At 40.4% G+C, this 144,179-nt stretch overlaps 2 protein-coding genes and 1 long non-coding RNA gene across 5 annotated transcripts; all 3 read left to right on the forward strand.

Moving 5' to 3' along the window:
• Nucleotides 1-242: 242 nt before the first annotated feature.
• Nucleotides 243-66,134, forward strand: smoc1 (SPARC related modular calcium binding 1). 3 transcript variants are annotated; one of them, XM_075448872.1, is made up of 14 exons: nt 243-595; nt 22,489-22,654; nt 22,996-23,079; nt 25,592-25,704; nt 25,885-25,984; nt 31,582-31,629; nt 35,473-35,562; nt 35,979-36,059; nt 45,869-46,061; nt 49,139-49,221; nt 52,221-52,326; nt 53,164-53,408; nt 54,079-54,132; nt 63,306-66,134. In XM_075448872.1, exons 1-14 carry the CDS (start codon nt 494-496, stop codon nt 63,320-63,322), a joined length of 1,482 nt encoding a protein of 493 aa, XP_075304987.1. In that variant the 5' UTR covers nt 243-493; the 3' UTR covers nt 63,323-66,134. The 3 variants fall into 3 exon arrangements, with proteins under 3 accessions (XP_075304987.1, XP_075304986.1, XP_075304988.1); XM_075448871.1 differs by having other exon boundaries at nt 54,079-54,112; XM_075448873.1 differs by having other exon boundaries at nt 35,506-35,562; nt 54,079-54,112.
• A 6,651-nt stretch (nt 66,135-72,785) lies between these two features.
• Nucleotides 72,786-78,583, forward strand: slc2a1c (solute carrier family 2 member 1c). The gene is made up of 10 exons (XM_075447733.1): nt 72,786-72,800; nt 73,390-73,488; nt 74,366-74,526; nt 74,598-74,838; nt 76,157-76,319; nt 76,583-76,767; nt 77,090-77,191; nt 77,362-77,463; nt 77,711-77,914; nt 78,404-78,583. Exons 1-10 carry the CDS (start codon nt 72,786-72,788, stop codon nt 78,581-78,583), a joined length of 1,452 nt encoding a protein of 483 aa, XP_075303848.1.
• Nucleotides 78,584-113,076: 34,493 nt separating this feature from the next.
• On the forward strand, nt 113,077-115,613 carry LOC142366007 (uncharacterized). The gene is made up of 3 exons (XR_012766694.1): nt 113,077-113,150; nt 113,227-113,286; nt 113,677-115,613. It is a non-coding gene; the product is annotated as an uncharacterized LOC142366007 (long non-coding RNA).
• Nucleotides 115,614-144,179: the final 28,566 nt, after the last annotated feature.

The following is a 144,179-nucleotide window of genomic DNA, read 5'->3' on the forward strand; positions in this document are numbered from 1 at the left end:
CTCGGCCATTGTCGCTCTCAAAGACTGACGATAATACGCTGAGCGTCTGCGCAGCTGTTGCCTCTCCAGCTCCTTTCTCTTGACTGACCGGCGCGGCTTTCTCCTCCGTGTTGGGCGAGTTGGGGGGGTGGGCGTGGCTTACTCGCCGTCCCTCGCTGCTATTGGGCCCGAGGAGTGCCAATCAGCGGTGCTCGCTCCCTCCTTTGCTTTTAAAAGATGTCGCAATGGATACAGGAGCGACTCAACCTGTGGAAGCCGTGATGAGTAGCCGGCCTTCCCGCAGTGGATAAAATTCAACCGCAATGGTCACCGACGAGTCCTGATCTCCGATCCCACACGTGGCACTATGTGAATAGTGATTGGACAAGCAGATAAAGGAGAAATCTTTAAAAAGAGAGGAAAAGAAAAGTGTGTGCGTGCGCGTGTGTGTGTGTGTGCGTTTTTATTTTTTTTGTGGAAGATTTGGACCTGTTGATCACAGACGGACTCAATTATGTTGTTGCCAAGCGTTCTTGTTTTCCCCTTTTCTTGCTTTTTGGCGCCGCTGTTTCTCTGTTACCTGCCTCACGTCTCGGCACAGAAGCCTGGCTCACGGGTGAGTGTATACCTGTGTGTCTGCTGTGTGTCTGCTGTGTGTCTGCTGGCTCACAGTCCGCACTGTTTCACATGAAGGATTCACTTGGTTTAATTACAAAGGTGATGTGCCAAACGCTGTAGCGCGTCATTCGTTCAGGCTAGATTTCACTTCAGAGAGCTATAATCGTTCTTTACAGTTTTGTTTTAAAATGACACAATTCGTGATTCGTTAACAAAAGATCGTGGAAAAGTACCCTGAAATCTTCCTGTGTGATACCAAGAGTGGATTAGCAAAAAAAAAAAAAAAAAAAAAAAAGACCCAGGTATTATTGGAAAACAAGTGGCACATTATTGCATTTTATGAGGGTGTTTTTTTTTTGTGCAGACTAGGTGTAAAAAGAAGGGTACGAGTCGACCTTTGATGCTTTTATTAAGTAGCCTAGAGTTCTTCAAAGCAGGAATGAAATTCAAGGACTTTCCATACGCAGTCATAACATGTTAAATGGGTTAGACAAATTAAATGTGTTAACTCGTACTGATGGCCTTGTCAAGTAAAGAAATAAGCTTGAAGAAGCAGAGGCACTAAGATGAATTTGCGTTCTTGGTTTTAACTTTTTTAAAGTTGTGCTTAGGTTTTCCTGAAACTGTGCAGCTGATAGACCTATTGTGTTTTTATTTAGTCAAACAAAACGCCTCCATATTGAACCTCTCTTCCAGAGGAGAAGAGAGAATTTTGGCAGCTGATTGCTTTAATTCTGATGCTTTTTCCAAAAAAGTGTTCATCCCGTCTCACTGAGTGATTAGAAACAGCCACACCAGTCCTGATCGTCTCCAACCGGGTGGATTTGTGGAGCTAGACTCCACCAAAATTCAGATTGTATCTATCATTTTTTTGTTGTTGTTCTTTGGACACATTTACTGGTGCAATCAGAGTGTAAGACAGTGAGAGTAAAGAAGGTTAGTGTGTTCAGTCTGACCACTGAGCAAAAAGATTTCCCTGCCCTCCGTCACCCCGGTGCCCCCCAGCTCCCGTTCCCTCTACTTTTCTCAGACAGATCTTTGTCACTGTTATGTCTCACTGTCCTGTCTATTCTTTCCGCGCTCTCACACACTGTTGCTCTGTTCCTTTACAAAAACTCACGGCTCCATCCAGGCAGAGAGGGAACCAAGTGATGCGAAGCGGAGGGGAACAGTATTGTTATAGTTCGCAGATGCACTGTAATATTTGTGGTCGAAGGGGAGGAGGGATGACTCACAGCAGGGGGTGAATATGTAATACTCTCTCACATACTGGAACTATTTCACAACATCTTTGAAAACTCCCTCTGTAAACAATACACTGAGGTCTATGAGAGGAGCCATAATGAACTTGTGCTTTGTCTAATCGGTTCTGTGTTGCTAACTTTGTGATGGTTTATCTTCAGGTCAGGTAGTGAGAAGATCCAACTGGATTTTTGTGTCAGTGCAAATGAACATAGTGTTTGTTATTTTGTTACATTATTGCTTCTTCCCAGGTTTCCAAGTTATTGTCAGCCACACGTGCTTGGATGTTTTAGGAAATGAGATTTATAGGATCCTTTCGTGCTTTATAGGATCGATTACGTGCCTTTCTGTGGTGAACATCTTTCTTCCTGTTGTAACATTAGCCAAAGAAGGTTACACTCCTCTGCAGGCTGGGAGATTCTTTCATCCTCAGCTTTGGGAAAAAACCTTTCAAACCCACACTGGATAAGTTCCAAAATACAGGGTGGTCAACCTGAAAGCAAAGCTTCTTAGTTCTAAAAACTAAACTCTTTACAGATAAACATTTCTGACTTAAAGCGGGATGAAACTGCTGAATAATCATCGCATCTCCATCAACTTTATCCTCATCAAATGAAACTCCGTCTGCATCCACTTTGTCCTCCTCCTTGCAAGGTCACACTTGGCCGCTGAACACCCCCACTCACCACAATGTGGATACTTTTAACATTGCTCACAGCTGCCATTAGGCCAGAATTCACACCCCCACTTTCCACTTTGCTATCAGTGGGGAACTGAGCCAATTTCACTGCGTAGCACTTCTTCCTTCTCATTTCCCTGCAGGCTCCATGATGTAATCGGTGCCAGTCCAACATTTCTCAGAACAAGACAACACAAGTTAACGGGAGACGAACGATTCTTTGTAAAAAATTTTCCTCATGTCATTGTTGCAGTCTGTGCCGTTGAGATAAGTCCATCTTTCCCACTCCCTCCTTATTCTTGTGATTTTAACCTTGCAGTCCCCTTTATTGTTTTAGTAATTTGTTCAGAAGCTAGAGGGAGGACAGGGTCCCTTTGATGATAAGGATGCGTGGCGATGGTTATGGATGGTAATCGCACTCTTCACTTCGACAGCAGTGCAACACATATATATTCAGTATATTATCATTGTATTTTCAGTCATGTTAAAGAGTAGCCAAAAAAAAAAAATCACAATCTCACTGAGCTTCTTATGAGCTGTGATGCAAAATGACACAGTCTGAGAGGATTAAAGTTGCCTAACCCCTTAATGAGTGCAAAAAGATATTAGGCAGCTTTTTTTTTCAACCTTAGGAGCCGAAATGATCAGACTAATGAGGCAGGTGGTGGATAGAACTGTATCCTCAAACTTTTTTTGTTTTGACAAGAAATCTGTTTCCCAGGGGGATGCCTTCAGAAATAAGGGCTAACAAATGAGGATGCTAATGCATCCGTAATCCTCTTCATCACATCAACCTGTTAATGCCAGGTACGGGATGCATCGAGCAGTCGACCTTTGTTGAGAGTATCAGTGAGGACTCCATAAACTCACTGAAAAACAAATATAAACAGCCAGGCCTTTAGCGGCAAAGCAGCCAAGACCGCATACCTTCTACTTGGGAGAGTAGAGCCCTGGTTCAAAAGCAGGAAAGTATTTTTTTTTTATTTTATTGGTGTGAGGTAGATCACAGCCGCAGTGCAGGTGTGAGCAGTCTGCATGTGTGTGTGTGTGTGTGTGTGCAGGTGTCTGCATTGCCTGTGAGTCTTAATTATGCTTACAGTGCACAAAGGAATGAAGGCTTGTTTTTAATTGAGAGAGGTAAATTAAATGTGGCAGAAGAGAAGTCTGACTTTAAGGTAAAAACAGGCAATGCTTGTATATCATACTGCTCACAGTGGGGGTGTCTTATGAGATTTGGTCTGACTTTGCAGCATAGTTGATGAGATATGGCATTGAAAGAAACTTGCTTTGCCCTTGACAGCAGCTGCAGATTTAAGAATATATTTCTAGCCTTAAAGTATTTATTTTCCTTTACAGCTTAAGAAAGAATTCTGACGGTTGTTGAAAAATACATTGTGAAATTTAAGAGATCAAAGGAAAAAGTAGATCAACAGGCAAATTAAGAGAAAATGGCTATATGCTTTGATATTGAACTATTTCATACTTACAGGATGGAGATGGCGTTAGAGGAATCATAAATAGCATCCTTATGTTTGATTCTCCCATCCTGGTGAAAGCTGACATCTTTCTTTGTCTTTGCAACCAGTAACACAAATCATGTCAAAAACTCTTTTTTTTGGATTCATAAGATATTATTCAGTTAAATTCAGTTCAGTTCTGGGGCAGTCGGTGGCGAAGTGGGTTAAGCAGCCGCCCCATGTACAGAGGCTTAGTCCTCGATGCAGCGGGCCCCGGTTTGACTCCCGCACCGAGTGGCCCTTTGCTGCGTGTCTGCCCCCTCCTTCCTGTCTCTCTCACACTGTCCTATCATTAAAGGCATAAAAAGCCCAAAAAAATATTAAAAAAAAAAAAAAAATTCAGTTCTGATGTTAGACAACCTGAAGATTCCAAATGAAGAAAAAAGTGAACAAACTGGATTTCCAAAAAAAAAAGGAGAAAATTTTCCTGCAGTGGTTTTTGCTCAGTTTGCATGTTCTCCCCGTGTATGCGTGGGTTCTCTCCGGGTACTCCGGCTTCCTCCCACTGCCCAAAAACATGCATGTTAGGTTAATTGGTGTCTCTAAAAATTGTCCTTAGGAGTGAGTGTGTGTGTGTGTGGTTGTTTGTCTGGTTTGTCTCTGTGATGGACTGGCGGCCTGTCCAGGGTGTACCCCGCCTCTCGCCCATTGAACACTGGGATAGGCTCCAGCCCCCCGTGACCCGACCGATGGATTCAGCGGGTATAGAAAATGGATGGGTGGAAGGTTTTTGCTCATTTCAAAGAAGACTTGAAGGGGGACTTTGCAAATTGCGTTTGACCTGGCAACGATTAAAATGATGTGAGTGACCCACCAGCTGTTTCTGGTCTGAGTCTGCAAATGATAAACTAACTAACAAAAAGAGAGGAAAAAATCCTTGGTCCAGGCACTTCAGTTGATTTAAAAAGTCCAAAACAATCTTTATTCAGTGGGCTAGTACATTAAAAATCACCAACGCGTATCAGCTCTAAGGCCTTCATCAGGGTGTGTGTTACAGAGGCAAACAGGTATCTAATTATATGATTGCCCTCAGGTGTAGTACCTGTAGGCCTACTCCAAGCCACAAGGGGCAGTGGTAAGCACCACAGTATGGCAACATGGCAGATATAAGTATAAGAAGCATAGATGTCTCTCTAAACTAGATAGATGTCTCTTTTAACTACATAAGCCTACATACACAGTTCCTGGAATAGACAATTTACTTATAAAAGAAAGGGGAAGGATTTAGGCATAGACTACAATTTGCTCTCTCCATAAAAAACACTACACAGAGTGATTAGATATATCCCATAGATCAATACCAAATCATTACTATTGGCTACGGTGTATGTAGGCTTATGTAGTTAAAAGAGACATCTATGCTTCTTATACTTATATCTGCCATGTTGCCATACTGTGGTGCTTACCACTGCCCCTTGTGGCTTGGAGTAGGCCTACAGGTACTACACCTGAGGGCAATCATATAATTAGATACCTGTTTGCCTCTGTAACACACACCCTGATGAAGGCCTTAGAGCCGATACGCGTTGGTGATTTTTAATGTACTAGCCAACTGAATAAAGATTGTTTTGGACTTTTTAAATCAACTGAAGTGCCTGGACCAAGGATTTTTTCCTCTCTTTTTGTTGAACATTGCACCCTCCAAGAGCACCAGTTGATTTTGAGGGATTCTAGCAGCGCTCTACCTACTCTTATTCTGATAAACTAACTAACTTGACTTACTTTTGTCTTTCCAGATATCACATGCTAGATACTCCCAAAAGTTGGATGAAAGACGAAAGTAAATTATAAGGGGAACTCTCTTTGTTTTCCTTTTGTAGATGTCTACCGCAGTTCAATTCAGTTTATTTATATAGCGCCAAATTACAACAAATGTGATCTGTAGGCACTTAAATAATATAGTCCAATTCAAGCTAATTGGAGTTCAATTCATTGTAATCATAATTAATTTAAAAATAATTCAATTCATTCATATAGAGCCAATTCAAAAACTATTACCTAGCTAAGGAAACCAACAGATTGCACCAAAACTTATCTTCAGTCCAATGTCCCGTCCTGAGCGTGCCTGAGAAGGAACCATAGGTTTCTTCCTTTTAACAGGAAGAAACCTCTGGCAGAACCAGACTCAGGAAGGGTGGGCCATCTACCAGCTGGGTTTTGAGAAGACAGAAAAGAGGGGAAAAAACACTGTAACACCATTATTATTATTATTTATTTAACCCCATTCAAAGGATACCTGTTGGAACAGGGAAACAAGTTAATGACCACAATGATGTCACATGTACATAATATCATTTAAGAAATTAAACGGGAAAAAAAAATAGTAAAGTGAGGAAAGGTGTGACAGATGAGGCCCCCCAGCAGTCTAGGCCTATAGCAGCTTAACTATGGGATGTTTCAGGATCACCTGAACGATCCCTAACAATAAGCTTTATCAAAAAGGAAGGTTTTAAGCCTGGTCTTTAAAGTGGAAAGGGTGTCTGTTTCCCGGACATTCCACAAGAGAGGGGCCTGATAACTGAAGGCTCTGCCTCCCATTCTACTTTTAGAAACTGGGAACCACAAGCAAACCTGCAGTTTGGGAGTGAAGTGCTCTATTAGGAAAATATCTTGTAATTGTTGTTATTTATTTATTTTTGCTTCCCAGAGGTTTGTTTCTGGTTAGGGCAACTGCTTCAAAATAATTGTAACCATGAGCAAGGTAGCCACTGCTGCCACCCTTTGGTGGATGAAAATGGAAATGTGTCATTTTATTTAGGCAGCTTTTTTTTAGTAGGATTGCTTTAGATTTGCTTAGCTATTAAATGGAAATCTCTCCCTTAATGGACAGCACCCTTTTAAAAAACTTTTTATGACTTCATCATAAAGGACATTGTAATTTAAAAAAAATAAGGAGCAAAGGAAGTTATAGGAAGTAAGAGATGGTTTGAAGAGATAGTTGTGTGATATTTGAGAGGGAAAACTGTTGGAGCTTGCATCTGTGTGTGAGAGATTTTGTAGAAAAAATTATTTTCATAGAATCATGTTGGTTTTTTTTTTTCGTGGTCACAGATAGGAAACAAACGGAGAGATTTGTCCTGTAACAAGTCAAGACTATTTGAAGTGAGGATCCTGAACATACACAATTTTGCGTGTAGTAATGGAAGTGATGGAAAGAGATTGATTCAATTTAGAATCTACCTTTGCAGATGATCCACAACTTATAGCCTGTCTAATGCTGTATGTTTAGAAATTATATTGTAATCGTCAAATTGTTTTTCTAATCCTCTGGAGACCATGAATACTGACAGCAAATCTAATGGCGATTCAGCCATGACATTTTGATGTTTGCGGTATGAATTTGGCATCACAGTGGGGTCTAATTATGCAAGATTTTTTTCAAAAGCGATTATGAATAAAATGTTCCTTTAGATTTTTTTTTTTTTGAGTAGAAGTTGAAAATCTTACCTTGAGTTTTGCTGCAGGGATCATGGATGATGAATTAACCTAAGCAATCCATGACATGCTTTCAGTGTTCCTTGTTTCAGTGTTTCTGATGTACAAACTTCAGGCAAAGGTCACAATGAACTAATCGCAGTAGCTGCAAGAGTTCATAGCAGTCCAGCTAGTTTTCTGTCTTGCATATCGGCATTGCTGTCCTGTTGCTCTGTCACTAAAGGTAAAAACTAATATGAGTGAATTCTATACTGTTACAGCCCAATATCATCAGAAAAACAGGTTGTAGGTATGTTTTCTCAATACCAAAATATAGCAGTGTCTCACACCATGCCTTTTTTCATCCCTAACCATGCATTTGTTAAATCCTAACTTTCTTAAATCCTAACTAACTAAAGTCCATATCCAACTACAGCTAATAGTTGGATATGGATTTAAAAGTCCATGGACAATATTTAGTTGAATGGGGCTCAAACTTGGTTCTCTGGCATGACGGATGATGCACCATGACGCGGTGTATCATCCCTTTCCTTCCCCTCCTACCCACTCCTGTGTTTCTGAACATATTGCAGTTGTGCAACATCACTTCTTTTAATTTTTTTTTTAATATAATTCATATCATAGATGTGTCACACATTTCAAAGAAAACCTTAGTCTTGTAATGTTATTTGAGCCTTGAAAGCAGCCAAATTCATGTATTATTCATATCAAAGCGAAAGTGGTCATCATTATGAATTAGTCATTTACCCCCCTCCCCCTTCACCTTCCTGGATGTGCTAAAAACAATTTTTTCCATTATGTCCTGCCTCCTCTGAGCTCTACCCTGTTCCCCCTCCAGAGTATTTCCAGCAATGATTACAAGTTTAGCATCCCCTGCCGTCTTGTATTCCAGGGTGGCAGCAGAGTCCGCCAGAAGCCGATTCTCTGGCCATTTACATGCTCATGTTTGAAAATATGCTGGTAGATGGATTACTAGCTTGGTACTAATCTATGGTCTTTGTCAGCTTTGAAACATTCGAAAAAATTTTGGTTTCGTTCGTGTCCTTACCTTCTCTTTCTTGTAGTTTACATATCTTTACAATGAGTTGTGCAGCTTGACACAGCTGCTACAGTAGACGCGTGTCGTCTTCACAAGAGAAGAAAATTGAATGTAAAAACCCATTTTTCCATGTACTGTTAATGTGAGTTTTTCATAAAATCTGATTAGTTGAAGTAAATCTGACATGCTAAGAAAGAAACAGCAAATCAAGAGCCCCCCCGTATGTTTACTGAACCATGTCAAAGGTGGACAAACCTGAACTGAAGGAAAATGGTTCACAAGCCAAACTCTCACAGAAACCAGTGCTCCACTTACAGTTCAGTGGACTCTAACAGATGGCTTTAAGGGTGACTCCACCAGTGTCCACTCAAATTGCTAGCATATGCTGATTCCCTGTGATGACTCCATGATTAGCAAATGTATTTAATGCTCAATTTCAGAGCTTTCTAATCAGTGTAATGAAAAGCAGCCGTGTCATTGAGTCAGTCGTGAGAGCTCCCCTCACGGATGATCACAGACCAAGACATGTCTCACTGAACCTTTCTTTTCTTCTGCAGGTCCTTCAGATAGTTGTGGTTTGTTTGGTGCACTTCCAAAAAAATACATGTTACACGTTATTGTCTAGTTCACAAAGGGAACATGCTTTATGTAAATTTTGAGTTCGGGGCCTGCACAGGATGTGGCTTGGGAGGAAGACTGCCTGTTGAATGAGTTATTGCTCTCTTTAATCCTTCAGATTATCAAAACGGCAGACACATTTCCGCTTCCATATCAGAGTCGTTCAGCAGATTAGCCTCTGGTCTGCGTCGTATTTAACTTTCCTTTGATTTGAGTGAGTGTGTGGTCCTAAGTAAGCAATGGGGACGTAGGATCTATTGTAATGTGTGATGGACACACACACACACACACTTCCACCTCCGCACTTCCTGGGAACAGCAGGCAGAGCTGACTGTTCTGTAGCCAGGATGTAGCATTAGTGACAAACAGGGAATGTTTTTAATCAGATTTAGAGCAGTATCCGAAAAGGAAGAACATGTCTCTCTCCCCCTTACTCAAACTTTGATTTAGACTTCTTCACACCACTTCAAAAGAGAAGTACGGAAGTCACCCTGCTTGTTAATTGCGTATTTATCTCCTGATTATCAGAAAGAGGAAATCTGATTTCAATATGGTGTGATAGTGTGACAATGTAAGTCGTACACTTTTTAATCAGATATGTTCAATTAACTGGACTCCATATGAAGAATGATCCATTAAGGCATCTGTAATCTGTATTTCATAAGGAACACATATGTGCCTGTAATGTTAAAGCAGCCACTTGTGACAACGTGATAAACCCACAAAAAGTTATCACCCAGCGCTGTAGTTTCCCCACATCTTTATGCAGTGTGTTAACACTTAGCTTGTGGGCTTTCTTGGTCTGTTTCAGATTCACTCAGCTCCCTCCACTTTTTTTTTGGATTTAGCTCAAAGATAGAGATGGGATTAAAAAGTTTTTTTTCTTAATGTACACAATAGTGTACTTTGTCCATAATTGCTTTGCACTCTTCCCGTGAGTCAACTTTAAGACATTAATCTGCCAAAATGTCACCCCTTGAAACTTGATAGTAATAATACAGTTTGATATTCTAAGCCCATCTCTTGCTCATGATGTGAGTTGCACACACACTTCCCACCTCCTGCTCCCTTCACGCTTCCTTCACAGCACTAAATTTAGCTGAACTGTGTGTTCTGGGTTTTTACTTTAAAATATGAACTTTGAAACAGAAATTGCATTTTTTTTTATAGGACAAAACTAAATTAGAAATTCAAAAGCAAAGGGAGAGTGAGTAAGAAACTTTTTATACTTTTTAAAAAAATGTTTCACACCACAGTGATGTAAAGTTTGTAAATTTGAATAGCGTGAGGGATGGCGCTGGCTTTAAAGATTTCCTGAAAACTAAATGCTAATTATTGGAAAAGAGTGATTACATCAGCCTGTTAAAAGCTCCTAACAAAACACAATTAACACTGACTTTGGTGGACGACTTTCATTGGCTTGTTACCTCAGTGGTTGGCTTACTCCTTATCCTCCTTTTAGTCTATTTGACTAATCCACTTGCTTGCTAGTGAGGGCATGCCATAAACGGCTGGCGCAGGGAGGCCTGAGGTGGACATATACAAGTGCCTCTTTATGTATGTGTTGTTGCTATGCAATGAGAATAATGAGCCCATCACACGTTACCGTGGAGCTGGCAACTCAGCTCCCACCCACCTCTCACTTCACACACACTGATAGACCTGCATGTAATTCATCTGTGCATGCAAAAGCCTCTTCCTTAGAAGCAGTGATGTCATTTGCGTAAGGGTGACTATTCCTGTTAACAGTTTTTCCATTAACATCTGATATAATCAGCTTGTGATATCATGTTGCCATTGCAGGGGACTTTTTCAACAAAAGACTAAAGAGAGATTACTGCGAGTTTGACTCAGCAGAAAAATCTGTGAAAAAAAGCTACATTTGTGCCTCTGTGGTCTATAATCATGCATTTAGAAGATGAAAAAATACCCCCTTTTTCTGGTATGCATATTAACAAGTCTGCAAATGTGCACGTTAACTCTTTAAGAGAGTTTCAAATGGATACACAACAACCACGGCACCCCCCCGAGACAAACAAAACTTTCTGGAAACATGATCGGCATTATGAGTTTAATCTGTGCTTTGTAACATTGAATTTGATTTCAGAGATGCTAACTCACACATAAATGATTTAACAATACAAGCACTTTTAACACACGTTTGAGTCTCATAAGTCCTTTTTTTCCCTGTAGTTCACTGGATTTAAAACATTTTAACACTAGCCAGAAGTATCCTATTAACCTCAGTGGATGGGGCGGTATTTATATTTTTTCATAGTGACAACAATACAGTCAGCGATTTCCAAAAGTAACATCAACCTCAAGTACCACTTACTGGAATGCCTGGCTGCAGGTTGGTAACATTATCTCTCTTGGCAGCTCGTAAATAGTACTGAGTCGACGTTTTACACAATCTTTCATGAAACGGACAGAAATGCACTAACAAACCATTGCTCATTACAGTGGTTTATTCCAAAGTCCTACAGCTACCACAGCTATGCTCATAAACTTTATCAAATACTAAATGAAAGAAGAGCAGCAGTGAGTTTGCAAGTCTTAGTGCTTTGTACTGAGTATCGGTATTGTACTGAGTACTGAGTAGAGTGATATCCTTAAGAAATGGCAAAATAAGGAAAAAAAAGAATCACCAAAGGCCTGACACGTGACCTGAAGGATGCATCCATCCTTTCTACAAAAAAGGGATGGTTTTATTTGCATCTACAAAGAAGAAAAAAATAGAATGTCCTTCAAGAAGCCTGGAGAACCATTCCTGATGACTACTTTAAGGAATGACAAGAAATCTTGTCTAACAGCGTTCAGGCCGTGTTGAAGGATAAAACGTAGTCATACCAAATATTGACTTTCAAACTCGTTGTACAAACTCAGTTTTGTCCTTATATGCTGTATTTCTATTTATGTTTGCATGTTTCATTTAAGTATGACAACTATTTCCCATTTTCCTAGCAGTATAGAAATAGTGAGTGGCTCAAAAGTTTTCACAGTAGAAATGTTCACATTTAGTGACATTGCTAAAGGTCATGTCATGCTTTGATACTTACTGGAAGTGAGTGCATGTGTGACAAACGTTTTATAATGCTCTTTGTGGTCCCAGATGGACATGTGTGATGTCTGGTGAAATGTCATTTGGGCCTTCAAAAAAGAAAGAAAATAGTTGAATGGATTTCACTACAAGTGAGTGTTCCATTCTTTTTAGCCTGCTGTTCATGTTTGCTTGAGGCTCCATTAGGTGCTATCGGCCAACATCCCCAAAATATCTGAGTACACTGTTGACAGGTGAGTTGCATTGTGGGTAACACACTTCATACAGCCTGACGTTTGTCCACAGTCTTGTTGTTCTTCTGTACCTAACTAAAGCAACAGCTGATAGGTGTGATAAGGCTGAAAATGGGATCAACGGTTTATATTGTGTTGTATGATTGTTTTGACCCTTGAAACTAATTAGTTCTACTCTACACGGATAAAGCCATTTGGAAAGTTTACTCAACATTTACTGTAGAAGACGTAATCTGCAGATTTGTTTATTTACTGCGTCTGTTAGCGTAGCTTGCTTTTTCTCCCTGTCAGCCATTTCAGAATGCATATAAAAACAAAAAGATTATTTTCTAATCGTATTCTTTCACCTTGTTCCATTGGGGCAAGTCAGACTAGAAGAGATTCTCTGCCAGCGATGGTAAAAGAAAAAAAAGGCCTTTTTCTAAAGCTTTAATGGTTGCACAATGGGGGTTGCGTTTCACTTATTTTATGAGTGGTGGAGAGAGAGCTCAGGGATCTGTGGTCTTATGGGTTAGATGTGTGTGAGCTTATGTATTTGTGTGTGTTGGGGAAATTTGGCTCGTTAAATGTGAGAATCTCAATGCTCATGGTTTCCAGGTCAAGATATCCTTACAACACTCACTCAGTTTGATTTCAGGAGATGGTGTACATCACATCCAGACAATGTTTGGATTTGTTTGTAGAAATTTGAAAAAAAGAGGAAAAAGAAATAGTTTTTTTTCTTCTTTTTCTCCTCTTCAAAAATAAAAAGGGTTAGGGTTAGTGGTTGTTACGATTTGATTTTTCTGTTGTATGCTGCTTTGGCCTAGTTTAGGTAATCAATGTTATTTTATGTTCTCAAGCTCAGCCGTTGTTGGTCTAACGAGAGAGGAGCTGTTTTCCCTCTGCAGATAATGCCCATGTCCTGTCATCCTGACTTATACTGTAGCAGCTTATTGCTGTCAAACAGAGCTGAGTTGGACAATGAAAAGTGTAAGAGCCTAGTCCGAGGATGTGTTGTTTCCAGCTTTGGTGGTAAAAGACAAACCTCACTCATCAAGTTGTCTCTGCTGGTTAACCTGGGACATGTGTCAAACACTGCTTGTGTGAGTGAACTTTATTTGAACAATATTTCAACGCAAGCCATGTTCTCTTTTACTGCAGTCAGGGGCAACAACTGATGTAAAGCAGTTGTTTTGTCAAAACTGTTGTGAAACTATATCTTCGAAGCAGCTGTGATACATGGCAGAATCTGAGTCAACAGATTACATTAGAGAGTTCAGTATACTTTAGATTATTTGATAATCTTGCCACATGGTCTGACTAATCCCTCCTAATTAGATGGATGTTTTTGCGGTTATTTTGGTCTAAAGCTGTGCTTTTGCAAGTATGGTTATGTGCAAGCTATTTAGGTTCTGCAATTGAATGACTCTGGTGTGACTAATGTCCCACTCATTTTATTCTCAACTGGACAAAACCCCTTTTGCATCATTGATGTGATTTAAGGTAGAAGCTCCCAAACTGTTTTGCCATCAATCATTTATGAGATGGCGCTTGCCTCCTCGATGTGTCCCACAGCCATATTCTGAGATGCTCTGGTGTTTATGTTGCATCAAAATGACATTGAAGATCAGTAAAACCTTTTTTTTGCCCGTTAGCCATTGTTTGCTTTACTGACCTATTTGATTAAATTTAGGGATTAAAAGCTATCTAGTTAGGGTTAACAAAACATCATTACAAACACTCTTGTAACGTTTACCACGTACTGATCTTCTTTTTCTGGCTTATTAGATGACAAGTCCCGCACAAGACACAATGAATGGTGGAGACAGGAAAAAAACGTCCATCGAAATATTTTACTGTAAAAAATCTTACTGGACGTCATGAAAAATTTGTGTCCATCAAGTTTTTTTTTTTGGGCTGTGAGACTGGGTGGAGATATAGCAAATCACGATGGTCCTGCCAGTTCACCACAGGAGAGCACATTGGCATGAAGAAAACTCACATAAATGTGAAATTGAAATGCCATTTATATGTGGGTGTTTCCTCTCTCAAAAGGAGAGGAAAGTCCTCATTAGGAGGTTGGTCGGTGGCATTGCATCAGTCCTCAGCCTCTTTTAGCTGAGAGCTGTGGTTGGTTCAGCTTCTGTTTTTTACTAAGAAACCCAAAACATACTTGGTTAAGAGTAGGAAAAGATCATGGTTTAGTTTCAAATGTTTTCAGTTGGACTTAAGTTTGAGATGACTGAACTAAAAGAGTGAAAAAGAACCTGCTGTAATACCATCATGTAGCTTTCTAACATTTACTAGCCCCATTTTTAGATGAAGGACATGCCTGTAAAAATGAAATGTGAAAGGATTCATGCTAGAGTTTGTGTAAAAAGCTACAGCACAACATCAGATTAGTTCATTTCAGTTGAGTGGACTTCTATGTATACAATGACAAATCCCAGTGTAATCCCATAGACAAGAAACAGAGGGTTCTTTCCAAAGATGAAAAAAACTGGTCTACCATAATCAGTTAACATTTCTAATTTGACAAAAATATTTTTTTTGTTTATCCCTTTGATAAATGATAGAAAATGACATGCCAATAAACCCGATTGCAGAATCAGTTTGTCAGCTTGTAGATTTAATAGCTTTCTGTATGATGTAATCGGCCTCATCATCACGGAGGAATTTTGACCCACTCTTCTTGTCAGCATTGGTTCAGTAATTGATTTTTGGACTATTTGTTTATGCACAGGCTGCACGGTGGTGTGGTGGTTAGCACTGTTGCCTCACAGCAAGAAGGTTCTAGGTTCAACTCCAAGCTGGGGCCTTTCTAGTGGAGTTTGCATGTTCTCCCTGTGCATGCGTGGGTTTTCTCCAGGTACTCCGGCTTCCTCCCACTGTCCAAAAACATGAATGTTAGGTAAATTGGTGTCTCTAAAATTGTCCTTAGAAGTGAGTGTGTGTGTGGTTGTATGTCTGATTTGTCTCTGTGTGGCCCTGTGATGGACAGGCGGCCTGTCCAGGGTGTACCCCACCTCTTGCCCAATGACTGCTGGGATAAGCTCCAGCCCCCACTGCGACCCAACTGACGGATTCAGCAGGTATAGAAAATGGATGTTTATGTGCAAGTGCTTAAAAATAATCAGAACAATGGTCTCTTAATTCCACAACACTTGAGCCAAGTTGAGGTCTGGTCTTAGACTGGGCCATTGCAACACCTTCCTTTTCAGACATTCTGTTGTAGATTTGCTTCCGTTTCAGCTTTGGTTCAGTGACCAATGCAGCTTTTGCAAACATAAGCTGTGCTGCCATGTTCTTTTTAGAGAGAAGAGGCTTTCTCCTGCAACCCCTCCAAACAAGTCTGACAGTCTGAGATGTAGCTCTTGTTTTTTTTTTTAGCAGTTTCTCTGAGCATTGGACAGTCTGACCTTGGGGTGAACTTGGCAACTGTCTTGAATGCTTTCCACTTGTGAATGTTTTTCTTTTACAGAGTAAGAAAAAGAAAAAATTGGAATTGGCTTTATAATCTGTCACAGATTGATGGGCAGCAACATTTGATTCCAAGATCATTGCCGATGTCTTTCCTTGTTGGCATTGTGTTAAACACCTGAATGCGCCAGACCAGCAAAAACCCCAAACTTCTGCTTTTATAGAGCTGCTCACACTTGCTGAGTATTAGTTCAATCAAGTGCATTTGATTACCAGCTGCTAGTGACCCTTCTAAGAAGCAGCAAGGGTAGACTTATTTTTTCACAACCCGTTTCTGCATTTTGGGTTCATTTTTGTTAAATAAAGACTGACAGTGTAATATGTCATGTGTTAGGTTAAGTGTTGTTCCTAATCTATGATAATTTCAATTTCCAATGCTAGATTTTTGTATGTCAAGGAAAATAGGATACACAGCGGGTTTTGTGATATACTGTACACTTTGTTTTCCTTTTAAGTGTAATTGAATAATTGTTTGTACAAAAGAATCATTGCCGCTTGATAAATGGGCATGCTGTTACATGCAGTTCGCACCTCTGAGCTCATAACGCCATGGCACTTGATGGTTCGATTCAAGCTTTTCCAAAAAACATGTGGCAAGAAGCGGAGTAAAGGATGAAATTTTTTTAGAGCCAGCAACTCCACCTGAGGACTTGCAACCCAGGATATGACAACTGAAACACAATTGCTGTAAGGACACAGGGTCGTGACTGAGGAGGCAGAGACAGTTAAGTAAAGAAAATATATTTATTGAAAATAATATTTATGAATAAAGTAAAGCTGCGAAGAAACGAGAGAAAAGGGTTAAACACAAGACGAATTTAGTAAAGTATTTTTATTAACAGAAAGCTAAAAGGCCGGCTATAACAATATTAAAAGCCAAATGACTAACAGAGAATTAAAATCAGTGGGCTGGGGCCTGTGGCATACTACTGGATGTGTGTCTCGTTCTTAAGCTGGCGTGCAACACTACAACTGAAAAGCCACCACAAACACGCTAAAAGTGCCCCAGTGTACTTGCATGCCAAAACGGAAGTGAGGTCCTCACCACAGTGCCTAGCCTCCAACCTGATGACACCCAGGCCACACTGAAACACAAAAAAAGGAATGAGAGAAGGTTAACAAACCTAACACTTAATCGATAATCAAACTAAAAGACAAAGAACTACACAAGCAAAAGAAAAGTAGAACGAACCAAACAAAACTGCATAACAGAACTGTACAAACGAACTAACAAAACAGCACAGCAGCAAGTAAACCACCTGGATTAGGTAACCACACCAGCTCAGCAAGAGGCTGATTGGAGCCATTTTGAGGCTTTATATACAGCATGGGGAGGAGCTAAGGGAGGTGCTTACGGTTGACTACCTGGGTTGTGTTCAAGACCTATAGGTCCACTACGCATGCATGCTCTTAACACATTGAATACCGGCGGTTTTTACAGAATTATGTCGTAGAATCCCAGCGTTCTAAACCATTTTTTTGACGTTTTTTGTACAGTCACAGCATATTATGTGATAGGGCCACTGAAACATGTTATGGCTCGTTTGAAAGCTGAGACTTTAAACTCTTTGTGGGTCAAAACTGCGTGTCTCTAGGTGCCGCCATTAGCGAGCTATCCTTAGCTAAACCAAGTCGGGTATCCACCAAAATCAACAACAAACTGAGATATCGGGGCTTTTGTGAAACGTGCGCTCTTTCAGCCTGTCGCACTTTAGATACTTACATATCCGGGTCAGAGGATTTGCGTCGTGTCGCATGTTGCAAAGCTAACCTGTTCATAAGACCGCCTCCTTAGACTTGTCGCGTGTCTTCTTCTCCTTCTTGTTGTTTGTTTATGTTACTTTACCGCCACCCTCTGGAAACCGACACGTGCGATTGGACAAAATGCGGAAATGCACAACAATCAATGCAGCGCTATCAAAATTGTTCTTGAGTTGACGCAAAGCCATTGGCGTAATGATCAAAATGTCCAGATGATGACACCAGTTTTTGACTGCCATCTATGTTAGTTCTGTTCATCACATAATTACAAAAATCACACAGAATGTGCATTAGAATGTATAGATTCAGAATCCATAAAAAAAACGTAAAAACGTATTTTTACCATGTGGGAGCCAACGCATGGGCAGTAAAAACGTAGTTTTACGTGACTTGGGAGTCAATGTGTTAAAAAAAAAAAATAAAATAGAAACACTTCTAACCAGAAACTGAGAAAGTTTTCCTGGTCTGGTGGAGTCTTCGGTTTCACCTTTAGGGGAGACTGTAGTCTGTGGGTGGGATAGTATGACTCAGAAATGTGGGAGACTTAGTAAAAGGGTTTATTTCAACGTACCAGACAATGGCATCTAAAAATGTGATTTAATGCTTTATTATGACAGTGGAGGCAAAGAGGCTGCATCCATTAAGTTAGTGAGTCATGGATGTGGAGGACGGGTCAGCAGTCTGTGGCCGAGGCCAGACTGTGTGGTTCTTCAACTGCAGAAGTGGCAGGAAAAAATTTTAACAAAATTATATATATATGTGCATGCTCTTTTCTAACTAGTGTAGTATTGTTGTCTCTCACTGAAACCAAAAAAAGACATGCAAGTTAGAAAATGAAACGATGGGCTTTGTTTTCCACCTTGACTGCAGTTACTCACAAAGAAACGCGTCCCGTTTTTTTTCTTTTTTAGTCTAAGCTGTTTGACAAGAGTTTTTCTTCCACATTTTAGTGCCAAGGTTTGAATCGCATTAACTGTCGGGCTTGTTCTGGACACACTGTTATGGCAAGGCGAGCAGGATCTGTGTCCCGCTGAATTATTACTCTTCCTTTGTTTGACTTTCCTTTCACCCACTTATACAAAGTTTTTTTTTGTGTGTGTCAATTTAAGGGGAGTATGAGCATATAACAGGAGTATGAAATAGCCAAAAGAGTTTCTACTTGTTCAGAGTTGTACATCTTGGAAAAATACATTGGCCCTCATTTTCGTATTTTCATTCTAAATTTCACTTACTTTTTTCGTACGAAGGTCTCGTACGAACACGCCATGTCAGATTCAACAAACGCTCTTAACTTAAATGACCGGCGTAAATGATGAATGCCACCCGTGCGTATTTAAGTGCACGTCCACGAGGATAGTAGATTTGCATATACCACGCCCAAAATTATACCATATTAGGATGTGCTTCCTCTCTCCTGTGCCAGGAAGTGTTGAGTCATGATAATGGCATCAAGGCACAAAAAAAAAGAACAACTTTAGGGGCTCTGAGATTGAAGTTCGGCTTTCCAAAAGGATCCAAAAAGGAAAATCTGTCATTTTTAGCAGTGTCAGCAGTGGAATTACGGGACCTGCTAAAGCGAAGAAATGGGAAACAATTAGGAGTGCTGTTAATTCCGTGTCACCTGTAGTTCGTAATGTCACCGAAATAAAAAAGAAATGGTTTGATATGAAAATGGCTTTAAAAAAAAACGTCTCGTCATGGCCAGGCGCTCTATGACTGCAACTAAAGCTGTGCAATCAGTTGTTGCCTCATCATGATGGCACTTTGATGGGGTGGTCCATGAGGGGGGTCTTCTGGCACCACACCTTCTGGTCTGCCTGGGCTGGTTCAGTTAGTAGGAGACCCTCGTTCATGGCAATATTGTGCAAATCTGGTATGCCTTCTCTGGGCTTTAGAGCGGTTTGCCCCCGCTGTGTCGAGACACACCCACCTGGCCTTCAGCTCAGTGCGCTCCACAATGGCACGAGTGCTTTGATGCGTATATATGTATAGTCTAGTGCTCCGATTATGTTTGGCATTCCAGCCATGGCATGAAAGTCCCTCTTAATTTGTACTTGTTGGACAGCAGTGTATGGGAATTTGATGTACCATGGGTGATAAACTGATGAGAGCTTTGATGACCAAGGGGAGCGCACGACTCACAGAGGACTGGGACATCCCCGATCTGTCTCCAATCTCGCTCTGAAAGGTTCCAGTGGCCAAAAATCCAAGGGTTGTGAGGACATGGACGTGTGGTGGAATTGGGTTTGATTGCTGTGTTTCTATCTGGAGTTGTGGCTCTAGCAAGCTGCATATTTGCAGCAGTACAGTCCTTGGCAATCTAAATCGCGATGTCCTCCATTTGTCTGTCTACAAGGTTTCGGAGCACACATGCGTTAAGGCATCCAAAAGTATCAAGTCAGCAGCTGGTTACGCTTCCCGTTGACCTTGTTATATACAGAGTCAAATTAACCTTCAATCAGTGCATAATTTAAATCAAACAGAATATATCAGCATCATTATGGGGTATAAAATGTATATATTTATTTATGTTTTCTTCAAAGTAATTAAATATACAATCCATTAGTCAAGCAAACTTGATTCGAATAACAGAGGACTATTTTACGAAACTCCTACGACAGCTCTGGATCACTCGTAAATTCTGTTCGTACCTGAAAGAAAACGTAAAATACGAAAAGATTGGTGAATGCGCAAATTCTCTTAAATCACTCATACGCATGACTTAAGAACAAATCTGTGCGTAGGAACAGTTGTTGCATGAGGCCCATTGTTTTATGAGAGAATTACATCTATGACCCCTCATTTTCATGACATTTTCTTTAACTTTTGAAATGCCCAACCAGCCTGTTACCTCACTTTCTGATTTGATCTGGCTGATAGTGTCACTGTTGTATCTTCTTTTCTACTTCAGGAAGAGTCTGATCTCTCTGTCATCCTTCTCGTCCTTATCATCATTTAATGATAAGAACATTTACACATCCAGATAATGGGGTTGGGGTTCGAATCACTATATACACTCAACTAGACCCAAATGGGCCTAGGTGCTCAAAACATAGTCCCAAGAGAAAAAAAGTTAGAAGCAGCAGAATATCTTCGTTTTCTCATGCTGTCCAAAGCGTTGTGGCATTGGACATACTTCAGCCAATAACTCAATTCTGATAGACTGCATGTATACAGGGACAGTTAAATGGCCCACCTGAAACAGTAACCATAGCTCAGCTTAACCATGCAAGTGAGTGTGCAAAAGACAGGCAGTTCAATGGGAGCAATGGGAACAATGGGAGCAACTACACATGCAAATGCAAATTTCTATTGTGGATCATTTTACAAATGGCCCCAGATGGTCTGATAGGGGTTGGCAAGTAAAGTGCTTCCCGTGCTTCTGCTTATATTTAATTTTTCACCACCTTCTTTCGTTCGTATCTTGCTTTTACAAGATATCCTGTGTTAGATTTGACCAGCTGGCACACAGGTCCTGAAAATGCATTTGAAAAAGGTTTTTACACATAGTGTCTTCCAGCTTGAGAATGACTAAAGGCTGAGTTATACTTCTTTTAACTGCCCTTGCGCTTGCGTCTTGCGCTTGTGTTAATGGCTCGAGACGTTTATGCTTCATTTAGCTTTGCCAGCGCTCGCGTGTGCTGCGTGGCAATTCACCGCCAGGACAGTAGGTGGAGTAGCGGGTTTTTTCAATGACAAGCCTACTACGATGAAAGGAAATTCACCGCCAGGACCTCTTCGGCAAGTCTCTCTTCGAGTGGATTCATCATAGACATAATATATATAATATATTATGTCTATGGGATTCATGCTTCTTCTTCTTCGCTTTCTACCTTGGCGTTTGAAAACAGCGGTCTTTTATTAGGGGATGAAACCGGAAGATGAACAAGTCGCCGGATGTGATGTAGATAGTGGCTTGTGCTCGCGTCCAGAGTGGCTACTCTATAGCTCTGCTCGCGTCTTGCGTCTTGCGTCTTGCGTGAAGTTTCGAAAATTGAGGTGATACACGCAAGCACGCAAGGGCTTGCGTTGCGTCTTGCGTTACCGACTATAAACCAGGCTTTAGATTCATAAAAATGCTTCTCTTTTATGAATACGGTATTTTAACTGTTTAATCCTTACTTGTAAGATGAGACAGATCAAGCTCATGATGTGCGTTTTCTAAATTTATTTCGAACTGTTGAAATCTTTTGAACAAAAGCTAGCTCAGATGCGCTGCTGATCCACTTTTTATAGCAGGATATCGTCCTGATGCTCGATGTACACCTACCCTTTCGCCTTAGCAACCCACAGCTATATCTATCTGGCAAAGTTTGAGCTTCCCTGGAATCCTTTTGAGCTTAGATATATTTGAGACTGCTGGGAAGCCAAAAACCATTACAGTTGGCAGAAAGAAGGCTGTCTTCCCACCAATAGGTCATGTGTAAAGATCTTGACGAAAGGGAAAGGAAAGATTCCCATTGTTCAGTGTGGTTAAGCTCCTTTGAAACTTAATCAAAGTACTTCAGCCAAAGATCACTGAGATAAATCAGCCTCTATGCTGAGCTTCAGCACAGAGCAGCTCACATCTTTGTTAGATTGGCCTAAACAAAGAGAGGCAGCAGCTCACAAGTGTTTGAGGAATGCAGAAATAATGTGAGCACAATGGACAAATGCTGTTTGGCATAATCTCAGATTGAGCTGAGTGCAGACTTTGTTCAAGCACAAGGGGACTAGAATGAAAGAAGGATTTAAAAAAATGTCCATTATCTTAAAAACTATTTCTTTTGATGTATAACCTGAGGGGAGTTTCATGTGAAATGCAGCCGTATCATGTTAACATGTTACTGTATGTGTCATTGCAGTGGCTGATTGGAGACAGAGACAGCCACTGTGGGGTCATCTGCTCACGGACGCAGGGCAAGCCGGTGTGTGGTTCGGACGGGCGGAGCTATGAGACGGGCTGTGAACTGCAGAGGGCACGCTGCAAAGATAAGACACTTACACTGGCACACCGAGGCCGGTGTCGAGGTCAGAGGGTTTTTTTCATAGCTCATAGATCAGCTTTTTTCATAGCAGCAGTTTTCAAGGGTTTATCATCACAGACAGTAACAACATTTTGACAGATAAATTGATAGAGATATATAAGTAAATGTCTTGTGAAATGCATCTTTGCTGCAGCCATAATTATAAAAAAAACATATATATATTATATAATTAATAATTACATTATCTGGCAGAATTTATATGACGGTATATGCATTGCTAGGTTTTTATGTAGGAGTGTAAATTGCTGAGTTTAATCTGTAGTGTTAGTTTTTCTATGAATTAAAGCTAATAAACAAAACGTTGTGACTTTTTTTGTGTTTCAGGTAAAAACTGGGTGAAAAAAGATCAGCTGCCAGTGGCTCCAGCACCTACTTCAACGTCTGAGGGGAGAGACCTGGAGCTGAAAGGTGAGGACTGGGAAGCCTCAGTTACTGAGCACAGCTGAATTCAGCTTTATGAACAGGAAGGGGTAATGGGGATGGTATGCTGTTCTCCAATGGTTATCTCAACGCAGGATTATAAACTGCAAAAGCAACCTGCTCAGAAGCTTATCTTCCCTTTGACATGTTACAACTGTAAGCTTAGAAAGCAATAAAATACATTTATTTGAGGATCAAAGTGCTTATTTGAGATATTGCAGCTTGGAGCCACAACAATGAAAGGGAAAAGTGGAGAACTGAATGAGAAGATGTCTTTCATTTTTTGCCTCTCTGTAGCCGTGTAAGTTTTAACAGACCAGGATCACACACTTCCTCCATCTCTGGATGCCAGCCCAGCAACAACAGAGATTAATAGGTCTGGAGTCAAGGTTGGAACATGGCATTTTACCCCATTTTTCAGCCCCCTTGTTCATTAGAAAAAAAAAGAAGCAATCCAACCAAATCCATTTTTGGAGCGAATTTCTTTTCCTGCTTATTCAAAGTGGTTTTGTTTCACCATAACAGTGGTGTGCCAAGGCTGGGAAAGCTTGGCAGAGCTCAAACAGCTTATGTAGATGCAGCAGGGCTTTTTTGTTGTGATAAAAGTGATACTGTATTTAAGCAGGCGGTCCATATAATAATCCTTGCTTGCAATAACAGAACCTGGCAAAGATCTCAGATCTCACTTTTCAGTGTGAGGTACAGTGCTGCAAAAGTCTTGAGCCGTCACTTATTTCATATTGCCAGGAAAATGTAAAATAGGTGCTGTAGTTTAGTAAAACATGGAAATACAATATGAAGGCAACACAGCTAACACAGCCTGAACCCTTTTAGACAATCTGTCTTGTAGTTTCTTTAGGTGGTCTTCAGAAATGGTTCTCAAGGCTTCTTGAAGGACATCTCAAAGCAATTCTTTAGATGTTGGCTGCCTTTTGTTCCGTTCTCTGTCAAGATGATCCCACATTGCTTCAATAATGTTGAGGTCCAGGCTCTGGGGAGGATTAATCCCTCCATAAGACCTTTTGCCACTGATTTTCAATCTACTTCTTGTGTCATTTGGCATAGCTCAGCCTTTTCTCCCCATTTCCCTTCCTTAAGAATGGCTTCTTGATAGCCACCCTTCCATGAAGACCATTTCTGATTAGGCTTCAGTCAAGTCAAGCTTCAGTGATGGATCAACTGAAGTTTCAGATGTATCTCTCAGTTTCTGTCTGTTTTTTGCTGGATTTTTTTCATTGCTATTTGTTGAGGACATCGCTTTCAGATACTGTTCCTCTGCTGTAAATAGTTTTAGGTCTGCCACTTCTTCTTTTTTCCTCCACTTGTCCAGTTTTTCTCCGATTTTTAAGGACACACTGCACACCATGCTGAGATACGCCAGGTTTTTTGCTTATCGCTCTCTGGAAATCACCTTGTTAGTGCAAAAATGCAGTTTAATGTCTGTAAAACTGTGTTCGTTTAACATTTTCTAGTAGGTGCAACCAATCAAATGGGAGCAAACAAATGCTACTAGTAAGAAAGTGCCTAAAAGGCACATTCCCACTGTAGGAACCTGTCGCAGACGGTTGTGTCGCCTCGGTCGATATCAAGGTCCCAACTCATGTGCGAATGCAAAATGAAACAGTTCCCCTAGGGAAGGGCAGTTCATAGAATGGAATTCGATGTGGACCGTTCTTAGAACTGCCCTTCCGCAAGGGAACTGTTTCATCTAAGACCAAAGATTAATGTAACTGTGCCTGTCCTTCTCTGTGACACAACCACCCTATTGTGGTTCTGTCATTCTTTTACTGCAGTGGAGACACTGTGTCTGTCTCCTCTCAGGTCCAGGGGCAGCTTTTTTAAACTTTTATTTATCCTGGGAGAATATTTGCCAAAAGCGGAGGACTGCGGCCACTCTGGTCAGCTCCCTGGTATGAGTATGTACTCAGGAACAGTTCAACACGAAGCTTGACTCCACAGAAGCTGTGAGTGCAATGAAAGCAGCGCTCTTTGATGGGGTTTAGACCCTTTAAAACCACTTGCATCATTGTCCGTTGAGAGCCAGTGTGACTCATGAGCACTACGGCAGCTTATTTTCCATAGACATTTCAAAACATCACTGCAGAATATGGAACACCCTAATAACACCCTAGTAAAAATATAGTGCCTAAAGTCAGTGTATGTTTATCTTGAACTATTTGCAAGGAAAAAAGCTTCTTCTTTTTTTTTTTTTTTTTTTTTTTGAGATTTGTGAGCAACTATCTCTTCCATTCGCAACTCTTAAAAAGAATGGACAAAAAGTTAATAAATTGTTTTATATTCCCATACAAATGTCAAAACATACCCTGGAGCATGGCACTTTTATATCAGACTCTCAAAGTGCCAACCGTAGTAAACTTCACTGGGCAGTTGTTATCGACAAAGAACACGTCTTCACCACAGGAAAATTAAAAAAAAAAAATATTAGTGTAGCTACAGGTGCCTTGTTTGAGACCAGACTGCTGCTGTCAATATGTTACAGATGCAGGTCAGTCGAAGTGTCGTGTTGAGCGGAACCAGGCTCTGGAACAGGCTAGAAGACCTCAAGAGTCCATGTTTATCCCAGAATGCAATGAGGACGGAACGTTCGCCCAGGTGCGTATCAGATTATCTGTGGCTGCTGCCTTCCTCCTAAATCTTTCACACCTCATCTTTCTCTTTCCATCTGAACCATCTTCACATCATCCAAGAGTTTACTTTTTGTTCACTGACTAGTATGTGTTGCTTTTATTTAATTTTTGGTCTCTTGTACCTTTTTCTGTCTGTGTTGTGCAGGTCCAGTGCCATACTCTGACAGGTTACTGCTGGTGTGCCACCAGTGACGGCAAGCCAGTGAGTGGCTCCTCTGTGCACAACAGGACACCAGTGTGTTCAGGTACTTGGAGTGGTGGTGGAAGTGTAGGGTGAGATGTACCAAGGTTTTTTTTTTTTTTTTTTTCAAGTTAGACAGAAGTTTATTTTTGCACAGTAGAACTCAGATCTGTTTGGCTGTTTCTTGGCAATTTCTTGTTGCAGTTGAGAGGCAGGTAAACAGGGATTTTTTTTGGATCTTGCAGCCAAGAATGCTTAAAAGCCAAGCCACTAGAGTTTGGTCAATTAATGTTCAGCCACTTGAGGTGGACTGGAACTCAGAAAACAAATGGAAATGTTTTTTACTCGTAGGCTTTTGATCTTTATCATAGTAAAGTTTGAAAATAGATAATTTTTGAGCTCAACATGTTTAGGGTCAAACTTGGATTGACTAAATTATCCATGAACTGATATGAAAGCTTATCAGGGAGAATGGCTGTGCTGATAAAGAGAGAACACAGGTCTTTGATGTCAAAAAACTGTCGGTAAACAGTGTGCCATACTATGGCACATTTGTATTACTTGTCATGTGGTGTATAGCAGGTGTAAGGTTGGAGGGAAAGCTAACGGATACATGCAAGGGCCTCCCCACCCTGCTGCCCTCCCCCCTATAATAAGTGCTCTCAGCAGGCCTGAGGAAAAGGAGCAGCGTGGTGCACACTCATCCTGGATGGGAACACTTTCTGATAATCACCATCATTTTTGCCAGATTTGGATTGCACAGCCACTAGAGCATATGGTGCAAATTTTTTGTGGAGTGTGGTGAAAGTGGTCGCATGCCCCTCAGAAGTTGCTCAAGCACGAGGCTCCAACCTCTCTATGTGTCTTTGTTTGCTCTCCAACTTCCTTTGTCTATCTCTGTCTGTATCTTCCTAAACCCTCTGTGCCTTCTCTTTTCGCTATGTGCCTGGATCATGCCACCAATCACCTGTTCGGTTTCCCTCTCTACGTTTTTTTTTTTCAATCCATTAAAGAGAGACAGCATAGTTTACAAATGTAGCAATATCCTTTTCTACTGATGGATGGAAGCACACTACAAAGGCATGTAGCAAGTTCTAAGTTTTAGTTCAAGCAAATCATTGTTTTAAGCTTAGCTAAACTTATGTATTTCTCCTTCTGCATCCACTATACAAGGAGATCAAGTGAAATTCAAATAATAGGGTCTAATAACTCTGAACCTCTTACCTACTCATTTAAATCCAAAATAAACATATATTCATTTCTGTGTATCTGTAAATTTTTCAAGCAAATATGTCATATTTGGCCACGTGTTATCCCTAAATCTCTTACTGCAGGCATTGATTGAATCCCTAAACACTCCTTTCAGTTCATCAACATTACAGACTGGATTGAATTGGATTATAATAGGGCTGCATTGCACTTGAGTTGAACTAGTTTACGTTCTCTTTAAAGTGCCTTGAGATGACTTTTGTTGTGATTGGGACTAGAGAAATAAATTAATTAAAAATAAAAGGTATTTTTCAATAAAAACACTCGATTCATGACTTTGTTTGGATCTAAATCTACAACTTCCGTCTCATTTGCCATGAACAGCCTTTTTGCCTGGCTACAACTGCTCACCCTTGGCTGAGCTCAAACACTCTTGACTTTGTGTCACATAATGATGCGTAAATGCTCCTGATTGCAAGCTTTGAAAAATCCCACCCTTCCCGATGACGGCTTTTGTTCCTTTGGTTTGTTGACATGAAACCCTGTAGGTTTGAATCCACGTTTTTCAGACTGTCAACAGTACACTGAAGTTCTAAGGTTTTAAAAAAAACATCTAATTTCCTTTTAGGTCTTATAAAGGAAATACAACCTCAGATGAACCACAGCACACTGTGTCATTATTTAGTCAACAAAAACAAAACCAAAAGGCAGAAGAACTTATTGTGAAAAACAAAGTACTCTTCTTGATTGAATATCTTGTAGAAAATTTTTAGCAGCAAAAGCTTGAAGTAATCGTTCTCTATGTGACATTATCAGTCTCACATTGTTGTGGAGAAATTCTGGCCCACTCTCCTTGCTTCACTTCATTGAGGTTTGTAGCATCTGTTTATGCACAGCTCTCTTAAGGTCCCACCAAAGCATTTCAATCAGTTTGAGGTCTGGACTTTGACTGGACCATTGCAACACCTTGATTATTTTCTTTTTCAGACATTCTGTTTTAGATTTGCTGCTGTGTTTGGGATCATTGGGCCTCATGCAAGAACCGTTCGTACGCAAAGATTTGTTCTTAAATCGTCCGTACGAGTGATTTACGAGAATTTGCGCATTCACCAATCTTTTCGTATTTTACGTTTTCTTTCAGGTATGATCAGAATTTACGAGTGATCCAGAGCTGTCGTAGGAGTTTCGTAAAATAGTCCGCTGTTATTCGAATCAAGTTTGCTTGACTAATGGATTGTATATTTAATTACTTTGAAGAAAACATAAATAAATATACATTATACCCCATAATTATGCTGACATTATTCTGTTTGACTTAAATTGTGCACTAATTGAAGGTTAATTTGAATCTGTATATAACAAGGTCAATGTGAAGCGTAACCAGCGGCTGTCTTGCTACTTAGCGCGTCAGGCTCTTGAAGAGACCGTGTGGAGACAGACGAATGGCTGACATCGCGATTTAGATCCCCAAGGACTGTGCTGCTACAAATATGCAGCTTGCTAGAGCCACAACTCCAGAGAGAAACACGCCGATCAAACCCAATTCCACCACACGCCCAGGTCCTCACAACCCTTGGATTTTTGGCCACTGGAACCTTTCAGAACGAGATTGGAGACAGATCGGGTGTGTCCCAGTCCTCTGTGAGTCGTGCGCTCCCCTTGGTCATCAAAGCTCTCATCAGGTTATCACCCACGGTACATCAAATTCCCATACACTGCTGTCCAACAAGTACAAATTAAGAGGGACTTTCATGCCATGGCTGGACCGCCAATCATAATTGGAGCACGAGACACATACACGCATCAAAGCACCCGTGCTGTCGTGGAGCGCACTGAGCTGAAGGCTAGGTGGGTGTGTCTCGATACCTCGTTCATGGCGCAATATTGCCATGAACGAGGGTCTCCACCTGAACCAGCCCAGGCAGACCAGAAGGTGTGGTGCCAGAAGACCCCCCTCATGGACCACCCCATCAAAGTGCCATCATGATGAGGCAACAACTGATTGCACGGCTTTAGTTGCAGTCATCGAGCGGCTGGCCATGGCGAGACGTTTTTTTTTTTTAAGCCATTTTCATATCAGACCATTTATTTTTTTATTTCGGTGACATTACGAACTACAGGTGACACGGAATTAACAGCACTCCTAATTGCTTCCCATTTCTTCGCTTTAGCAGGTCCCGTAATTCCACTGCTGACACTGCTAAAATGACAGATTTTCCTTTTTGGATCTCTGAAAGCAGAACTTCAGTCTCAGAGCCCCTAAAGTTGTTCTTTTTGCGCCTTGATGCTGTTTTCATGACTCAACACTCAACACTTCCTGGCACAGGAGCGAGGAAGCACAGCTCCTAATATGGTATCATTTAGGGCGTGGAATATGCAAATCTACTATCCTCGTGCACGTGGACTTATACGCATGAGTGTGATTCATCATTTACGCAGGTCGTTTACACACTTTTTCCCAAGTTAAGAGCGCTTGTTGAATCTGACGTGGCGTGTTCGTACGAGACCTTACGAAAAAAGTGAGAGAAATTTAGAATAAAAATACGAAAATGTTCTTGCATGAGGCCCATTGTTCTATTACATACTCACAGACTCATTTACAGACAAGCTTTAGCTGTCAGGCAGATGGCCTCACATTTGACTTTAGAAATGTTTTGGTATACAGAGGAGCTCATTGTGGACTCGATGACTGCAAGTTGTCCAGGCCCTGTGGCTGCGAAACAAGCCCAAATCATCAGCACCTCCACCACTGTCCTTGATAGTTCATATGTGTTTGTGCTTGATATGCTGTGTCGGATTTTCACCAAACATCTTTACTTTGGTCTTCACTGTCCAAAGGACATTGTTCCAGAAGTCTTGGGGTTTGTTCAGATGCAACTTAACAAACCTATGCTGTGCTGCCAAGTTATTTTTTAGAGAGAATAGGCTTTCTCCTGCAACCCTTCCAAAACAATCCAAACCTCTTCAGTCTTTCTCTAATTGTACTGTCATGAACTTTGACATTCAAGATGTTAACTGAGGCCTGTGGATTCTGAGATGTAGCTCATAAGTTTTACTGAGCATTCCATGGTCTGACCTTGGAGTGAACTTGCTGGGATGTCCACTGCAATGATGCACAAATAGTGAAATTACCCTATAACCCTTCCTAGATTGATGGGCAGCAACAACTGCTTCTGTAAGATCATTGCCGATGTCTTTCCTCCTTGGCGTTGTGTGAACCCATACCATGAATGCAGCAAACGACCAAAACTTCTGCTTTTACAGAGCTGCTCAGACTTGCTGATGATCAATTAATCAAGTGCATTTCATTAGCAGTACCTGGCGGCTACCCTCTTAAATCCTATGGAAGCACTAAGGATGGACTTTCTGTGATGTGTTGCTGCTCATCTTAGGTTAATTTACCTAATTTTAGGGTCTAGTTAGAAACAGATGTTTCTTATTGATACTAATATGTAAAACCTTAGAGTTGAAAGACGTTGTACTTTGAGTTACATGACTTGACATTTATGGATTTTCAGCTTTTCTTCATGACAGTAAAGTGATTGCCATCTTTTAAAACCAGTATTAACAATAACACAATATATCCACCACATTATACAATAAATAAATTATCTTTGCAGTGGCAGTACTTCTAAAAAGATTTGCTTTTAAAAAGATGTGCTGCTACAACACTCACTGCACTCCACCAGAAGTCGGTGACGCTTCTCAGTTGTCCAACTAGAGATAAACTCGATGAGATCCTGAAACATAGTTTACCACGCAACATATCCCTACCTGTCTCCTTTCTGTCCTGCATAAGATCCAATATCTTCATTGTTTCTTGCAAAGGTATGTATGAAACAAGAACTAAAATCTTGGCACAGTAAAACTGATACGGTACACAGCTGCTACAGTTGAACATGCCCAACTCAATTTCCCTCTTAAATAACCTCTGCTGACATGTTAGACGCTCCTGTATATATATGATGACCCAAATCAATCATTTCGCATACATTTTCAGGAAACTTCCGTGAATATATGGGATCTCATGCTGGGACAAATGGATTGTCAGGTAGTAAATTTCCTTCTAGTCGCCCTCACTCAAAAATTCTCCCCCCTTTTTTTTCTCTGTTGTAATTGGTTGCACAATTTAATGTAATTTTATTTTATTTTTTTCAATGAAATCACGCATGACATCTACTACCTGCATGCACCAAAGAAATGACATTTGGAACTTTGTTTTGCTGATGATCATTTTCCGCAGGTGGAGCAGATTCAATTAGGGTTGTGTTAGGTTAATACAGTGAGCCCAGTGTTTAAGTGTGGATATGCTAGAATAAACACATTGATCTCTGTGTGCAACTCTGCCGCAAGACTTCTATGAGCCGGAAAATCTGTGAGAGTGTTGTACTCTGCATCCTGTGTTCACCTGGAATCACTGCTCAGATAGTGTTTCTCTTTTTCTATTTCCAGGGTCAGTAACTGATAAACCACCCGGGCCACCGAACTCTGGTAGAAAAGGTGAGTTGAGATCTGCTGTATGTTGCGTGTGCATGTGGGTGAGTGCCTCTGTTTGTATGAGAGGGGTAAAGAGAGCACAAGAGTTCAGAATGCCTTTTGGCATAATTTTAGTTCCATTTGACATGTGCAAAGTCCATATTTGCACAATTCAAAAGTACCAGTCTAGGAGCTGTTTTTGTTTGAGCTTGTTTTTTTGGCATGTTTGCTTGACAGCTGAGCTTTTTGTAAATGAAGAGATAAAGATACTGCAGCAATCCATGGATCCTTGAATGTCTGTTAAATTCGAGTATGGGATCACTGACAGAATTGACTGCAGAAAGAACAAAATACCGTACAAAATCTTGACCATTTTAGTTCCAGTTATGCCTTTCTTTCATCTGTACCTTCTGAAATTGTAATATACGGCACAATCGTAAAAAATTATTGAGATTTTCCATCTGACAAACAGGGACTCTGCTTCTAAAATTTCACAGATAATATGTCTCAATGGAGTTTTTAATGTAGAAAACATGGGTGGCCTCTCAAAGCTTTTCCGGTTTAGAGGATTTTATTTGCTCTAAAGGCAACTGGATTCAGCCAACCTTATGTCATAGGACAGTTGAACAAAGAATGAATGCAGTGAAGGCAGTTCTGTCAAGTGTAACAGTTTTAGTTCTAAGAAAGAAGGAGATTCTCAGTTCTAGGGGCGGGCCGACCGGGCAGGCGCCCGGGGCGGGTTGCACCGGGTTTCGCCCGGGCGTAAATCAGTGTCGGACCGCCACTGGAGATGCTGGTATATTAATCTTAAGTTTATCCTCTTGTAAAGTTTTTGATAGTTTTTAATTAAACTCAGTGCAAAGTAGGACATCTTAGACAATAGAGATCCCACATCCAAAGCTGATGCTTTGGAACTTTAATTGCTTTTCATCCTTATAATTTATGGCGCACAGTGCAGACCTGGATCAAACAGTAAATAAGAACAGCAGGTTATTAATGGCACTGACAGAGGAGAATTTCAAAACATGAAATTAGAAGAAAAAATATATGTATATATATCTTGATTTGACTACAAAAAATTGTGCTAATTTCTATGTTCATACTTCTCTGTGACCAACAGTAACTATTGCATTTTTTTTTTTTTTTTTTTTTACAGTTTGATCAAATCAGGTCATTTTAACCCTAAAATGTTTTCAATAATCTGACATGTGATCTGATTCAAGGATTCAACTGTACTGTCTGTTGAATGACCTCCAATCAGTTTTTCTGTTGTTTGCTTTTGATCGAATTATTTCTCAAGGAATGTTCCAGATGCTACAAAACTGCACATGGGTGAGTATTCTAGGCAGCTCAATTCACAGCATTAGATAACATCCATCACCACTTGGACATTGACTCTTTCAGCTTGTCTGAATATTTCTTATCTCGCATATTAATGTAACATTTGACAGAAAATTTGACTATTTTTGAATAACAGCAAAAGTCAACTTTGCAACAAGGTATGAATTCTAGTTTTATCATTCACTACAGATATTTTTTCTCTGACGCAGGAAAAAAAGAACAAATCACTTGATGTCATGGTATTACAGCTGTAGAAAGATGTAAAGTCCCACTCTGGCAGTTCCTGGTCCCCTAATAAATCATCTGTGTTAGTTTTTTCCATGAAAAAAAAACTCATGGCCTTAACACTGCATGAGGCATGACTCTCCAAGTTTTTCCTCATTTGTGGAGTGGGGATATATACGAATATGCTAATGAGCAACAGCCACGTCTCTGCCTCTCAGCAGTTCCTCAAAGTCTCCTCTGACTGCAAAACTCACTCTGCTATGTCCACATAATAATGACCAAACAACAATAAAATGATGATCGGGTTTGCTAACTCTCACTCAACTGTCTGAAAATTGGAGTATTTTCACATAAGATGCAGGAACCACTTGGAAGAGAGAAAAGTCTGCCCAGGGCTCAAGAGAAGTCTGACATGGTGTGCAACCGCCTTCCTGGGCAAACCCTGCTTCCCTGTAGGCTTTTTGAACCGTGTGCCGCAGATTGTGTTTTCTCCGGCGGTTTTGGCAGGGTTGCTGGCATGAACTGCAAACAAGAGTGTGACAGTGAAAAAACAAATTAGAAAAAGTAAACATACTGACCGGCCCTCTCATAGCTGTGGTGTCTTCCGCATCGTTGGTTAAGTTATTAAAAAACAAGCTTAGTGGCAAACTCAGCTGTTTTATGGGTCAAATTCAAGAGTCTGCAGCCAAGCCATCTCTCTTAGGAAAGACACCGACTGGTCTGCCTCGTTTTGTCCCAGTCAGCCAGAACCGGTGGGAGTAGTAGGTAACCTGAGTTGCTGGAGGACTATCCTCCCTGGCATCTTGTGACAAAGCACATAAAAAGAAAGGGACGCATTGGATTGTCCCGCTTGTTTCTCTCTGATAAATGATTGGCACTACATCCCACTTTCCAATGAGTTTATTTGCTAAATCAAGCTGTTTATGTTCAAGTTTGTGAAATGGCTTTAGGAAAAATGAAGACTGAAGACACTCAGGTGTTTATGATGGAACCTTGTGATATCTCCAAATAAACTATATGCACTTCTGTTGTGGGTTACCATCTGTGGATAAGGCAGATTCCAGACAGCTTCCAGAATCTGATATCACATCTGCCAGTCAACCAGATGTAAACACACCAACTTTCTTCTCCACCTTGCTTATGGAGACCGCCATCCAGCAAGTAGCCAGCATTGGTTGGTCCTAGTTCCTCCAAATAGTCTACGCAGAACATTCAGGCTGTGTCAGCTCACCTTTCTGAGGCTAAGGATGTTGCTGTGTCGATTCAAAGCAGAAATTCTTAGCCCTAGTGCTGATGGCTGATGGCTTTGAACATATTGACAAGGTGAAAAAATGGATTTTTAGTGGAGAGATTTTGAGATGCCAGTGACAATTCTGATCAAAGGATTAAAAGCATTAAATTATGTATAGCATGAATAATGCATAAAACAATCAAAATATGGTTTTACCATCTTTAATGAGACCTATGTGTTATATGGTGACATGTTGGTGTAGATTCTCAGATGTTCAGGTTGTGGTCATCCATGGAGCTTGGAAAAAAAAAGGCAACTGCACTTTGTTTTGTGGTTCCTATAAGACATTTCATCTCTCATCCCTAACGGCTCCTTCAGTCACTCTGAGGATGATGCTTCAGGAAAAGCCATTGGGTCATTCAACCCTTAAGCTTTTTTAAATTTATTTATTTATTTTTCGGAGAAGAAATATTCTCACATTTCTATGATGAAAGATGTGATTCTGGGCAGAGCAGAGTGAGGCACCAGAGGAAAGGCTTGAAGGAAAACCAGATAATAATAATTCTTCCAAAGTCAACGGTGTTAATGAGAGTCTGGAAAAATCCGGACAAGTTTAGGGATAGACCTCCACCGAGGCGCAAGTCAGCTGATGGTGAGGCTTAATTGAGGGTAAGGCATTTCCGAAGTTACTCAAAATTATACTCTGAAGATCTTATTGATCTTATTTTAAAAAACATGAATGAATTATAGTAGCTGTAGGTTTGTGTTGTAATTAACACAAGTTACACAAGTTACACAAGTTACACCTGCATGACAATTGGGTGTGATGGTGGGGTTGGTGGGGGTGGATTACAGTGTGATTATGAGGTGGATTCCATCATGCGCAGCCTGATCATGTTGGTATGAGAGTGACTTACTGAACCACACGTGGGTGGCTGTCTTGTGTTTTTCTGCTATTCCATCTGTCTATCTGTCTCTTTTTCTGTCTGTCTCACTTGGCCGGGCCATGTGCAAATCCCAACCATTCAACAGTTCTGGAGAGTAGATTGTATTAACCTCAATAATGGTAGTCTCTTTCCGTTTCTTTCTCACCCTCAACCCAGACGATGGCTCCAAGCCCACACCCACCATGGAGACCCACATCCCCTCTGTGGGTGATGGTAAGTGTTCTCCAACAGCTCTTCCACCAGTAGCACAGTGCGTTAAGATGGCCGCTTACATAGCTAATGTGCATACCACATATTCCTAATGACCCTCATGGGTTAAAAGGCAGCTCATAGCATTGCTCCTTAGTGTACTAAAGCAATGCTCAGCTTATTCCAACACTTCACTGAAGCTCCAGTCTGTCATGAATTTAATATCCTTAAGTAAGATCCCATTTCATAAAAATGCACTATTGGATCTAATGGAAAAATCCAGATGTCAAAAATACCACATGCTATATTTGATTTTTTTTTTTTTTGGAAGTACTTGGGTCTTAGATGCTATTTTAATTTTGTGGTTAGAGGTTGAACATTTTCTTATGACCACCCTAATGTGTCAGAGATGTTGATCTACACTCATTCGGTCACTGCAGAGATAACTGCTCCGACGTTATGGATAAAACACCTGGTTTACAAGGAAAACAAGCAGAACAGCTCCAGTTCCAGAAAACAAGGTGAGAAAAAGAAATGCACCCTTACTTTGATAACACCACATATAAAGGCTTTAAAGACATGCACACTCGCTTCACACGGAACATTGTTTACATTCGACAATAGTTCACATTTAGTATGGTAAGGCATAAATTATGTATGACAGAATCAAATAAGGCCTCATGTTCTTGACCATAGTACTAATAAACCCCTCCTTTCTTCTCAGTTGGGGTAAAGTATCTAGCCTGACTACGTCATACTCACGATTCTAGTCAGAATGTGAGTCTGATACCGCTCAATAGAGATTTGGGTATGGGGCGTTTCAACCGAACCAGGAGAAAAAATGCCTCTTCGCTCAATTGGATAGACCTACAACCAATCAGAGCAACGTAGTATGTGACGTAGATTAAGCAACACACACTTGTTGTAGGAAGGATGGCAAAAACATCTTTTCTATCGATAAAAGCCTTTATCGCGTTCCTCTGTTCGTCTTTCTAAATGAATGCAATGTGGAGATCCTGTAGAACGGACTCGATGGCAGAATCTACACACCCTAGCTCTCCAGCGGCAGCCATGTTCAGCTCTTTAGTGACGTACTCGATAATGTCCCTGTTGATCATCTGTCCATCATCGTATAAAGCCCGCCCTGGCAATCTGATTTGTCCGACCAATTCTTGGTCGGGCATAATGATTTCCCAACTGAGCAGAGCCAGACTGAACTTCCCGACCAAATCTTTTATGGGCGGGGCTAAGTTCGGCTGGCACCCAGGCTATAAAGTATCGGCCACATATTGATAATAACAGAATATGAAAACAGCAGTAATGTGCAAAAGTCTTGAGCCATCCATCCATCATCTTTTAAAGTGGCCTTGAGAAATAGTTCTGCAGGCTCTCTGAAGCTCTTTCGAGGTTCGTCTTTGTACGTCGGCTGCTTTTTTTAAAAATTCATTCAGTCCAGTCCTAGTACCCGATCATTTATTGAGGAGTTTCTTTTGAATTTTTTATCAAGCCCTTTAAAACTGACCAAAGAATCTGAGGATTCACACAGGTGCAGAGAATCGTTTCCAAGGGTTTAAAAGTGCTTGGCTTTTGATACAGCTACTGGAAACTGTAATTGCATTGCATTCAATAATTTAATAATATAGCAGCACAGCTATATCCATGTCAACAACCAGCGGTGTAGACACAACCAGTACAGTAAAGGCAGCCAGTGGAGTAGCAAAAGTCGTTGCTTTTCTGCCATCTCATGCGATTTTTGGTTTTTATTTTTATTTTATTTTTATTTTTACTTGTCTGTATGCTGCAACTGCGAAGTCATTTCCCGGCCGGGATGAATAAAGTACTTCTATTCTATTCTATTTTGCTCTTTTTGTTTTTTTTTAGCGCTGTATAGTTTCAAATCAAGGCGATAAAGGACACTTGTACCACCTCAAATTATTGGTACTTTGATTTTCGAAGGGTATTCATCGACTATCCAGGGTCTTCTCAATTCTGTGTGTTTGAAGGTTCAAAATGAGCAGTAGGCTGACACTGAACAATCCTTTGTTTTTTTTTCTTTCTCAGTTTTTCTAACAATTCAGAGGTCTGCCTACCTCAAAGCGTACTTTTTTTTATCCTATCTTTCAGTAAAGAATTCATTACAGGTTGGACAGGCTATATAGGATGCAAAGCATACTCAAAAATAGGCAAAGCTTTTTGAAAGATGAAAGTTTGTTGTTCTTCCCTATCTGCTGTCACCATTCTGTAGTATGACATCACAAAGCATAATTTCCGTTCTTTATTACTCAATAACAACTGATTTCATATAATGAGGAAGTAATATGATCATTTCCAATTTATCTACAATGTTTTAGTATATGCAATTTTCACAGTCATGGTGTACTGCGAAATGTTGAAATAATCACATTGAAAAGTACTTGAGGAGTGCTTGATTTTTTTCCGATTAGAGGGGTGTAATGACCCAGGAATCATTCCAGCATAAAAAAAAGCACCTACTCAAGTGATGAGTGTTGTCAACAAATAACAGACAACTTAGCAAATAGCTAATTTTAAATAGTATCTTTAGATATTTCGTTATTAGAAGCTTGATGTAAAGTTTTGATGTCACAAAATGTCCTCCTAAATCTTTAGTTGCATCTATAAAGAATACCAAAGACAGTTTGAAAGATGTAAAATAACAGTTTTGCACACTATTAGTGGAAAACTTGGCATATTTCACCCTAAAAAAAAATCCGTGGAAACTGGGCAAGTAGAGGATGAACGAAGAGGCAGACCTAAAAAAAATATCTACAGCAGATCAGGATCTAACACTGATGTCTCTAAAGATCCTCCCCAAAAAATCCAACAAAGACCTGATGGGACCTGAGAAATGCATCTGGACCTTCAGTTGATCCATCCACTGTTCACCGAAGACTCATCTGAAATGGTCTTCATGGAAAGTGGCTGTCAGGAAGGTATACCAAACGAGACGAGAAGTGGACTGAAAATCAGAGGCAACAGGTCTTATGCAGTGATGAATCCTCCCCAGAGCCTGGACCTCAACATTACCGAAGCAGTGTGGGATCATCTTGACAGAGAACGGAACAAAAGGCAGCCAAAATCCAAAGAAGAGCTTTGGAATGTCCTTGAAGAAGCCCGGAGAACTATTTTTGAAGACTACTTAAAGAAATGACAATAAAGCTTTTCTAAGAGGGTTCTGGCTGTGTTGAAGAATAAAGGTGCTCAGAACAAATATTCACTTTCAAGCTCCTTAGAAATGTACAAAACTCTGTTTTTGTCCTATACAGCTGCGCAATTTCTCATTTTCTTGCAACATATAAAGAAAGCAGGGGTGGCTTAAGACTTTTGTGGAGAAATTATATCAGGAGAGTTGTCTGAACCCCAGATAAAGTGTACGTCAACTTGACTCTTTTATAACTACTTTCAAAGCCACTAGTACGAAATGTAAAACATTTCCCTGTTTGAAGAGAGGCCCACTCTGCCAGTATTATGTTTCTTGTTTTCTTTCCTTTGGTGTAATTTGTTTAGCTTTCTCTGTCTCCTTTTCAATTACTCCACGACATGTTCACTACCCTCTGGGCAGCTGGACAGCTTTCACGCTTCTGTACGGAGTCAGGGAGTGAATGAGGCAGGGGGTTGTGAGTCTTGTGTGTATTAGGATTGGATGGAAATGTTGTTTGGCTGATATATGGGACCAATGTTTACTTTTTATCAGAACCTCCAGAACTATTTATTTTTTTTCTGTTGATTGTTATTTAGCATTTTTCCATCTTCAAGTCCACCACAATTTACTATAAACAAGTTAATAGCTTTTAAGCTCCAAAAATCTAATCGAGTAAACTAATCTATGGAACCTTGTCACATAAACAAACAACAACTTAATTAGCCACATGCTAAGTATCAGCACCTGTCAACCTGCACATATATGAATGCATGCTGCTGCTTCCTGTCTATATTTTAGAGTTGGAAAGCAATAAAATGTGTGATTAGGTGGAAATATGCATGGTTTTTGGCCAACAGGGTCAGCAAAAAAAACAAACAAGTGGCGAGACAAGAGTGTCATATTGTTGAGGCGATATGGTGAACTTGTTTGAGAGTAGTTGCTTATTTAGTCCAGCAGATGCAGTCATGTGAAAAACAAAGTATACCTTCTTTAAATCTAAGGTTTAACATATACAATCCCAGACAAACAACAGCACATGACATGTTATATTGTGTCATGATATATTTAATATAACTAAGCCAAAACGGAAAAAACAAACAAAAGTCCCCCTTTCCTGCTTCTGTGTGAATTAAAAGGATAAGTACAGCCTGATGCTGCTAATCAAATGCACTTAATTCAGTGATCATCAATAAGTGTAAGCACCTCCATAAATGCAGACGTTTTGGCAGTTTGCTGGTCTGGAGCGTTCAGGTGTGATTTAACACACCAAGGAGGAAAGACATCAGCAATGATCTTAGAAAAGCAATTGTTGCTGCCCATCAATCTGGGAAGGGTTTTAAGGCCATTTCAAAAATATTTGGAGACCATCTCATTTCAGACTCTACGGGCCTCTGTTAGCGTGTTAAACATTCATGACAGTACTATTAGGGCCCTTTCACACCAGAGTTGTTTGGTCCACTTTAAACGGACCAGAGTTCATTTCCTCAGATAGTTGGCTTTGTTTGGGCAGGTGTGAAAGCTCATCTAAACTCTGGTGCGGACCAAACAAGCGACCTGAAAACGTGGGACTCGGTTAGTTAGCAAATAAACCCTAGTGTGGTTCGCTTACAGTGGGAAATGCAAACCGACAGTCCAGCGAACCAAAGAGATGCAGTGACACGTACAGAGCAACATGCTGGATAGCTCGCTGTCTCGCCTGCTCCTCATAGTTGACAGCTTCTTGTGAAAAAGCAATTAGGTTTGAACACCAAAGTAAAAACAGAAACCTCAAGACCGGATGAATTTGACGTTGCACAAGCTGGCTGAAGGGGATGCTTTTCCGTTTTTTGGTCCTGGCCAATTGATCTCCTTCCTCTTCCGTTTTTTCCTTCCGGGTCAGTGCTTGTTTGGGGCAATACTGCCTCAAACGAGCAGCTGTTGTAACTGAGTGATGTCCGGGAGGATTGGTCCGCAGTACGAAAGTGAACCAAACCAAATGAAGGTGTGACATTTTTCGGCATTCCCTGCCCAATCGAACCCTGGACTATCTTGGTGTGAAAGCGCTCTTAGAAAAAAACTGAGCAAGTATGGCTTGTGCGGAAGAGCTGCCCAGGAGAAAGCCTCTTCTCTCTAAAAAGAACATAGCAATGCAGCTTAGTGTTGTAAAGTTACATCTGGATATACCACAAGACTTCTGGAACAATGTCCTTTGAACAGACAAAACCAAAATAGAGATTTTAGCATAATGCACAGTGCTAATCTCAGACCAAACCAAACACAGCACAAACACCTCATGCTGACTGTCAATCACAGTGGTGGAGGGCTGATGATTTGGGCTTGTCTTGCATGACCTGGACACCAAAGTCAAGTAGTCTAATATGAGGCCATCTGTCCAACAGATAAAGTTGATACCAAAATTCCTCCACAATGATGTGAGAGACTGATAATGTCATGCAGAAAACAATCTCCTCAAGTTGTTTCTGCTGAAAATGGTTCTACATGCCCTGCAGTCATAGAGTGTACTTTGTTTTTCTCACGCTGCATTTCTTTGCATTTTGGCTTAGTTTTTGTTAAAAAAATTACACAGTTTAATTCATGTATTCTTTATGTAAGAATACATGAATTTACTTCATTTTGGACCAGCTCGTGTATTTTCACATCCAGATACATAAAACCTTAGCAGTGAAAGGTGGTGTACTTAATGTTATTCTTGACTGTATATGAAATTCAATATTCACTGTCATTGCTACTGGCAATTCTTGAGAGAATTTCTTTTGTAAATGCTTCACTATTCCCACCAACTAGTTGCTAACTGTGACTGGCAGCTGTTTGTGTGACAGCAGGTTGTGAATCAGGGCAGTTATTTTTCAACTAAAAAAAGCAAAAGAGTGTCCTATTTGCAGAGATGCATGATAATATTTGCAACTGTATTTTGATTATTGTAGAATAGTGAACCAAAAAAAGAAAGAAAACTGGAATGATTTTCATTACCATTGAGCAAGGCATTTACATCAATCTGTAAAACAGATGGTCACCATGATATCACTTTTTGGTTTCTTTTGACACCAGAAGTTACACGAGCTCTGACAAAACTGGAAAACTGGAAAATATTGGATCTCACTGGCTAGCCGCTTGCCAGTCACAAGGTTTCCCCACACTAATATATACTCTACTTTATTGTCAGTTTCACTCTAAATGAAACTATAATTTACTAAATGGGCATAAAACTATCAATCAAGACCGTGAAATAAAGTAAGAAGTTGTTCTTTTTTTCCTCTGACGTCCATACAAACCTCTTCTTGTTTGGGTGGCTCATTTGCTTCCTTTCCAACCTCAATTAGTTTGAAAACATTCAAACTTTTACTTGACCCAGCTGTTCTCTGCAGTCACTTTTACCTGTTTTAATTTATATCTCATAAATTAACTCTCCCAGAAAATAATCAGTAGTTGTTGCCTTAGATTTGTACGAAGGCATTACTTAAACAAACCTCGAAATGGAGGACTGCTTGTAACAAAGTTAACTTTTTAGTGAGTCAAAGACTTGGAATACCTCTTCCATCATTGGCGTGTGTGACCCCTGTTATTGGGCCTGGAGCTTGCTTCATCCTGCCAGTGTTTGAGGCCTGAGTCCGGAGGAGTCTGAGACATGATGTTATCAGTCATCTGAAGTGATTATCTGATTATACAGTTCACTTTCTGTCTTCCCTCTTTGTAAAACTGCTTGCAAGGTGAGGACATTATTTTGAAGTTCAACAGAATCAGAACCGCTCTGTCTTTTTCTCACAAGCTGGAAAACCTGGGTTCGCAACACAGTCCTCCTGTCTGCACATAAGCGACATTATTCACTTACTGGCTCTTTCTCTGGATACCCCATAATTATGATTGAGAGTGATGTGGAGACTGTGTAAGAGAAACATGTTTGCTAAGGAAAAGCAAAGCAAAATCCATTTTTTCAAACGGGTGCTTTGTTGCCAGACTTAGACGTGCCCTTGTCCAAATGTAGCATGAAGGGGTAAGCGCGATGTCAAGCAGCTCATTTATAAGAGTGTGTGGAGAACCAGAAACTCACCAAGCGCAGATCCTCCCTTGCAGAGAGGCAAGTAAAAGAAAACAGAATGTTGAAGGAATATTAATGGGATCATGTCATCTAAGAGTGTGATTCTCCGTAAACATTGGCTGTCTGAAAAATGTTTTTTCTCCTTTTAATCCTATTTTCATGCCCAGTGTGGCGCAGCATTGAGGTGTGTTTTACGTTTCAGCACATTAAGTGAAGACAGTGACAGAATACAATAAACGATATGCTGAGAAGTAACAACTGTGTTGAGAAACTGGTTGAAATTTCCTATGACTTAAGATTTCAATCATCTCTCTGGTTTTGTTGCCGTGCTATGTGCCTTTAAACAAACACATGCACCTACAAAACCTCACCAGAGTTCCCCCTCTTCCCAACATTTCAGCTATTTTAACTGCAGAGAAGGCTCGCTAGAAACAATATTGCAGCGATTACTCCACAGCTGAAAGCCATTGGAGTGAAGTGAAGAGGAGAGAGTTCAGGGAGATGGGGGTGGTGTGGGTTAAAAGAGGGTGGAATTAGGATGGAGGGAAGCAGGGAACAGAAGAAGAAGAAGAAGAAAGTGAAGGGGAGAAAGGAGAAGAACCAAAGTAGAATGCAAAGAATGGGGCAACCTGCTCTCATCAAATGTACTTCGGTCGGTCATCTTTTGCTCATTATCAAGCTGCCGTGAGGAAAATCACCACAACAATGAGTAAATGGTTGCAGCTCTTCCGAGCTTCCACTTGTGTAGGTTTCTTTTCTTCTTCTTCTTTTTTCAACAATATTTGTTTTCTGAGAGTTTGTTTTTCCTCCTATTTCAGTTCCTGCAAAGGGAAGAGAAATAAAACTGAAAAGGAAACAAAAACAAAAAATAAATAGAGTAGAATTGCAGATATTTAAGGCAGGCAGAGAGGACACAGATTGAATTTCACATCCAGCCTTTTTCCATTTATATGTACAAAAACTATTTTCTTCAGGGAATCTTAGTGCTTGGCGCCAGCAGATCTTCTGCATAATAAACAGTGCTAAATAATTTGGATATGAAAGAACCTTGGCATGAACATCGTAAAGAACTGTTGAGTATAGTCTTCCCTGGAGGAAAAAGGTTATTTGAAGCAGTGGTGTATGGTTCTGTGTTGGCAGCCATGCCATGCAGAATGTGACCTTGGTAGACCTGTCACCACCATCATCTCTATCTTTATTAACTTTGCCATGAAGGATGATGTTTTTGTTTTGTCTTGTTGGCGTCAGTACTGTTTCTCTATTAAAAAAAACAAAAACAGTACCTGTCCCGTTGCATTATGCTTAGTATGGCATTTGTTATAGAGTGACGAGGTCATATCACTACCAAAACTGATGTAGTCTTTTTTGCGCTTCATTTCTGTTGCAACAAATTTGGTAGACATGCACTCGAAACCCCCAATGACCGCTGGGATAGGCCCCCCCGCGACCCGACAGTTGGATTAAGAGGGTATAAAAAATGGATGGATGGATGGATGGATGGATGGATGGATGGATGCACTCGAAAACCAAAGTTATTTACGCTAATCGACAGTTTTTATAAGGTCAAAGGTAAAAATGCCAATCTTTGCCAGTTTTACAATCTCACTCCGGTCTTGAGACAGTGGCGGAGCCAGAAACTTTTTAGGGGCTAAGACCATTTCTCTCATTGGGGTGGCACTGGAACTGATGAACTGCAAATAATGCTCATACCCCACTCACTGCAACACTTCTCTGAAAACATAGGTAGGTGTAGCTGTGTTCAGAAAAGTTGCATATGTGAAAAAGAAATGCCAAAGGAATTTCCAAGGGAAAGCTTGTAGATTAAAATGATTCCCTAAAAGGCAATGAAAACAGAACTATTCTTTGCATAATGAAAACAGAGTAATGATTACATTGCACTCCGTCACTAAGATACTCATAAATCCTACATAGTGGACCTTTAAACATGCCATTTAGGATTTGCAGCCATGGAGTAATAAGAGTAATTCACCCTTGGTTTTGTAGGGTGGTCAGAGGGGTGGAAAAGTTTAACTCTGTGGTGGCCAACTTTTGACTCTGTCCTTGTAGAATAGGGATGGTTTCTGTATTTCAGAACACTCCCAAGTGACACAGGGTGTCCATGTTTGTTCAGTTTGGTCTGATTAAAAAGATATTCCAGGGTTTAAAAGATTAACCAATTAGTTGTCAACTTTAAAAGTCATCATTATGGGTAAAAAAAAAAAAGTCTTCTGCATAGTTTAGGCATCGGAATATGCATCTTACTCTCTGGACAGTTTATGGCGTTTATGTCGTAAAATGTCTGCCAAGCTATTGAATTTTGAGTCTTTCTTTCGTTTTTGGCTGCGTTTACAAAAACATTTTTTTTAAACGAAACAATAAGCCATAAGAGGCCTCAAATCTCAACAGATGGGAAGGAAACTGTAATAATGGGTAACAATTCTGTTGGTTTGATCCAGCCTTAAGTAAAGGATTCAACCACTTCTCCCTCCACAGTTTCATGTTGGAGAGAATGTTCTACAATGTGAAAACACCACCACATGTCACCACCTTGAGTCAAGAGGCTCCCAATAGTCAGTTTGGCTCTGTTGTTATTCGTTTTTTCTTCATAACACTCTTGAATGTAAATGAAAAATTGTTCAAGAGTGGTATAAGCACACTTCATCACCGTGGTGACAAGCTCAGCATGTGACTCTGTTGTATTTGGCTTAAGAGAGAGAAATGGGCTAAATGGATGTGAACGTAAATACAGTGTACAAGGCGTTGCAGGACTGAAGCCTGTTGTTGAACAGAAACCTATGAACGATTGTGGTGAAGATTTCCTAATACAAGCTGAGGAGGGGCTGGCAATGGTGTATTGGTTGTTGCGCTTTATACTGAAGTCAAACTGCTCAAAGAAGAGCCAAAGGTAAGCTGACTATAAACAGTGATCTACACTTGGAAGCATTCTGTAAACACATTTTGAGAACTTTAATTAAATAATGATGAACTACTAATCAGCCACTCAATCATCCCGTTTCACTTTTTCCATACACTGTCACATTGAATGTTATTACAGCTTATTTAAATGTGTTTTTCTCTGTGTCAGGTTGGCCAACTCTGTCTCTCTGCATTGAGTGTGTTTCTCCTGATTTTAGAGAAAGTTCCCTCTTGTGACCAGGAGAAACAGAATGCCCTAGAGGAGGCTCGGTCTAGTCCTCGCGAGGACATTTTCATCCCAGACTGTGGGCCTGGAGGTCTTTACAAAGCAGTCCAGTGCCACCAGTCCACAGGCTACTGCTGGTGTGTTCTGGTGGACACAGGACGGCCCATTCCTGGAACCTCCACAAGGTAATATCCTTTATCCTTTATCTGGTGGACACAGCAGAGAAAGAATCTTCTAAACCTCAGATGGACAACAACCCGTGATATATTACACTGTGTCACTATTTAGTTAATTGAGTTCATTGAGTATTATGGTCATTTGTTGATACACTGCTGCTGTACCCGCCTCAGCTTTTCAATCAGGTCGAGGTCTGGGCTTTGACTTGATCACTGGAACACCTTGATTCTTTTCTTTTTCAGATATTCTGTTGTAGATTTGCTGCTGTGTTTGGGATTACTGTCCTGCTGCATGACCCAGTTTCATTCAAGCTTTAGCTGTCAGACAGATAGCCTCACATTTGATTCTAAAATACTTTGGTATACAGAGGAGTGCATGGTTAACTCAATGACTGCAGGGTGTCCAGGTCATGTGGCTGCAGAACAAGCCTAAATCATCAGCCCTCCACCACAGTGCTTGACGGTTGGAATTAAAAGTTTGCTCTGTTTGTTTTTCACCAAACGTGCTGCTGTGCATTATGACCATATATCTCCACTTTGATCTTGTCTGTCTGAAGGACATTGTTCCAGAAGTCGTGTGGTTTGTTCAGATGTAACTTTACAAACCTAAGCTGTGCTGCCGTGTTCTTTTTAGAGAGGAGGGTTGTTCACGCTACACTTCTAAACAAACCAAACTTATTCTTTTTTACCAAAAGTCTTTTTTAATTGTAACGTCACAAACTTTAACATTTAACATCCTATCTGAGATGTAGCTCCTAGGTTTTTCTTTTTCAGTTTCTGAGGATTGCACAGTCTGGCTTGGGGATGAACTTGCTGGGACGTCCAGTCCTGGGAAGATTGGCACCCTCAAATGTTCTCCACTTGTGAATAAACGTTCACACTCTATAATGATGGACAATAAGTTAAGCTTTATGGTTATAAAATCTCCCAGATTGATGGGCAGCAACAATTGCTTCTCTGAGATCATTGCTGATGTTTTTCTCCTTTGGCATTGTGTTAACACACACCTGGATGCTCCAGACCAGCAAAGTACCAAAAAGTCTGCATTTATAGAAGTGCTCACACTTACTGATGATCATTTAATAAAGTTAATTTTATTATCAGCACCTGCCTGCTACTTATTCTAAGCAAGCGTAAAGTGTAGACTTTGTTTTTTTCACACTGCTTCTGCATTTTGGCTTCGTTGTTGTTGAATAAACAGTGACACAGTGGAATATGCCATGTGCTGTTGTTCATCTTATCTTATATTATATTTATATTTACCTAAATTCATATTTATATTTACCTAAATTATATTTACCTAAATTCAGGATCGTAACTGTAACAACATTGGTTTGCAACAATATTCAAAACCATCTGCTTAGTATTTCCTTCAAAGTACTCTGCGGTAGTTCATTTTAATGTGTAACGGAATTCATATTTAGCTGAGTGTACTGCCATGCTTTCAGATCAGTGAAGTTTTACAAAAGAAAATGTTGGACAAAGTAAAATTTTAAGCAAATGATGACACTAAAATGCAGCTCTTAGAATCTTAGAGACTTCTATTTGTACCAAATATAAGGGTGATCTTACCAAGAGATGTCTCCCTTAAAACCAGAAATGCAAACCTCATGGTTACAAAACTGAAAATTGATGGATCCCCAAATTTATTAATTTTCTTCCTTTGGGAAACATATATATTTGTACCAAATTCCATGGAAAATTAAACAGAAAAACAGCAATCCATCCAGTCACACCTCTACTTTCAGACCAGTCTACTCTTACCAGTTCACTTGGCAGACTGATTAGTTTCACTGCACTGATGAGAACATTGGTTAGCTAGGTATAAACACTCTGTCTCTGGCATGATTTTTGTTTTCAGTTCAGCTGCTTCTGTTTACTTTGCTTTTGGGAAATGGTGGAGACATATTTTTTTATTTTTTTGTTGTTGTTTTTTAAGCCTCATGTCAGAAGAATCTAGGTCCATGTTAGGTCATGATGTTCCCCACCACTGATGTTTTCATTGTGTAAGATGTTTTTGTTAAATTTGTGTTGAGAACACAAATATTACACTAGAGACACAGAAGTAGAGAAAGAGATGTCTGAATAAATGTAAGCATCCACTGATAAATAGACGGGATGTCATTCATTCTCCACAAGTTGGTTTATGTGTTACTAGTTTATGAGTTACAGATTTTTTCCAAACAAAGACAACTGTATTCAGTTAGAATACACAGCAGGTCCCGTTTGAAATAAATGAGATACCAGTGCTTGTTCTTCAAGTAACTGCGGATAAAAGTAAAGTATGACATCTTAAAATTGATCCAGTACTTTTTAGCCAAATTCTCATCTGTATTTCCAAGATATTGAATGAAAATATTAAGGTGATTATTTCATCACATAGAAATGTGTTCTACTTTGTCTCGTCCCAGTTTCTTTCCTCTGGGCAGCATTGTGCAGAGTCATGCATCAGACATCCTATCTTGGATCTGGGGCTTTGCAGACTGTGAAAGAAGAAACGACGACTTGCTGTTGCTTTTAAAAGAAAAGGGGAAAAAAAAACAAATGAGACACACATGGTCTGTTTTCCATTGCATTCAAGAACCACGGGTACAAAAGCCAGGAGAAAACGAGTCATGCCAGTTAATGCCAGTTAATGCCAGACAGTTTGTTGTGGATTTGTGCTTGTCAAGTTTCTCTTTCAGTTTAGCAATCATAAGAAGAAAGGTTAATTACCTTCAATAATTCCTTACACACAGAAGAATAAGGGCAAGAATAAAGGCAAAAGGTTGTACTTTCAAGACGTCAGACTTCCCCATGTACACATGGCATGCTGTGAAATGGATCAAAGGCAGTTCGGGATTCCATAACGGAGGCAGTCAAAATGATTTCTCCTGCAGCAAGTTCATGCAGGACAATTGCTTCAGAAGGATTAAGGTGTTTTTGTTTCGCTGAGTTTTAGTTCCACACCATGTTTGAAATCTTTTATTGTCTGTGACTGAGCAAATCTGTCAGCATGGACGATGTTCACCCTTGATTTCTCAGACACGTTCCTCCTTTCTCCGGCTTCTGTCTCATGCTGCCATGTCCTCATCCCCTTTTCACAGGTACAAGACACCGGAGTGTGACGGAACTGCACGATCTCGCATCACAGACACAGAAGACCCATTCCATGGCAGAGACCTGACAGGTTTCATTTACTTTTCACTGCTCTTAAATTCACTTTGGGGTTGGAATTACAGAAACTGTATTACATTTATTTTACGGTTTTGTTAAACATAAACAAAACATTTTTCTTATAATTTGTAGATTTTAAGTTTAATTTCTTAAAGTTTCAGAGCTTATCTGTCTGAAGGTACAGTGACACTAAATGCACTTGAACAGGTAATTTATCAATGGTGCAACAAGAGAGGAACTGGTGAGCAACCACATAGAAAAAACTTTAATAAGCCACCCCAAATTCTACAGCTGAAAACTTTTTTAATGTGGAGCAGTAGTGAACGTTTTGGTTTGCTTTAACATAACTTTGTACTTAGATCTGATATGAAGATGATGCAATGAGAGCAAGAAGTCAGCTTTATCAATGATATTAAACTATGTTTAACAGTAGATGTCTATATTATTTCCTGTGAATTTCTTGTGTTTAAAGGCAACATGAGTCCAGCCTATAATGGTGAACTTGACTTAACTGATGAAACCTTTTGAAAAAAAAAAGAGGTAGTTTATCTTATTTAACTGAATATCTATTGCAGTTAAATAAGATTTCCTTGCAACAAAGATCTCCTCCAAACCAAAGGTTGTAACCTACTTGTCTGTCGTTGTTACTGTTCACTTACTTTTGTTTCCCTGCCGTTTCCCCATCATTTAAGAAGGCATTGTAACTCTTATTTAATTCCCCATCTGGTGAGTTTACAGAGTCAAACATACTCCTGACTGTGAAGCAGATGTGTGGCATGTTTTATGGAAGGTGTGAGTGCTGTGAGTGTTGAGGGAGGCGGTGCTTTGGCTGTGGGGCGCTGAAGTTATTTTTATGTACTGTAGAAGGATGTTCTGAACCGCCACAACAAAGTTCATTATTTCATGGCCATCACATCAAGGCGGGGGAGTAAAGAATGCTTAAGAGGGTAGTCTATTAACATCGTGCAGCTTCAGGTACAATCTTAATGTACACAGAGTGTCACAATACCACCTCTGTGAGGAGTGGCATGTAAGAGCTCTCCCCCTGAGAAAGAGGATTGGGATTCCATTAACTTTATTCGGTTGATTGTATGTTGATCTGAATCCAAACTTTAAAACCCTGAGCTGAGAACAGGGAAGTGTGTTAGCTGTTGTCTGTTGTTAAATACATAGTGTCAAATTCAACTGTAAGATTTGAGATGTTTCTTTTTTTTCTTTGCATTCTTAAAGCTACACTTTACAAAATGAGAAACAGGGACTATGAAAGAATTTGAAAACATCAAATGACTGTACTGTGGTTTCTGTAAACTTCCAGACTCTCTAAGGAAAATGTGATCATCTGCTCACATCGGATCTTATATGCAGTATTTAGTTTGTGTGAAAAGGAAAAACAAAACAAAAAATCTATGGTGCCGCTAGCAAACATTTCTTTGTTTTTGTTTTAAGAGTTTCACAAGAGGAAAACTTGATTAAAAGTCTCACTTTAGTCACAATGGCACTATTAGTATTTTCTTTATCCCATTTGCACCATAAGGGGATCATTAGAATTAGAATTTTTCTTTTATGTGGAGTTGTGTAGTGTATTTATGGATCGTCAATCTTTTGCATGCAGTAGACAGCAGCCAGAGCGCTCTGTTTGGAGAGTGAGATGGATCTCTGACACGCGAACGTAGCTAAAAGTTACTCATGGCAGTCGTAAGAGGAGAACCTTTTTGGCCACCAAAAAACTTCATTGTGGTTTGAGCAAATGCTATATTGTGGTTTTTCTACACCACATCCCTTTTGCGTCAGGCAGTCACACAGACTGGGCGTAATACTGTCCATGTTACCATCATGTGGCAACAGTTGGTGGACTGCTGCACAAATGATCAGACGTACAGAAAATTTAGTGAAAAAGTACACAACTTTCGAACGTAAAGTGATGTATAAAAATATATAACTCTCACTCAAACTGCTATGAAATGTTTGATATTTGAGTTAACCTTTGGTTGGCTTACCCATTAGTTTCTGATTCTTAAAACTGAGAGTTATCTGGCAGCAGCCTCCTGAAGGTAAGACATAGACAAGTCAGAAAAAAAAGATAAATCAGTTCAATTAGCAATGTTTATTGCAACTTTATTGGGTTTTGAAGTCTTCAGAAAAGGAATAAGCCCAGAGCCTGACTGATGCTGCCAGAGGTCCTGCACCACACCATATCCTTGACACCTTGGCACATACAACGCAAAAGTTTGCGCTAACACTCCAATTTAACACTTGGATTAAGGCACAGCAAGGTGGTGCCTCTTCAAGCTTGTCACGTTGTAGGAAATACTTGGATTATTGGATTCACCTGGTCAGTCTGCACCTTCCACAGAACACCATGGAACAGCACAAAGAGAAAGAAAAGAATGGCATAGAGGACTGGGAGGCCACAAACGCTCAGAGGAGGAGGAAGAAGGGATCGACTGGGAAAGGTTGAGAGAAAGGAAAAAAAAGACAGAATGAGAAGATTAGTTTACTATGCAGCTGCGTTTGAAGTTTCCCTTTTAAGAGACACAATTAGGAGGGAAAAATTTGCACTGGTTTAGCATGCCATTAAAACCATACATCTGGGCAATTAAAAAGAGCTACCCAAGGTGTTCAGAATTGTGTCATAAAAGTTAACGGGTCTGCACTGCTCGACAGAGCTCTCTCATCACAGCACACTTCTGTCCAACCTCACGCCATGTGCCTCAGATCTGTTTTTCTCTTACAAAACATCCAAACTATCGCCTACACTGATAATATGTTCATGCAGTAATAATTCACCTGCATTTGGTTGTCAGCCATGTAACAGATACACTTTTTCTTCACACTCTGGACAGGGATTGAATGCATTTTTTAAGCACGTAACAGACGTTCTCTGTTTGAGATCTGTCATGCTGATTCACTGGTGTCGAGGCTTTAGAGGCACTTCAGCTTCACTGTGCCGTAATGGCCCAAATTACTGGTGGAAGGTAATTTTAGTGTACTTTTGTCTTTGATTTGTACCAGGCTGCCCAGAGGGGAAGAAAGTGGAATTCATTACAAGCTTGTTAGATGCCCTCACCACAGATATGGTGCAAGCCATAAACTCACCAGCCCCCTCTGGTGGTGGGAGGTAAGACACGACGCTTCTGACAGACTGACTTTTGCTTGAAAACTTTTAACACTTCGTATCACTGCGTGCTGTGTAGACCGTGCAGACCAAAGTGCAGACCGAGCAGTCCCCTGCTTCCGAGCAGCAAACACCGTACAGGCGCGGCTGTCGGCAAGTGGCAGCACGCAGTGATACGAAGGGAGAGAAAATAGCGCCAAGCGAGTGTGAGGTCTGACTTTTTCCTGAAGAACGATTTTGTGATGCAAATGTATTACTCTTTTGAACGCATATTGTTTTGAGAAGCAAAACGCTTTATTTTTTAAACCCCGGCCAACCAGCCGGACTACTTTTGTCAACGCCAAAACTAGGCTGGGACTCGGCTCACAGCAGGGGGTCAGTCAATGTTCATAAATGATATTGCTAGTATGGGATGTCATACAGCTTCATGTCAAAAGAGGCGAACTATCCCTTTAAGGCCCACCTTCCATCAGTGCTAAAACTGTGTATAGATGTGACTGAAGCTCGAATAAATTGTGCAAAGCAGAGAACCATTTTAAGATTATGCACATGACTCCCGACCTTTAATTAAAAAAAAGGTGTAATATCTGCATTAAAGCAAATAACTACAATAACTATTTCATTTGCACAGAGTTGTGTAATTCTATTCAATTAGAAATAAAGAAAAGGATCGCATCAAACACATCAAATGGCAGTGTGCCATGCAGGATTGAGAACTGCTGACTAGCAAATCTTACGTATTTGCAACAATTTATCTTTGCTTTATGTAAATGCTTAGTTTATTCTATTATGTATGAAGAGATGATGTTTTTGTCATATTTTTTTTCTGACCCTCACCAGGTTTGTGGAGCCTGACCCCAGTCACACTCTAGAGGAGAGAGTGGTGCACTGGTACTTTGCCCAGCTGGATAACAACGGTAGCCATGACATCAACAAGAAGGAACTAAAACCTTTCAAGAGGTACCTAAAGAAGAAGGCTAAACCGAAGAAATGCGCCCGCAAGTTCACCGACTACTGTGACCTGAATAAGGACAGGGGCATTTCCCTGCAAGAGCTGAAAGGCTGTCTGGGCGTCAGCAAGGAGGGTAAGAGAGGAAGCTGCGGAAGAATGGAGGAAGGAACGGTTAAGAATTGTTTAGTGGGCTCTTTTAATGAGGTCAAGACCCTGACTTTAAGGTCAGACCAGCTGGGAAAATCTGCATACAGTATTGTCTCAGCAACTCGACAGATGTAGGGTTGTTATTTATATGTTAAAATTGAGGATATCCAGCAATCAAGCTTAGAGCTATAATGACTGAATTCTCTTAAATATTATGATAATGATAATAAAAAGTAGAAATTGATTGAAATCCAAGTTTTCAGTAATATTTCTTTAGAGCCTCATAAATTAAAAAGCCAAGTCAGTTAATAATTTCAAGGAGAGGATGAAGTAACTGCAGTGCATGTGACAAACAGATGTGCTGGCAGTCAAATTAAGAATTCACTGCTTCACTCAACGCTCACGGTTGAATACTTTGTCAGACTGATTTATGAGTGTATCTTTGACACAGTCTGAGCTGCAATACTGTAAGTACTCATCATAGTCCACAGAGATTATTAACAATTGCCAAAAAGTCTAACAGAAGTCTACTGCCAGAAGTAATCCAGAAATCACAAACTGAAGAAGTTAGTGATTAATAGTGAAATAAAGATGCAAAATAAGAGGGACCTTCACATCTTTCAAGTTTAATCCTCGTTGTCTTTGTCCTTTTGTAGGTAGCTCAACGACAAGTGCCAACCAAGGGACAAGGCAAGGGACAAATTTGTTCAGTAAGGCAAACTAATGCTTTGACTAACCCTGCCTCTGGCTTTGAACTCTGTAGAGTGTTTATGGTGTAATAATCTAGTAACACACACACACACACACACACACATTGATGAAATGCCAGTCTAGAATAGTTAACATTAGTATCAGCAGTATTTAGTTGATATGCAAATCTATGTGTGATTTTTACAGTACAATCAACTTTTTTTAGCATATTCACAAAGAGTTCTTTTTATGCTAAAAGGCCAGTATTTTTAGAAAATATATATTTTTTGTTTTCGTTAATTCTCAGAAAATATTTCGTAATACAAACAACAAAGGGAAGATCACTAACTCCATAATGACAGGTAACAATGATACACAGGGCCCACATTTATTTATTGCTCCACATATTTGTGCTACTATTTTCTGAACCATCTTAACAGTCTTAACAATCCAAGTGGGATTTGTTGTCATGCCTTATCACCCTTGACGTGCTAGACAGTACAGTGTGCGCACCACTTTTTTGACAACACTGACAGGTGACATCAATGTTTTCTTCCCCTCAATAACTGAGTGAAGCAGCTCGTTCAAATATCAAAGATGACCTTGACATGAAAAGTGTCTCACCATCACATGCAGCAGCAACCACTTTGTTTTCAAAGTTCTGACTAGTTCTCACCAGGTCTCATCCAACACCAGCAACATTGTTAAGAACTTTGGTGTCTTTGGACTTTGGACACCTCCATTCTTCAGTGTAGCGGCAGAGCACTTGTTCAAAATCCTTTTAGCAAGGCAACCATCTGCACTTTTTTTTCTCCACATCTGACATTGCCTTTTAAACACAATCTGACATCGCTAACCGGGAACTCTTTTTGTTCTGTGACAACACTGCAAATGGAGCTCTGAAACATCTTCAGCCTGAAGAGATTTTGAATACAAGGCTAAATATTTAAGGCTTCCAGACTCAGGACCAATGTTTATCTAACATTCACATTTAGCAGAATATTATTAGCTATTAATATTAGTGTTCTACTGTAGACAAGTAGAAGTCCATATTATCTGTGGCCCATTTCGCACTTCTCAGAGAGTCTTTACTGCTATTTGTATCTATGTATGGTTCCCAAAAGGCATTTGTGGTCCGTCTTTATGAATAGACTTTGAAACAGTCATGTCAGTTCCCAAAATATTCTCAAGATAGTTGGAAGAGAAAGCCAAATATGCTTGACTGTGTTCTCCTCAAATGTACTGGGGTACACCAAATAAGCACATCTGGGAAACTGAAATGTGTTGTCTTTCTGCTTGAAAAATTACTTGTTTGCACACTTGCTGATAATTTTCTGATCGTAAACATTTCAGACTCTTTCACATTTTGACATCTTGTCCTGCTCCTCATTTTAGCTAAACAACAAAAACAGCAAGTCAACAGCAAGACAAAGAATCAACAAATACTTGAAAGGAAATTGATATTTTTGTTGATGGTCTCTCTTTTCATCTCACCCTTTCCCATGTTTCTGTCTTTCTGTCTTCGTAATATCTCTCGTTCAGTCTGTCGGGATCCCCCTTATGGAGTGATTACTGGTCCCACTGGCGCTGCTGATTCTGACCACTGGGCTGGTTCTGCGCCACATAGCACTGAGGTCATATGTTTACCCTGGCTCTGTCCTGCAGTGCCTTTGGCTCTTAGCGAGTGGAATGTCAGGGTTTTTCGGACGGGGGTCACAGCTGCCAGGATAAATAGCGGTGGTATTGGAGGAGCAGAGGAGGAGGCTTGACTGGTTGTTTTTGCTGTAGTCACTGAATCTATCACCTTCATGCTTAAGAGCTGGAGGTAAATGGCCTGACAGCTTTATACAGCTCCTTATGGTGCTGCTCAGGCACACTGAGCAAGTGAAGGCTGTGGAGAGAGTGAGGTATGAAACGAGAAAAGGAGAAACAGAAAGTTTGCTTGAAAGAAGCAGGGGCCTATAAGAACATATGGCTCCATTCTGCCTTGACTAAGATAGACAGCCATTCTGTTCAGGTATGCCCTGCTGTTCTTTAATGGCCTGGATCTCTTTAAGTCAAGCTGCCTTGACCAGGCATTAAATCTTATCTTGCCCTGTTGCAACTCTGGACCATCAGTGCTATGTTGTTGGATATACTTACAGTTTACAGAACGGGCTTTTTGGTGAAAGTTTGTGAGCATTTAAGGTAAAGTGAAGCACGTCTATATTAGGTTCCTCACTCTTGATACTGAACCCTACGTTGCCTTGATCGAGTCCATCAGTGTGTGATAATGAAAAGAAATATTGTGTGGCCGTTTTTTTGAATGGGTGAATTTGGCTTGCAGTGTAAAACTGCTTTAAGTGGTCAAAAAGACGAGGGAAGGGCAATATGAATGCAGTTAATTGACCATTTAACTGCAAAGGAACCATCTGAATACGTTGTTCGAGATGTGAGAGAAGGAGGCATTCACTCGTTGAAGAGTCTGGAAACCTCATTGTAGAGCCGGAGATTTACTGTGCAGACCCTTCTCACAGTCAGGCCACTGGTGAACAGAAGAAGTTCTGATGGGCCTTTGTTTCACTGTACTGAACGAAATACAGTCTTCTCTTTTAAAAGTCTTAATTCCACTTACAAACACTGTAAGGATAAACACATGTGGGTGTCAGAAATGCATTACCCCCACCCTAAAAATACAAGCCCACTGGTTTGGTAATGGTCATTTTAAAGCTTTGAGTGTTGGACATTACCCTGCTGGTGTTTTTTTCTTGTTTTAAAACTGGAGGTGACTGTATTTGGATAAGGGGGTAACACTGGAAAGTGAAACTTCAAAGATGATTGGATTAAAATGCATAGTTGAGGAAGATAAAGTACAACAACACGTTATATATGTTATATTGTATCATTGTTCATTCAACAAAAAACTAAGCCAAAATGCAGTAGCAGTGTGGAAGAAAAGGAAATAAGATGATCAGTGTCTCACATTGTTTTGGATTCATTTTGATGCACTGTTTCTTTGTGTTGTTGCTTCAGTCCATTAAGATCAGAGCATTCATTTATGCACAGCTTTCTTAAGATTCCAACACACCATTTCAATCTCAAATGGAGGTCAATACTTTGACTGGACCATTGCAACACCTGTTTCTTTTCTTTTTCAGCTTTTTCTGTATCATTAGCCCTCCACCGCCGTGCTCGACAGTTGGTATGAGAGGTTTCTGCTGATATTCTGTATTGGGTTTTCACCTAACATGATACCAAACATCTCCACCTTAGTCTCATCTGACCTAAGGACATTGTTCCAGAAGTCCTTTGGTTTGTTCAGATTTGCTGTGCTGGCGTGGTCTTTTTAGAGGACAATCCGTCCAAACAAGCCATACTTGTTAAGTCTTTTTCTAATTATACTGTCATGAACATTTAACATTTAAAATGCTAACTGAGGCCCGTGAAGTCTGACATGTAGCTCTTCCTTTATGGAAATGGCCTTGTGACTCTTCCCAGACTGAAGGGCAGCAACATTTTCATCTCTATCATTGCTTTTCTTTTCTCTGCATTGTGTTAACACACACCTGAATGCTCCAGACCAGCAAACTGACAAAACCTCTGCTTTTATAGAGCTGCTCACACTTGTTAATGACCAATTAGTCAAGTGCATTTGATTATCAGAACCTGGTTGCTACCATTAATCTCTATGAAAGAAGTGAGGGTGTGCTCTGTTTTTGTCCCACTACTTCTGCATTTTGGCTTAGCATGTGATCATATAAATCAGTAGAGCTGGCAATCCGTAGGGAAATAATGAGTGCTGCCGTCTCTTCAATAAAGTCTTTTGGAGGCTTTTTTCGTCTTACGGAGGCCTCCTCAAAATTCCAGTGCTGCTCCGTACACAAGGCTTGCACTGACAGAAACAGACTTGCACACAGCTTTATGCTTGCTTTGTGTGTCTTGTCTCCTGTGTTATGTCAAACTCTCCTCTCTTCCTCTGGTCTCCTTGTTTTTTTGCTCTCCTGTTTGTCCTGGCTGTGTCCAGCAATGAAAGGAGGGCATTATTAAGCTGGTCTGGCAGTGGGGCTGCAGGACCATTAGAGAGCTCAGGGTCTTGTGCTCTCAGAGCCAACAGCAATTACTCCACACCACTTGTGTTTTAATTGCTGTGACATTAGCTTGACACACTGCTGGACTGAAAGAAACAGCCCATCAGAGAGGACTGTGACAGCTAGGTAAGCATTTATTTTCTGTCATTGTTACTTGGAGGAGTTTGCTACAAAATCCTTACGTCATCCTTATGTGACTGTTTTCTGCAGATGACTCTGAAGTCAAAACCTGTGTATCTGTCCTGTTAGCCCAGTCCTTTCCACATTTACTGTCATATACCATGATTCCCAGCCCTTGAGCCAAATGTCTTTAATGGTAGGTCCCAGATGACTCAAGGCGTTTCACTGCTAGACAGGATCTGCTTTCAGCTCTTTGTCACAAGTGGGGCCAAGGTGTCCAGCGAGAGGCAGGGGAGGTTTGTGTTGTTAATGGTACAGACAGTATCCTCAATGACTAGGAAAAGAGGAAAGAGGACCATTCGCTGCTCTGGAGCCTGGTAATTGCAAAGGCGATTCATCAGAACAACTGTCGCTCAGCCCTGAACAACAGAGACATCTATCTCAGCTCGGTTGAAAGAGGCATTAGGAAATATTGTTGTACTGCTTATTTTACGGGTATAACATGTCACTGATGTTGCCAAGGTATAAAGGTTTATGACATAAAATCCTACTACTAACAGAACTCTACTTAAAAATCCATTATCATGAGACCAGACTGCCGTTGAGAACAGCTGGTCTGCATTTTTGAGATATCGTAACATTTAAATATCTCTATCTATCCATGATTTCCTTATACCATATTTTTCTTTATATCAATATCAGTTTCTTGCTCAGTGGATTGTCCAGTCCAGATGTCAGGGTTTTAGAATTTAATGATGTGAGCCAAAGTAAACCTTCTACATGACCAGAGGAAAGAGTATCATGAATTATATCATGTTTTTATTTCCCCACAGGTTGGACTGTATAATATTGATGTATTTCACTTTGTATGCAACAATAATCTAAGGGGTCATATAGTGAATAAAACATTTCTGCGCTTTGCAGTGTATATTTTGGTATTTGAAGTCTCTACCAATTCAAAACTCTGTTAGAATTTAAAAAACAAACAAACATAAACCTTGACACTTTTATGGGGGGAAATTGAAAATCTGCATAAACAAAGTGCCCCCCCCCAAAAAAAAATAAAAAATAAAAAATGAAAATTATCATCAACAGTTATACAGTTCACTTAACGTAGAAAAGAAACGAGCTAATAATGCTCTTCTAGTACTTTGTATAATATTTTACATCCTGTATAGGAAATCCAACTTCTAATAGGCATTCTTTAATTTCTCAGTTTGAAGTTGGAATATTCTGATTTCCTATTTTAGGAAAACATTTAATGTGGTCTAAATGTGGATTATCATTGAAATATAAGAAAGAGTCATGATTGATTTGCTTGGAAATCTGTATTCCTTTTGATTTATGTTATTATTGAACTAATGAAATGTTTTCAGCCAAACCTAAATGATTAAGAAATGAGAAAGTGAGTTTTGTCTTTCTGAGGGGATTATTTAAAGCTGCCGTCGGCAGATTTTCAAAATTCCGAGTCTAAAGTCGGAAAATTCGAACTGATACAACTTTCAGGTCCCTCCCCCTCTGTGGACGAGGTTGTGCACGTGAGTTCACACCAGTGTGCGCGCACACAAGCTGGGGAAGACGTGGTTGGTGACTTCTGCTCAGATAATAGATCAATAATAAACCTAATGTGATTGGTTAAAAACAGCCGGGAGCGCTCGATTTTTGCAGGCACGATTACAGGCTTTAGAGGGAGCTACAGAATTCGGAATTTTTCCTAAACAGCCTATTTAATATTCTACTTCCAGAATCCGATGACAGTTCAAGGTAATATGACTAAAAAAAAGTTGCCGACGGCAGCTTTAAGTGCAGTGCTGTATAGCAGCTTTTTACAAAAAAAAAAGTTTTTTTTTCTCAAGTACGCCAGTTGTTCTTAAATTTTCGAGCTAGAGTGGTGAACAACTCTCTGAAGCAGCAACCCACAGCTTGCCAAATATATTCAAGAAGGTCTATTGTCTTCCCTGACTATAAATCTTATGTTTGAGATAGACCCACAAGTTACTCTCACTATAATGAGGAGTAGGATTTGGGTCAGGTGATGAATGTGGCACTGTAATTACTCAGTCATCTTTGAGGTCTTGGATGAATGTGATGGAACCTTGTCCTGCATCAGGAACATGGCCTTCTTGAATGCCTCAGATGTTTTCTGTACTACCACTTGAGGACAGTATTTTCCAGAAAAATGTCTGGAAAAGGTAAAAAAAAAAAAATGCTGTTTTGAAGACATGTTTAATATGTGGAATACAAGACAGGTGTTGGTCAAAGATTACTCCAAGGTTCTTCAAAAGTCAGAGCCAAAGGAATTCTATTTAGAGTAACTAAATGATTGGATAATGACTGTCAGAAGTTTTTATAGCCCAAAACGGTGATCTCGGTTTTACCTTGATTCAAAAATAGAAAATTGCAGGTTATCCAAACCTCTCTGTCTTCCAGACAGACTTGTAACCTCTGCAACTGATTAGTTTTCTCAGGTTTTATTGATAAATAGAGCTGTGAATATCATCGGCATAACGATGGAAATGTATGTCATTTTCCTAATAACAATACCCAGAGGAAGCATGTATAGAGTGAACAGAATTGGCCCAAGTCCAGAACCTTGTGGAACACCAGATATACCTCTGGCATATGTGGAGGATACATCATTAATATGGAGGAAGTGGAATCTATCTGATGAATAGGACTTAAACCAGTCCAAAGCAGTAGCCTTGATTCCGATGAAATGATTAAGTCTTTTCAATAAGATGTTATGGTCAATAGCGTTGAATGCACGAGATCTGAAATCTGAAATGACAAGCACAGATATAAGACTTTTGTCTGAGGCAATGAGAAGGTCGTTTGTAACTTTGATCAGTACAGTTTCAGTACTGTGGAAACTCTTTATACAAACCATTATTTTGTAAATGGTTGGTAAGTTGTTTTAGTTTAGTTGTTTCAGTCTATTAAAAGGAGTTTAGAAATAAAACAACAATAAAAGTAAGATATGGGTCTATAATTGGCTAAGATATCAGGATCAAAAGTGGGATTTTTTTAAAAATGATTTAACAACAGCAGTTTTTAAAGCCTGTTGTACATAGGCGGTTAAAAAAGACAGATTAAGCTGGTCAAGTACAGACCCATATATTTGTTAGAAAAACATCTTGAAAGACTTTAGTTGGGACAGGGTCCAACAGACATGTTGATGATTTAGAAGCCCTGACGGTTGACTCAGTAAGATCAATGGGAGAGAAGCAATTTAAGTAAGAGTCAAAGAGTCTTCACTAATGTATAATGTCGCAGTATCAGACATTATTATCAGACATTTATTTGAATTTCCCCCATTGGGGGATAAATAAAGTATTTTTCTTTTCTATTCTATTTTATTCTATTGTATTCTATTCTATTAGAAATGTACCAGCTGTGCAATGACAGCGATCAATTGTTTCTCTGATTTTTGTTGGTACAAAATGGGATGACTCAAGACTGAGTTAGCTACATTGTGTTTTATAGACGGTAAAATAGACCACTCCTCTTTTTTTAACAAGGAATTGTTGATGTCACTTTCTGATGTCCATGTGAGACTTTAGTTGATAATCGTGTGTTTCGGTAAAGAGAAAGTTAGATTTGCTCACTATTGTAGCCAGTACAGCACGCTCATTGAAAATTAGCACGTCCACCTAGATGTATTGTTTCCATCAATGCTGACTGAAGCTGAAGCAGATAAATAACCGTGACTACTGCAGAGTCAGTTGATTGACTAAATACTAATTAAACGCTTTCCCATTTTACTCAAATTTTTTTTTTTACTAGTGTTAAAATGGCAACATGGCTTCCCTAAAATTAGTTTTAAAAGCTTTTGAAAATTGTTCAGATGTGCCAGCTTTGTGTTTGTGGTGCCTGGTCCTGTGGCCTCAATTACTTACATAGTTTTATGTTGTTTAAAGAGAAATAGTAAAACTGCTGTCACCTGGATCCTAATATTCCTCCTAAGACAAGTAAACAAGCTGCCATAATGTTGTATTTCATACTCATAAAGAACAGAGGAAAACGTCCACTACGTGATCTACTCATCTGGAATGTAAACAATTATTTACTGAGTTGTGGATGTGATGTATTTAAGTCTGAACAGAACACTTGGTAGTAAATATTTATTCAAAATCTACGGAAGCACTGACAGGCTGCACACCTGCACATCTCCACCCTCACACCCACAAACTGCAAACACACTTGCACGTAGGACCTCATGTAGGCCAGCAGAGTGTGCACATACTGCACATGCAACCTCATACAGAAAGACATTCTCCTACACTAACACAATCCAGTTTTGAACCCAACAAATTCAAATGGTTGCATACACACATTCAAATCGCTGCTAAACACACACCTTCACACACATTTTGAGCTGTAACAGGGCTCAGGATGACCTCTGCTTCTCTTTGACAGCCATCTGTAAGCAATCTAAGCTCTTTACCCATCTCTTTCTCTCCCAGGCCTCTCCCTCCCTTTCTTTCCTTCCCTCTTTCAGTCCCCCCTTCAGCCACTTGTCTGATTGATGAGCGAGCAGCACACTGTCCTGGGCAGTTTTGGCACGACTGCAACACAAAACACGACTCTAGAGACGTGTTTAGATAGCGCTTGGTTGTAACATAATGGAAGCACATGTTACAGTGCACGTGGACAAACTGTGTGTAGGTTGTGCACAGCTGCAGAACAGCTCATGATATTAAGTCACTGAATGTCTTCTTTTTTGTTTTTTACAAAATAAAATAGGCGACAGTTTAAATTATAAGCTGAACTAAAAACACTGGACAAAAAAACCTGAATAAAACAAAGGAAAGGTGTTTTTTTTGTTGTGTTAGAAACTAAATTACGTACATTTAATTGTGCGTGTTGGTCCTTTAAAGTGACTGACAAGTGCGTTGCTTTTTCTCAGGCAAAAGCTTTGTCTTCAAGCATTTGCTCGCTGGACACTGAAGCAAACGGGTAAAAACTTTTTCTCCCTCCTTCCTGTCTTGTCTCTCTGTCTGTTACAGTAGGTCGTCTGGTGTGAGACGAGAAGGGTCAAGAAGCTGAGACGAGAGCAGAGGGCACAGAGGGAAGGCATCTGTACGCTTGCTGACAGGAAAGAGAAAGATGGAGCATTAAAATAAAGAAGTTCCTGAGTTTAAAAAAAAAAAATTTTTTTGAAAAAGAAGACAGAAATACAAAAGCAAACAAAGTGGCGCCAAAATATTTGCACTTTCTCTTCCCTATGTTTGACATTTTATCTGTTTTTACATGTTCTTTTTCTCTTGAAGTGAGTGAAAAGTTCCAGGTAAGAATGAGAATATATTTGTAAAGAGATGACAACCACTGGAGGAGCATGTATGTGTATGTTACCACATCTTCCTGTATGTCCAGTCTGCTTTTTTTATTTGTTCTATCCTCATTGAACAATAACAGGCAATAATACACATTGCAAGGCTATTAGATGAAAATGACATGCCCCCTGCTACATACAGTGGCTCACAGGCCAGTGACAAATCTCAAAAGAAGAGCTTACAGTGAGTCACATTCAGTCCAAATGTTGCTCGATAAATACTTTTCAAAAAGAACAGATATGTCAGTGTGAACATACAAATTTTTAGTGACCAGCATGTTGTAATCAAACTGTGACCGAGGACTCCTATTTGTAAGATCAAATTTAGCTGTATGATTCTTCCTTGCACTGCACAAATCCTTCTAATTGCATTGATATTTTGCCTTAACAATCATCAGATGTTTATGTCCAAATGTGTTATCCTGTACAATAATTACCAGTATGGGATAATTAGCTGTAGGTTGTCACTTTACTTGGATAGTTTTTGTACTTTTTGTGCCACCTAAAACCTGTTCAAGACAGTTATGCTGTATTACAAAATATTTTTTCTCAGTTTTGGCAAATAAAAACATAAGAATCTTACTGATGGAAGACTTAAGAAAAAAAAAAGCTAAACAAACAGTGACTTTGAGAACCTAAAAGATGCTTACCGGTGCTTGTACAGCCACGTGTCCCCTTAGCATTAGTAGTGTTCTTACAGACTTTTTGAACCATTCACAGATGTGGCACAACTAAGATCCAATATCGCAGCTGCATTGATTAGTTTGTGAGAAAATAAAGGGTTGAGAAAGTCAAAAACCCTAGACACAATCCCAAAATATTGCCTTATAATGTTGTCAGTTGTGTCCTCATAAACATAGCTCATACAAAGTAACATTTTCATCTCAACTCTAAAATCCACTTCTGTTTTTAAGTCTGTCTTCAGTAAGTGTAATACTTTCCTGTTCAAGACCACAATACGGAAACTGTTTTTATTTTTTCACTTCATGTTTTTAGTCATTCACCCTTTTCTTTGGGTTTACTTGCTGTTTATGCATCAAAACTACTTGGTTAGGGTTAGGCACTAAAACTACTTGTTTAAATGTAGGATGCAAAACTACCTTGTTATGGTTAGGGTTAGGGTTAAACTACAGAAACATGAGCAAATCTCTGACCCTTTAATGGGGATTTTAGTTTTACATTAAAAAAAAAGGATAACAGTACAGAAAAGAGTTTTATTAGTACCAGAAAAAGTATGTACCACAGATGACTAAACCCAATTAGTAAATGGAGTAAAGTGTTTACATGGCTCAGTATGAGTGTGAAAATCAGCCCATTTCAGTTGTCATACCATGTTTAATCCAGTTATTGTAAGCAAGATGTGGCATTTACAAATGCCAGTTCATAGAATAAATATTGTACTCACCCCAGTAACATCAGAGGTTTCGTGCATGCAAATACAGTTACTGTCTTTCCTCCAACAGCTGATGTCAGTATTTATGAAACTCTAGCCACCACACATACTGAAGCTCAACCACCTTTTGTTAAACACTGCAGCAAGTCTATAAAAATGCCTTTGAGGGTGTCAGATTAATAGGAAAATGACTGAACAGGGAGGTAAATAAAATTTGGGAACAATTGAGTTTCAAAATAGGAGAATTGTGCTTTTGCTTTGAAGTCTGAATGCTTGAGTATTTGTTTTGAGTTGTGTATTTCCCAAGAGTCACTGCAATGATTCACAAACACGAGACAAAAACAAACAAAAAAAGTTTCTGCTGTAAATATGTACAATAACCTTTGTTTGTTTGTTTACTAAATCTCACTGTGGGGGCATTTGCATGTCCGTGTACTTCACTGTCATTCTGGCTTCTTGTATGAAAAAAAACAAACAAACAACATTATTTCTCTGTGTACATCATGTCAATCATTAGACTCGAACGGTAACTCATTCAAAAACATTGAAATGCTTGTATGGGACTGCATTTTATCTGCCCTGAAGACTGTTTATTTTATCCATGTTGGTTATTTTACTACTCCTGCTTGTGTTTTACAGTTTCTGTCTTCATCACTATACACCATCAAGAATGTATACAGTATCTGGTGCTTAATTCATTACAATCACAAGTCCAGTCGCGTCTAATTTTAACTGAATATTTATGCCAAGAATGAGAAAAGAAACCTGTCTTTCTCCTGAACGCCTGTTTCAATTCAGGCTTGAACACAAAGCTGGTGCGTGTCTGCTGAAGTGCTTCCAGACGCTGCAGATCTCACGCTAGATCTAAAACAACCCCACGGGCTGACAGTCGCTGCAAATCGTGATGGTTCATGTGTAGAGAAGAAAGGCTGCAGCTGACTGTCGCCCTGACAGTCTAAAAGCCTGAACTGTCTTGTGCCCCCTTCCCCGGCGGTATCATCAAGATCAACATGTTTTGAAATATTTCATATTCACTGCTGAAAATGAAATGTAGTGGAAAACAAATTACCGAGACGTGTCATTTCTGAATAAAGTTTGTTGATGTAAAACGATGTGGCTCGATGTACTGCTGTTTAGCCAAATTGCTTGTCCAATGCAGGCTGTACTGCAATTCTTGAGCTACAAAAACCTGGGGTAGAAAAAAAGCTCTACAATACAAGAAGGAACAAAAACAAGCTTCGCCTTTTTCCACGTGTGTATGAAGTGCATTTTTTTTTATCCAGCAGGAACTTACAACTGGGTCGTATCACTCTTTTGGGTGGCTCATGTTGGTTCTCTCCTGAACTGTGAGATAAATTCAAAGCAGCCTTAATGAGAAAAAGACTGATGCCCTACATTTACAACAGCAGAGAAACAAACATGCCAGCTATTTCTTACTTACTTAACATCTCTGACTGCTTGATAATCCTGCTGCAAAACAGCAAGAGAAACGGTTCAAGTGGTCCGAACACTGTTTCATACTAAATCTGTTTAACTTTGCTCAGTCTGGACAGTCAAAAGGGGTTTGAAGCTGTAACAGAAAACAAGGGTTCTGACGTGGGAAAAAAGAGTTTCACACTGACCCCAAATGGTTACAATGCTCCACTGCAGTTTGCAGCTTTTCCCACTCAATCATGTGCAGTAGCCTACTCCGCAAAAGTCTGAGCCCCTCATTTCTTTATATTTTGCTTCTTTCTTACTTCTTACACATTTTGTTAGTTGCATCTACAAAAAAATGCCAAAGATAACAACGTTTGACAGATAAAATATTGGAGGACAAAAAAAAAATCTCTAGCAGATAAACAGTATCTGAAAGTGAAGCCCATAAGAAAAAGGACACAGGACCTTCAATTGATACATCTACTTTTCTCCGAAGCCTCACCAGAATTGGTCTCCAAGGAGGGTGGCTGTCAAGATTTTTTGTTCAAATCCTCATCATTATGTACAGATTAAGTACAACGTTCAATGTCTACAGCTATCTTGGCTGGAAGTAAAAAACATGATGAAGGCTATGTCATGGCTCGGGACTGCACTGGGGATCTTGTCGAAATTGATAGAATATGAACACGGAAATGTACTCAAATATTTTAATCCACCATGTAATACCATCTGGAAACTATCTCAGTAGTAACAGCTTTATTTTCAACATGATCATGACTCAAAATATATGGTGAAAACAGAAAAAGCATTACCTGGATTGACAAACACAAAATGGAACATGATCAGTGATGTACTTGCCTCCCCAGAGCTGAAGCAGTGTGGGATCATCTTGACAGAAAATGGAACAAAAGGAAGCCATCATCCAAAAAAAAGAACTTTGGAATGTTGAATGTGGAAGACTGGAGAACTATTACTTAAAGAGATGACAAAAAAGGTTTGTCTGAGGATGTTCAGGCTCTTCAAGACTTAAGATGGGCATACCAAATAATAACTTTAAAGCTAGTTATATTCATGTACACATTAACATTATGTTTGCATGTTTCAATAAATCCATGCAACCATTTCCTATTTCCTTGACAATTTAAAAAAAAAAAAAGGAAGGGTGGCTCAACACATTTGCACAGCAATGCACACAAGGACACCTATGATGCTGCAGCAAAGTCAAATTAATTACACAAACTGATAATAAACATTTAGAAATACACTTTATTTAAAGTTTTCACCTCTTGAATTTCGCTGAAGTCTGAAAGAAACTGGCAAGTATCAATACATTTTTAAAAAATTATAAAAGACTTAAAGTGGAAACTTGCGTTTCAATTGAACAGTTATAGTTTTTTTAATTCCCCGTTTTGAATGCTGAAACCCAGTGCAGATATGGCTTGATGCTTTGTGCATCCAATTTAGTGATGAGACTTCAAAGGTGCGGATGTTCTCAGTGCATGAGTGCATGATGGGAGGTGGGAGGCTTGGGGAGAGGTTGATGGGGATGGGGGGGTTGTATGTTGGGTATCATAGATGAAACTTGAGCCAAAAGGCAGCTGCAATACATCTGTCTTGCACTGACACATGTGGCATTTGACTTCCAGTGTGAAGTTCAAAAGAGTTTTATAATGACGCAGCTGCTTAAGGGTCTATGCGCATCTGTGTGTGTGTTTTCTCATTTGTTTGGGCTTGGGTGGAGGTTAGGCGGGCTGCCGGAGGGGTTTCATTGGTGAAGGGTGGAATTTGGGTTTTGAAAGTGACGTGTGGGCAGTACAGGTGCTGCATGATTCCTTAAGAGGTTTATAACTTTGTTATCTAACCTACAGAAGGTGCTCATTTTGGCAAAGAGTGAATAATCTGAGGGTGTGGTTAACAGGTTTTAGGTTTTTAAAACACAAAAGGAATGAATTTTTTTCTGTCTATAAAAAGAAGTACAAAGGTATTTTTTATTTATCACTCAGAAGTATGACACATAATATTGGATCAATAATAAAGATGACACAACAAATAAGAAAATAATCACACTTTTAAGCATAATCTGGCTTTGTGATCTAAAGAATGAAGTTTTTTCTGATTCTAAAGTTGCAGGGAAAATACGCACATAGACATAATGGTTCAGTACAATGACCTCCTATTTTCCACATGTTGGTGTGCATTGAAACACTTAGAGGCAGACCAGAAACGCCATTACAGGTAATTTAGAGAGGGCCATTAGCTTCTGTGATAGCAAAGCATTAGCAGTGGTTGGGGTGGGGGGACATGGGTAGGGGAGGGGGGAAGGGGTGATGGTGCACACCGCTCACCATTTGTGTCTGATGCCCTCTGTGCCGGCAGCAGCACCTGTCCAGCTGCCTAAGTGCCGGGTCAGGGGGTTGCCTGCCAGGAGGCCAGGACTCAGGGGTGAAAGGTCACATTCCAGACAGGCATATCCACACCCTGATTAAGAACTCAGCTGCAGGAACAGAGCTTGCAGGTGGATGATGCATTTTACCCCCTGATGCTAACTATTCTTTCTTTTTTTGTGTGTGTGTGTGTGTGTGTGTGTGTGTGTTTATGTGGAACATCTAAGGAGTTTTTAGGTAAATATACAGGCAGGCAAAATACATGCAAAATTCCATCCAGTGATCAATTTGGAAAATAGAAAACTTGGAAATAGAAACTTAACTTTGTAAAGATTCTGTTTCATTGCAGTAAATTGAGTATACGTTTGAGAAACTTCTCTGCGGGAAAGTATTTCACCATTGAGTAACTGCAGGTTTTCCTGTGAATTGCATTAAACTGCTTTTCATCACCTCTTGGATGAAAGGACCACTTGCTATTCATTTATACATATCTTCCATATTCAAGTTTTATGAAGATTGTTAACATGCACAGAGTTTGTGACGAGGCTGAGGAATGTTTCCTCGTTCAACATTTATGATTAAGTTCATCCTTCTTCTGATACTTTTCCATTTGTTTGGCTAGAACATTTCGGCAATGCAAAGCAGTTGTTGCCCATCTTGGATTTACTTATGCGGCAAGTGCGTGTTCTGCTAACATTGCGATTTGATCTTGAAGAGCTGCTTGTAACCTGTGTTTTACTGGTAGAAAAGCCTTATGTGAGATTAACATTGAATTTGCAGTCAAAACATTTTCTATTGAAATGTCATATCCAAAATTATTCACAGACAGAGCATTTATTATCCATCACAGATATTGATAACATTGCTAACAAGTTTTGCATATATTGGGATTTGGACTACTTCTCTTTGTTGTAAGGCTTCCTTGCAATCATTATGAAGCTTTTGGCATGGTGGAGTAGGAAAGATCTGTTTTCACTTGCTATTGTTCCAGGGTGTATTGTTTTTTTTCTAGCTATTTTCTTTAATACTTCCATTTTAAAGACTTGTGTCAAACTCACCCCATTCTTAAATCTGATGTCACCACTCTGGTCCAATGTTATTCTCCCCTTAGAGTGTCTTCATGCAACCTTTCTCCATCTCCACCTCTTCATGATACCTAAAGATTCTCATTGGAAGTCTCACCTGCCTGCTAACGCTACTCATCCACCACCTGTGTCCACACTCTGAAGGTTTCCTATCCCGTCCTCTTTCTTTGTTATTTTGTTTATATCAATTTTATTCTATTTTATCAATTCAATTCATTTTTTTTATATAGCACCAAATACAACAAATGTCATCTCAAGGCACTTAAATAATAAAGTCCATTGTAATCATAATTATTTACAAAATAATCCAATTAATTCATATAGAGCCAATTCAAAAACTATTACCTAGCTAAGGAAATCAACAGATTGCACCGAAACTTGTCTTCAGTCCAATCTCCCGTCCTGAGCGTGCCTGAGGCGACTGTGGAAAGGAACGACTCCCTTTTAACAGGAAGAAACCTCTGGCAGAACCAGACTCAGGAAGGGTGGCCATCCGCCTCGACCAGCTGGGGTTTGAGAAGACAGAAAGGGGGGGACAACAAACACTGTAACACCATTTAAAGGATATCTGTTGGAACATTGAAAAGAATTGGTCCAAGCACAGAACCCTGAAGAACTCCATGACTTATTTCTCGTGTGTGAGGAAGAGTCTTCATTTACAAGAACAAACTGAAATCTATCAGATAAATATGACTTAAACCAGCCTAATCCTTCAATCCCAATAACATGTTCAAGTCTCTTTAATAAGATACTGTGATCGACCCCATCAAATGCAGCACTGAGATCCAACAGGACAAGCACAGACACAAGTCAGTCCTTATCAAACTATTCTTTGGTTCCCTCCAAAGATTCTGAAATCATCAGTTTTTGATGCACATTGTACCCCTTTGTCAACACTTTCGAGTGCATAAAGAATTGCTCTGCCGCTGCATATTGACTGTTAACCATCTGTGGTGGGAAGTGGCACACTGCCAGAAGCATCAAGACTAATGTTAGAGTCCAACCTTGACACTACTGTATTTCACCTCTGTGTTTAATGTTGACATTCAGTTATAATCTGTACCTCCTTCGCAGTACTTCTGTACTATTTTGTCACATATCAAATGGAAAAATATTGCATTTAAATACGCAGTAAAGTACCCAGTTTATTGTGATATGCTTTCCAACATTTTCCACATTGCCATGGCAGTTATGATATTATTTCTGTAAATTCCGCATGCCAAAAGTGTTGCTTTAGGGATACCCTGTGCGTCCAAAGTCGATGCAGTCGGCCAAGCATCAGCATGTGATCAGGAGTTAGGAGTGAGAATGAGTTGGATAAGAAATACAGGCTTTCAACTGTTTACTCCAAAAGAATCTAAATTATTTTCACAAGCAATTTTTTCATAAATATACATTTTCAAAAATGGTCTATAATTCTCATTAACTGTACATGTCTTAGCGCAGAATGTCTCGCTGACTTTTCCAACTTGTTTGTCCCCCCTGGGCCGAGAAAACCCACTGGAGGAATATAACTCAAATAAAAAACAAAATATGCACTGGCCAAGAATCAACTTGGCTTTAACTGCATACATTTCATGTTAATACTGAACTGTATCAGTATTGTGTGAGGGGTGTGGCCTTCAACTACAATATACAATGCTGCTGTTGCTGGTTAGTTGCAATTCAATCTGTCTTAAAACTGCAGTCTTCATATATCAGGTATGTACGTTTGTAATATGTAACTGGCACCAGTTGGATAATTCAAGGAAGGCAGTGAGTGTTCCTATAAAGACGTTTGGAGGTGTGCTGCCATAATGTGCATCTAAATTTTAAGCTATACAACACCGCCTCAACCCAAACACACTCACACAAACCTACATACACCATCACTGCCATCACAAAGCATCAGCATGTGCCTGTGTTCTCGCTAAAATGACCACTCAGTGCGCCACAAGCAAACCAGGTTTATTTTCAGCTCTGACATGAGAGCTGCCGTGTCCTTCCAGACTTAGTCTGAGGTTTGAGTGCAGAAGGTAAACACATCCTCGGTCAGCTGGAATACAGAATTTTTATCAGCTGGTCCATGAGAACCAGAGGAGGCCCACAGTTACCATTCTGTCAGGTCTGCCCCAAATTCACCAGCTGGGTGCGACTTTATCATTGGACTCACTGGTCCAATGTTTCAAGTGATAGTGTGTTCAAATGTACGCACTCATATCTGAAACTCAGGGATGACGAAGGGGACCAATATACAGCACATAAAGACAGAAGTGAGGCTAAAGTTACAGTTCAGACATGTTAATATAGACAGATAGATGAAGGCATGAGGATTTGAGAGGCACGGCCTGTGTGTACAAATTGTTCCAGCTTTTAATTTCTTTGCATTTATGCTTCTGGACTAATCAAGCAGACTCCTTTAGGCCACAGTTCAGGTAAGCTGTCTTCAGAGAAACAAGAAAGATCTTTATGTAAATCTTTATGCAAACCCACTTACTGTTTGCTTTAAAAACATGAATAAAAATGTTTCAATGTTTCAAATGTTTCTTTTTAAAATATATTTTGCATTCTAGAGCTTTTTGTGTTACCTGTAACATGTCTGTCTATATTACAGGAGCGTTTTCAGTGATGCAAATGGAATATTTTTAGGTTCAAAATGCACACTGTATAGATAATAATGAGTGAAATTAGGGTGAGTGAAACTAGCAAATGACCATACTTTATGACTATTTGATCACATGCAGTTTTACCCTCATATTAAAGTATTAAAATTCTTTGAAACTATTATACTCTACATTGATCCTGAAATCATTCTTGTTTCACAGAAAATTTAATCAGTGGAAGATAAATGCACCTACATCCTGAGGGAGCAATACTCCATCTTACCCAAACAAATGGCATTCCAAGAGGTTTGTTTGTATGAATCAATTTCTACAAATTATTGTGGTCTGTAGAAAGAAAGCATTAACACTTGCTTATATCTCGTTTCTCTTTACTTTGACCTTTACCAGATCTTGAAATTAAGTCAATACAAGCTCAGATGAAGAACAGCATGTGAAAAAAATAAAAATATGACTGAATGACATTGCATTGACCGAGTCAAAGTCCGGACCTCAGCCTGATTAAAATGCTGTGGTGGGACCTTAATAGAGCTGTGCATAAATTAATACCCACAGACCTCAATGAAGTGAATCAACATTATGAAGAAGAGTAGGCCATAAATCCTCCAATGATATGAAAAACTGATAACTTTATTCACACACTGCTTTTGCATTTTGGCTCGGTTTTTGTTTAACAAATAATAACGTAGTGATGTAATGTCATTCATCTGAAGTTGTGTCAACCTAATTTCAATGCCAGTTAAGATTTTTTCTCCTTTTTTTATGTTCGATTTATGAAGCCGTAAAACTGAAAGAGTGTGCACTTTCTTTTTGACATGACTGTATGAGCTATGTAAGAGGGTAAAGACATCACAAACCCGAACACTTTCTGTCTCAGAGCCATTTGACGGCCACACTCCTGACCTCCATCCTGGCAGCAGTGCTTGGCTCTCTGCAGATTGGCTACCACACCGGCAACGTCAATGCTCCAGCCAAGGTGAGCAGGATAGACAGGAACTGTAGGTGTTCCAGTTTTCAGTTTCCCACACTCTTATCACATGTATCTTAAAATTACATCATCATATGTTCACATTTCTTTCCTTTTATCTAAATAAATCATTTTAACTTTAGAAGTAGGTCTCTGAATTGTACTTTACAAAATGTCTGAGGTAAATTCCATCCAGAGAAGACCCACAAAGTGTATCATCCACAATTTGTTTCCTAAATTGTCTTCCCATTTGTCTAGGTACCTAACTTACTGCACTTATTCTAGCACTAGTTATGCTCTTAGCTGTTTGGTTTTGGAAGGAAATGCACTTATGATTTCTTGTGACCTGAAGTTCTTTCGCCTACCGATGTGGAACAAACTTATTGTAAGTCGGTTTGGATAAAAGCGTCTGCAAAATGACCGTAATGTAATGTATCAAAAGCAATATTTTTCCAATGGAAAACAACGCATTAAAACTCTGACACAACATGAACCCAAACATCAGACAGTGGCTGCCAACCACATTCATCAGCCATGCAGATGGGAACGCTGGACGCCAGGCTGACTTTCAAACAAATATTACAGAGCCTCGATAAAACACTGAATAAAGTTAACAATCCCCTGAAACTCCCTGGCTCGGCTCCTGCCCTAGCTCCCTCGGTTGGCAGGCTTTTGCTTTTTCACAGGTAGGCTCCATTCAGCTTTCTAATTGAAGCAGGTCCTCTGAGCTTTAACAAACACTTGAAAACACGCCTGCGATAACTTGTGCAATACTTGAAGTGCTATGAGTTTTTCTGCTTTGACAGAACCTCTATTTGTTAGCGTGATAGTAAGTTAAAACTGTCAAATCATCCACATTGTGTCTCTTTTTCTTATTGATGTCAAGATCATCGAAGAGTTCTTCAACCACACCTGGAGAGCCAGACAGAACCAGTCAATGCCAGATCACAGCTTGACTCTGCTGTGGTCACTCTCTGTCAGTATTAAAGACTTTGGAGCTTTGCTGGGCTCACTGGGAGTCAAATTCTTGGCAGATTCTTATGGCAGGTAGGAGAGACAGAAATATGAGCAGAATCTCAATCATTGCCTTTACTTTTTATTTCTCTTCTCCCCTGCAGGCGTAACTCCATCCTGATAGTAAACTGTCTGTCTGTGGCGGGAGCGTGTATCATGTCTGTCTCCAAAGCCAGCGAGTCATTTGAAGTTCTCATCCTGGGACGGTTGGTGTTTGGTCTGTTCTGCGGTCTTGTGATGAGTCTCAACCCCCTCTACATCCAGGAAGTGTCCCCGACCAGTCTGAGAGGGGCCTTTGCTACGCTCAACCAGGTGTCCTTTGCCTCTGGCACATTGGTTGGAATGGTGAGGACAGTGCTTGTTGTCATCTTTTTTGTTGGTTGTGTCTGCAAATGCAGACTTGCTGTGAGTCAGTGGGCAAACACAGACAAACAACTTCTCTCCATCCATGTTCTCCAATTCATTACAAACTAACGTCTGAAAATAGATGGAAAACCATTGATTCTCTGTGCAAAATGTTGCCGTTTTGCAATGATCCCTCCACAATTGTGCAATATTTGTAGCTTCCCTTCATGATGTAGTATACAGATGTCATTACTTTGACTTTCAGCATCTTCACTTTCACGCTACGTGATGACATTCGTACTCCACATTTCACTACGTGCGTCATAATGTCCACTTTCAATATGTTGCGAGCTGTTTAGCTTTGTAAATTTGGTGACAGAAGTTTAAACGAAGGAAGCAGGGGATGATGGAAGAAGTAATCTGTGGATTAATATCTTAAGTTTAAGACCCGTACTTGCTCTCACACCCTAATGGTTGATGTTAGGAGTCAAAAAACATCATTAAAGCTAGAATTAATATACCGTCCACAGTTAGGTTTAAAGCAATACTATGTAACTTCTCAAAAAGCCCATTATGGAGCTCCCCCTACAGGCTTGAAGGAAATGTACGGTTACTTTGTCGGCCTCTCTCTTTCTCTTCCTTGCTTCATCAGTCAATGTCTTCTTCTGTTTCTTCGGTGCCTCTGCCATGATGATCGTACTGACAATGTTGCGCTAGCTTAACCTTATACCTGGGAGCGTGAGAGGGGTCTATTTGTTTTTGCGGTAGGTGTGCCAGAAAGCAAGTCGAAGTACTTCCGATCAGCTCCCGGGCCGGTGCAGCAAAGTTACATGCGCAGTTATTCCAACTCAGACCCCCGAAGGGCATAGGAGACAGGCCAATCGTAATATTAAAACTCATTCTAGCCGCACAATTTTTTTCAAACTGTTATTTTAAGGTAGAAATGTTACATAGTATTGCTTTAAATGTTACAAATACATGGTTAGAAAAATGTACTTTACACTGTTTGACCATTTATGGGTCATAATTCACATCAGGTCATGTTTATGTATTTTGTCAGATGCTTTTATCCAAAGCAACTTATACTGGTAGGGGAAGGGGGTCTTGCCTAAGGACCATGACTAGAGGTAGTACCTTTCATGCAGGAGATTTGAACCCAGGTCACTCACATGAAAGGTGAAAATCTTACCACTACACTATCCTGTCAAAATTTATGACCATGAATTGTTAAACTGCTGGTTTGGAGATGAGGACATTACACGTTTTCTGCTTAGACTGGCCTTGTGAAACAGAATCTCTGTGTTTGTTTTTCCTGCAGGTGGCTGGTCTGGAGACAGTGTTGGGTACAGAGCACCACTGGGCCATAATGCTGTCCCTGTCTCTCATCCCAGCCCTGGCTCAGTACCTAATTCTACCTTTCTGCCCCGAAAGCCCTCGCTACCTGCTCATTAACCAAGGAGAGAAATGCAAAGCAGAAGTTGGTGGGTCCCAGGGGGTGTTTCATGATTCATTTGCAGATGTTATTTTACATAAGACACAGTTGGTGATTATGGAGAGAGATTATGCTTAGAAATAATTAGAGATAAGTTGAATACATCTTTTCTATGAGCTTTAAGATTAATGACTGACCAGAATTGAAAACATCAAAATGTAAATGCAATTTATTATATCAGCTTCATGGCTGCATTACACTTCGAAAGCTTAATTAAAGAAGGCGTCATCGGTTCATGTCTTAACCCTGCAGCCCTGCTGAGGCTGAGAGGCAGAGCAGACAAGGTATTTGCTGAGCTGGAAGAGATGAAAGAGGAGGCCTCGCACACTCAGAGTGGTGTCACCATCCACGATTTCTTCAAGAAACGCAGCTACAGGCAGCCAATCATTATTGTCCTGATTGTCAACTTGGGAAGCCAGCTCTCTGGATTCAATGCGGTCAGTCTCTGTGGTAAAACATTGTTTTTCTAAATTCTGAAGCTGAGACTTTGAAATTCATAAACATTTGAAAAATGATTCATTTCTGTGATGAAATGCTAGGGCCGAGCTCTTTGTCACGCTTGTTCATTGCTATTAAGTTTTATCTGCAGCTCTGTGGAATATCTTCTTTGAATTATTCAACTTCAGCACTCCTACTGCTACTCGAGCTCCCACTCAGAATTGGAGGCAGTGTGTCTGCACATTACCTCAGTTCCTTAAGAACAAAAAGATGCCCCTGTGACCTGCTAAGATAAATCAAATTTCTGCCCTTTGCTTCCAGATAATCAACTATTCCACCAGAATGTTCCAGGCCAAGTTTGAAGAGGCCAAGTTTCTTACTCTGGGTGTGGGAGCTGTCAATCTCACCTTCACTTTGGTGGCGGTAAGTACAAGATATACCTGAAATAATTTATACTGCAGCTTCTTGTTCCCCAATATATCATCTTTTTAGAGTATAACAACATAACCAGCAAGTCAGTAAATGTCACGGTCACTCTGCATTATAAAACAAAAGGTGGATGAAATATGAGCACTTTGTTTTTTTCTCTCCAGTTCTTCCTGATGGAGCGGGCTGGCAGGAGGAAACTGCTGCTCACTGGTTTCATTTCCATAGCAGTGTGCAACTTACTCATGACCATCGTCGATTCTGTCCTGGTAAAACAATCTTAGTGTGGTGATTTTAATTTGTGCAGGAAAAGTTACATGCAGGTGTTAGAGATGATGATGACATATCCAACTAATGAAAAATCTGGAGCCTCGTCTAGGGATTTTAAGACAAAGATAGATATAAAAAACTAACTATATGTATTATCCTAGGATCCCCACCATAACATACTGGCCAACTTTCAATGTTTAACTCACAACATTCCCTCTGAGAGTCACTTTTGTCTCTACTGTGCAGCACCTGGTCCCGGAACTACGAAGCCTACAGGTCCTGCTGGTTTTCTGCCTGATCTCAGCCTATGAGGTGGGCCCTGGCCCCATCTCCTGGTTCATTGCCGCTGAGCTGTTCGACCAGCCTGGCAGACCCATCGCCATGGCTTTCACCAGCATGCTCAACTGGGGAGGGAAGTTTGTTCTGGCACTCCTCTTTCCTCCATTACTGGTGCGTTTATATTGTTGGCCTGTACGCTGCATGACCAAACTAGACTCTGGGGAAACTTTGGAGGAGGATTTCTTGATTTTGCTTGATCACTTACACCTTAGAGACATGCCTATTAAAAAGAAACTATAAATCTGTTCAAACTGCTGTTTGCTAGAGATATGTGCTCATGGTAAAATAGAAATAAATCTTGTACAGTTACTATTTGATACATATAAATCCTTTTAATCCGGTCAAGATAATTTAATGAGTAATTAAATTGACAGTTATCCAGGGAAACTGAGAGATGGCAGCCAACCTGGAACCAAGATCAGGGAACTCAAACAAGCTTTCTGTTTTTAATCTTTCTTGTTCAGATGTGTTTTACATGCTTTTTCGTGGCATGACATTTTCATCTCAAAAGAGCATTTCTGGTTACAAAATTGTAAAAGAAAGAAAAGAACAAATCGTACTGAACAGTGTCTGTGTCCTGTCCGTTTCTCTCATGCACAGAAAATCTGTGGCGCTTACGTCTACCTCCTTTTTATGGCTGTGGCTCTGCTTGCCTTCACCTTCACCTGGATTCGCCTCCCCGAGACAAAAGGCCGCACATTCGATGACATCGCAGAGGAATTCAGAGGAGCAGAGGGCATCCCTTTGCACAACAGCACCGGATTCAACACTTTCAGCTAAAGAGAGCCTCTTACTCCTGATTAACTGTTGTCTTGATCAGTTCAATCTGCATCCAACTCTGTCGGCCACCAGTAGCACACAACAAGATCATTTTGGTTTTATTTGCTTTTGCTTTCAATCAAATTCATGTTGTGAAATCCTGAAAACTCTCATCAGTGTAGCCACAATATTATTTGGAAGGACATTTTTAAAACTTTCGGTGCACTGACCCATTAGGTTTTCTGTTGTTGGTTTGTCTTCAGTAAATCAGACATGTATATTGCTTTATATACTGTATATACTGTCTTTTGTTACCAATGTGTCAACATTTTGTTCAGGATCAGAGATAAAGATAAAAAAGTCCTCTGACTCCAAAAACATATATTATTATTATGATTATCATTATCTTTATCATACATATTCTCTCTTGAATTCATGGAGAAAACGGTATTCGTTTGCTCTGAGTAAAACGATATCAGACAAGAAATTATTTTCATGTAAAGTCCTAAAGATTTTAATTGAGCATTGAGCATTACTGTACAGTATGTCACTGTTATGTGTATAAATTATTACAATGTTCTGTGTAAAACTAAGTGATATCAGGGGAATCAAATATTAGGATTTTTTAAGTTTCTTGTTGGTATTTTTTTTCTTTTACTGAACACACAAGTTGGTACATGGACTTGTATATCGTTTTTATAGTCTAGCTGACCACTCAAAGGACTTTCATGCTACATTCACCCACACGCATGTCTTAGTCCATATAGCCTACACAGTGCTTTCTTCTACGCATTCATACAACGTGGGGTTCAGTGTCTTGTCCAAGGACACTTTGGAGAAACCGGGAGTCGAACCAGTAGGTGACTGCTCTTCCTCCTGAGCTCATGGTAAGTGATTACAGGAAATTAAAAATCACATCATGTGTAAGGTTAAGTATCATAAATGCCAGTTGAAAGCTAACGGTGTTTCCCCACTGAACTGTTAAATGACCTACAGTCTTCTCATCAAAATTGGTTTGCTGCCATACAGAAACACAGCACTGCAATTTATTGTTAGCATGTGAAATCTCACATATCCCTGAGCTGTGTGTATTTGTACAGTAAGATATCTCTTGGAACCAACTACAGCTCTGAAAATAAATATCTAATCCAGTGTGGTGTAATGGGACTTTCTCAAACCGCAGAGGAACAATGATATTCTCTGACTTCCCTGACTTCTTTGTTCAAAAGTATGAAAACAGTGTCATCTACTGGACCAACGTGTACGGAACATGCTGTTGATCAAATAAACCTCAAATTGAAGGTGAGTTTTTGCAGCTATATTAGGATAAATCCAATCAGTATTTTGAGTTGCTGAACCTTTTCTTCCGTCACTGTTGGAGCCTTCCCTAAATTCTTACTTCAAATGTAGATTTTATTTTTTTTTTCTAGAATTATTATTACTTTTATGCACACTCATGGGAAATAAAAGTCCACTCCTTTTCAGTTTAGAGTATTTTTTTGTGTAAAGGCATGATAAAAAAAATATCTAAAAAATAAAAGGTATCTTTTCCTTAACTGGACTTAAAATTAGGTACATACAGATGAGCAACTACACAAGCAACCTCCATTTCAATTTACAATGAATCAGCATTTTGAGTTGCTGAACCTTTTCTTCCGTCACTGTTGGAGCCTCCAACTATGACTCTGTCTTTAGAAAGATGTTGTTCAAATAAAACTTCCCTCACAACAGTTTGACCCTCAAATTAACTATCAGGCTACACAGTATACACTGTGTATAACAAGGACATAGAATCCTAGAGCTTTCCCTAAGAATTTAGGGAAAGTTCTAGAAAAGTTCATCGTCTCATGACCTCAGTGTGCCCGTCCACCCTTAAATCTTCCATAGGATTTTAGAGGGTAAGTTATATGAACCCTCTTGATTTAATGATCATCAACGAGTGTGAGCACCTCTATAAAAGCAGAAGTTTGGGTGTTCAAGTGTGCGTTAACACAATGCTAAGGAGGAAAGACGTCAGCAACGATCTTAGAGAAACAATTGTTGCTCTCCATTAAAGAATATGCTATCACTCATATGGCACAGCTTACGTTTACAAATCTGCACAAACAAGCATCTGGAACAATGTCCTTTGGACACACTAAAGTGGAGACATTTGGTCATAATGCACAGCACCACAAACTCAAACTGACTGAAATGCTGTGGCGTTAAAAGACCGTTGCACTAATTGCTTTTACGCACTCAAGAGAGCTGTGCTAAAATGAATGGCCGCAAAACTCTATTATGTCGATTATGGTCATAATCTCAGACCAGAATTTATGAACTCTGAAAGATAACCGAGATGAGATAGCTCAACGGTATCCTCTGTATAAAATATGTATATATATATATATATATATTTTTTTTTTTGTCTCAGGTATAGGTACGTTTTTTTCCTCACTCTTTTGTATAGATAGAGATTATTAATCTTGTCAGTATTACTGACTGAAAGTACAGTTGAACTACAGCAGAATTGTAATAAGTGTAAGTGGGACCTCAAGGACCAATCATTTTTCTTTCAGCGGTAAGTAAGTGAGAGTTGGGTTTTATAGAGCAGTTCAAAGGATCACATTATACACTATAGTGACACTCCCACGTGCAGCTCTTTATATCTGTGTAACAGTGTGTGAGAATCTCCGATAGAACATGGATATCATTGTGAAACCAACTGTCCTCAAATTATCACTGATTCTACTGTGGACTTCAGGTAACTAACGATCACATCAACTCTGTCATGGTTTAGCAGGGCTCTCAAGTCTCACGCAATGAGCATGAAACACATGCATTTCAACAAGTTCACACGCTCACACATGCCATTTCTCACGTTGAGAAATGATCAACTTCGTTGCACAGAAATTCTAATGCCCTATACTATAAACGAGTCAATGGCAGGTTACTGTGCGCTCCTACAGCTCAGAACTATAGCTCTGGTACAGCTGAATTTCTCAGCCAATCAGAAAACAGAATTTCTTGTTTCTTGCTGCAAGCACGCGTCCCATGAATGCACAGCGGACATAACTTATTATGCTCTGAATGCGTGCAGAAGTTGTAGACGAGCTGGAGGTGGAAGAGAACCGTCAGGATCATCAGCAGGTCATATCTTCATTTATTTTAATCTTTTATTAGTTACTATAGTTTTCCTATTCTTTGTGAAAGACCAATACCTGCCGATTAAAGTGTTCGTTGGAGTAGTTGGCCTAAATATTCAGCACACACCCTTTGACATGAGCAACTTAATGAAAAATGAAAAATATGTAGGAGTGTAATTAGGGTTCCGTGGTTAATTTTTTTCAAAGGTGACTGGTATGAACAGATTCCCAATAAGGCTATCTACAATTGCCAAACTGGTATTAGTTCTGCCACACTGAAATGCTGATGCAGAGAGAGTTTTTTCCATGGTGCTCAATAAAACCAAGACCAGGAACACGTTGGCTCTGAATGGAACTCTGTCATCCATCATGACTGTGAAAATGGCTGACATTGAGCCACAGTGCTTTAAATGGGAGCCCCCAATATCAGTCATCAAGCATCAAAATCTGCCACAAACACTTACAACAACACTCATAAACAAACACACACAGAGAGGGACTGCTCAAGGGGCCCATTTGGGGTTATGTTTGTTTGTCTTAATTTAATTTGTCTGTTTTTGTGTTTGTCAAGACTTTGCATACCTAAAACAATTTATTTTAAAATATAGCAGAATTTAGTGTAAAAGTGAAGATTTGTGATTTTGGTATAAATCAAACAATTTCTTTGTTCTTTAAGTAGCTAGTTTATGGCAATTGGATACTGCAAGGGACCCCCCCCCCCAAAAAAAAAACGAAAGAAACCCCCCGTCCCCTGCCCCGCCCGAATCTCACTCCAAGCAAACTTGAAAACTTGAGAGCCCTGGTTTAGTATCTGTTTCTTTTTTTAAATTAAAGAATTCAGGGATAAATAAATAATTTTCATGCAAACGTTTGCGTGCGATAACCTCCTCACATGTTAAAATCACAGGTCAAAACGATGGAGGCGATGTCACACAAACCTCCATACTGTGGAAAGATTTAGAGGACAATGCAACAATAGACTGCAGCCACACCAAGGGTCTTCAGTTTTACCAGATGTACAGGTACAGATAGCTACCTGGAGAAACCAAATCAAGTCAAGTCAAGTCTTTTATTGTCAGATACACAGAACAACAGAGTCGGACTGGGCACTGAAATTCTTGGGACAGGACACCGTACAGCAGCTACCATAACAAGACATAACACGCCGTAACATGTCATGTCATAAGTACTCTACTAAAATATTTACAAGACAGTAGAATAGATAGGCAATGTGGATATTACAATATGCAATATACATTTTAACACTAATTACAAGAGCTGTACTGTACATATAATACACATAATAGCATATGCCAATCAGAGACCTATACTAACTATAATATAAGGAAAATAAAAAAAGAAATACAATGTTGTGCAATATTTAAGGTTGCAGTGCAATCAGCAGTGGAGGTAGGCATGTGTAAGTATAAAGTGTTTAAAGTATAAGTGTAAGTATAAGTGTAGAGTGTGAAAGAGATGAGAGTGCATTATAGTCCATTTAGGAGCCTGATGGCCTTAGGAAAAAAACTGTTCTGCATTCTGCGGGTGCGAGACCGGATGCTTCTGTACCGCCTATCAAAAGGCAGCATGGTGAACAGTCTGAAGGATGGGTGGTGGCAGTCTTTAAGGATTTTGCCAGCTCTACGGAGACATCGTGTGTGGTAGATGTCCTGAAGGGTTGGGAGTTTCCTACCAATGATGCACTCAGCAGATCGGACCACACTGCGTAGGGCCTTACGGTCCATGGCTGTGCAGCTCCCAAACCACTCTGAGATGCTGCCAGTCAGGATGCTTTCTATAGTGCACCAATAGAAATTGGTGAGGATGACTGGGTTCATGCCAAACTTCTTGAGTCTCCTCAGGAAGAAGAGGCGTTTCTGGGCAGCTTTGACCACCTTGTCTATGTGGGCAGACCAGGTGAGATCATGGCTGATATTAATCCCAAGGAACTTGAAGCAGCTGACCTTTTCTACCTCAGATCTGCTAAAGGGGAACTCCTGGGCATTTGAAGCGCAATCCCATTGCTAGAGGTCGTCAAATACTGACAGTAGGACACAGACAGGTGCAAATTGGCGCTCCCTGTGCGGAGATTGCGCAGTTTGCGCAGCCTGTCATGCAAGGCTAATACGTGGTGGCTAAGGGGCAAGTGCTAACCCTTCCACGTAAAACAACAACTTGCACACTGCAGAAACGTCACACCACTTTATAAACCATCCGACAATAAAGTCACAAGCCTTACCATCAAAACCATATGCATGGTTCTCACATTACTGGCATGGGGACGTTACAAAACAACTTTATAAACAGCATGTCACTTACCTCTTGTTGGTATGCTCACGCATGTTGAAGCCCAAAAGAGTCAATGGACGATACTCCCAAATACAAAACAATTATCTTCTCTAGAAAAACTGCGTTCAAATATTTAAAACATTACAACAATATTACTGGGCATGTATTGTTGTAATGAAGGGTTGGAGGAGCGCACTCTCACCATCCTCACCTGTGGCTGATCACTAATCTGGCACCGGTTAAAGCCGGTGCCAGATTAGTGCCTTTCTCTACATTTTCAGTAGCTAAAAGCAAGTATCCAAGGAGCTGCAGGTGTGCGTTTGATTCCTTGTACCAGAGGATTCAGTTGTAGGTATCAATATTGTGTGAAGAGACAATTTGGGGTTTTACTTTAAGTCTTTTGTACATTTCTGCTGGAACCTGTTGGACTTTTGTCAATGAGAGAGGAACCTGTTGAAAAAAGATCAGCAAAAAGCATTATCAGCACTGATGAAACCAGAAAAGTGAAAGAGAGATTTATTCACTTTTCTAATCCAGATATGCAGCAAAAAACTCAGACAGAAATGTTTGAATTATTTCGAGGTCATTACCTGAAAGCAGCATGGTGATAAAAGCAATGCAAAGATAAAAGATGAGCATTTTCTGTTCTCCAAATGTTTGGTTATATTGAAGAATTTAGTTTATTTCCCTTAATGCATCAGCAGTTATATTGATAATTTCCAGCTCCTTTCTGAGTCAACTCTCCAACAGCATCACCAAACATGCATGAAATCATCAGATGGGTGGTGTCACACTTGTTCCTCCTCTTAATTTGTAGATTCGCATAAAGGTCTGATACTGCCACCTAATGGATGGAAATTGTACAGATGTTTGGGTCTCTGATATGTAAGGGCCATTTCAGACCAGGGCGGCAAAGCGTGGCGGAACGGAAGCCATTTTCACCGGCGGAGGCGAAAATACATGGAAACAGATCTGTCCTTGCACACCGATGCGGCGGTAGTCGGGCGGTAGCGGCACGGGAGACGCCTCCGTCCCGCGCTGCTTTTGGAAAAAAGAACTCGAGCGGAATTTGGACGGCAGCGGCCGGCGGCGGCGTCCCGTTGAAATGAATGGGGAATGCAGACAGGGCTGGAGCGGAACTACCGCGGCCGCGGACTGTCCGGTGTGAAAAGCCAAGTAGAACACACCGCCTGATAACCGGTGTTAAGACTGCCGTCGTCTCGCTGCCGCCACGTCACGCTCTAGTCTGAAATCGGCCTAATACACACATGGAAAATGCTCAAATGCTCATGTAAAAGTTGAAGTATCACCTTACTCAAGTAAAAGTGAAAAAGTACGTGCTCCAAAACCTACTTAAAGTATAAAAGTATAAAGTAACCTTTAAATAAAAAAAAAATTAAATTAAAAAAAAAAAAAAAAAAGGTAGATGCTACTATATGAATTGCAAGCTTAATTTGAAAACTGATTAGTTCTACATGTGGCCCAAGACAACAATCATAAAACCATTACTGTCAAAGACAAAGTCACTCAAGGAGCATGTTCTTTCTCAAACTTTATTGGAATTCAATTACACGTGAGGTAGTATTCAAGAGGTAGGTTGTGAGGTATTCATGTTCGTCCCATCAAAAAAACAACAAAAAAAATGTAAGGAATAGAAAGTACAGATACTTGTGTGAAAATGTAATGAGTAGAAGTCAGAAGTAGGCAGAAAAATAAGTAATGGAGTAAAGTACAGATACATAAAAATTGTACTTAAGTACAGTAACAAAGTATTTGTACTTCGTTACTTGACACCTCTGCTAACCCGCCTATGGAACCACATTGCCCCCTAGTGGTCTGTAAGTTATATGCAGTAATGCTCTGTTAAACAATGTCCCTTTTGTATCTTTTTGTACTCCATTGTTAACACAGGAAAAAAACATTGATTGGTTTGCTATTCATGTCATAACTTTACAGATATTCATCTGAATTTTGAAACTCATAATCATCAACTATCTCATGTTATGCGTATTTGATGTCTTTATATTATAAGTCTATATCTTTAATCTGCATATCTTAACAAGTTGTGGTGTTTTCAGAATCATTGAGACAAATGTTTTATGAGACGGAAGAAATGGAGAAATAGTTTCTCTGTTTTATCCAAAAATCTCTATAAACGTTAGAACAGATCGCCTCACAAATACACCCAGGAAAACGTCACAACAGTTTCAGGTATATCATTGGCTGAAAGTGCAGCGTAAGCCTACGTCATGCCCCTGTCTGGATGTCTTTAAAGCAATACTATGTAACATTTCTACCTTAAAATAACAGCTTGAAAAAAATTGTGCGGCAAGAATGAGTTTCAATATTACGATTGGCCTGTCTCCTATGCCCTTCGGGGGTCTGAGTTGGAATAACTGCGCTATGTAACTTTGCTGGACCGGCCTGGTAGCGGCCCGGTAGCAGCTCGGGAGCTGAGCGGAAGTACTTCGACTTGCTTTCTGGCACACCTACCGCAAAAACAAATAGACCCCTCTCAGCTCCCAGGTACATTTGATTACTCTTACCTTCTCGGTCGACATAGCTTGCACCTTCTGACTCCTCGCCGGTTCGTCAACAAACGTGAAAGCGAAAGGGTGTTGTATTTACGACGGTGTAACCGTACATTACCTCCAAGCCTGTAGGGGGAGCTCCATAATGTGCTTTTTGAGAAGTTACATTGTATTGCTTTAATTCTCTTGATAAGTTGATGCTAGTATTTTTGGGAGAAAAAAACCCAATGCATTTTAACAGTGTGTTTTTTTTTTTCTCATCTTTGGCCTCTTCACAAGATTGCAGAGGATATTGGCCAAAATGACAAAGCACTTCACTAACCATCTGTAAAGGCAGCTAAAACTTGATAAATAAATCCTCCACAGTTCTGACATCTTTAAGGAAGGAAGAGGTCTTAAACTTCACTGAAATGGGGGAAAAAAAAAGGTAATTATTTATAATGTCAACCCAAAGGAAAATTACCACAAAAAAAAAATTAAACAGAAAAATGTACAGTACAGGTGCATGTTATACAACATCACAGTTCCTGGGATCACTGTCCACTGGAATGAGATAGGAGAGAGGAGGTTTTTGTTCAGGCTTTGAGCATATCTGCATCAGTGTGCTCAGTAACAGCACAGAAATACAGGCTGTTGTGTCCTGGCATCACATTCTTCACTGTGAAGCCCCACTGTGAGTGTTGGTGACGGCAAATCTTTCATTTCTGAACTCTGGTTCAAAATCAGGTTTGCTATTTTCAACAGTGAACACCATTTGTTTCATGTGTTCTCCAGGCAGCTATCTGTACCAGTTAATCTGGTGATATATAGTGTGGCGGAATCACCATGCGGTTGCGGGGAGGGAGGTCAACCGACAACGCCACCTGTAATACACAATAACAGACACACAGGTTCCAAATAGATCCTGCCGGGCAAGAGACAGTAGGTATATAAAAATTACAATTTATTAAAGGAAAAAAAGAAAAGGGAAAATAACCTAATGATGTACCAAAACCTATAAGAAAACTCAGTTAAAAGTAGTACTAGGCAGCAAAACAAAATAAATGCAAACAGAGCTGGAGCTTACCAGGCGGCAGGGGAAAACCAAACGAAAAACTCCACAAAGAAAACACCCGTGCTACTGCACTCACACGGTGAGATAAAACCACCACCAGGACGGGACTGCTACCGGAGGCCCACAGTACCTGTTCAACAAATCAAACAAACAAAAGTTCAACAAACATTCAGACATTTATTAAGCAGAGAAATCCTTCCCAATTTCCTGTAAAAACAGAAAAAAAAAAAGAAAAGCACTTCCATATCAAGAAAAGCAAAAATTAAGACGGATACCAAAGGATTAAAAGCCTTACAGCACAGCTACAGTTACTCATACAGTCTGGTTTATGTACTTATAAAAGTTTAGCAAATGGAAATTATTGGAGGTACTGTAGATATCACTGTCTTTTGCTAATTTGCTCAAGTACCTTTTGGTGTTTCAAGAACTAACGTAATGTGTGGTTCAAGTATAATGCTGTGCTTGTCCATGTTGCATTAGGTCATTTTAATCAAATAATTTTTCATTCATATAAATAAAGCTTGATAAATATCAATATAAAAATATTCATCCATCCATCCCTTTTCTTTACCCCCTTAATTCAGGTGGGGGGCTGGAGCCTATCCATCTGCCACTGGGAGAAAGGCAGGGTACACCCTGGACAGACTGCCAATCTATCAAAGGGCCACACAGAGACAAATGAGACAAACCATCATGCACACTCACTTCTAGGGCAAATTCAGAATAACCAGTTAACCAACCATGCATGTTTTCAAAAAGGTGGGCAGAAGCCGGAGTACCTCGAGAGAAACCACAAATACAGAGGGAGAACATATATATTCCACACCGAACGGCCCCAGCTGAGAGTTAAACCATGAACCCTCCGGCTGTGAGGGGACAGTGCTGAGCACCACACCACCGTGCAGCGCATATATTTAGAAATATATTATGAGATATCATATAGTTCTCAAATAGTTTTTAAATTTTAGTTATCGAAAAACAAGTAAAATAGGTCATATGGATTTGGAAACTAAACAATCTTCACTTTAAAGGAAACAAACTCAAAATTTTACTTATAATGGTTCATTTTCCATTAGCCAAACTCTACCAAAATATAAAAAAATCCCCCAAAAAATAACACACACACAGATATGTAAACAACAGATCTCAAATTAGCTTGTCCTCTGTTAATCTGTATGTATCTCGAGACCCAGTTTAAGAGTAACGGAGCTCAGAAACAGATTCTTTTACAGCCATTTCAAAAGTTCAGGAAAGGCTCCAAAACATTTCGAGCTTTGTTGTTTTTACTGCGTAGAGTGGTTCAGCGACAGCAGAAAAGGCACCAGAACATGGATCCATAGCTGGTTTGGTGGATACGGCCAGGTAGAGCTTCCAGCACCTCTCTGACTTTCCCTTTAGAATAACCCTTCCACCTCAGCAAGGCAGGAAAGAGATCCAGGTCCTCGCTGAAGATAGTGGAAAAACAACATGTTAGTAATACGCAGATCCACTGTTGACCCTCCACATCCCTCAACTTAAGAGATAAAAGTCAATGCACGGAAGTATAATGAAAACTTCTTGATTCCATTAGATACTTGAGAAACAACAAAAGTCAGTATCTGTTAAAGGAATGCAAACTTGTGTTGTTTTCCACTGTTACACAAATAACTGATGTTTTAGTCTTCCTTGACAATACAGTTGACACTAAATCTCTGCTGTAAAGTCAAATGTGCTCATTTGGGAGATTTTCTTTGTTTCCCTATTTTTAAAAGCTTAAAACAAAACTGAAGACATCAAAACTATGAAATAATTACAGTTCAAAACGATGAGGTTTTTATGCTATAAGACAAATAGAAACAAAGCTAAATGTGGTTAATAGCCATCCCGCCTAGTTGTAACTATTTCTTTTGAAGATGCCTTTGGCTTCTTTAAGTTACCTTCTGAATTGTTTTAGTCAACAGGTGAGACTTCTGGCTGAATTTCCTGCTTACTTAACTGTGTCATAGTGGTGATGACAAACAGCACTCAGCCCTTTCCAACTACTGTACTGTACAACCGAGTAAAATAAATGACGGATGATTATTATGACACGAAGATTATTCAGGGGCAGTCGTGGATACCCTTAAAAGCTCTGCTCTGCTCTGTCCTGTCTGTATGTGCTCAGTAAGTCTTTTAATTTCATGCCACAACGTGAGAAAAATGGACGGGTGATGTGGGAGAGTTAGAAAAGAGTAAATTATTCGAGTTTCACAAACTGTATGTGTGTTTGCCAAATGGCCTCTAGGTGACAGTGCAAACAGCACAAAGCAGCTCTAAAAAAGAGGAATAGTCGTGAAAACATAACTGGACACAACAAAGGAACACACAGTCACCACATTTAGCAAAATTCTCATGAAAGAGCAGCTCCATCACGTTCAAAGTTCCCTTCCACTAAATATTAAGTTGTTAACCTCGTTAACATGCCCCTGATGCTGTTTTGTCACTGCTTTACAAACGACTTGGTTAAGATTAGGAATTGAATACTTGGTTGAGGTTAGATATTGCTGGGTAGGTTGCTTATGGTTGCTTTTCACCCTAACCTATTATGCTAAAGATAACTTGCTTAATCTGAACCAATTCCTATGTTATAGTAAGGCCTCAGAAATGACTTGGTGAAGGTTAGGAATACATCACAGTTTGTGTCAAAACAGAAACGATAAACGTCCTACATCACTTTGAAAACCTCTGAATTTGTGTCTATGGATACGAACACAAAGGATATACAAATATTTCACTTTTCTATTTTCACTTTTTTCTAGAGTGCAAAGACTAGTGAAAAAATAAAGACCTATTGAATGAGAAGATAAAACATTTATTGGTACTGCACGGTATGTATTGTAAGAGCTTACAAATGTGTAGCAGGGTAATTTACCTTTGTACCTTGGTCTGTATCACTGCCATGGTGATCTTCAGCCGGTCGATGGATTCACACTCCAACACCTCGGGTATACCGAGCAGCACCGAGTTCCAAGGTTGCACACCGGGAGCCTTATTGAACGCATCAGATACTAGTCAGGAATCTATAATGATGTTAAGACAAAGTGTTGAGCTCACCAGATCTGAGAATGTTTTGTGAAGCTCATTTGCATCTAAATCGACTCTTTCTGCAACATCAGTATCCCAGCGCTTCAGTTTCCGCTTACTGGTTTGTATGAGATGTTTTAGGTAAGCATGAGCAATGAATTTATAAGCCTCATCCATCACCATCTGAGACAGAAAGATACAAAGAGATGTAGTTGTATTTGAGTTATCTTTTTTAAAAAAGAAAAAAAAAAATACAACTTGAAGATATGTGATAATTATGCATATTTTGCAATTTATTTGCAGGTAAAATCATCATCTTTTGTTCATCCAAAACAAATGTCAGCTTTGGGAACTGGGTCTTTAAAGGAGCAAGCTTGAGGGGCCACCCACAACCTGTTTTGAAGTCATTTTTAAAGTGTCTCTGCCGGAGAGAAAATGCATGTCTTTATTTATTTATTTTCTTTTTCATCTGAAGAATAAATGTATTATCTGTTCCATGTTCTAACTGTCTTAAAAAACCAAATGGTTAACTTATACCTCTGTGTCATCAGCTATTACTTCCATCAGAAGTTTTAAAGTTAACGTTTCCATCTTTTCAAACATGGCCAAAGTTTCCTCAAGAATGGAATGCTGGATGCCAGCTCCTTCAGTCTGGATGTATGTCCTAAACCCAAACAGAACAAATGCTGTAAGAACCATCATCAGTTATAATCATCAGTATTCTCATTTTCTTCCTTAGGTGCTTGAGTATTTCAATTCATATTCTACATGGTGTTGCCTGCTTCAGGCATGTGTTACTGAAGTGACCCTCAAGAACATGAGCAGATTCGGCAAAAAGACACTTATCTTAGAAACTCACTTGATTTCTTTACATGTTTTCAAAGTCTTGAGGAAGAGTATTGTTTCAAGCTCATTCATTGATCCCTTCCCTCTCTGTGTGCTTTTAGTGAGAAGCTCCGCTTGCTCTTCAGTGTACCTTTACAACAAAAAGAATGTGTGGTCAAGGAATGCAACATGCTGTGTTTTCATTGGTTATAATGTCATCACATCACAAGGGAAAAAACAATGTCCCCATAGTTTCCAAATCTGTGGAAATAAAAATGACAAATAACCACTCTCCCCTTCACAAACGTATGCAGCTCTTGGAAACAAACGTCACTTTATCACATAGTCCTGAACTCAGTTTGCCAGCTTCTTTGAGCACGGCATTAATGCACTTCAAGAGGGACAAAAATAGGACAAAAACTTATTATATAGACTTATTTTTCAAATAAGCATTCAAAAAACAAGCCCCTCAATAAAAATGATTTAATTAGTCATTATTAGATCAATTAAATACAACATACACATTTAGGTTCACTCATCTTACCTGAATAATGTCAATATAAAGTCCAACATAAGTTTCCTCATTAGCACATTTTTGGCTTCTATCGGCTTGAAGGATTTTGAGCAGGGACTCACTGATGTCTTTCTGCAGGCAAAGAAAGACACAAATGCTTTTCAAACAAACATTCTGTTCAGAGATGTGACTCTGGAAAATGATAGTCTGGAAAAAGAGAAAAGTTCAAAGCTCTTTAATTCAAGCATTTTATATCTCTGACACTGGAGTTATGAGACACCAGAGAGTTTTTTCAGTTAGGTTTTCCACCACCTTAGTCTCCCCTCAATATCTCAACCATTATTGGACGGATAAGAGCTTTAAAAACAAACATCAAAAGTTTAAAGTCCAAAAGTTTTGTCCAACCTCAGATAACTGTCAAAGGCCACTCCCAGATTTCTGACAGTTGAACTAAGCTTTGAAGACAAGGTGCCAAAGCCAGCCGTCACAGTATCCGCAAACACAATGCATTCAGGTTTGTCATCATTTCAATGAAGAAAATTTTGGCCCAACCACTGCTTAATATAAGCAATACAATTAAACAAAGAACATTGTACACTACATTGTGCATTGTGGGAAAACAACTGCCGGCTCTGTGGCACTTGCAGAGCACAAGCCCAACGACAGGGAGGCGGAGAGACAGCGAGATACTGAGGGCCTGGTTACATGGAAAGGTTTTTCACTATAAACGATATTTTTGCCTATCGTTTGGCTGTCGGGGCCATATGGAGCCGGCGTTCTGGGTACCCCAAAACGATATTTTTGGAAAATGGGTTCCAGAGTGGGAAGATCTAGGAACGCCCCCGTTCGCGTTTTCATTGTTACAGCCAGAACGGATTTGTTTAAATCTACGTCACAGCCACATGACCAACGCCAGTGACGTATACACAGACGTCAGTGACCAGAACAAAAAGCGGCTTCCATTCAAAGTCCGGAAGAAGAAGACAACACAACAAGGACAGACAGCGATCATCATGGACCCCACAACATTGGAGGAGAAGAATTCTGTTGACATTTTGAATTCTGTTTCAATCATAATAGAATGATGGCACCTAAAGTTGTTGAGAAGAAGAAGAAGTTGAGAAAATGGAAACAAATTAGAAGAAACTTTGTTGAAAAAGGGCTGAAAAATACTCATGGAGGGACCTGGAGCTGAATGAAAGCTGAGCGCATTTGAAAAATGAACAACTACTTGAAAATGTTAAAAAGGAATAGTGCTAAAACAGTACAGTTTAAGGAAGTTCAGCTGTGAAAGAAATATACATTTAAACAAGCCAATATGACCAATGGTATGCACTCTTATATTAGAGGGAAAGGAATAAATGAAAGTTTAAACTGGACGAGTCCAGTAACATTAATTTGATTAAAGTATGCAGAAGTACTTAAACGGAAAAAAAAAAAACGTATGGAATAATAATGAAACAGGAAAACGATAGTGAGAAGAGTCTGACACAATAGTAATATGTGTGCCCTGTCTTTGGCATTGGCACCCATAATAAGCTTTGACTAAACCTTAAGGACTGTTGTCTTTTCCTATGCAAGAAAATCTATCGTGACTGAAAAAAGAAAAAGAAAGAAGCTATTCATTTGTGGTCACATGCTTACCGCAGTGAATCACCACACAGGGCAATGCATGGGACATCATCTGTATAAAGTGGACCTCAAGGCTGTGTTGTTATTGAAGCTTTGATGATCATTACTTAATCAAATTGCTCCTGTGATATCTGAATGGACCTATAGGCAAATAAAACCAGTAATAAATATACCAGTAACATACCAGAAATATCGTGCCCATCCCCGTGATTCTCAGCAGTGTGGACACAAGATATGAGGGTCCTTCTAAGAGTGAAGGACTTCTGAACATATCAGTCATCTTTTTTGCTGCTGTTACGGTGGGATTTGCGACTCACAAATGAACATAAATGTATGTTTTAAATAAACCAACAAACCAACAATAGGCACACACATATGAACATTATGTTACATAGTGTCCAGTAGTAATCACTATAGGTCAAGGCTGAACCTCTTCAGTGGATGCTCTGAACAATTGGATCTTTTCTTAACCAGATGTGCATAATGAACTTTGTGGTATGTTATGATCATCTGACTGATCTGTTTCCTCCTCATTGTTATCTTTGCTACCATGATCACCGCTTTACATTTATATTTAGTCTTTTTACGATCAGTCAACCTGCTCTCTTTGCAGTTGTGATTTGGGATGTTTGTCCAGTGAACATCAATGACTATTTTAAGTCAAACACTCATATTCCCATATTGCAAGTGCTCGTGTCCGTGGCACCTTCTGCTATTATAGCAGGCAGTGTTGTCATTGCAAATTTCACTTGTATATTAGTAGTGGAAGCACCACTGATGGATGTCCATAAAAAAAAACAATATCAGAGACACCACCTTTACCATAATACTTATAGTGTGCTTGACCTTTTCTGTCCTTTTCTGTCCCATTAGGACAAAAAGGAACCTAAAAGAAGCCAATAAACACACAACTACTGAAAGGAATAGCTAGGATCCAGGAATCATTGATTTTTTTTTGTTAATGAACATCTCTGTTTTTCTGGCTATATGTTTCAGACAGGAACAGCCTTACCGAACCTTTACATGCCAGCCATTTTGTTATGCCCTTACCAGAACTTACAATCCAGTAACTAGTCATTTTGTAGGATATGTTAAAACGTGTGCTAACTTCTTTTTATTGGTTGGAATAAAGAAGGTAAGCAGTTTCTTTAAAAGCAGTCTCAGAAAGACCCAACACAGAATACGACACCAGAAACAAGCAAATTACCTTGTGCTTATCTTTCAAATTGTTCCATTCTTTTCTGCCTGTTTGGGGGTAATGGGCAGCTCACTGCAATTTGTGATTGTCTCCTGGTCAAATTCACCTCACCACCTCTGTAGACATATAATAGACATACAATACATTTATAGTAGACATATAATACCAGCATTCAAAGCTAATACTAGTATATGCTTGTGGACGAATTGTGCCAGCCAGTAAAAGGTTTTAACGGGCTACTTGCCACTCAGTCAAATCCTGGGTTTCCTGAGAGCACCCTTAATTAAAATGTAGTGTACATTTTAATTCCATTTTACAAGTGCATATAATAGGAAACAACTGCAAGCAAACAACCCATTTTTATTGATACAGGCAGCTCAGCTCAAGTCAGCAACATCTGAATAAAAAAAATGTAAATACCTCTACAAAGCCCTGAACTTATTGATCAATGGATCAATAATATGCCATTGATCGATTAACAGTAGAGAGCCCTGATGAAGACACAAGACAGATATATGTTTTATGAATTCTTCTGATATTTAAAAATAAGAATTGAAAGAGATGCGCTTTCTGTCTCGCACAATGTTGTTTTGAGACAAGACCCCGATTAACCCCCTCTGACAACAGTTCTAAGTTTATAATAGGTCATGTCTGCAAATAAATGGCAACAAGTGCACAAATGCCAATAAAAGCTGTGATACAAATCCCCATCAGATCGGCTCCTGACATTTGGACCACATCTGGCCCACACCACACTTGCCAATGCCGTAACTGGAAGTGCCAAAAGTAGCCCAGATTGGGCCCTAACGTATCTGTTAACTGGGCTCTACCGTGAGTCAACCATCTTGTGGTGGCGTTCAGAATTTCAACTGAAACTTCTCATTCACGACATAGTGCATAACATACAGAGGGGAGATATGTTCACTACATGGGTTCAAAGAGGATATCATGCATTGCACCCTGAAGCCAGGAGCTGATTGAGAGCGCACTAGTTAACACTAGCTGGAGCCAAAATCTACGGCTCAATGCAATTGTTTTCTTACCCATTGCAAATGCCTGGTGAGAAATAATACCCCTCAAACGTTTCAACCATGTAGAGGCTCATCTCTTTTGCCTGACACCTGGTATTTATTTGTAAAATATGCACATGGACCATGTTTAAAAATGAATAAGTTGTCATGAAACCCATTTAATAAGTAATAATAAATGCATCTGAGCTACAACATTGTGGACACTGAGGCTGGAAAGAAACAGAAAAAAGGAAATTCAAACCGATATTATATGTTGAAACATTTTTATTGCAATTGTTGGATATACACACACACACACATATATAACACTGAGATCAAACAGCTAAATGTGTTCAGCAAAAGGCTTCTTTGGTTTCCCTGCAGTATGGACTGGTACATGAGGCATTCCTGCCCACATCAACAGTTTCATACAATGACTCTCAACATAACCTTCAGTTCTTTTTTGCATTTCAAGTTTGATTGTTTTTTTTGGGAGGCAATAATGTATTTTTTAACAGTATAATTTCACTTTGGGATAATTCTATTGAATGGTATATTGATATTCTGAACAAAACAATACCTTTCAGATCATCATGACTGATTCTTTTTATTTATTTATTCATGTGAATCACTGATCATTCACTATTTCCCTGCAATAGCTGTCACCCTAATGAAGGAATATTCTATTCTATTCTATTCTATTCTATTCTATTCTATTCTATTCTATTCTCTAGAATTCTAAGTCCTCTGATTGCTTGATGACTTTTTACTCTGACAGAACATTTCACCCAGGCTTATACATACACTTACATTTACTTTTATAGAAGTAACATCTTAGACACCATAATGACAAAACAAAGTGAAGACTTGATTCTTCGAATTTTTTGTTTTTAGTTGTTGTATTTTTATTGTTGTTGTCATACATAATGACTTTATTTTGTACGTTTTTGCTGAAAAGGAAATCATTTTCAACTTTAGTTTGATTAGATGGAAGGCGTGATATGCTGCATAAGAAATTTAAGAATGAAAAAAAAATTAAAAGTTAGTTTGAAAAAAAATATGAAAAAGAAAAGGAACTTTATGAATCAGTCGTCCTTAAGTTCTTCCTCAAAAACACGACGGCTCTTTCCAAAGATTTTCCAATCCTGGAGAAAAACCTCTCTATCTTGGTCTTCTTTTTGGGCAGTGTTATCACGTTTAGCTGGTATTTGAGGGTTATAATCAGAACTTTGTCAAAATACGTTCTGTCTTGTGCCATTGCTTCATCCAGTAGATTTAGCGGTGAGCCAAATCTTCTGATAAGTTAACTTCTGATATAACTACAGTCTTGGTTATATCGTTCAGATTTTCTTCGTTTAAGGGGATGTCTTTGGAGTCGACTTCACCCTTTACCAGGTATAAAAGCCTTTCTTTGATTACTACAATATCGGGAATTAGGTGTTTGTTTCTGTCTTCGACTTTTGACAAAAGCCTCAAAATCAGTCCAAGGACAAGGCTGTTTACAAGACTGTCTGACGAGCTGTCAATTACCTCCACTGGAGCTTTTGGCGATTCTTCCTCATACTGTCCAGAAGATGAGTGTTCAAAACTCTCAACATTGGTAACTTCAGCTTCAGTCAAATTCTGTTCATTGATGTTTGTTATTTTTAAGTTCTCGTCCAAATCTTCTTTAAATTTTCTGATTTCACAGAGATCGTGAGGTAAAGGGGAGGGTGATGCCGGGACTTTAGGGGACTCTGATCTATCTTCTGGTGACTGCGACCCTTTTTTAAGAAGGTTTTCAATATCCGTGAGTGCTCCTGAAACCTTCTCTTCTGCGTTGTCTGATTGTTCTGTCACCAGCCAAAGAAAAACTTGCCGAAGGAACTTTCCAACAGCATCTTCTGTGATGGAATACAGAACCTCAGGAGAAACGGCCCTCTGTGTTCCATCCATTGTCTTTTTGATTTGAGATATTACCGAGTCGGATAGACATTTACCTCGTGGTACGATAGGGAGATGATAAACTTGTTCTGCCATGAGATAAGTATTCATCTTATCAGTTAATTCCTTTGAAAACTTCTGTACTTCATAGCAGTGTGAGACGTTTTCCAGTTTCTGCTGTAGGTTTTCATCTGAATAATTCATTTCCGTGATAAAGTTATCCAGATTAGCTTTAAAGGTGCCGAAAGTAATGTCAGAGGGCCCCTGTTTTATCATTGTGACCAGTCTTTGCTGTGTGTTCACAGCGGATTTTTTGGGTTCGGGAGAGTCTGGTATACACCCCGGTAAAATAAAGTCGGACGGTACGTTGGATGTTGACTCATGCTCTAGCTTTAAAATAAATTTTTCGTCCGGTCTCTCGAATGACTTTTTCAGATCCTTCTCCATGCTGTCAAAGTGCTTCTTGACAAAACTGGAGAAGAAAGATCGCTTGTTTACTTCTGGCTCTGTTGCGGTATCCGTGGGTCCAGGGCTTGAGGCAAAAAAACTTCTTGCTTTATCAATGATCAGCTCCATTTCAAAGTGAGGTCCATGTGGAACACTGCTCCCAATGGATTCAGCGGACCTCACAGGTTCTGGAGTTTGAACGTTTTCCATTATAATGTCTACTATCTCAGCTGCTGCGCTCTTTGCTGAGTGAGTGGGGCTGATGGGCGAAACATGTCCACTTTCCGGATTTAGACCTGTTTCAGATCCTGACCACTTCAACAGGATGTCACTCACACCTTTGGTGGTTGATTCCGTGAAAATGTATGATGTATTGCTTTCGTTTGACTTACAGGAGTCACTATCACTTATTTCAATGCATTGTTTAGGCCAACAACATTTCTGTTTCAGCGTCAACAAGCATCCCCTTAGCCATTCGGCAGCATGACAAACCATGTGGCTAAGACGATTAATATTTGACATGAGCCCACTAACAAAAATAGGCTTTGGGGGTAAAACTTTTGTCTCTGTTGCTTCATTGAGAAGAGAATTTACTCTCTCTTCTATCTCTTCCTCTGTGAGTTTAGTCAAATGTCGGGCGTCTTCACAACTGTCTTGTGGTGCATTGAGACAGCTGGAGATACTTTTAGGCAAGGAATCTCCAAGGTCTGCTCTTATTGGTGTCAACCTAGAATCTGCCCCATCTGTATTTTCTTGAGAGCCCTGCTGAATTATGGGAAGCAAGACTCTCAAGAGGACTGTTGACACCGTCTGTACGATGTCTGCTAGCATCCCTGCAAGAATGGCTTGCATTTCCAAATCGAAGGTTCCACTTACCAGCAAGGCCCACTGGGCTGCTGTAACTTTTTCCAGATGTCTTTTAACAATTGGTAGGAGATTTTCCTCTGTAATTGGTACGGTGTCCATTTGCGTCCTAGTTTGTTCCATTTTAGTGATCTTTCCTCTTCTCTTTCGGTGTGAAATAAAATTCTCTTAAGCTGTCCATGCAATAGGTCTGAAATATAGTTACATGTGTAACAGGGCCTGTTACTTTCGTCTGCGGCACAGTGCGTCATTCAATGTGCGTCAGAACGGCGCTCTCTGATGTTCTTTGTGACGTCATTGACGTCGATGTGCGTCAGAGCTTAATCATTTTTGCCCTCGTGCAGAACTTTCACACACGTGATAGATGGGTAGCCTCGGGTTAAAAAAAAAAAAGAAAAAAAAGAAAGAAAAAAAAATAGATGATAAAGGGTCGATAAGATTGTCACGTGATCCAAATGCTGGAGTTGTACCAGGAGGTTATGGAGGATTCTCAGTGGGTCAATTACAAGTTGGATTGTTGTCTGTGGTTATACAGATCAGAGAAAAACGTCCCGTGTCTACCAAGAGATATTATTTGTATTATCATTATTAGTAGCAGTGTAATTTCTGAGCGCTGGCGTCTTTTCTCATTTTCTTACCCACGAGCAATAAGCGTAAGCGACACCTACAGAGAATAACTGCACCCAGCCCTTTCTGTTGAAGCAACTTTTCAGACAGCTGCTGTTGTTAACAGCTGGAACTAATGATCACAACAAGCGAAGAAACGTCCGTTGGTAGGACTCGCAGATCTGCTGGTAATGGTGTGTTGTGCTCTTATCACTGTACAGGTAAAGCTTGTAGCCGTTATGCTCCGCCATGCTCTGCCGTCGCTTTCCAGCAAAACCAAACCAAACTTGTTGAGGACACGAGCAGAAATGAGCTTTTAATGAGGCAAATAAATCTGCTCTCCGTTTACACGTTCCACTTTCCACGCAAGGGGACTGATCACTGTAGTTTTTCCCCCAAATGCTTATACACAACTCTGGAAACAACATGTCTGCTTCGAAACAAAGTCAATATTGCACAAAATATTGCGCTCAATGTGCACCACCATCAAAAACACATGCTCCAGAACTGTATTTTCACGTCAAAATTTGCACACATTTTATGGGTCGCCACAACAATCCATGTGTTTCAGACTGCACTAAAAAGATTTGACACACAATTGTCATGTGCTAAAATGTGTTTGATGCAGCACAATGAACAGAGCACAGTGTTTATTCATTGAAAGAAAGAATAGGCCACATTTAGAAACACATAGCATGTTAAAAACAAAACAGAGCTATACAGATTAGTTCAATGCCATACAGGAAGTACAAAGAAGATGTGTACAACTATAACTATAAAGGAAAGCTGAGGCAAAAGATTTTCAATTTTTTTTTCTTTTGCCAAACAGTGCTGGAAAAAACTTCCTGGAGCAGCTTATCCAGCCGCGATAATCCTCAACCCGAATGTCTTCACAGGCATCTTCCGTTGCTTCAAGGGCCGACATTCGCTCACATGGATGTAGATCAGAAACTTTCCAAAGCCACAGGGAAAATAATTCCTCAAATGGGTTCAAAAAGGGGAAAATGAGGTTGAAGGGCTAAAGCAGAAAAGGTTGGGTGGTCCCCGAAAACATGCTTGAATGTCTGCTGACCGATGAAAATTGACCCAGACCACTTTTTAATGTCTTCCTTGTTGGGGGAAGAAGAAGAAAGTCATTAAAATGGTCCAGAAAACTGAGGAGATGGGCAAGTATTTAATGGTCCAAGCATGATGATGGAGTACGTAAGTGATTACGAAAGTGTTCTGAGTAATGTTCTTTCCACAAACTGTAATGCTCTGCGCATGCGTTTGTAATGCAGAACGATGCTTGCCACCGTAAAGCGTGAGAGAGTGAGCCATGATTGTGCCAAGTGTGGCTCATATCTCGTTTGAATTTGTCTGTCTCTTTGGACGAGCCCTTCCTCTTGCTCTACCCTTCTGTTGACCTCTCCCTCTTCCTCCTGCAGGATGCTCCATGGCTGATGTTTCTCCACACCTACAGTTTCTCTCAGCAGCCAAAACACTTTATTTATAGGAGTTATTTTTCACCAGACTTTATCATTTGACTCGCATATAAAACAGGTTTCTAGGACTGCCTTCTTTCATCTTCGTAATATTGTTAAAATCAGGAACATCTTGTCTCAGAGTGATGCAGAAAAACTAGTCCATGCATTTGTTACTTCAAGATTTAACTACTGTAATTCTTTAGTAATGGGCTGTCCCACATATTCTCTGAAAAGCCTTCAGCTGATCCAAAATGCTGCAGCCAGAGTTCTGATGAGAACTAACAGGAGAGATCATATTTCTCCAGTTTTAGCTTCTCTTCATTGGCTCCCTGTTAAATTCAGAATAGAATTTAAGATTCTTCTCCTCACATTTAAAGCTCTTAATGACCGAGCTCCATCATATCTTAAAGATCTCATTATAATATATTTTCCTAACAGAGTACTTTGCTCCCAAACTGCAGGTTTACTTGAGGTTCCCAGAGTTTCTAAAAGTAGAATGGGAGGCAGAGCCTTCAGTTATCAGGCCCCTCTCTTGGGGAATAAGCTGCCAGTAAATGTCCGGGAAGCAGACACCCTTTCCACTTTTAAGACCAGGCTTAAAACTTTCCTTTTTGATAAAGCTTATAGTTAGGGATGGCTCAGGTGATCCTGAAACATCCCATAGTTAAGCTGCTATAGGCAGAGGTTTCTTCCTGTTAAAAGGGAGTCGTTTCTCTCCACAGTCGCCTCAGGCACGCTCAGGACGGGATTATGATTACAATTAATTGAATTCCAATTGGCTCTAATTGGACTTTATTATCTAAGTGCCTTGAGATGACATTTGTTGTATTTGGCGCTATATAAATAAAAATGAATTGAATTGAAAACACTAAGCCCCATTCACTGAACCAAATTCTCAGCAACCTATACCAACTTTTTAAATCAAACACTCTTCTGGCCAAATTTTAAACACTGTTCAGGTGCTTCAGGCACATTTTGCTAAATTCATCCGCTCTCTTGAAAGAGATGGCAGCTGTGTTGGAGTTGTGTTCACGGTTTGCTGCCAGTGTTTACAAATTTGCAACACAAAGTGTATCACAGTGTGAAATGCGTTTAGTGACTGGGAATGTGTTCAAGGTTGAGCAAAAAAAAGAGCGGATGAATTTAGCAAAATGTGCCTGAAGCTCCTGAACAGTGTTTAAAGTTTGGCCAAAAGAGTGTTTGATTTAAAAAGTTGGTATAGGTCGCTGAGAATTTGGTTCAGTGAATGGGGCTTAGTGTTTTCAATTCAATTCAATTCAGTTTTATTTATATAGCGCCAAATACAACAAATGTCATCTCAAGGCACTTAGATAATAAAGTCCAATTAGAGCCAATTGGAATTCAATTAATTGTAATCATAATCATTTACAAAATAATCCAATTAATTCATATAGAGCCAATTCAAAATGAATTTCCTAGCTAAGGAAACCAACAGATTGCACTGAAACTTGTTTTCAGTCCAATCTCCCGTCCTGAGCGTGCCTGAGGCGACTGTGGAGAGAAACGACTCCCTTTTAACAGGAAGAAACCTCTGGCAGAACCAGACTCAGGAAGGGTGGCCATCCGCCTCGACCAGCTGGGGTTTGAGAGAAAGGGGGGGGCACTGTAACACCATTCAAAGGATACCTGTTGGAACAGGGAGACACGAGTTAATGACCACAATAATGTCACATGTACATAAAGAGAGTAAAGTGAGGAAAGGTGTGACAGATGAGGCCCCCCAGCAGTCTAGGCCTATAGCAGCTTAACTATGGGATGTTTCAGGATCACCTGAGCCATCCCTAACTATAAGCTTTATCAAAAAGGAAAGTTTTAAGCCTGGTCTTAAAAATGGAAAGGGTGTCTGCTTCCCGGACATTTACTGGCAGCTTATTCCCCAAGAGAGGGGCCTGATAACTGAAGGCTCTGCCTCCCATTCTACTTTTAGAAACTCTGGGAACCTCAAGTAAACCTGCAGTTTGGGAGCAAAGTACTCTGTTAGGAAAATATCTTACAATGAGATCTTTAAGATATGATGGAGCTCGGTCATTAAGAGCTTTATATGTGAGGAGAAGAATCTTAAATTCTATTCTGAATTTAACAGGGAGCCAATGAAGAGAAGCTAAAACTGGAGAAATATGATCTCTCCTGTTAGTTCTCATCAGAACTCTGGCTGCAGCATTTTGGATTTTGAAGGCTTTTCAGAGAATATGTGGGACAGCCCAATAATAAAGAATTACAGTAGTCCAATCCTGAAGTAACAAATGCATGGACTAGTTTTTCTGCATCACTCTGAGACAAGATGTTCCTGATTTTAACAATATTACGAAGATGAAAGAAGGCAGTCCTAGAAACCTGTTTTATATGCGAGTCAAATGATAAAGTCTGGTGAAAAATAACTCCTATAAATAAAGTGTTTTGGCTGCTGAGAGAAACTGTAGGTGTGGAGAAACATCAGCCATGGAGCATCCGGCAGGAGGAAGAGGGAGAGGTCAACAGAAGGGTAGAGCAAGAGGAAGGGCTCGTCCAAAGAGACAGACAAATTCAAACGAGATATGAGCCACACTTGGCACAATCATGGCTCACTCTCTCACGCTTTACGGTGGCAAGCATCGTTCTGCATTACAAACGCATGCGCAGAGCATTACAGTTTGTGGAAAGAACATTACTCAGAACACTTTTATAATCACTTACGTACTCCATCATCATGCTTGGACCATTAAATACTTGCCCATCTCCTCAGTTTTCTGGACCATTTTAATGACTTTCTTCTTCTCCCCCCAACAAGGAAGACATTAAAAAGTGGTCTGGGTCAATTTTCATCGGTCAGCAGATATTCAAGCATGTTTTTGGGGACCACCAAACCTTTTCTGCTTTAGCCCTTCAACCTCATTTTCCCCTTTTTGAACCCATTTGAGGAATTATTTTCCCGTGGCTTTGGAAAGTTTCTGATCTACATCCATGTGAGCGAATGTCGGCCCTTGAAGCAACGGAAGATGCCTGTGAAGACATTCGGGTTGAGGATTATCGCGGCTGGATAAGCTGCTCCAGGAAGTTTTTTTCAGCACTGTTTGGCAAAAGAAAAAAAATTGAAAATCTTTTGCCTCAGCTTTCCTTTATAGTTATAGTTGTACACATCTTCTTTGTACTTCCTGTATGGCATTGAACTAATCTGTATAGCTCTGTTTTGTTTTTAACATGCTATGTATTTCTAAATGTGGCATATTCTTTTTTTCAATGAATAAACACTGTGCTCTGTTCATTGTGCTGCATCAATCACATTTTAGCACATGACAATTGTGTGTCAAATCTTTTTAGTGCAGTCTGAAACACATGGATTGTTGTGGCGACCCATAAAATGTGTGCAAATTTTGACGTGAAAATACAGTTCTGGAGCATGTGTTTTTGATGGTGGTGCACATTGAGCGCAATATTTTGTGCAATATTGACTTTGTTTCGAAGCAGACACGTTGTTTCCAGAGTTGTGTATAAGCATTTGGGGGAAAAACTACAGTGATCAGTCCCCTTGCGTGGAAAGTGGAACGTGTAAACGGAGAGCAGATTTATTTGCCTCATTAAAAGCTCATTTCTGCTCGTGTCCTCAATAAGTTTGGTTTTGCTGGAAAGCGACGGCAGAGCATGGCGGAGCATAACGGCTACAAGCTTTACCTGTACAGTGATAAGAGCACAACACACCATTACCAGCAGATCTGCGAGTCCTACCAACGGACGTTTCTTCGCTTGTTGTGATCATTAGTTCCAGCTGTTAACAACAGCAGCTGTCTGAAAAGTTGCTTCAACAGAAAGGGCTGGGTGCAGTTATTCTCTGTAGGTGTCGCTTACGCTTATTGCTCGTGGGTAAGAAAATGAGAAAAGACGCCGGCGCTCAGAAATTACACTGCTACTAATAATGATAATAAAAATAATATGTCTTGGTAGACACGGGACGTTTTTCTCTGATCTGTATAACCACAGACAACAATCCAACTTGTAATTGACCCACTGAGAATCCTCCATAACCTCCTGGTACAACTCCAGCATTTGGATCACGTGACAATCTTATCGACCCTTTATCATCTATTTTTTTTTCTTTCTTTTTTTTATTTTTTTTTAACCCGAGGCTACCCATCTATCACGTGTGTGAAAGTTCTGCACGAGGGCAAAATTGATTAAGCTCTGACGCACATCGACGTCAATGACGTCACAAAGAACATCAGAGAGCGCCGTTCTGACGCACATTGAATGACGCACTGTGTCGCAGACGAAAGTAACAGGCCCTGTTACACATGTAACTATATTTCAGACCTATTGCACGGACAGCTTAAGAGAATTTTATTTCACACCGAAAGAGAAGAGGAAAGATCACAAAAATGGAACAAACTAGGACGCAAATGGACACCGTACCAATTACAGAGGAAAATCTCCTACCAATTGTTAAAAGACATCTGGAAAGAGTTACAGCAGCCCAGTGGGCCTTGCTGGTAAGTGGAACCTTCGATTTGGAAATGCAAGCCATTCTTGCAGGGATGTTAGCAGACATCGTACAGACGGTGTCAACAGTCCTCTTGAGAGTCTTGCTTCCCAAAATTCAGCAGGGCTCTCAAGAAAATACAGATGGGGCAGATTCTAGGTTGACACCAATAAGAGCAGACCTTGGAGATTCCTTGCCTAAAAGTTTCTCCAGCTGTCTCAATGCACCACAAGACAGTTGTGAAGACGCCCGACATTTGACTAAACTCACAGAGGAAGAGATAGAAGAGAGAGTAAATTCTCTTCTCAATGAAGCAACAGAGACAAAAGTTTTACCCCCAAAGCCTGCCATTTTTGTTAGTGGGCTCATGTCAAATATTAATCGTCTTAGCCACATGGTTTGTCATGCTGCCGAATGGCTAAGGGGATGCTTGTTGACGCTGAAACAGAAATGTTGTTGGCCTAAACAATGCATTGAAATAAGTGATAGTGACTCCTGTAAGTCAAACGAAAGCAATACATCATACATTTTCACGGAATCAACCACCAAAGGTGTGAGTGACATCCTGTTGAAGTGGTCAGGATCTGAAACAGGTCTAAATCAGGAAAGTGGACATGTTTCGCCCATCAGCCCCACTCCCTCAGCAAAGAGCGCAGCAGCAGAGATAGTAGACATTATAATGGAAAACGTTCAAACTCCAGAACCTGTGAGGTCCGCTGAATCCATTGGAAGCAGTGTTCCACGTGGACCTCACTTTGACATGGAACTGATCATTGATAAAGCAAGAAGTTTTTTTGCCTCAAGCCCTGGACCCACGGAGACCGCAACAGAGCCAGAAGTAAACAAGCGATCTTTCTTCTCCAGTTTTGTCAAGAAGCACTTTGACAGCATGGAGAAGGATCTGAAAAAGTCATTCGAGAGACCGGACGAAAAATTTATTTTAAAGCTAGAGCACGAGTCAACATCCAACGTACCGTCCGACTTTATTTCACCGGGGTGTATACCAGACTCTCCCGAACCCAAAAAATCCGCTGTGAACACACAGCAAAGACTGGTCACAATGATAAAACAGGGGCCCTCTGACATTACTTTTGGCACCTTTAAAGCTAATCTGGATAACTTTATCATGGAACTGAATTGTTCAGATGAAAACCTACAGCAGAAACTGGAAAACGTCTCACACTGCTATGAAGTACAGAAATTTTCAAAGGAATTAACTGATAAGATGTATACTCATCTCATGGCAGAACAAGTTTATCATCTCCCTATCGTACCACGAGGTAAATGTCTATCCGACTCGGTAATATCTCAAATCAAAAAGACAATGGATGGAACACAGAGGGCCGTTTCTCCTGAGGTTCTGTATTCCATCACAGAAGATGCTGTTGGAAAGTTCCTTCGGCAAGTTTTTCTTTGGCTGGTGACAGAACAATCAGACAACGCAGAAGAGAAGGTTTCAGGAGCACTCACGGATATTGAAAACCTTCTTAAAAAAGGGTCGCAGTCACCAGAAGATAGATCAGAGTCCCCTAAAGTCCCGGCATCACCCTCCCCTTTACCTCACGATCTCTGTGAAATCAGAAAATTTAAAGAAGATTTGGACGAGAACTTAAAAATAACAAACATCAATGAACAGAATTTGACTGCAGCTGAAGTTACCAATGTTGAGAGTTTTGAACACTCATCTTCTGGACAGTATGAGGAAGAATCGCCAAAAGCTCCAGTGGAGGTAATTGACAGCTCGTCAGACAGTCTTGTAAACAGCCTTGTCCTTGGACTGATTTTGAGGCTTTTGTCAAACGTCGAAGACAGAAACAAACACCTAATTCCCGATATTGTAGTAATCAAAGAAAGGCTTTTATACCTGGTAAAGGGTGAAGTCGACTCCAAAGACATCCCCTTAAACGAAGAAAATCTGAACGACATAACCAAGACTGTAGTTAAAGAACTTATCAAAAGATTTGGCTCACCGCTAAATCTACTGGATAAAGCAATGGCACCAGACAGTATGTATTTTGACAAAATTCTGATTATAACCCTCAAATACCAGCTAAACGTGATAACACTGCCCAAAAAGAAGACCAAGATAGAGAGGTTTTTCTCCAGGATTGGAAAATCTTTGGAAAGAGCCGTCGTGTTTTTGAGGAAGAACTTAAGGACGACTGATTCATAAAGTTCCTTTTCTTTTTCACATTTTGTTTCAAACTAACTTTTAATTTTTTTTCATTCTTAAATTTCTTATGCAGCGAATCACGCCTTCCATCTAATCTAAAAATGATTAAGCTCTGAAGCACATCGACGTCAATGACGTCACAAAGAACATCAGAGAGCGCCGTTCTGACGCACATTGAATGACGCACTGTGCCGCAGACAAAAGTAACAGGCCCTGTTACACATGTAACTATATTTCAGACCTATTGCACGGACAGCTTAAGAGAATTTTATTTCACACCGAAAGAGAAGAGGAAAGATCACAAAAATGGAACAAACTAGGACGCAAATGGACACCGTACCAATTACAGAGGAAAATCTCCTACCAATTGTTAAAAGACATCTGGAAAAAGTTACAGCAGCCCAGTGGGCCGAAGTGGAACCTTCGATTTGGAAATGCAAGCCATTCTTGCAGGGATGTTAGCAGACATCGTACAGACGGTGTCATCAGTCCTCTTGAGATTCTTGCTACCCAAAATTCAGCAGGGCTCTCAAGAAAATACAGATGGGGCAGATTCTAGGTCGACACCAATAAGAGCAGACCTTGGAGATTCCTTGCCTAAAAGTTTCTCCAGCTGTCTCAATGCACCACAAGACAGTTGTGAAGACGCCCGACATTTGACTAAACTCACAGAGGAAGAGATAGAAGAGAGAGTAAATTATCTTCAAGAAGCACTTTGACAGCATGGAGAAGGATCTGAAAAAGTCATTCGAGAGACCGGACAAAAAATTTATTTTAAAGTTAGAGCATGAGTCAACATCCAACGTACCGTCCGACTTCATTTTACCGGGGTGCATACCAGACTCTCCCGAACCCAAAAAATCCGCTGTGACCACACAGCAAAGACTGGTCACAATGATAAAACAGGGGCCCTCTGACATTACTGCCCAAAAAGAAGACCAAGATAGAGAGGTTTTTTGTCCAGGATTGGAACATCTTTGGAAAGAGCCGTCATGTTTTTGAGGAAGAACATAAAGATGACTGGTTCATAAAGTTCCTTTTCTTTTCTTTTTTTCTTTTTTTTTTCTTCTTTTTCTTTTCCTTTCTTTTCATATATTTTTTTAAACTAACTTTTAATTTTTTTTTCATTCTTAAATTTCTTATGCAGCATATCAGGCCTTCCATCTAATCTAACTAAATTTGAAAATGATTTGCTTTTCAGCAAAAAGATAAAAAACAAAGTCATTATTTATGACAACAACAATAAAAATACAACAACTAAAAACAAAAAATTCTAAGAATCCAGTCTTCACTTTGTTTTGTCATTATGGTGTCTAAGATGTTACTTCTATAAAAGTAAATGTAAGTGTATGTATAAGCCTGGGTGAAATGTTCTGTCAGAGTAAAAAGTCATCAAGCATCAGAGGACTTAGAATTCTAGAGAATAGAATAGAATAGAATAGAATAGAATAGAATAGAATATTCCTTCATTAGGGTGACAAAGCTATTGCAGGAAAATAGTGAATGATCAGTGATTCACATGAATAAATAAATAAAAAGAATCAGTCATGATGATCTGAAAGGTATTGTTTTGTTCAGAATATCAATATACCATTCAATAGAATGATCCCTAAGTGAAATTATGCTGTTAAAAAATACATTATTGCCTCCCAAAAAAACAATCAAACTTGAAATGCAAAAAAGGACTGAAGGTTATGTTGAGAGTCATTGTATGAAACTGTTGATGTGGGCAGGAATGCCTCATGTACCAGTCCATACTGCAGGGAAACCAAAGAAGCCTTTTGCTGAACACATTTAGCTGTTTGATCTCAGTGTTTTATATATGTGTGTGTGTGTGTGTGTGTGTGTATATCCAACAATTGCAATAAAAATGTTTCAACATATAATATCGGTTTGAATTTCCTTTTTTTGTTTCTTTCAAGCCTCAGTGTCCACAATGTTGTAGCTCAGATGCATTTATTATTACTTATTAAATGGGTTTCATGACAACTTACTCAGTTTTAAAAATGGTTCATGTGCATATTTTACAAATAAATACCAGGTGTCAGGCAAAAGAGATGAGCCTCTACATGGTTGAAACGTTTGAGGGGTATTACTTCTCACCAGGCATTTGCAATGGGTAAGAAAACAATTGTATTGAGCCGTAGATTTTGGCTCCAACTTGTGTCAACTAGTGCGCTCTCAATCAGCTCCTGGCTTCAGGGTGCAATGCATGATATCTTCTTTGAACCCATGTAGTGAACATATCTCCCCTCTGTATGTTATGCACTATGTCGTGAATGAGAAGTTTCAGTTGAAATTCTGAACGCCACCACAAGATGGTTGACTCACGGTAGAGCCCAGTTAACAGATACGTTAGGGCCCAATCTGGGCTACTTTTGGCACTTCCAGTTACGGCATTGGCAAGTGTGGTGTGGGCCAGATGTGGTCCAAATGTCAGGAGCCGATCTGATGGGGATTTGTATCACAGCTTTTATTGGCATTTGTGCACTTGTTGCCATTTATTTGCAGACATGACCTATTATAAACTTAGAACTGTTGTCAGAGGGGGTTAATCGGGGCCTTGTCTCAAAACAACATTGTGCGAGACAGAAAGCGCATCTCTTTCAATTCTTATTTTTAAATATCAGAAGAATTCATAAAACATATATCTGTCTTATGTCTTCATCAGGGCTCTCTACTGTTAATCGATCAATGGCATATTATTGATCCATTGATCAATAAGTTCAGTGTATTTACATTTTTTTTATTCAGATGTTGCTGACCTGAGCTGAGCTGTCTGTATTAATAAAAATGGGTCGTTTGCTTGCAGTTGTTTCCTATTATATGCACTTGTAAAATGGAATTAAAATGTACACTACATTTTAATTAAGGGTGCTCTCAGGAAACCCAGGATTTGACTGAGAGGCAAGTAGCCCGTTAAAACCTTTTACTGACTGGCACAATTCGTCCACAAGCATATACTAGTATTAGCTTTGAATGCTGGCATTATATGTCTTCTATGCAATGCAATGCAATTTTATTTATAGAGCACAATTCATACACAGGGCAATTCAAAGTGCTTTACAGCTACATAAAATCACAAGAAGGCAATAAAACCATTAAAAAGGAATAAAAAAAAAAACTAAAAGAAAGAAATTAAAAAAGAAAGAAATTTAAGACCCATTAAAATAATCATTAATTAATTAAAAAGTGAAGAGTGCAGATAAAATACTTTCAGGTGTCATATGCACAGCTAAATGGAACTGTTTTCAGCCTGGATTTAAACATTGTCAGAGTTGAGGCCTGTCTCACATCTTCTGGAAGACTGTTCCAGATTTTAGGGGCATAAAACTGAAACGCAGCCTCACCTTGTTTAGTCCTGACTCTGGGCACCAGCAGGAGACCCCTCCCTGAGGTTCTCAGAGCCCGAGCTGGTTCATATGGCTCTAACATGTCAGAGATGTACTTTGGCGCTTGACCGTGAAGAGACTTGTACACAAGCAGAACTGTTTTAAACTCTATTCTCTGAGCGACAGGAAGCCAGTGCAGAGACCTGAGCACTGGACTAATATGGTCGTATTTCCTGGTTCTAGTAAGGACTCGAGCAGCAGCGTTCTGGATGTACTGCAGCTGTCTTACAGCCCGTTTAGAGCCCAGTGAGGAGGCCGTTACAGCAGTCTAACCTGCTGGAGACAAATGCATGGATCAATCTCTCTAAGTCTGGTTTAGACACTATTCCTTTGATTCTGGCAATGTTTTTTAGATGGTAAAAAGCTGCTGATGTTACAGATTTAATGTGGCTGTTAAAGTTCAGGTCTGAGTCCAATATAACCCCGAGATTTCTAACTTGATAGTTAGGGTTTAGAGAGAGAGTCTCAAGGTGACTGATAACACTTTCTCTTTGTTTATGTGGGCCACAGACAATGATTTCAGTTTTGTCTGAGTTTAGCTGGAGGAAATTGTTTTGCATCCACACACTGATCTGTTCGATGCAGCGACACAATGTATCTACAGGCCCGTGTTCTCTATATATGGATTGTATGTCTATTATATGTCTACAGAGGTGGTGAGGTGAATTTGACCAGGAGACAATCACAAATTGCAGTGGGCTGCACATTACCCCCAAACAGGCAGAAAAGAATGGAACAATTTGAAAGATAAGCACAAGGTAATTTGCTTGTTTCTGGTGTCGTATTCTGTGTTGGGTCTTTCTGAGACTGCTTTTAAAGAAACTGCTTACCTTCTTTATTCCAACCAATAAAAAGAAGTTAGCACACGTTTTAACATATCCTACAAAATGACTAGTTACTGGATTGTAAGTTCTGGTAAGGGCATAACAAAATGGCTGGCATGTAAAGGTTAGGTAATGCTGTTCCTGTCTGGAACATATAGCCAGAAAAACAGAGATGTTCCTTAACAAAAAAAAAAATCAATGATTCCTGGATCCTAGCTATTCCTTTCAGTAGTTGTGTGTTTATTGGCTTCTTTTAGGTTCCTTTTTGTCCTAATGGGACAGAAAAGGACAGAAAAGGTCAAGCACACTATAAGTATTATGGTAAAGGTGGTGTCTCTGATATTGTTTTTTTTTATGGACATCCATCAGTGGTGCTTCCACTACTAATATACAAGTGAAATTTGCAATGACAACACTGCCTGCTATAATAGCAGATGGTGCCACGGACACGAGCACTTGCAATATGGGAATATGAGTTTTGACTTACAATAGTCATTGATGTTCACTGGACAAACATCCCGAATCACAACTGCAAAGAGAGCAGGTTGACTGATCGTAAAAAGACTAAATATAAATGTAAAGCGGTGATCATGGTAGCAAAGATAACAATGAGGAGGAAACAGATCAGTCAGATGATCATAACATACCACAAAGTTCATTATGCACATCTGGTTAAGGAGAGAAAAAAAGATCCAATTGTTCAGAGCATCCACTGAAGAGGTTCAGCCTTGACCTATAGTGATTACTACTGGACACTATGTAACATAATGTTCATATGTGTGTGCCTATTGTTGGTTTGTTGGTTTATTTAAAACATACATTTATGTTCATTTGTGAGTCTTAAGTCCCACCGTAACAGCTGCAAGAAGTCCTTCACTCTTAGAAGGACCCTCATATCTTGTGTCCACACTGCTGAGAATCACGGGGATGGGCACGATATTTCTGATATGTTACTGGTATATTTATTACTGGTTTTATTTGCCTATATGTAACACACGTGGTTTTCATATTATTTTTCCCCTCCGTATTACTTTGCCCCGTTATTTCCTTGTCTCTGCGCTGCTTTTACTCTGAGCCAATCACCGCGGTCCTTGCTCAGAAGTTGGTCATTGGTCAATGTGGCCAATCAGGCATAGTCTTAAGGTTGCCACAGGTGTTGTCAGGTAAGAGCAGTGGGGAAGCCAAACGAGAGCAGGTTGCAGGTCAGTTCACTATTTGCGCTGTTTAAACACTTTTAATGGCTGCTGGTTGCTTGATCTCAACTCGTTCACATTTTAGGAGTCCCCTGTATGAGCAGACAGCAGAAAAGCCTTACGGGATCGGTTAAAGACGGAGCTGGTGAGTCTGAAGCGTTAGCGATTCGCGTTAGCATTAGCCGCTCTTATTCATTTGTATGGGCTCGGTTAGCCTCGCTTAGCTACCTGACTTGTCGGGTTCAACTACAATTTATGGTTACACCAAACCACTGATCGTGTCCACGTTTGTGTAGTATGTAATGCCGTATTGTATGTACATGTGCAATTGTTGTGTGGTGTTTATGAATGCACTTAAGCACTTTAAATCTCACTTTGCACTTTACATTTTTCATGTATTTTAATTACAGCTAACAACCTTATTAACTTCTCTGATGTATTATAGTACAACCCGTGCTATTTAATATGAACTTGTGCACACTGATATTGAGACTGTACATAATGATTTATTAGGAACTCTGGTGCTTTGTCACAGGCCAGGTTCCAATGTGATGGCAAGCTAAAGGAAGGCCTAGCCTAGAGACTCTGCATCGTCCTCTCCTGCCGGGCTGGTAGGGGGCTCCTTGTGCCCAGACCCATAACTTTCGCCCCACACTCTACCTCGGGCCTTTGGCCAAAAGCACACAGCACTTTAACATCCAAGTCAAAATTCAGACGTGGGTTTTTATGGACTTTATGAACTGAACTGTGGGCTGTTGGGAGGGTATTTGTGTTTTTGTGTTGCAATGGACTTTGATATTTGCACTGCAAGGTTTAAACTGCAGTTGCATTGTAATTTCTATGAACTGTTACTTTGAATGGCCAATTACTTGAATTTATATTACTGTACATACAAGCACTTTGTGGAAAAAAATATATGGTACCAACAAAAAGCAAACTTCAGTCTCCTGTTCCTTCCTCTGAGAGTTGAATACTAGATCTCTGATACTAGCCTATACCTATATACTCTTCACACTATTTCCATTTTATTAGCATACCTGCTACATATAGGTCCATTCAGATATCACAGGAGCAATTTGATTAAGTAATGATCATCAAAGCTTCAATAACAACACAGCCTTGAGGTCCACTTTATACAGATGATGTCCCATGCATTGCCCTGTGTGGTGATTCACTGCGGTAAGCATGTGACCACAAATGAATAGCTTCTTTCTTTTTCTTTTTTCAGTCACGATAGATTTTCTTGCATAGGAAAAGACAACAGTCCTTAAGGTTTAGTCAAAGCTTATTATGGGTGCCAAAGGCAGGGCACACTTATTACTATTGTGTCGGACTCTTCTCACTATCGTTTTCCTGTTTCATTATTATTCCATTCATTTTTTTTTTTCCGTTTAAGTACTTCTGCATACTTTAAGCAAAATAATGTTACTGGACTCGTCCAGTTTAAACTTTCATTTATTCCTTTCCCTCTAATATAAGAGTGCATACCAATGCCATTGGTATGCACTCTTACAGAAGTAAGAAGTTCTGTAACACTGTTTCTGTACACTTTAACTTGGTGTCTCACTTTAGCACGATTTATACATCCAGAAAGGCAATCTACAGCAGCAAGAATATGTGAAGCCACTCCCTCCTTCCACTTCATCAGTTACAGTGATGGAGTTTCTTCATCCTCTTCATTCCTCTTTAAACCTCACTGATCTCATTTGAGCCATGATTTGAGCCTTAACACAAGTATAGATGCTGAGACTTTTCTGACTGTATCAACATCTGCAAAACTCTGTGAAACATAGTTTTATGTGTTTTGTTTTTTTAAAGGCTTTTAAATAAATCATCTGTGCTGCACAAGATGCACAATGACAGAAATCCCCTCTGAACTCTACAAAAACTGCTGTTGGTGACTTATCAACTTCAGTGGTTTTGAATTTTAACAAATGAAAAAAACTGCTCTGGGACACCTGCTGAAGTGGTTTTATTATAATGGGGTGTGAGGGTATAAATGCTAGATCCTTTAGACAAACAGAATTTCTAATGTAATGAAGTTTGCCAAGAAAAAGAAAAGGGGGATTAAATCTTAGGTTTCATGTCATTTCATGTAATGAGCCTTTTTCATGTTTTCTGAATAAAGCAAAAGTTTAAGAATGCAGGTAAATGATGGATAACTGCAGCAGCAATGGGAGCCATCAGTCTGGTTTACAGCCACAGGAAGCCACTCCTCTCTTGACATCACATCGGTTGGCTCATGAAATCACTCTCAGTTCAGTTAAAAGGAGAAACCCTGTCATGATTTAACTCCTGTGTTTCATTGCTGACGTCAGAGTGACTGCACTCATGTCAGACTTCTACAGGATCATCAGATTTCTTATTTATCATTTCCTCACAGGTACCGATTGTTTCATTGTGAATTAAGATGTCTTCTACACCAACGGTGAGTCATTCACAAACTTAACTTCACGGTGAAGAAAACTGGTGAATGTGCAGACAGTGAAACAAACAAAATAGACAAAAAGCTCAGAAGTTCTGTGACAAACCCCAGATAGTATATCTATATCTGTAGTATATCAAATAGTACATCTGCCTCTGTCTTTAAAGCACCATCAGCTCCGTCAACATGTCCAAAGACACTGACGAACTCCTGTACCGACCACACACAAACCCGCCTCCGTTTAACGTGTTTGAATATTTGTTAAGGACAGAAAAATGCTTATTCCAATATTTCAAAGTGTTACAAGTGTGCACGTCAATAACAGAACTTCTCCATCAGCTGATTCATACTTCACACAGTGTAATCTTCCTGGTTTCACAGCTGTGTTCACTTCAGTTAAGCTCATCCCACATAACAAACGTGGCCTCCTGTTGGTTCACAGGATCAGAGAAGGTCACACCTTGCAGTGACACACCTCCCTGCATCTCTTCATATCTGTGACTACACAGTGAGATACTGTAACTGAGACCCTGAATTTTACAGCATGACCTCTATCAGACATCGGCTCCTCAGCTTATTGGTGCTTGCTCACTGGATCAAAGGTAAAGTAGTATGTTATTAGCAGATTCATTTCAGCAGTTAGATGGTGTCTGCACCGGTGAAACAGTTAACTGGTAAAATGCTCATTTGTGGTAACTTTCTCTGTTGTACTCACAGGTCATGTTGATGGAAGTGATGTCTACCAGACTCCCATACTGTGGGAGCAGCAGGGTGAAAATGCAACAATACACTGTAACCACTCAAAGGGTGCTGCTTACTTCCAGATGTACTGGTACCAACAGCTGCCAGGGGAGGGAATGAGGCCGATAGTTTTCACCACTCCATCTCCTCCACATGGATATGAAAGCGGCTTCAGTGAGGACAAATTTCCAGCAGAGAAGAAGGATGTTCAGACTGTATCTCTGACAGTAAAGAAGCTGCAGCCTCAGGACAGCGGAGTGTATTTCTGTGCTGTGAGCCAACACAGTGATGCAGGTGACTCAAAGAGCTGCACAAAAACCCAGCTGTTGGTGTCACATGGCAAACTGAGGAAATCCCCGTCTTTTTCTATCTGTAGGGGGAGCTCTAGACCTCTTTGTGCTCAAGGCAGGAGTCAAAATCAGACAATCTGTGAGTCAGATTACAAAACCAAGGGATTGGGAAACATTGAGTCTAGGAACACTGTAGGAAGCATTAATAACTTGAATGTGATGTGGGCTGCCATGGGTAGCCAGTGGAATTCAGTGAGTAGTGGAGTGGCATTTGTTATTTTGATGTTGACCAGGTTCTGTACCATTTGTAGGTGTTTCCCTGTGCATGCTGAGACGCCTGCTGGAGAAGAACTGCAACAGTCGAGGTGAGAGATGACCATGGGCCGTACCACTAAATCAAGCACAGCCTCGTTTTTCCAGGGTTTCTCACCATGTTTGTTGGAAAATAGTTGAATTGGAGTTTTTTATCAGATGTTCCACTGGACAAATGATTATCTGGCCTATGACCAACAGATCAGTGTCAGAGAGTCTTAGTTGAAGGTGGAGTTCCTTCATCAATGTGGTGATGTCAGAGAGACACGCTGAGGTTTGTGCTGTAATCGTGTTGTTATGGGTCAAGATTGAGTGTGACAGTTGGATATCATCTGCATAGCAGGGATACCAGAAGCCATGTAAGTGGCTAACTTGGTGCAGGGATGTGGTCTGAATTACAATGTTGCTAAAAAAAAAAAAAAAGATAGGTCTGAGTACGGAGCCTTGATACATGCCAAAAAATGTGCTCAGAAATAATCACTTAGCCAAATCTTTTAAGGAGCTGACTGATGTTTCATGTTCATCCTCATCCCTCACAATTCAACAGCTCAACCCATCACAGATGAGAAATGTAGCCTCCTGCTCAGATGACACCATTAGACGTCACTGCTGCAGTGACACACCATCCTGCATCTCTTCATATCTGTGTGACTGCACTGAAAGATAACTGAGACTCTCGTCTTTAGAACATGACCTCTATCAGACAGGGTCTCCTCAGCTTGTTGGTGCTTGTACTCTGGATACAAGATAAAGTACAGTGACATCAGCAGATTGTATTCAGCAGTTAGAAGAGGAAAATATTTCTGAAACTGTCAACTATTAAGATGTTCACTTCTGGAAACTCTCACTGTTGTACTCACAGGTCATGTTGATGGAAGTGATGTCTACCAGACTCCCATACTGTGGGAGCAGCAGGGTGAAAATGCAACAATACACTGTAACCACACAAAGGGTGGAGGCTATTACCAGATGTACTGGTACAGAAACTATGAAACTTATCGTGTTCACAACTACAGCTAAAATAGATCACAACTTTGGAGAATTCAGCAAAGACAAATTCTCAGCCACCAAGACTGAAGCTGAAAGAGGAACATTCACAGTAAAGAATCTGCAGCCAGAAGATAAAGGCTGGTACTTCTGTGCTGTGAGTCAACACAGTGATCCAAACGCATGTGAACACTGAACAAAAACCTCTGCACACTGTTCCCATCTGTATTTATCTGCTCTCCTGTAGGGGGAGCTCAGGTACAAGCTCACAATGTCTCACAGTCATGTGACACTCCCATATGCAAGTCTTCATATCTGTGCTGTGATGTCAGAGCTGCCATCACACACACTGACAGTGACTGTGGTCTCCAAGTTCAGTCTTCTCCCAACACAATAATGATCCCAGCTGCTCTGATCAAACTCTCTGCAGCTCTGCTCTGTATTGCAGGTACTTTATGCACATGATGATGCTGAGGACTGAAAGGAGAAGAAGTTCTCTTCTCTTTTAATTCATAATCATAATTTCATCTTGTTCTTTTTAAACTTCACACAGAAGAGCTGTTGGAGCTTCTGTAACACAATGTGACTTTGACTCCTGCAGGTCTAACTGACGGGAGTGATGTGACCCAGACTCTTCTGCTGTGGAAGAACGAGGGTCAGTCTGCCACGATGGACTGCAGCCACACTAAGGATGCTACTTACAACCAGATGTACTGGTACAAACAGCTGCCAGAGGAGGGAATGAGGCAGATAGTTTTCACCACTACATCTCCTCCACATAAATATGAAAGCGGCTTCAGTGAGGACAAATTTCCAGCAGAGAAGAAGGATGCTCAGACTGGATCTCTGACAGTAAAGAAGCTGCAGCCTCAGGACAGCGGAGTGTATTTCTGTGCTGTGAGCCAACACAGTGATGGAGGTGACTCAAAGAGCTGCACAAAAACCCAGCTGTTGGTGTCACAGTGAACCAAAGACATCACGTCTTCAGTTCCTGAAGGGGGAGCACACGACATGTCCAGGATATTTTCAACATATATATTTTGATATATTTCAAACACCATGTCTTTTTAACACAGAGCTCAGTCTCTCATTGAATTCTGTAGATCAAATATGTCATTATTTTCTCCTTCTTTTCATCACTCTCATTTCTGATTGACCTCGTATAGATTGACGTTTTCTGTACTGCATACTGGAAATGACAATAGTATGAACATCCAAGCACCAAATCCAATGTTCTCTTCGCAGCTGCTTCATGCTTTGTGACAGCAATTAAAAACATGTGAGAGACAAGTGGCTGTTTATGACTCCTCAGTGGAACAGTGATATGTCTGCTGAACAGATCCAAATAACATTTTTCTGCTCTGTGTTCCTGATGGTGTAAAACTACACTTTTCAAAAACTATTAATCTTTTCAACAAAAAGCTGTAAAGCATCTGAAACAGTTTGTCTGATGCTTCGGCTCCATGTTGGAGTTATGGGTCCCATCGGACCTCCTGGTTGCTGCTGGAGGGGTCAGTCTGTTCAGGTGGTCTGCAAATACATGATATTAGTGGCAGTAACTTTCAGAGGAGCCGGTATCAACAGTGACCAGGTACTCGCTGAGTTCCTGTATTCATCTTTATTTTAAACACCCCAATGATGAAATGGAGAAAATTCTCTTCCAAAATGTTTAGTTTTCTGTTCTTATCAATGAATGCATAGGAGGGCAGAAAGCATGCACAACATCACGTTTAAAGAGTCAAATAAACACGTTCTTTATGTCAAACACATTTCCTGAAAAGAGCATTCTAAATGTTTTAATGTGAAAGAAATCATCCAGTAAATTGAATTCAGCACATAAACACACAGAAGAAGAGGACACCTGCATCTAAGCACAGTTAATGGCAGCAAATAAATAAAGATCTCATCATTAAAGCCTCCTCTTCCTGTGTTAACCCACACAGCAGGATGCTGCACAGATCCACTGATCACATGTGACGCCCATGTGTTGATCCCTCCTCCTCCTTTCCATCCAAGCAGCTCTGTTCAGTTTGAACTTCTCAGTATCCTTTTGTTTTTCTCTGCTCTGGGATCATGATCAGGCTCCTCGTACATTTAGCAGCTCTGCCATTCTGTTTAACAGGTAACATTAAATCAAATCATCCTCGGTAAAAGTTATTCTCTGCTCTAAACCTGTTTGTTCTCTTTTTCATCCTGTAGAACTCTCACCAAACAGCGTTCAACAGACTCCCACTGCTGTGATCAGAGGACATGGAGAAGAGATCCAGATAAACTGCAGCCATTCAAACACCAATTTTGAGATGATGCAGTGGTACAAACAGTCTCCTGGGGAAACTGATATGGCTCTGATTGGTTATGCTCGCTATTCTTCTCTAGCTGTTGAAGATTCATTCAAAACCTCCTATAATGTGACCGGTGATGGCCGCAGTCTGTCATCTCTTGTTATTCCAAAGCTGAGACAGTCTGTGGACAGCGCAGTATATTTCTGTGCTGCCAGCGATGCACAGTGCTGCATGAAGCCTCCAGCTACAACAGAAACCTCCTCTGCTGCAGACAGTAACAATCATTCCCCTGCTGATAACAACATGAGCAACAAGTAAACCACCACTGAATGACTGATCAGAGAGCTCATTTCATCCAGTGGGGGGCAGTGTTCCCCAACACATCCTGTAGGGTTGCATTTCTTTTTATGCGACACAAAATGAAAAAGGATTTAAGTTCATCATGAATAATTGTGTTGGCTTTACAAACATGTGGATACATAGAGCTGTTTAAACTGATGTTTTGCTTTTGCAGAAATGAGTTTAATTGGGAGTGAAGGAATTACAAACAGTAGATATGATGGTCTTCTCTCTGCCTGACTGAAATGTAGTCTGTGTAAGTTCTTGATTTGGTTCATTATATGATCAGCATTTATTTTCAAAAGGTTTCACTAACATGACTTTAATATATTATTATCTTATTTTCATTCTCTCAGAAAATTGATTAAATATCTGTGATTATTTAACATCAATTATCACAGTTATGCAGACGATACACAACTTTATGTGTCTCTGTCACCGGACGACTGCAGCCCAGCAGACGTACTGTGTCAGTGTCTGGAGGAAGCAAACACCTGGATGAGAGAGAATTTTCTACAATTAAATGAAGACAAAACTGAGATCATTCTGTTTGGTAGCAAAGAGAAGAGGGTCAGCGTTGGTAAATATCTTGAGACTCGGGCCCTTACAATCACTGACCAAGTTGGTAACCTTGGAGTGTTGATAGACTCAGATCTGACTTTCAGCAGCCACATCAAAGCTGTCACCAAGGCAGCTAATTACCACCTCAGAAACATCAACAGAATTAAAGGTTTCCTCTCCCAAAAAGACCAGGAGAAACTCATCCATGCATTCATCTCCAGTAGACTCCATTACTGTAATGCTCTTTTAACTGGACTTCCCAAAAAGAGCATTAAACATCTGCAGCTCATCCAGAACGCTGCTGCTGGAGTTTTAACCAGGACTAAGAGATCTGAACACATCACACCAGTTTTAATATCTTTACACTGGCTTCCAGTCAGTCATAGAATAGATTTTAAAAGCCTGCTGATGGTTTACAAATCCCAGAACGGTTTAGGCCCAAAATACATCTGTGATATGTTCAGAGAATATAAACCCAGCAGAGCTCTTAGATCCAAGGACTCAGGTCAGCTGGTCCAGTCCAGAGTCCAGACTAAACATGGAGAAGCAGCATTTAGCTGTTATGCTGCAAACAAGTGGAACAAACTGCCAGTGGAGATTAAACTTTCACCAAATGTAGACATTTTTAAATCCAGGTTAAAAACATTTCTGTTCTCATGTGTCTATGCATGAAATCTGCACGGTATCTTTTAATTTATCTGGACTGTTGCTTGTTTTGAAATTCATTTAAATTATTTTATTTGTTTCTCTTTATGTTCTTTTATGTATTTTAATGCTTCTTCCACTCCCTGCTGCAATGCTTTTATTTTATGTAAAGCACTTTGAATTGTTTGTACATGAAATGTGCTATATACATAAATTTGATTTGATTTGATTTGATTTGATTTGATACTGTACTAATCACTTCTTGTTCTGCAAGTTGGAAAAATCGTTTTCACTAAGGCAGCAGTGAGATTGATTCCTGAAACCGAACAGATTTGTGGCTTTGTGTAACGCCATAAACCTCTTAGAAAATAAGAAAAAATACACACTTTGAGCAGCAAATGGGCATTTACTAAACACAGATTTAAAAAATGCAGTAGCAATTGTATTCATACATAGAGACCATCCTATGATACTGGGTTAAATACAGTCAGCGTCTGTAGAAACTACTGAAATGTCTGAAAATGTACATGTCTGAGGGAAATATACCCTGTACAGGACAGCTGTAACAACACATTTTATACCTTAAGAAGAATTTACAATAAATAGTTTGTCACGATTCATCAAGTTGTTGCAATAAGACACACTGCTGTTTTTTTAGGTCTCATCTTGTTGATGGTGGGAGTAAAGTGGAACTCTTCTCTGTGTGGTGGAAATTGCTGGTGAAAGTGTCGTCTTTCGCTTCTTTCCTCGGCAGCTTGTGATGGAGTTGAATATCCTGGAGAAGAAGTTTTGAATCCTTTTGAAAGGTTTCTTGTGGGTTTTTACTTCAACAAGTTCAGAGGTTTTCACTTCTTTGCATGTAGTGGATTCATTCTCTGCCACAGTGAGCTTCTCATGGGTCCCGGCAGTTGTGACGTTTACCGATGGTTCATCTTTGCTGACGGTTGTTGCACTCTCTGCTCTGTCTTCAGATTCTTTATCAATAGGATAAAGGGGCCTCACTTTTATAATGGTTCTTCTATTCCACCTGCCGTCTTTGGAGCATTTTCCAGCTGACTTCATCTCTGTCTTCCCTCGATGACAACTTTTCAAAGTTGTTTGTTCTGAGTTTAGATAAGAGGGTTCCTTTTCTTTGAAGGAAGAGGCTGGGAGTTTCATAGTGAGGAAATAGTGTCCAAGGGCTTCTCTGGGAGTGATCCGTTTACCCTGATCCACAGTCAGCATCTGCTTGAGCAGGCTTATAAATGCTTGTGTACATTCAGAGGGATCCAAAGGCTCTGGGTTCATCTTTGGCAGATCATCAAGTGAGTATAGACCGTTATAGATGCCCTGAAGCTCCTCCGTACTGAAACCTGTCACGTTTGTGTATTCAGCTGGTGTATTCAGCCTAAATATACGGTCTGGGGAGTCTTGGACCTGAGTAAAGAAGTGCTTTACTTTGAATCCTGATTTCAGGAGATCCTTTGTTGGTTGACATTGCAACTGTACAATTATCCTTACAGCCTCGTACTCACAGTGTGTAGGATAGAGATTCTGTCCAAGATACATGTAGGCCAAAGTACATCCAAGAGACCATATATCTATACCTTCATCCATTGGAATCCCCAGCATGATCTCAGGAGCCCTGTAACCAATAGCCTGAAGGGTGCCTCCCCACCACAGCTTGGATGTCTTTGTAGCCAATCCAAAATCAATCAGCTTTACCTTGTAGGACTGAGACTGATGGTTCACGAGCATTGTATTGTCTGGCTTTATGTCACCATGAACCATGCTGATGCTTTTCAGTGCATCCAAAGCCACCAGCATCTGCTGAGCAATCACTCTGATATCAGAAACAAGGAGTGGCATGAAATTCTTGCTTTTGATTAGGTCAAAAACACTAAAATCCAGCTTTTCAAAAACCAGACAGAAGTGACCCTTAAATTTGAAGTGCTCCCAGAACTTCACCAAGTTGTTCTTGTCAGGGTCAAACTGTCTGAGTTTTTTCAGCATTCTGGCCTCTCTTCTGCCTTCTCTGAAACGGTCTTTTCGTACAATTTTCACTGCTACAATCTCTCCTGTATCCAGCTTTGTGCACTTGGCCACTTTTCCAAAACCGCCCTCACCGAGGAAATCCTCAATGTGGTATCCACTTGAATTTCCAGTCAGAACAACGTTTTTCTGTACAGTATACAATGGTTTCTCTCTTCTCTTGGTATTTTTTGAAGCTGCCATTTCTGAAGGTTGTCTATGGTCAAAAGAATGCAAATCTTCTCTCAATTCAACGGATCTTCTCCAACAATGGTCATACAAACATGGGAATTTGGTCTGTGCTTGCTGTGGTTTCAAAGGAATGTTTACATTTGAGTTTTGGTGGCGATTAGGCCACGTTCGGAATGCCCCGCCCACTGTTGCTGTGATACTGAAAGTAAACAAAAATAAAGACATTTTATGTTATAAGTAACTGGTACAAAGTGGATGTCCAAAAAAATAACTTAAAAAAATTGACAACATAATCAAAAATCTGAAAACCTGTCTCGGGTGATATGTGTCCACCAGTGGTGGCTGCTGACTTTTAAAACAGGGGAAGCCCATATTACGCCTTCAGGGTTGTAGTGGCTCGTGCCATCCCAAAGCAGAAGATAGCAAAGTTAAAAAGAATTAGTTATAACATAGCTGTGTCTAGTATGACAAGTATGCCCAGCAAATACACAGAAAGAAGATATAGACTTTGAAAATTCACACAGCAAGGTCAAAATCAAGTATGATGGAATCTAAGGCCTGTAAATGGCTGGATCTGTGGCTGGATCAGAATCTGTGGAGCATTTTTCCCTGTCATAATGAATACTTAGAGTTTGATGGTGGTGGTAAAGTATTCTTAAAAAAGATAACATTTGTGAATGGGCAGCATGAATTCTGGAAAGAAACAACTAAAAGCATTACAGCACTTTCACAGACAACCAGTCTCTTTCGTATCCGCTTTGGGACTGAAGTTCCAGCGTGCTTCTCTCCGCTTAAAAATTCGGCTGCCACATGATGGACAAACACTAACTCCAATCATCACGACACAGCCCCTCATATTGACACGCCCACGTCTAATCTACCCCCAGAGATGCCGAGCAGCCTCGGAAGTGATGAGTTTTTGTCGATTTAGCCAATGATGACCGAGAATTGTAGAAAAAAACTTGACTCTCCCGCCCCCTCCTGAAGCCGGGCAGCCCTCGGCTCGGAAGCCTGGCTGTTAGTGGCGACTTCATAACATGATTTCCTCAGTGAACGGCGGCGATTTCAGAACAAATCACTTCATTAAGCTACAGGACAACATGTTGTAGTTATGAAAGTAAATGCAGTATTGGGCATATCTTGTGTTTTGTGAATAACTGTTTTATCGTCAATTTAACATTGAAGATGTGGCAATTTCACCAGAGAATGGGAGAGGCTGTCCGGCTTCCCGTGTTGCCTCTGAATAGCCGCGGCTGGTGTCCACATGGACACGTACAGGTCGCTTTCAAGGACATGACCGGGTGATTGTGTCACGTGGTACAAGCTTGAAATACAATAAAATGCAAGCAAATCATGCATGAAGTTTGAATATAATGCGTGTATTGTTTAAACATGGTTTCAATGCATGAAGTTTCTTGACGTCCCGCGTGCGCTGACGACCAGCGCTGAATATCTGATGATCTCGGAATCATTTTTAAAAAGCGGACGATACGTCAGCATCGTATCTATGTTTACAGAAATATGCACGATTCAGGTCATATCATGGACTGTTTTTTCCATTTATTGTATTTATCATATTAAAATAAAATGATAATAATGAATTTTGAATGAATGGATTTGTTTATAAATCAATACTGCGCATTCAAAGAGACAGAGGCTGGGTATGCGTGAGAGTGCAACTTACATTACTTTATTCATGTTGTAAGCGTTCATTTCAAGGAGCCATTGACTTTGAAGCCAAGCTCTATTTATTGGGTTAGAGACACCAAAACCTCTGTGCAAAGAAATGTTGGACTTGTGGAGGACTCGTGCAAAGGTTCCAGCAATATTTGTTAGCAACAAGGCACATACATGTCCCTCCATTGGTGTTTGATCCTGTTGTGAATTAAATGAATGAAATTAATACTCTTTTTAAAAAAAAGTTGTAGCCTTAGTAGTCAATAATAGTCATTAGTACGTAATTCAGAATTATTCAGCATAGGCAACCGTTGCATATGGCTATTGTTGCTGGCAGGAATCTCCTTATCGCAGCAAAGCTGAAGAAGCCTCTGACTAAGTACACTTGAATGACTCATCACTGCGTTATGTAGAGGATGGGCAGTATTGTTCAGCAACTTTTGCAGCGTTCTTCTTTGCACAATCATCTCCAGAGCAGTCGTCAGCACAGTGCCAGCCTTCTTTTAGTTTGAGTCACTGGCTGTAATGCTGCTGCCCCAACAGATGGCAGAAAAGCAGATTGCTCTGAACAATTCACGTTTGTGCCCTGCCAGCTTTAACTGAGTTTAATGGCCTGTTCCATGCTCATGCAGAACAGCAGAAAATTGATAAAGTGTAAATAAAACTTATGAGACCTTGGTCCATCAATATTTAGTGGTGGAGTTTCTAAAATGACAATAATACCTATAAAAATGATCATATTATTAGCAGTTGTCGCAGCTGTTATTGTCTTAGTAGTAGTAGTATCTGTTGTACAGTGTAGGAGTATGTGCATTCATGAACCAAAAATTTTGATAAATGTTGTAATGAAGTAAAATAATCAAACATATATTATTAGAATATAACGAATGAACAGTTTAAACAATAAAAGAATATGAGAAGAGTTATTTCTTAAAAAAGATAACATCAGAGAAAAATACAAGATGAGTTCACTATCTGTCTTTCAAATGATTGAACCAACCGCAAATCCAACCAAGTTGGGACGCTGTGTAAAATGTAAATACAAAAAGTATACAATAACTTACAAAACTTCATAAAACCAAGATTTCATGTACAATAAAACATAGAAAACAGATCAAATGTTGAAAGTAAGACATTTGGCAGCAAAACATTAAGGAGCTGACTGATGTTTCATGTTCATCCTCATCCCTCACAATTCAACAGCTCAACCCATCACAGATGAGAAATGTAGCCTCCTGCTCAGATCACACAATTAGACGTCACTGCTGCAGTGACACACCATCCTGCATCTCTTCATATCTGTGTGACTGCACTGAAAGATAACTGAGACTCTCGTCTTTAGAACATGACCTCTATCAGACAGGGTCTCCTCAGCTTGTTGGTGCTTGTACTCTGGATACAAGGTAAAGTACAGTGACATCAGCAGATTGTATTCAGCAGTTAGAAGAGGAAAATATTTCTGAAACTGTCAACTATTAAGATGTTCACTTCTGGAAACTCTCACTGTTGTACTCACAGGTCATGTTGATGGAAGTGATGTCTACCAGACTCCCATACTGTGGGAGCAGCAGGGTGAAAATGCAACAATACACTGTAACCACACAAAGGGTGCTGGCTATTACCAGATGTACTGGTACAGACAGCTGCCTGGAGAAACTATGAAACTTATCGTGTTCACAACTACAGCTAAAATAGATCACGACTTTGGAGAATTCAGCAAAGACAAATTCTCAGCCACCAAGACTGAAGCTGAGAGAGGAACATTCACAGTAAAGAATCTGCAACCAGAAGATAAAGGCTGGTATTTCTGTGCTGTGAGTCAACACAGTTATCCAAACACATGTGAACACTGAACAAAAACCTCTGCACACTGTTCCCATCTGTATTTATCTGCTCTCCTGTAGGGGGAGCTCAAGTACAAGCTCACAATGTCTCACAGTCATGTGACACTCCCATTTGCAAGTCTTCATATCTGTGCTGTGATGTCAGAGCTGCCATCACACACACTGACAGTGACTGTGGTCTCCAAGTTCAGTCTTCTCCCAACACAATAATGATCCCAGCTGCTCTGATCAAACTCTTTGCAGCTCTGCTCTGTATTGCAGGTACTTTATGCACATGATGATGCTGAGGACTGAAAGGAGAAGAAGTTCTCTTCTCTTTTAATTCAAAATCATAATTTCCTGTTGTTATTTTTTATTTGCATACAGAAGAGTTGTTGGAGCTTCTGTAACACAATGTGACTTTGACTCCTGCAGGTCTAACTGACGGGAGTGATGTGACCCAGACTCTTCTGCTATGGAAGAACGAGGGTCAGTCTGCCACGATGAACTGTAGTCATACCAAAGGTGATACATATAGAGAGATGTACTGGTACCAACAGCTGCCAGAGGAGGGAATGAGGCAGATGGTTTTTACGACAGCATACAGTCGTCATGGATATGAAAGCGGCTTCAGTGAGGACAAATTTCCAGCAGAGAAGAAGGATGCTCAGACTGGATCTCTGACAGTAAAGAAGCTGCAGCCTCAGGACAGCGGAGTGTATTTCTGTGCTGTGAGCCAACACAGTGATGCAGGTGACTCAAAGAGCTGCACAAAAACCCAGCTGTTGGTGTCACAGTGAACCAAAGACATCACGTCTTCAGTTCCTGAAGGGGGAGCACACGACATGTCCAGGATATTTTCAACATACATATTTTGATATATTTCAAACACCATGTCTTTTTAACACAGAGCTCAGTCTCTCATTGAATTCTATAGATCAAATATGTCATTATTTTCTCCTTCTTTTCATCACTCTCATTTCTGATTGACCTTGCATAGATTGACCTTTTCTGTACTGCATACTGGAAATGACAATAGTATGAACATCCAAGCACCAAATCCAATGTTCTCTTCACAGCTGCTTCATGCTTTGTGACAGCAATTAAAAACATGTGAGAGACAAGTGGCTGTTTATGACTCCTCAGTGGAACAGTGATATGACTGCTGAACAGATCCAAATAACATTTTTCTGCTCTGTGTTCCTGATGGTGTAAAACTACAGTTTTCAAAAACTATTAAACTTTTCAACAAAAAGCTGTAAAGCATCTGAAACAGTTCTCAGAAACTGATATTTGAGGATTTATCCTGCTAAACAGGAACATGATTAATCACAATCCCCTCGTGTTTTTTTTCTCCATTTTTGTTTTAGGTAAAATCCAAAACAAAGAAAATCACACATAATCACTGCATTATATTCTGCAAAAACTATCATCAAAGCAGTAGCAGTTAGCAGTATGATGAACTGCTATATGAGGGTAGTAAATGTAAAACTTTAAAAGCTGTGTTATGGTATTGCTCTGGAACCCTTTTTTAAGCATACATCTCCCTTAATCAAATTCCATTCACTCAAATATAAAGGGTGAGAAAATACCATCATTATTTGTGACAAGCAGGCATCTATTTTCATAAAGTGGCAGTATGGTTGCAGAGTACTGCAACAGTTTATGAAGAGAACAATGCATGAAGGCTCCGCCCACCTGAAAACACATTTCCTGATGGATAAGAGCCCTGACATGAAAGCTGAATAATCAGTTGAACTGCAAACAAGGCAGCAACAACAAGGATGTCCTTAGATTCAGCCATGAAACACCACATGATCATCACAGGCTTCTGCCTGACCTTTCATGTTGTGTGGGTCTCAGGTAATGAACTAAGCGTACCGTAGTTTTATGATTTTTTTTTAATTAAACTTAGTTCTATTCTAAATCTTTGATTTATCCTTCACTGTGTATTGTTCTGTGTTTGCTGTTTGTGCTTTTCCACAGGTTCCTCACTCAGTGACAGAGTCAGCCAGACTCCACCTGATCTGTACAAAGAAGAGAAGCAAACATCTAAAATCCACTGCTCACATTCAATTGACAACTATGATACAATCCTCTGGTACAAGCAATCCAACACACACCTGCAGCTCCTTGGATACTTGTATGCAGGCACTGGAAATGTAGAGAAAGGAGTGAATGTGCAGATTAAATGAGGTGCAAATAAAGTAGAAACCTGCACATTAACAATTGAAGGACTCAGCATGAACAGCAGTGCAGTTTACTTCTGTGCTGCTAGTTACCACAGTGTAACATATCACTGCTGCTCAATACAAAAACCTGCTGATCCCACATTTCTCTTTTCTCATCTCTCTTATAGCTCTCAGCTCCTTGCACCTGCAATCTAACCAGTGTTGGTCTCCTCTGATTATACTCAGAGATTAAAATGGGAGGTTCTTACTGTAGAGAAGTGACTTTAACTCCCACCTCTCTTTATAAACTGCAGCAAGCTCAACCATTGATAGTCAGTAGAGGCTGCAAATATTGTTGAATATTAATACTCTATTATAGCTCACATATTTCAATTTGTAGTCCTATCTTTATGGCTCGGCTCAGGTTCACATGATAAAAGGGATGTGTAGGCTTCATTTGTTATTTTATGTTTATATTTATTTATTATTTGTCACAATTATCTGTTCAAATTATCATTTTTAATCATAATTGTTAGATTTTTACATTTAAAATGTTTGCATGCAATCCCCAAAGCAACTTTTTGGAACAGAGCAAAAGTAATCAAAGTTCTTTGTTTTCCTCTCACGGGTCACAGTCAGGATGTGAGTCAGAACCCTGAAATCAGCTGGAGTTATGTTTCCCACTCAGTGGAGATGAAGTGCAGCCACACCAGAGGTAAAGGTCACAGCCAGATGTACTGGTACAGGCAGCGTCCAGGACCAGAACCCTCATTCTGTGCACAGCTTTCAGTGGGCAATCTGAAGACAAATATTCAGCCATCAAAGACAGCATTGAGACCGGGGCTGTGACTGTGAAAAAGCTGCAGCCTCACAACAGCGGCGTGTATTTCTTCACAGGGAAGAGACGAAAATGAGTGAGAGCAGCTGAACAAAGACCGGTTGCCAGTTCATCAGGATGCACTTAGGAATCTGTTTGACTTTTACGTCTTTCCAGTAGATGGTGCTGGACCTCCAGGAATACTCCAGGAATAATAAAAAAGGGGGCGGGGCATTTGTAAGAATAAGTGCGCAGCGACAAGTTAAAGCCAGTCTTGTTTGTGTGTCCACTAAGACACACCTTTATCAGGCTGACTCTTTCTCTTTTACTTTGCCTCTCTCACTGATAAAAAATTTCACTTTTTCAATACCTTCGGCAGATTTACAGGAATTCTTTTTTTCTATTTCTAGGTGTTTGTCTGGGAGTTGAAGTCAACCAAACACCTCCAGCTGCTTTAAGAAATCCTGGAGACAAAATCCAGCTGGTCTGCAGCCATGAAAAGACTGACTACAGACTGGTTCCAGAAATTCCCTGCAGACCAAGCTCTGCAGCGCATTGGTCATGTGTACCACAGCACCACAGAAGTTGAGAAGTGTTTTGAAAAAGATTTTAATATAACTGGAGATCTGAGTGGGGAGACGGCAAAGAACGGCTCTCTGTTCATCGTGGACCTGAAGGCTGAACACACTGCAGGGTACTACTGTGCAGCTAGCTATGCACATCACCTGCAAACCAACACTCCCTCATACACAAACTCACAGTTAACTTATTTTCTGAATCAGTGGGTTTAAATTAGAACTTGAACAAGCTCCTCCCAGCTCTTGGTGTGATGTCAGCAGCTGCCACTGAGTTGACTTCCCTTGTTTTTAGTCAGATCAGTAAAGCATCAGTTGGATTTGGGTCACTCACTGTGTTGATCAGATTAAACTCTGTGACACATTGTTTGATTTACCTTTTTGACTTTTGAGTAACCTTTATGTTGGGACAGTCAACATGATCCGTTTGCTCTTTCTCTGCTGCTTGTCTGGTAATCATTTGTCTGAAATCACTAAATTCATGACATTTACCATTTATCATTATCTAAAATGTTCTATTGTCTTTCTGTTTCCAGCTGTTTGTCTGGGTCTTGAGGTCCGTCAGTCTCCCTCTGATCTCATCAGAAATCCTGGTGACAAAATGCAGATTTTCTGCAGCCACAATAAAACTGACTACAGAGTGATGCTCTGGTACCAGCAGTCACCTGGAGACACAGCTATGAAACTCATTGGATATTTGAACTACAAAGCTGTCACAATGGAAGACAAATATAAAGATGGTTTCAGTCTCGCTGGAGATTTGGGTGGAGACGCAGCAAAGAATGGATCTCTGACCATCTCAGATGCAGGAGTGAATTACAGTGCAGTTTACTACTGTGCAGCACGAGAAGCACAATGACAGAAATCCCCTCTGAACTCTACAAAAACTGCACACAATCTTTTTTTTGCAGGTTTTTTTTTTAGAGGGGCTCCCAAAGCAGCTGCAATGTGGTTGCCTTTCAGTTTGATGCATTCGTAGCTCACTTCAGTAACACTGTTTCTGTACACTTTAACTTGGTGTCTCACTTTAGCACGATTTATACATCCAGGAAGTCACTCTACAGCAGCAAGAATATGTGAAGCCACTCCCTCCTTCCACTTCATCAGTTACAGTGATGGTGTTTCTTCATCCTCTTCATTCCTCTTTAAACCTCACTCATCTCATTTGAACCATGATTTGAGCCTTAACAAGGAAGCCACTCCTCTCTTGACATCACATCAGTTGGCTCATGAAATCACTCTCAGTTTAGTTAAAAGGAGAAACCCTGTCATGATTTCACTCCTGTGTTTCATTGCTGACGTCAGAGTGACTGCACTCATGTCAGACTTCTACAGGATCTTCATATTTCTTATTTATCATTTCCTCACAGGTACCGATTGTTTCATTGTGAATTAAGATGTCTTCTACACCAACGGTGAGTCATTCACAAACTTAACTTCATGGTGAAGAAAACTGGTGAATGTGCAGACAGTGAAACAAACAAAATAGACAAAAAGCTCAGAAGTTCTGTGACAAACCCCAAATAGTATGTCTATATCTGTAGTATATCAAATAGTATATCTGCCTCTGTCTTTAGAGCACCATCAGCTCCGTCAACATGTCCAAAGACACTGACGAACTCCTGTACCGACCACACACAAACCCGCCTCCGTTTAACTTGTTTGAATATTTGTTAAGGACAGAAAAATGCTTATTCCAATATTTCAAAGTGTTACAAGTGTGCACGTCAATAACAGAACTTCTCCATCAGCTGATTCAGACTTCACACAGTCTAATCTTCCTGGTTTCACAGCTGTGTTCACTTCAGTTAAGCTCATCCCACATAACAAACGTGGCCTCCTGTTGGTTCACAGGATCAGAGAAGGTCACACCTTGCAGTGACACACCTCCCTGCATCTCTTCATATCTGTGACTACACAGTGAGATACTGTAACTGAGACCCTGAGTTTTACAGCATGACCTCTATCAGACATCGGCTCCTCAGCTTATTGGTGCTTGCTCACTGGATCAAAGGTAAAGTAGTATGTTATTAGCAGATTCGTTTCAGCAGTTAGATGGTGTCTGCACCGATGAAACCGTTAACTGGTAAAATGCTCATTTGTGGTAACTTTCTCTGTTGTACTCACAGGTCATGTTGATGGAAGTGATGTCTACCAGACTCCCATACTGTGGGAGCAGCAGGGTGAAAATGCAACAATACACTGTAACCAAACAAAGGGTGCTGACTATTTCCAGATGTACTGGTACAGACAGCTGCCTGGAGAAACTATGAAACTTATCGTGTTCACAACTACAGCTAAAATAGATCACGAATTTGGAGAATTCAGCAAAGACAAATTCTCAGCCACCAAGGCTGAAGCTGAGAGAGGAACATTCACAGTAAAGAATCTGCAGCCAGAAGATAAAGGCTGGTATTTCTGTGCTGTGAGTCAACACAGTGATCCAAATACATGAACACTGAACAAAAACCTCTGCACACTGTTCCCATCTGTATTTATCTGCTATCCTGTAGGGGGAGCTCAAGTACAAGCTCACAATGTCTCACAGTCATGTGAAACTCCCATATGCAAGTCTTCATATCTGTGCTGTGATGTCAGAGCTGCCATCACACACACTGACAGTGACTGTGGTCTCCAAGTTCAGTCTTCTCCCAACACAATAATGATCCCAGCTGCTCTGATCAAACTCTCTGCAGCTCTGCTCTGTATTGCAGGTACTTTATGCACATGATGATGCTGAGGACTGAAAGGAGAAGAAGTTCTCTTCTCTTTTAATTCATAATCATAATTTCATCTTGTTCTTTTTAAACTGCACACAGAAGAGCTGTTGTAGCTTCTGTAACACAATGTGACTTTGACTCCTGCAGGTCTAACTGACGGGAGTGACGTGACCCAGACTCTTCTGCTGTGGAAGAACGAGGGTCAGTCTGCCACGATGGACTGTAGTCATACTAAGGATGCTTCTTACTTCCAGATGTACTGGTACCAACAGTTGCCAGGGGAGGGAATGAGGCAGATAGTTTTCACCACTACATCTCCTCCACATGGATATGAAAGCGGCTTCAGTGATGACAAATTTCCAGCAGAGAAGAAGGATGCTCAGACTGGATCTCTGACAGTAAAGAAGCTGCAGCCTCAGGACAGCGGAGTGTATTTCTGTGCTGTAAGCCAACACAGTGATGCAGGTGACTCAAAGAGCTGCACAAAAACCCAGCTGTTGGTGTCACAGTGAACCAAAGACATCACGTCTTCAGTTCCTGAAGGGGGAGCACACGACATGTCCAGGATATTTTCAACATACATATTTTGATATATTTCAAACACCATGTCTTTTTAACACAGAGCTCCGTCTCTCATTGAATTCTGTAGATCAAATATGTCATTATTTTCTCCTTCTTTTCATCACTCTCATTTCTGATTGACCTCGTATAGATTGACCTTTTCCGTACTGCATACTGGAAATGACAATAGTATGAACATTCAAGCACCAAATCCAATGTTCTCTTCACAGCTGCTTCATGCTTTGTGACAGCAATTAAAAACATGTGAGAGACAAGTGGCTGTTTATGACTCCTCAGTGGAACAGTGATATGTCTGCTGAACTGATCCAAATAACATTTTTCTGCTCTGTGTTCCTGATGGTGTAAAACTACAGTTTTCAAAAACTATTAATCTTTTCAACAAAAAGCTGTAAAGCATCTGAAACAGTTTGTCTGATGCTTCGGCTCCATGTTGGAGTTATGGGTCCCATCGGACCTCCTGGTTGCTGTTGGAGGGGTCAGTCTGTTCAGGTGGTCTGCAAATACATGATATTAGTGGCAGTAACTTTCAGAGGAGCCGGTATCAACAGTGGCCAGGTACTCGCTGAGTTCCTGTATTCATCTTTATTTTAAACACCCCAATGATGAAATGGAGAAAATTCTCTTCCAAAATGTTTAGTTTTCTGTTCTTATCAATGAATGCATAGGAGGGCAGAAAGCATGCACAACATCACGTTTAAAGAGTCAAATAAACACGTTCTTTATGTCAAACGCATTTCCTGAAAAGAGCATTCTAAATGTTTTAATGTGAAAGAAATCATCCAGTAAATTGAATCACCACAAAAACACACAGAAGAAGAGGACACCTGCATCTAAGCACAGTTAATGGCAGCAAATAAATAAAGATCTCATCGTTAAAGCCTCCTCTTCCTGTGTTAACCCACACAGCAGGATGCTGTACAGATCCACTGATCACATGTGACGCCCATGTGTTGATCCCTCCTCCTCCTTTCCATCCAGGGCAGCTCTGTTCAGTTTGAACTTCTCATTATCCTTTTGTTTTTTTCTGCTCTGGGATCATGATCAGGCTCCTCTTACATTTAGCAGCTCTGCCGTTCTGTTTAACAGGTAACATTAAATCAAATCATCCTCGGTAAAACTTATTCTCTGCTCTAAACCTGTTTGCTCTCTTTTTCATCCTGTAGAACTCTCACTAAACAGCGTTCAACAGACTCCCACTGCTGTGATCAGAGGACATGGAGAAGAGATCCAGATAAACTGCAGCCATTCACACACCAATTTTGATATGATGCAGTGGTGACAGAGATTGTCCAGAGAGGAGGACAGGGTGGAGAGAAGAAGATCAGTAGCAGTGTCAGGGATAGAAGAGAAAAAGATTCAGGGGGAGAGAGAGCAGAGAGAACAGAAGAGGAGAAGTCAGTGGGCGAGAGAGAGCGTAGATTGATACAATAGATATAATGTGGGTGGGGGGAGGTCGAGAGGGAGAGGGTGTAGGACATGAAGTAGTAGTCAGAGAGATGAAGAGGAGTGACATAGAGGTTGGCGCTAGAACAGTGCCTGGTGAAGATAAGGTCCAGGTTGCCAGCCTTGTGGATAGGAGGAGATGGGGAGAGAGCTAGGTCAAAGGAGGAGAGAAAAGAAACAAGAGGGTGAAGCTTCTCTGTCTCCTTCAGGGAAGTGAGAGACAAGAGTGTCTAGCTCCTCCAGGAAGTCCCCAGAAGGGCCTGGTGCGTGATAAACTACAGCGTTGGTGAGCTTGACCGGGTGAGAGACAGTGACAGCATGATATTCAAAGGAGGAGGGAGAGAAATGAGAGGGAACAAAGAGAGTATTTCCAGTCACTGGAAATTAGCAGGCCAGTACCACCGTGGCAGTGTTTTCTGGGGTGATCCAGGTCTCTGTTAGAGCAAGAAAGTTAAGGGAGATGCATAGCCTGAGATAAACTCAGGCCCCATCCACACGTAGCCGGGTATCTGCTAAAACGAATATATTTTTCTACGTTTGGACCTGTCATCCACATGAAAACGCATAAAAACGCATCGTAAACGAATGTTTTTAAAAACTCCGGGCAAAGTGAAGATTTTTGAAAACTCCGTATATGCAGCTGCGTGTAGACAGAGATAACCGGAGTTTTGCGTTTTCGAACGTCACAATATGCGCCAAAACAACCACAAATCTGCTTTAAAGTCTAAAGTACGACCTTTGTTAACTGAAGAAGCATATGTCTTGAGAACTGTGGTGGTTATTATTGTGCAGGCGCTGTTTACTGCCTTGATTTTACACGCCCAAGTCGTACTCCCAGAGGAATGGCGTGACAATTTCCGCATGTCCCGGTCCTCACTCCTCTCGCTGTTGGAATTATTACGTCCTCATATCGAGGGTCCACTGTCATGCGATCACCTGTCAGTGTGCTCAAAAAAGTTGCGTGCACAGTTTATTATTTAGCTGACGAGGGCAGATTGCGCAAAACAGCAAATGTATTTGGGTTGTCAAGACAGGTGAAAACGCAGATGTTCGGTTATGTGTGGAAGGTGTTTTTTTCGAAAACGAGGTAATGTGGATACAAATTATTTTATAAACGGAGGGGGGGAAACATTTGGTTTTAAAAATACCCGACTACGTGTGGATGAGGCCTCAGCCTTCTGCACAGTAGACTGGCAGTTCCACAGCCCCCCTGCCACCACTTGCTCAACACGAGTGGAGAGAGAAGGATGGATAAGTTTAGTAGGGTCCCGGCCTCTGGGTCCGACCCTGCATCTGCGTGGTCGCCGAGACCGAGAGGAAAGAACGGGGACTGCCCAAACTGATGGACTGCAGTGGAAGCTGCAGAGTGTTCTTCCCGAAGAGGCCAAATTCAGAAAGGCACCGTGGAAGCCTCAGCCACATTCGGATGAATGAGTTTGTTTTTCCATCTATCTTACTTGCGGTCAATGAGGGGATCTTGCTCATTTTCAAGGGCCAAATAACCCTTCTGTAGAGTGTAAACTGGTAGCACCAGACCTTGTACTTCCCAGGGAGTTGGCTTTGGTTGATCTTTGCCAGGTCATCAGAGAGCGGTTTCATGACGGGTCTCCCCATCTGTTTATCAGACAGTTCTGTAGTAAACTGTCTCCCTAGGCTTTTGATGGGTTGCTCATGTAGAAGTGTGATTTTCCCTCCCCCGATGACAAAGATGGTGCTATTGTTTCTTACTTCCCTTTGAGATTTTGAGGGCTTGATCTTCATTCTTGCCCTCGACATCAACTCATCCATCCTTCTCAGAAGTCCTGATGTACATGCCGCTGTGTGAAGGAGGCTGGGTACGCTGTCCATGTAGCTCCTCAATGGGGGTAGCCTCTGACCAGTTAAACCCCTCCAACCATTTGTCTTGCTCCGATGAGGATTATCTCGAAGGCTGCTACAAACAGAATTGGGGAAATGGCACACCCCATCGAATACGCGTCGGTCAGCCTTCCATTGGGGAATTTATTGAACAAGCCGTCACAGCAAATATGCATACAGAATGTTCACCAATCTCCAAAGAACTCATTTTGCGACACCCTTTTATACTGCCTTGGATCATAACAAGCGTACGTGGCTCTCTCTGGAGGCGCCTAGCTCTCGCCATTATCATAAACAAGCTCATTCTAACTATCAACAATATTCATATGAACCCGTCAACAAGGCACACGATGTAATTAGGACATGTCATGACATTCCTCTCCCACATAGTCCCCCCTGAAATCACTTATCAGTGATTTAATAAAGAAATAATCTAAAATGGAAGAAAATCATCCCACATAGTTAATTAAGAATTAATTAATACTCAACACTAAATTATTCTAATAATTCTACAATCTCAATCAACGGGAACATTTTGAATAAACGAAAAGGAATATGCACCCGAATCAGATTAAATGATTAAATGAATTCAACGATAACACAAATTTTAACATCGCCATCAAACTTGTCCACTGTTCGCAGTGCATAGGAGCGAAAAACCCACCGGCTGCTACTTTCGTAACTCATGTTCTTATTTTGGGAAAACTCTTCTACGGCCCCACCCCACTTGGCGACCGACCACTTTACCCAAGGTCGCACTCCGAACAGTTGACCAACACAACTGGCAATGAACACATTAGTGATCAGTTCTGATTGATAATACACACAGAATGAATACACCACCATCAAATCAATTAATCACAGTTTTGTACCAAGTAAAATACATAAAATTATGGATTATCACACAACAATAGTAATAAAATGCAATGTAATGCAGCTTTCCAGCCCCGTCCCATCTCCAGTACTCTGGTGTCGTCTGCTTCTGGCCGAACATCCGTCCGGCTGGGTCTGGAACTGCTAAGCTAACTCTGGGAGGAGAGGTCGCCAGTACGTCACTCCCAATCAAAGAGTTCTTCAGCATCTCTTTTCCCTGTCAGGCTATACTTGGTTCCACATTCGAGGAACGAATCTTGTGAACCGTCCGTTGGTAACCTTCATTCGTTGACCAGCTCTCCCATGCGTTGGTCCTCAGACCCGGACTCGCATGGTCATCTGTCTCCTGGTTTGTTCCACTGTTCGTTTTATCACCACTTGCATCAACCACCTTCTCAGAATGGGTATAATGCAACACACCAAGAAGGGAGACCATTATCACTATCAATAATACAGCTATTCCCGCTTTAACTGTCATCGCTCCCCCTTCTCCCAAAATCCCAAACAGACCAGTCCACCACCATTCACCTCCACCAGCATCACACGTCAGCTCCTCTTTCAGTTCCCTGATTTTCTTCATGGCCGTTGTAAACGTCCCATCAGCTGCAGTGTTCCCGGGTATAAATGTACAACATTTTCCCCAACCATCTGGCAAACACCACTTTTCCCTTCTAATATTCATTCTAAAACTTGTCTGTTCTACCAAGCCTTCATACTCGTCTCATGTAATTGTTCTCCAAAGGCTACAAGCCCTTCACTCTTGTAGTTACGAATTCTCTGTTCGTTGTAGTATACGTAATTAATCCACTCCACATTTTTGTTAATTGTGATCCACAGCAAAATAGACTCAAATCCAGCTGCAATCTCACTGCATGCTTTGAACTCGAAAGGAATCCCTCTCGGCTGCCCTATTGCATCCAAGTAAACGTGCTTATCCATGATGTAGTTACCACTAGATCTTTTAACTCTCCCTTTTTCCACATCCAAACCTAGCATCTCGTTTACCTTGTCATACACTAACACAACTGATGTTTCCATCCTCACAGTGCACAAAGACCTATCCACCTGTTGGGTAACACATTTAACAAAACATCATCTCCACACATCCAGTAACTCTCAGCTATTGGGTGTGTCTGATCCCCAAAAAGATGTAGAGTTAAAATTGTCATTTATATATTTTCACATTTTGATCCAAATAAATAAATCCTAATAAATATTGGTTTCATATTTGCGTGTGGAAACCAAGATAAAACCCATGCGACATTGCATTTAACAGTAGTACTAAATCCATCACTTGCAAAGCATACAAACTCACTATCGTAGTCTACTCTATAATCAGTCGGAGACCCATCCTGTGTTGTACTCAGATTAAATTCAGCACAAGAAGACTCCAATTTGTGGCCCTTCCTTATTTTGAAAACAATTATGTAATTTATTTGGCCCAAACATCAATCTGCACTTAATCCCACACCTAGGAAACAATAACCATTTATCCTCTTCCGATGTGAACCTACCTTCTCTGCATTCCCGTTGCTGGACCACTGCACAGTCCCTGAAGGTGTGTGGCTCTGGAACAACAACAGGCAATGCTCCTGGAGCGTCTGCGCATATGAGACACTCCGTCGCTGTCAGTTCTCTCGTAGTGTACCATGCCCATCTATACCACATATCCTGTGCTGCCTTAAACCATCTTCCACAGTTACACTGTTTCCCTGACTCTACCTGTGCATGTACACTCCGTCTGTTCTTGGATCAACATGATTATTCTGTCCTGTAGTGCTAATGGTATCAAGTCCCCCCAGACTTTCACGAGAAATCTTTCTATTCTTACAACCATTGTGAACAACTTCTTCTGACCCGAGGACAACATGATCTTACCAGATTGCCCCTTTGTCGTGGTGTCCAGAGGCGGTGATTTGGTCGTCTCCTCCTCCGGACCCATGATCCACACTTCCTCACACTTCCTCACACTTCCTCACACTTCCTCACACTTCCTCACACTTCCTCATACTTCCACCATCCTTTATTCCCACGTACTTAAACTCACGCTTAACCAATACCTCTTCACAACTAGCTCTAGTGTGTATTGCTGGCAAAGTTCGTGGCGTGGCAGTTCGTTCGTGGCGTGGCATGGTCTGAGTGGGTGTGTATTGGTGCATCATACTCATCTGACCCAGGCTGGCTACTTCCCCTGCGGGGTGGCTTCCTCACGGGACCCTTCCAGCCTCTCCTGTTTGCGGAATCCCGTCCAACATCTCCAGGCTCCGTTCTCCTGAACCCATGCTGTCGGCCAACACCCACACCTGGATGCTCATAAGTGTCAGAAATCTTAACCTCTTCCTTTTGTTCATCCTTTCCCTCGAACTCAACTCCGACTGTGTCTTTAGTCCGAACCTTAGTGCAGTGATTAATGGTACCATGTATTGCTACCTTCCATTTGAACTGCTGTTGGCGTTGCTCGCACCATTGTGTACAGACCTTTTCGTCTTGGCTCAAGCCACTTCCTCCGGAACACTCTGATGTGCACCTGGTTGCCTGGCACCACTGGTCTCTCAACCAGCTGTTTGAGACCTGAGTCTCTGGTCTCCTCTTATAGATAGATTGTTCTGTGGATTGCAGTTAATTGCTTCATGTAAGCTGTCCACTCTGTTTGCACCTGCTCAAGTGGGGGCCCTTTAAAGGAACCTCTCAACTGAGGTGCCGGCACGGGTCGACCCGTTAGCATTTTATGCGGTGTTAGTGCGTGACTCTATGAGTCTGCATACGATAGCTCATTAGTGCAAGCGGCAAAGAATCTAGTTTAGTTTAGTTGACGCACAGATTCAATTCAATTTCACTTTCCAGGTTCCATTGATCCTCTCACCCATCCCTTGACTCTGTGGCTGATAAACGGCCCCACAGCGCTGCTTGATTCGCAGCTGCTGCAGAATGCCTCTTGCACTTTTCTAAACAAACACTTAACCATTATTTGAGCTAATCTCTGATGGAATGACAAACAGATGAATCAATTCTCTTACCCAAAAATTTTACGACTATCTACCCAATATGTATGACCAATATCCATGTTGTGGCGTGACATCTGGCTCCAGTGACACCATTGGTGCCAAAACCGCAAGCTGGCACTTTGATGCTACTTTCGCTGCTTCATCAGCCGCGTTATTACCTTACCGACCATTTCGTTACCTTTACGATTATCTGACACTTAATCACTGCCAGTTTTGCGAGGAGCATCATGACTGCAATCAGCTCCTTCATTTGGACCTCCTGTCGCACTGGACTTCCGTCTGACCTCCTGAACCCTCTCTGCTTCAAAACTGCTTCAAACAAATAGCAAATATCATGAGCATATGCAGAATCTGTGTACACATTCGTAACCTTACCTTTCACCAGTAGACATGCTTCCGTTAATGCCTTCAGTTCAGCCAAGTGCCGAACATGGCTGTTCACCCTTCTCAGCTTTCACCGTCCCAAAGTTTCCCACCTTCCTGTTTCACAACTGTAAAACCTGCATGATTACCCAAATGATCTCCAAACATGATCCATACACAACATAAGTGACCTCAGCCTGCACAAGTGGAGTTGCTTCTAAGTCAGGTCTCAGTTTAATGTATCTCACAGCTTCTGCCACACGCTCATGCAGTTCTCCTTCAAACTCACGTGGAATGACATCTGCAGGATCCGATGTAGTACACTTCTGTATTCTCACATCTGGATGTGTCAAAAGATGCACAACCTGCAAACATCCTGTCTGAGTCACAACATACCTTCTCTGATTTATTAGTTCTGAAATCTTATGGTGTCTATTGGGGTCCTATAAGAAAAATGGCTTCTCATAGTCTAGTGTTGCCCGTTTTGGATGACTTGCTAATTTTGTTTCAAACTTTCAAAGGCTAACTTAGCCTCGTTTGTCCTCTCCAGTTGTGCTTTCAACCTTTGAACTGTGGATTTTTCATGATTCCTTCCAGAGGAAGCAAATTTTATTGCATAATCCTCCCAAACGAAGATCATACTTGTTTTATTTTTAATTTTATTTATTACCTCCACCAAGGAGGTCATGTGATCGCCCGAGTTTGTCTGTTTGTCTGGATGTTCGTTCGTCTGTTCGTGCTGCAATCTTGCGACCTGCCACAAGGTGGCGCGACCTCCACAAGGTGGCGCGACGTCCACAAGGTGGCGCGACCTCAAGGTGCCAAAGCCAAACAGAGCCATAGCCAGACAGAATGCATAGTGCGCGGATTGAATGCATATTGTGCGGATTGAATGCATATTGCGCGGATTTGCTGTAATTAGCACAACAAAAGATTGCAACGGCAAGCCAGTGTGCATAACTGCATATAGCGTGCCCAAAGCCAGACAGAATGCATAGTGCGCGGATTTACTTGCACGGCAAGCCAGTGTGCATAACTGCACATAGCATAATGATAACGGCGAACACTGCTTCCCGACAGAACACTGCTTCCCGACAAAACATTATAATGATAATAATATTAATAATAATTAATAACGGCAAACACTGCTGTTCAATAATGAATAGGGAGAAGGGAATACCTCTTCTGCTGACAGCGCCAAAGAACAAGTAGCCCACATCAGGGACGTATGTCCATACATGGCTCGCTCTCCACAGGTAGGTTGGCGGTTGGCGGAGGTCTGCACTCTCTGAGTGCATTTCTAGTTAATATATTTATTTATTTTTGACATGGCGCTTTACTTACTCCCTCCAAGTGGGATGGAGAGATATCAGTAGTTCCCTATGGGATAGATAGATACTCTAATTTAGGCTAACAATGCTAAAATTAGAAACTTGTTTTGTTTAAATTTTAGAAATTTTGTAATAGTGACACATTTATATTTAAAAAAAAAACTTTGTTTTGTTTTGTAATAGTGACACATTTAAATTTAAATTTAGAAACTTTGTAATAGTGACACATTTAAATTTAAAAAAAACCCTTTGTTTTGTTTTGTAATAATGATAGTGACACACATGAGGGCGGTTTTTAAACCCTTGAGTACGTCTGGTGTAAGTGTACTTCTTACCTCTATATGTCAATGCAAACAAATACTGGGATTCCTCTGCCAGAGGAACGCCATGGACCTGCCGGGCCACTTGCTCCGCCCCGCAGGGACTGGCCACGGTCCTGCCGAACACTCGGGTTTCTCGGTGCTCTCGGACAGCTGTAAACAAAGTGTCCCCTCTCGCCACAGGCCCAACATGCTCCCGAGGACCTTCGTCCTCTTCTTGACCTTTGACAGGGTCGACGATGGACTTGCCCCTGTGATGGCTGTTCAGCGGCCCCCGCTGTCATGGGGTCACTTCTAGCTGTTGCCACCCAGTGGTGACATCCTGGAGGGAAAAGTTCATCTGTAGGTCACTGAAGTAACGTGCTATCAAGTTCTTGAAGCAGGAGGGCATGTGGAAGAATACCATGGCGTAGTTGATCAGTTGGTGTGGGACTGATCCATACGCATTGGCAAGGTCAAGCCAGACGATATGCAGATCGATCTTTTCCCATTTGGCCTTGTGGATCTGGTCCCAAATCATTGTAAAGTGCTATACATAACTTGGGAAACCTGGGACTCCTGCCTTCTGGCAGTTGATGTTGATGTAGCCATTATCTAGCAGGTAGTTGGTCATCCTTCTGGCCATTACTAAGAAGAAGATCTTTCCTTCTACATTAAGCAGGGCAATGTTCCTGAATTGACCGATGTCTTTGGAGTT

Source organism: Odontesthes bonariensis, chromosome 17 (genome assembly GCF_027942865.1).
Source record: "Odontesthes bonariensis isolate fOdoBon6 chromosome 17, fOdoBon6.hap1, whole genome shotgun sequence".
Classification (NCBI taxonomy): domain Eukaryota; kingdom Metazoa; phylum Chordata; class Actinopteri; order Atheriniformes; family Atherinopsidae; genus Odontesthes; species Odontesthes bonariensis.

Coding starts and splice junctions, on each gene's coding strand:
- slc2a1c (XM_075447733.1), top strand. Junction 73,489..74,365: donor ACGTCAATGCTCCAGCCAAG/GTGAGCAGGATA, acceptor ATTGATGTCAAG/ATCATCGAAGAGTTCTTCAA. Junction 77,192..77,361: donor TCACCTTCACTTTGGTGGCG/GTAAGTACAAGA, acceptor TTTTCTCTCCAG/TTCTTCCTGATGGAGCGGGC.
- smoc1 (XM_075448871.1), top strand. CDS start 494: ATGTTGTTGCCAAGCGTTCTTGTTTTCCCCTTTTCTTGCTTTTTGGCG. Junction 22,655..22,995: donor ACACCGAGGCCGGTGTCGAG/GTCAGAGGGTTT, acceptor TTTGTGTTTCAG/GTAAAAACTGGGTGAAAAAA. Junction 25,705..25,884: donor AGGACGGAACGTTCGCCCAG/GTGCGTATCAGA, acceptor TGTGTTGTGCAG/GTCCAGTGCCATACTCTGAC.